Here is a 127,757-nt window from a genome sequence, read left to right on the forward strand (position 1 = left end):
GGCCTCTGCAGGGTGGCATGGCACGAGGGGCCGCTTTGGGAAACAGTTGGTGGATTATTCGGTCTGGCCCTGCCTCTACCCCTGGCCACCGCACTGCCTCTTCCAACCTGCCCTGCTGCTGCACTTGCCTCCCCCTCTGAAGACCTGTCCTCAGTAGGCTTAGCAAACCAGGTGGGGTCAGTCACCTCATCATCCAGCTGCTCTTCCTCTGAATCCTCTGTGCGCTCCTCCCTCGGACTTACTGAAATTACTACTACCTGACTGATAGACAACTGTGTCTCATCGTCATTGTCCTCCTCACCCACTGAAAGCTCTTGAGACAGTTGCCGGAAGTCCCCAGCCTCATCCCCCGGACCCCGGGAACTGTCCAAAGGTTGGGCATCGGTCACGACAAACTCCTCCGGTGGGAGAGGAACCATTGCTGCCCATTCTGGGCAGGGGCCCGAGAACAGTTCCTGGGAGTCTGCCCGCTCCTCAGAATGTGTCATTTTAATGGAGTGAGGAGGCTGGGAGGAAGGAGGAGCAGCAGTCAGAGGATTCAGAGTTGCAGCAGTGGACGGCGTAGAAGTCTGGGTGGTCGATAGATTGCTGGATGCACTTTCTGCCATCCATGACAGGACCTGCTCACACTGCTCAGTTTCTAATAAAGGTCTACCACGTGGACCCATAAATTGTGAGATGAATCTGGGGACACCAGAAACTTGCCTCTCTCCTAATCCCGCAGCAGTCGGCTGCGATACACCTGGATCAGGAGCTCGGCCTGTGCCCACACCCTGACTTGGGCCTCCGCGTCCTCGCCCGCATCTACGTCCTCTAGGCCTACCCCTACCCCTCAGCATGGTGTATTACGAGTAGAGCAGAAACAGAACGCTGTAATTAAATGTGCCGCTTATTGGCCTGTGGTTGGAGGCTGACTTCGCTTACGGAATGCACAGCAGAGCCAGGAAACAATGTTGCGCACGCCTGTAGTGAGACGTAGGTGCGTATGACTGAGCTAGTGGAATTCACAGCGCAGAAGCAGTCAAGTGGCCAAAGGCCAGTGGTAGGCCTTAAGTATTTTGCTTCTATTTTTTAAATGGTGAGCTGAAATACCAGACAGACCCTGTATGCAGCACATATTATGTATACTGTTTCCCTCTGGTGCTATGACGGCGGTGATGTAACGGGCACAGCAGAGCCAGGAAACAATTTTGCGCACGCCTGTAGTGAGACGTAGGTGCGTATGACTGAGCTAGTGTAATTCACAGCGCAGAAGCAGTCAAGTGGCCAAAGGCCAGTGGTAGGCCTTAAGTATTTTGCTTCTATTTTTTTAAATGGTGAGCTGAAACACCAGACAGACCCTGTATGCAGCGTATATTATGTATACTGTTTCCCTCTGGCGGTATGACGGCGGTGATGTAACGGGCACAGCAGAGCCAGAAAACAATTATGTGCAAGCCTGCTGTAACGCTTAGCTGCGTATTAATCATGACTACTACCCCCAGCAGACACGCAGTACACTGAAGAGGGTCACAGGCAGCCCAAATATAGTATTTTTCCCCAATTTTTTTGAAAAAGCCCACTACCTATATAGACAGTATATCTCTTTCACCTTTCCCACTGTCCCTGCCTCACCAGTACTGCCCCTACACTCTGTAAAATGACTGCAGACTGAGGACGCAATGGTCTGCACGCCCGATATACAAAAAAAAGAAAATTGTGCAATACTGCTAAAAGCAGCCTCAACAGTACTGCACATGGTCAGATGTGGCCCTAAGAAGGACCGTTGGGGTTCTTGAAGACTAAAATAACACCTAACACTCTCCCTATAGCAGCAGCAGCATCAGCAGCACTTTCCCTGATCTCTGTCAGCATGCATCTGTGGCGAGCCGCGGGCGGGGCAGATTTTAATACTCGGGTGTCACCTGATCTCCCCAGCCACTCACTGCAGGGGGGTGGTATAGGGCTGGAACGTCACAGGAGGAAGTTGTAATGCCTTCCCTGTCTTTCTATTGGCCAGAAAAGCGCGCTAACGTCTCAGAGAAGAAAGTGAAAGTAACTCGAACATCGCGTGGTGCTAGCCTCTAGTAACGAGCATCTCGAACACCCTAATACTCGAACGAGCATCAAGCTCAGACGAGTACGCTCGCTCATCTCTAGTGTTTATCTATTATGATGGTAAACAAAAGTTCTTATCACAATAGTAACACCAATATCAATGGATATAAATTCATTTACATTCAGTTATAATGAGGTTCATGTTAGGCAAGAAAATAAATAGGGAAACACTATTAGGAATTTTCTGCATTCAGTTACTTAAAAATTCAAAATGCCCATATTGCGTTCACTAAGTTTATTTTCTTCCATGAACACCATTTTCTGCAGTAGCCAACACTTTATACTATCTGTCAAGAAGCATTCTCGCTTTTCAGCTCCCATTGGTGGAAATGTTGAAAGCAGAATTTAATGGGAACAGCTGAGGCATTAATGACATATCTCCTACAAGTACCAACAGTGAAGGAATTCAGCAACAGTCAGACTGCTACTGTGTAATGGGCACATAACTGTATGTATACCGTATGATATACGTTTGTAGTGAGGATTTCCAAGATTTAACTTGTGTATCTGCTGACTGATTATGTTAACAATATGGCAAATATCTCTTGAATAGTCTGTTGTCAAATGATTGATTTATAAACTGAAGTACAATGTCGGTATGGGTAAACATGTACCATCAGAAATTGTTCAGCTTCTAGCTTCAAGTGTTTGTCTTTTGTTTCAAGCCTTCTTCCATGCTATACTTGGCAACAGGGTCAAAATGTTACACTAGAAAACCAGGGGATTGGTCCATAGGCCCAGGGTCTGATAGAATAATAGTCCCCAAAGATCTAAGAGATGCAATCCAGATTTGAAGCAGATTTTGGAGCCAACCACTTGTTACAATATTTAGACTCAATTTCTTATGAGTTGATTGACCAAATATATTATCGGACTGCATATGCTGTGTGTACAATAATAACAGCAAAGTTTATTATACAATTAAAAGTGGACATGTACATGTTTTGTGTAGATGGAGTTAGTCCCTTCAGAATGATTTGCTCAAGATTTGCCAAAGAACCCTCAGTCCACCACTGGCTAGCAATAGACATGAAATGTTGGTCAAATAATGGCAACTTCTTCTGACTCCTTTCTAAACATGTGGTGGGAGAGGAACAAGCTTATCTTTTGTGGAAACAACAGTTTAGAATGTTGAAATCCCACATGCCAGATACTTCTTTCCTTTGAATCTCTTTCCTTTAATAATGGTTATGTCAGGAGGTCCTTACACACATTAGATTATCAGTTATAATTGCCTGGTTTCTCCAACTTTGCTCTAATGTATATGGCCAGCTTTTGGCCTCAGTGATGCACAAGAGTTGGGTATTTCAATGGAATTTGGTGTTACTAAATGTGAGTAGTCTTTAATTCTGCATTAACACTTCTTCATCTAGATTCTTATGGAAAATAACGCATTCCTTGAGCTAATGACAACAGAAGCAAATACAGAGCTACGGCAATAAAATGTAGGCTACATAATAAGATCTAATTACATTGATATAATCAAGACTAAATTCAGAATATGTATTAAGACCAAATGCCAAAAGTTATGTGGATATACCCTCACTGTTAGGATACTACCTGTGTGATGAGTATGGGAGTGAATATCATGTAGAACTGGATCCATGGTCATTTGTTTGGGAACATCTTAATCAGTGTAAAGCCTTTGCAGACAATCATCTAGATACAGAATACAAAGTTAATGCTAGATTCTTGAGATGCTGCACTTACTGAGGATCACACTTTATCCCTGATAAACCATTCAGTCTTAGAAAATGTCAGATGGATAAAAGCAGGGGCGCTGCAATGATCAGTTAGAGAGTTTGATGGGTCTGTCAAACCATTTACTGTAGCTCCTCTATGGAGATATAGAATAGGCACCAGACTACAAGGTTCCTTATAGAGAACAGCCTTTTGCTGATCTTCCCCATGTAAGGGCAGTCGTTAGTTGCAGAAAGACATAGCAACTCAGAGGCTGGAGGAGCATTGGAGAATGGAAGCAGGTGGGGGTGTTTATGCTGAAAGGAAACTGATAGATCTTGACCTATGCTTTTGCCATCTGGAATGAAGATGTCAGGTCATGCGTTCTACTCTGAGAGAAGGGTAACTGAGCCTGGAGGAAAGTCACACTTTCAGGTCTGTCATCTGTGCGGGGGCAGGAAGAGATGAGAGCTGTGTATGCGGATCCCTAAGGTGTTAATCCACATGTCAGCAACATGAGACCACAGAGATGAGAACCGTTTACCTGACCTCAGCAGTTGGACTCAGAAAAGAAAAGCTCTGATTATGAGACTCTGTGAGAAGATCTGATTAATTAGCTTTTCTAAAAACCAAACCCATAGGCATTCTGGAAAAGTTAATTTTGCGGTGATCTTGAATTGACCTTTGCTCAGGTTCTGGTTATTACAAGAACTTTATATTATCTGCATTACTATTGGTTATTGTTGTTATTATTTGAATTGAAGTTGAATTTTACTCAGATGCAGATTATATGGATAGTGTTTCTCCAGAATCTTCTATTTATTGTATAGGGTGAATAATCTATCATCATCCGTAGTCTAAGGAATTAGAAGAAGCCTCCAGCTAACTGCATATTTGGAGAAGTTGGGAGCCAATCATTTGTAGCAAAAGCAAATCACAACGAGCTAAGACATCAATTTCTGAATTATTGTTATTGCATAGAATCAGTTATAACATTTTAGGCTGGGTTCACACAGGGCAGATTTGCCGTGGAAATTCTGTGTGGAATTTTGCTGCGCAAATCCGCCTGTGGCCGCTAATTCTGGGATTAGCCAGCCATGTGGACGAAATGTGTCAAAAATCTTGTCCACATGGGACGGCCAATCCATGCCGATGTGACGTGGGTTCCCCGCCCGCAGCATGTCTATTTTTTTTTTCTGTTGCGACCGCGCTGAGTTCTATGGGAGCACCAGCCGCAACGGAAAAGCATGCAGCCAAGCTGCTCCAAAACCTGCGGCTAATTATCAACATTAGTCAAAAAAAAAGGTAGACATAAGAGATTTGAATTGGTTAGTAAATATGACACACTCAGCTCTGCTACTTTCTGATAGTATTAATGTAAATTCAAAACATATTCTCATACATCTGGGTCTTTATTTGCAAATAGATAGATTAGAAATTATTTGTATTTATTAATGGTTATGCTTTTGCTTTTATTTTTTGATCATTTAAAAAAGTACACTCTCCAACGCATGAAACAGATCTGTGAATGTTCCTTCTTGGGACTGACCTTTAGAAATTCTGCTGAAGATTTATTATTGAAAAGTACAAGTTTATTCAGGTTGAGTGATTACTTGTACTTAAGCTACAGACATTGATACTCATCATACTAATGGTCTGAACAGAGTTGATACATATTTGCCTTCACCCCTTACTTACTGAACACACTTGGCGCTGGCTGCATTAGAGGCTTTTCCCCCATGCATTAGCGTATTTTACTGTACTTTCTCCAAGTGCAAGGCATGTGCAAAAAATATACGCACCGATTGAAATGGCTAATTAGTTAATCAATTCCAGATGTGTTCTTTTTCCTACACAATTATAAAGTGTTTCAATCTTGTTATTCGTATAGCGCCAACTTATTCTGCAGCTCTTTCAGGTAATTTATTACCCACCCCACCCCCCCACCAAGCTGGGTACTCATTTTACTGACCTCAGAAGGATGGAAGGCTGAGTTGACCTTGAACCGGCTACCTGAACCAGGCGGGTATTGAACTTGCTACCTTCAGGTTGTGAGTGTCTCACACATCTCCTAGCATATTTTCAGCATTACTAATTACTTTAATGGGGACTTTTGGTGCACAAATACGCAGGAAATCACTTTTCCTTCATGCTGCATATTTTCTTTGTTCAACTGAGATTTACAGGCTTTTTACTACATTTTTAAGTCCTTGCTTTCAAAAGAAACACAGCATGCTCTACATGTATGCTCTACAAAAGACAGATTTTAAAAAACTGAAAAAAAACCACAATCTAAAATGCTTTTAAGAAAGCATAGCATAGTAACGGAGGATGTAGGGCTGAAAAAAGACACGTGTCCGTCCAGTTCAGCCTATTACCTCAATGTTGATCCAGAGAAAGGCAAAAAAAACCTAATGAGGTAAAAGCCAATTTTCCCCATTTGAGGGTGCGGGCAGACGAGCGTAGGCGTATTTACGTTCGCACGAGCGCAACGTATAATCGCCCGAGCGATCGTTTTTCACCGATCACGACCAGAGCTAGAAAGCGTATTTTCGTTTGTTCCTACTTTGCAAACGGTCTTTTCGGCGATCGAATATGCGTTGGCGCGTATTTCGGTCGCATATGTTCCGGTTTTTTTTCGGGTTGCCGTTTTTACGCGCCGTAAAATCACCCATGTGAACGAATACATTCGAAACCATTGCCTCAGATGGTCACATATATACGTTTGGTCGCAAAAACGCGCCGTTTATGCGCTCGTCTGCCCGCACCCTAAGGGAAAGAAATTCCTTCTTCACTCCAATCTGGCAACCGAAATAATCCCTGGATCAGCATCCCTTCTGAAGTTATTAGTAATTATAACATATAATATTATATCACTCAAGAAAGGCGTTAAGGCCCATCTTGAACTCTTTTATCGAATTTTCCATCAGCACGTCCTCAGGCAGAGGGTTCCATAGTCTCAGTGCTCATACAGTAAAGAACATCCTTCTATGTCAGTGTAGAAACTTCTTTTCCCTAGACATAGCAGATGCCCCCTTGTTACAGTCACAGTCCTGGTTACAAATAAATCATAGTAGAAATCTCTGTATTGACCTTTGATATAATTGAACATAGTTCTTAGGTTGCCCCTTAACGGCCTTTTTTCTAAACTAAATAATCCCAATCTCTCTGGGTATTGTAGTTCATCCCTTCTGTTTATTACTATAGCTGCCTATCTTTGCACTTGCTCAAGCTCTGATATGCTCTACTTGACTACCTATGCCCAAAGCTGTACACAATATTCCATGTGTCATATGACCAGTGACTTGCAAGGAGGAAGAACATTGTTCTCATAATGTGCCCCTATACCTCATTTGATGCACACTATGATTTTATTTGCCTGACAATGGATGCTCCAGTTAAGCCCACAGTTAACTACAATCCCAAAGTCCTTTTCTACGTCAGATTTGCCCAGTGGTTTCCCATTTAGGCCTTAGTCAGACGGGCGTTTTTTCGCGCGATTTGCGGATCGCATGACGGATGCGCATGCGCAAATCGCGTGACCGGGGGCGAAAAATCACGGGAAAAATCTGCACCTAGCCGCGTTAATCGTCGCAGCAAAACGCCCGTCTGACCGGAGAAAAATCGCCGTGCACATCAAAATACGCATGAAACTTAGACTGGCCGGCGAAAAAAACGTAGCTAGCTGCAGTAAATGATTTTGGCGCGTACATAAAACGCCGAACGCAGATAGGTGTGATCTGCGAATCGTCGTGTCCTATAATTTATCGCATATCCGCATAAAAAGCGGACATGTGACCGATACCATAGCGAACCATTGGTTCTATATATGCGCGAATCGCATGCGCAAATCGCGCGAAAAAACGCCCGTCTGACTAAGGCCTTAGTGTGTAATGGTGACATGTATTTCCTCTGTCCATGTGCATGACCTTACATTTATCAGTGTTAAACCTCATTTGCCACTTTTATGCCCAGGCCCCCGATTTATCCAGATACTCTTGCTATCAACTTGTGTCCTCTCTTGTGTTAATTTACTTACATAGTCTTGTATTATCTGCAAATATTTATATTTTACTGTGCAATCCTTCTACCAGGTAATTAATAAATTTTTAAAAACAATAGTCCCCAAAACCAACCCCTGTGGTATCTCACTAGTAATGTCAACCCAATCAGAGTATGTACCATTTATAACTACCTTCTGCTTTCTATCACTAAGCTAATTACTTACCCACTTACACACATAGAATCATAGAATGGTAGATTTGGAAGGGACCTCCAGGGTCATCGGGTCCAACCCTCTGCTCAGTGCAGGATTCACTGAGTCATCCCAGACATATATTTGTCCAGCCTTTATTTGAACACTTCCATTAAAGGAGAACACACCACCTCCTGTGGTAACCTGTGCCACTCATTGATCACCCTCACTGTCAGAAAGTTGTTTCTAATATTTAATCTGTGTGTGCTCCCTTTCAGTTTCATCCCATTGCTTCTAGTCTTTTCCTGTGCAAATGTGAATAGGGCTGATCCCTCTGCACTGTGACAGCCCTTCAGATATTTGTAGACAGCTATTAAGTCTCCTCTCTGCCTTCTTTTTTGCAAGCTAAACATTCACAGATCCTTTAACCGTTCCTCATAGGATATGATTTGCAGAACCACTCACCATCTTGGTAACTCTTCTCTGAACTTGCTCCAGTTTGGTTATGTCTTTTTTAAACTTGGCACAGTATTCCAGATGAGGTCTGACTAAAGAAGAGTAGAGGGGGATAATTACCTCACGTGATCTAGACTCTAGCTTCTCTTAATACATCCCAAAATTGTGTTTGCCTTATTGGCTGCTGCATCACATTGTTGACTCATGTTCAGTCTATGATCTATTAGTATACCCAAGTCTTTTTCCCATGTGCTGCTGCATTCAGAACACGCCACCTCCCGTGGTAACCTGTTCCACTCATTGATCACCCTCACTGTCAGAAAGTTGTTTCTAATATTTAATCTGTGTGTGCTCCCTTTCAGTTTCATCCCATTGCTTCTAGTCTTTCCTTGTGCAAATGAGAATAGGGCTGATCCCTCTGCACTGTGACAGCTATTAAGTCTCCTCTCTGCCTTCTTTTTTGCAAGCTAAACATTCACAGATCCTTTAACCGTTCCTCATAGGACATGATTTGCAGAACCACTCACCATCTTGGTAATTCTTCTCTGAACTTGCTCCAGTTTGGTTATGTCTTTTTAAACTTGGCACAGTATTCCAGATGAGGTCTGACTAAAGAAGAGTAGAGGGGGATAATGACCTCACATAATCTAGACTCTATGCTTCTCTTAATACATCCCAAAAATTGTGTTTGCCTTTTTGGCTGCTGCATCACATTATTGACTCATGTTCAGTCTATGATCTATTAGTATACCCAAATCTTTTTCACATGTGCTGCTGCATTTAGTTAGTCGCAACCCACTGTTCAATCTTTTCTAGATCTTTTTGAATACTCCCTCTCTCTCTCTCTCTCTCTCTCTCTCTCTTCACTGGTGTTAGCTATGCTTTGGAACTTTGTGTCATCTGCAAATTTGATCAGTTTCCCATCAATTCCCTCCTCCAGATCATTTATAAAAATGCATTCTTCCACTTGGATGTGCAGCCATTTATGACCACTCTTTTTTTGCTTTAAATGAAAATAAATTCTTAACTAATATTTTCATCTTGCTCTATATCAGAATAACAAGAATATTAGATTGTGAACCTTATAGGCTAGTGCTTTTTCTAAATCATCTGTGCAAACAGGAAAACCATGGATGGACTCTGCATGGTGGCACATGAAATTTACTCATGACCATACTACAGATGTAGCAAAGTTTAATGTGAGGTTTAACTAAGACGTTCTGTGCAACAGTTTATTTGCCTTTTCAATAGCTTTTTCAATGTTTCTGTTGTGTTAAGATAACAACAGCTTTTCAATGTCTGGCTTAAGATAAAATTACTAGTAGAAGAAAGTTATCATACTCAAATTAAACTTTGTTAGATCTCTACATACTTTTAGGCACTACTTTGGGTCTTACAACCTAATAGTAAAGAGGATGTAACCAACCAGGGCTGTGTGATCTCTCCAATAGCACCATAGTAGTCACATGGATGACTTCTATGGTATGAATTAGTCAGCCATGCTGGGAGTTACATATTTCAATCACATTAAAAGTTAAAAGATGAGTCTTCTCTTTAAATTATTTCTTTTTGCCTGAACTCCTTAAAAAGTACGGTTTGCTGTCTCATTTACATTTTGGAAAGTAATATTTATGAGTGAAGAAAGGAAAAACTAATCTGATTTTAAAGGTACACTGTGCAAGGGAAATTTTGAAAAGAAAATGTAAAAATATATCCTAGCAATTCCTCTCTTATTCTCTTTCTTTTCTTTGCTCCTAATATGCCTCATATCAGAATACAAATTGAGAAGTCAATAAAGAAATTGTCTGTGTGTTCCAGCAAGTCACTCATGTCCCCCTTCCTCTACACAATTTTGTTCACGGCTATAGAACACCTAACTCCAGCAGAGGAATCTCCTCTTTGCACTATCAACAGTAGGACACAAATGTTGTTAGGCCCCATCCTTTGGTTGATCTTTTAATGGTAGCTGCATCAGAAGCCTGGAAGAAGGGGTGCTCAAATGTTGGATAACAGACTTTCTTATTTTTGCCTTTAGAAAAAAATGGGAAAAAACAATCAAATGTTATACCCCATATGTTCAACATTTTATATTTCATTGGATAAATGAAGACTAGAGCTTATCCCACAAAAAACAGGTCTTTATAGGGCTCCGTTGATGAAAAAATAAAAATGCTATGGCTCTTAGAATGTGGCAAAAAAAAGCAAATTTTAAAAAAAGAAAAGTGATTTTTTGTGTACAAAAATAGCGAAACATAAAAAAACTGTATAAACCTGCTATTCCCTAAGCTATGATGACCCAGAGAATAATGTTATCATCGAATGCCATAAAGATGAAATCCAAACAACAAATGGCAGAATTTCTTTTTTTTCCTCAATCCCCCTAGAAAAAAATAATAAAATTAATACAATACACTATATATACCCAAAGAAAACCATTAGAAAATACAACTTGTCCTGCAAAAAACAAGCCCTCACATGGCTAGGTAGATGAAAAAATTAAAAAGTTATGGCTCTAGGAATGTGACGATGAAAAAACTGTGAAAATTAGTTAGTCATTATGGTGCAAACAGGGTTCGTCAATAAGGGGTTAATATTATTGTAATAGTATAAAATAATGCTTATCTTGTGTTTGTGATTTCTTATGCCAATTCACTTCTCAGCCCTTATTTTTTGGGGGTTAGTTCTATACTGGAATACGGAACCTGTCAGTTTTGGAAACCTTCCCTCTTGTGTGATTTACAAAGTTCTGTACAGTGTAACATTATATGTGAAAAACCATTAACAGATCATTAAATGCAGAGAAATATTTATTGAAACTCTGTCAAAATCATCAGCCAGGTTTAACCTGATATACGATTTGGCACACAATTTAAATACATTACATTTCTTAAAAGTACGTCCGTCTGGCAGAATTGGTTTTGTAGTATAAATTAAAATAAACAGTTCACTTTGTTACTATGATACAATGCGAAGCCTCAGTGGTAATAGATAAAGATTAGAAGAACATATTTGGTGATAGAATGCTTGGATGTTTTCATCTCTTTAAGCTAAGACCTGGTGTTTGGCTTTCTATTCAATATGGTATTTATATTTTTGAAAATGAAATATGACTCAGGCAATCATTATTTAAGCAAACGCAGTTGTTTCTGCCAAGACAGCCATTCTATGTGCAGCCTGACCACATAAAATCTAGATTACAACTCCAATAAAACTGCCACTGCCAAAGCCACCAATGATCTCCCAGCTGGGAAGTCTGACACAGTACTCCGTATGCCTATCCTTTTACTCAGTTTTCTATTTCCACCCTCTTAATCTCTATAGGTAGCTATACACATGGGAGGATGGTTACCTGAAATGGCCAATTTTGTCTATTCTGGGCCACCAATGGTTGAAAAATCAACAATGGATTGAATGATCATTCACAATGGCCAATGGGAGACTATAGTTTTGTAAAGATGACATCAATCCTGTCGGAAAATTACGGCCATCTGTAGGCGGAAGTTGCGTGTATGGCATAGACAGCCAAATCCAGCCATTCATTTGTCACACTGTTTGCCCCAAGTAGTCTGTTCTTTATTCTTTTCAAACTGACACCCTGATTGTCCAGTGTTATGTGCAATTTTCCTGGTGGGATGGCTCATACAATCACATGAACGATCAATTGGCCGCATTGTGGCTGATCAATATGTTAAGTGTATGTTAAGCTTAAGGTCAGATTTTGGAAACTCAGGCACATTATATGTTTTTTGACAGAACCTGCAGATTTCAGCCGCATCTGATATCAATGAAATGGCTATGAGGCATACTAGATCCTTAACTTTGTGTTGCCAATAGGAGAAAGTTAGACCTAAGGGCTCCCACCCACTTGCGTTAGCGTTTCGCGATTTTTTAGCGCTGCGATAGAGCGCTAAAACTTTGTAGTTTGAAACAAATCAGTTGTAATGTGGCTATGCGCATTTGCGATTTTTTTCACAGCGCGGGTGCGATTTTTTTATCGATTGCGACTGCCCTATATTAGTGCGATGTCCGATTTTTCCCTCGCCCATGCAAGTCAATGGGTGCCATAAAAACGCATCGCACGTCGCAGAATCGCATGCGCGACTGCGTTGCGATTGCGCTGCAATTTTTTTTTCTCTCAGGCGAGGAGGAGGGGAAGGGCACAGCAGTCAGTGTCAAAAACGCTGCGATAAAAAAACGCAGGAAAGCCACAATACATAGAGCTTTGCGATGCGAGTTTAGTGGGAGAAAATCGCAGCGCAATCGCAAAAAAATCGCAAGTTGGCAACTGCAAAATTGCAGCGATTTTAAAAACGAACTATCGCCCTCGCAAGTGGGTGGGAGGCCATCGAGCCTGCTGCCTATAGTTGTTATCACCTGTTCTCACCTAGGATAATTGTAGGTGGCCTCTAAGCCTCTAAGTCCCAACGTGGGGGCCGTCCCTATCGGGGCGATTGCCTTACTTTACGCAAGGGTTTTTTCCTCTTCTGGCTGTTAGGGCTAGATTTCCCCTTTTTCCTCCTTGTTTGTGGTTTTGGTGTTTTACGTGGGACCTACTGGTGTTTATTTGTCCTGTGTGATCATTGCCTTGCGTCAATGCTGGGTATTGTGCATAAATGTTCAGCACAGATATAACAGTAGAAACATGATTTATACAATAGGTCATTCTCTTTAACTCCAATCGTCTATATTACAAAAGTGAAGGAAGATCTTTGAAGAAAAACAACTCTTCACTGTCTATCAGAACTTTATGTAGCTAAATACCCTACAACATACACATACAGTGCTAATTAAAAATACAACTTAAGATCTTAATATTTTCTCTCTTCTACCTATAATATTGTAAAAAAAATGAATAAATATAACAAACATAATAAAAGAACATGTCTAAAATCAGATACAAACAGGTGGACAATAAAATAAAAAATCCTATTAGCTGGCATACTAGTTTTAGTGGAGGAATTTATGGCCATATTCCAGACTTTCACATCAGACTCCACAAATATATTGAAGTGTCATTTTTAAGTGTTACTTTTTTTAGATGGTCTCCAGGATTCAAATTTCTAGTGATTTTGCCCCCTCGTTAAGGACACAGCGTGAAGTTTAGCTGCAGCTACTTTTGGTTTAGATTTCCTTAGTTCGCAAAAGATGGGACACATATTACCCAGTATATTCTAGGATTGTAAATCATTTATATACCATTGTGACAATGATATGTTCAACAAATGTTACTATTCTATGTTGTGAGTTTTCTACTGAAAGACATTCATGTTTCATAACCCTTAGACAAGAAACATATATATCTACCCTCCAAGACTAGGAACTTAGGCTGTCTTCACGCGGGTTAGACAATTGTGTGAGATTTGTGTATTGCAAGACGCACAAATATGAACCTCATTCTTTTGAATGGGGTCATACAAATGCAAATGCGATGCAAAAAACAAATCTTGGCATGTTCTATCTTTCTGCGTACTTTCGCATGGTAGCACCCATTGCTTTCAATGGGGCCGGTGGCAGCATCGCACTACGTGCTAGGTGCACACGATGCGAGATCTCCCCGTTGAAAACAGCGAAAGAAACTCCATGATCCTCCGTCGTGGCTGTCAGGATTGCTTCTTCCCCGAAGAATTTACATGGTGGGGAGCGTGATTCACTACCCCATATCGCGCTCGCCCTTGTGAAGTTAGCCTTATTCTCCTAAAGTTAAAAATGTTATTATTACATTCTGTTAAATAGGAAAACTAAACTGTTTTAGGTATGTGGAGTATAATCTATTATGGGAAGAATTTTAAAAATTTAGGTAACATTTCCAGAAAGCATTTCTGGGTGCTGTAATAGTACATAATTAAGACCTTGAAATATATGCACATTCACTTTTAATCACTGCAGCGTTATTTGTGAAGTAACCCATAAGAAACAGATGTTAGTGGCCAGGAATAGTCTTCTGTCTTTACCTGTGCCAGGAAGAGCTGCTCATCTGGATATCAGCTGAAGGTGGCTTTTATTACTGTTTACAGCCCTCTCAATATGCTCTTGTCCTCAACATAGAAAATGATTTACAGCTTCCAGTCGCTCTTTCTGCCTGTTATATATAAAAGCTTGCTATACCTGTATTGGTCATCTGCTAAGTTTTCTTTAAAGGGAACCAGTCATCACCTTTGAGCTCCATAAACTAATTTATGAGGATCGAAGGTCAGGGAATGGGGAGTCTGGGGAACTATGCTTCAAAATCACTGGGCGACCCATTCCAGCGATGTGTCCCAACAAAGCTGGAGCATGTCCCCAGCTTGACTCTTTCTGCATATACACTCCCATAAAGGTGAATGGGAGATGAGTGCAGAGAAGGAGTCAAGGTGCTGGCACTCGCCAACTTTGCAGAAACACAGTTCTGGAATGGGTTGCTTTGTGATTTTGAAACGCAGCTTCCCAGGCTCCCCGTTCTCTCACCTTTTGAGATCCATAATGTAGTTTATGGGGCTTAAAGAGTATGCCAGGTTCCCTTTAATCCCTTCAAGCAATTGGTTGTACATGTATGCTTTCTGGCAACAGGGCATGTATAGACGGGGCATAGCGGGAGTCGTTGTTTTTGAAAGCTGACACTCAGCCACAATTGAAGATGACACAAATCACAGTCATTAACCATTAAGCTGCTGCTTTCAATTTTGACAACTGCATTTAAATGGCCTGACAGAGAGGGGAAGCTCCCTTTATCGACCAAATAGCTTGCCCACAACAAGATCCGGGAGTGCTGTTAGGTGTCATGGCAGCCTGGGGTCTTGTGAGGGCCCTTAGTTTTGTCATATACTTGTGCTTATTAACAATGCCTGTTGCACAGATTCACAGAATGACCATAGAAAGCAATGTAAAAGCAATCACAATCAAGTTCCCTATGGGAAGTCAAAGTAAAAATAAGTGAAAACAGTTTGCAATTATTATAAAAAATATTAAAAGTAAAAAAAAAACCTTTTTCCATTTTTAACATATCATATTTGGTATCACCGCATCTGCAAAAGTCCAATTAACCCCTTAAGGACATGGCCTATTTTGGGCTTAAGGACTCAACGATTTTTGGCAGATTTTTATCTCCAATTTTCAAAAGCCATAACTTTTTTAATTTTCTGTCGACGCAGATGTATAAGGGCTTGTTTTTTGCATGACGAACTGTAGTTTTTGCTGGTGCTATTTTTGGGTACATAGACTATATTGTAAAACTTTTATTATTTTTTTATGATAACAGGGAGAGAAAAAATATTAATTCTACCATAGATTTTTGGGTTTTTTTTACAGCGTTAATCATGCAGCATAAATGATACAATACATTTTTTCTGCGGGCCGGTACGATTACAACGATACCAAAATTCTTTTTTTTAGGTTTTTCCACTTTTCTGCAATAAAGCCCCTAATTTTGGAAATCTTTTTTTTTCTAAATCACTGCATTCAAAGTACTGTAACTTTTTTATTTTTCCATGCATGGAGCTCTGTGAGGACTTATTTTTTGCGAGACGAGCTGTAGTTTTTATTGGTACCATTTTGAAGAACATACGGCTTTTTTGATCACTTTTATTGCATTTTTTGGGAGGCAAAATGCTAAAAATTAGCATTTTGCCTGTTTTTACCTTTTTTTCCGCTTTTTGCTGTGCAGAATAAAAAGCGTGTTCAACTTATTGGACGCGTAGATACCAAATATGTGGGATTTTAAATTTTTTTAACCTTTCTTATGCTAATATGAGAAAAACCACCTAAAAAGGTTTTTTTTTTACATTTTTTTTTTCGTACATTTTTATTATCTCTTTTTTTACGCTATTTGTGTCCCTCGTTCAAAAAAATTAAAATCAGCAAAAGTAAATGATAATCATTCAGACTAAATGCTCTCCAAATGCCAAATGATAACACTGTGCAACACATTTTTAAAAAAATGTCATAAACAAAAGTAATTGATATGTTTCTGTAAAATTAAAACATGCTGATTACACTGGTAAAACTGAATAATAGCTTGTATGTCTCATTTTTAAGTTATTTAAATCCCTTAGTGACTAAGCTATTTTTTTGTTTTTAAAAATCATGACTGCTTTTTTTTGTCCATCAACGTCGCTGTATGAGGGCTTGTTTTTTGTGGGACGAGTTGTATTTTTTAATGGTGCTATTTAATGTACCATATAATGTACAGGAAAACTTTTGAAAAGTTTTAAGTGAGGCCTTAGTCAGAAGGGCGATTTTTCGCGCGATTTGCGCATGCGCATGCGGCCGGCGATTTTATAAAACCATTGCTTTGCAATGGTATCGGACGCATGAGCGCTTTTTATGCGCTCGTCCGATAAATTATAGAGCAAAAAATCGCAGATCGCACCTATATGCGATCTGCGATTCCTGTTCTCTTCTCTATATGCGCTCAATGGGGCCGGCGGCAGCAGCGCCGACCCCATTGAGAACATATAGAAGACAAATCATTCTTCTCTGCCACAGCTGTAACAGCTGTGACAGAGAAGAACGATGTTTGCCCATTGAATTCAATGGAGCGGCAATACAGCCGCTCCACTGAAAGCAATGGGCTGCCGGCGTGCGCGGGGTGAATTGTCGGGAAGGGGTTAAATATATAAACCCTTCCCTGCAATTCATTCTAAAATGTGTTAAAATTAAAAAAAATTGTATACTCACCTTTCCGCTGCAGCCGGAGTCCAGCCGCGGCCGCTGTCAGTTCTCCTGAACTGCTTCTTGGCACTATTCAGCCGGCGGGGCTTTAAAATCCCCGCCTGCTGAATGATCTGCCTCTGATTGGTCACAGCCCTGACCAATCAGAGGCTGAAAACACTCACACACCCATTCATGAATTCATGAATGGGTGAGTGACTGCTGCCTCTCAGCGCTGAGCCAATCAGGGGCAGGTCTGACTCACATCCATTCATGAATTCATGAATGGGTGTGAGTGAGGCATGCCTCTGATTGGCTCAGCGCTGAGCCAATCAGGGGGCAGGTCTGACTCACACCCCCTTCACACCCACTGCAGGACGGCCGCACGGAGCTCCGGCTGCCGGCAGAAGGTGAGTATACAATTTTTTTTTATTTTAACACATTTTAGGATGGATTGCGGCTTATATATTTAAGCCCTTACCGACAATTCATCCCGGGCTCGCCCGCAGCGCATTGCTTTCAATGGAGACGGCTGTATTGCCGCCTCCATTGAATGCAATGCGCTGGACAGCTCCGGCCCGTTTCTAATGAAATGCGGCTAGGAGCAGATTTTCAGGCGATTTGCAGGCGACTTGCGCGCACCGGTCACGCGATTTGCGGATGCGCATCCGTCATGCGATCCGCAAATCGCGCGAAAAATCGCCCGTCTGACTAAGGCCTGAATGAAATGAAAAAAATGAAATTCCGCCATCTTTTGGTGTATATTATTTCTACAGCACACAAACTGCAACAAAAACGACATGATAATTTTATTCTATGGGTCAGTATAATTACTACAATACCAAACTTTTATTTTTTTAAAGACATTTCATTTTTTTAAAATTATTTTCTGCCACCATCTTCTGCGCAAAATAACCTTTTTATTTGTCCATCTACATAGTTGTGCAAGAGCTCTTTTCTTGTGGGACATCTTGTAGTTTGCATTAGTTTGCGTTAGCAAAAAGTCGTAACGATTCCAAAATGGTGCTAACTTAGCACCATTTTGGAATCGTTACGACTTTTTGATCGCTTTTTATTGCATTTTTTCTTGGAGACCAAATGACCAAAAAATGGCAGTTCTTAATTGTTTTTTCAGACAACGTTTACAGCGTGGGGTAAATAATGCATTACTTTGATAAATCTGACTTTTGTTTTATGATTTTGATTCTTTTATTTAATCTAATGAATGACCTGTAAATCACAGTTCATTAATTACAACTTACTGGTGGACGATCCGCAGTGTTTCTGCCACGTGGAAACATACCCTATATGTTACATAAACCTACCCTTATAGTGTTCAGTCAGCATGCAGTGTGTAACAGTGATTGCAAAATAGTTGTGCAATGACCTTTGTTATTCTTTATATTAAGCAGGTTAATGGTGAGCCTGCTGGATTAATTGCATAGGTATATTTCCAAAAGATACAATACAACGGCAATTGAATTACATTGTTCCCCATAATTGGAAAACCTTACGTGGCAGAAAAAAACAGATGTCATATTTGAATTTAGCGCACTAAAATTACAATAGGCCACCTGTCTGCTTAATTGTGTTGCACAGTGTAATCATTCACTTTTTCCTCATCGCTCATTTTATGCAAGGGTAAAAATCATGGTTGGCTTATCTTTCACTTATCAATCAGTTTAAACAATGCTCGTTTAGTGGTTGAGGCCTTATTCAGAAGAGCGTGGTTTACACACTGCTAAGCAATGTGTAAACCACACTCCTGACATACAGGAGAAGATCGCGTAAACAGGCTGTCGCTAGCTCCACGGGGCAACCCGTTCACACGCCTGTGGTGCGGGCAGCCTGCTTCCACTGCTCCCATGGGAGCCTATGGTAAGCACCCTGGACAGCGCACATCACAGAGCTGACAGACGCAGATTCTGCACTTCTAAGGCCTTAGTCACACGGGCGTTTTTTCGGATGCGCATCCGCAAATCGCGTAACCGGGGCCAAAAAAATCACCCGAAAAATCTGCTCCTAGCCGCGTTTCATTAGAAACGGGCTGGAGCTGTCCAGCGCATTGAATTCAATAGAGCCGGCAATACAGCCGGCTCTATTGAAAGCAATGCGCTGCGGGCGAGCGCAGGATGAATTGTCGGGAAGGGCTTAAATATATAAGCCCTTCCCTGCAATTCATCCAGAAAAGTGTAAAAATAAAAAAAATCTATATACTCACCTTGTCCCGGCAGACGGAGTTCAGAGCGGCCGGCCTGCAGTGGGTGTGAAGGGGGTCTGATTGGCTCAGTGCTCGCCGGCAGCCCATTGCTTTCAATGGAGCTCGCTGTATTGCCGGCTCCATTGAATTCAATGGGCAAACATCGTTCTTCTCTGCCACAGCTGTTACAGCTGTGGCAGAGAAGAATGATTTGTCTACTATATGTTCTCAATGGGGTCGGCGCTGCCTGTAATTGGCTGAGCGCTTAGCCAATCAGCACAGGCCCTTTAAGGAGGCAGGGATTTTTAAATCCCTGCCTGCTGAAAGAGCTTGACAGCAATGCAAGGGAGCCAACCGGAGGATGCGCCTGAGCGGCGGAGAGGTGAGTATATCATTTTTTCTTTCACCAGTTAGGGATGATTTTCATGAAAGGGCTTATACTTCAAGCCCTTCCCCAAAAATCATTCAGCTGTCATAGCTGTGGCAAAAATTTGCGATATGCTCCCTATGCTTTCAATGGGGGTGGCACCGTTGCTGCTACTGCTGCCGGCCCCATTGAAAATATTTTGCGATATTGCAGCGTTTTTTTGCGCCGTGAGGCGAGTGTTTTCACTAGCTCTCGCAGCGCAAGAAAAAAAAAAAAACGCTAGTGGGTAAAAACCCTTAATTTTGTATCACTATTACTACTGTGCCTTAGAATAAAGATAATCTGTAATTTTTACCAATCACTAAATGCCCCCAAAAAATGAAATCCATGATATAATGGCAGCATTATGTTTTTTTACATTTCACCTCAATTTAAAAAAATGTTTTAAGTTTTTCAAAACATATGGTATGTTAAATGGCATCATTACAAAATACACCTTAAATGTATATGTACCCATCTGTCCTAGGTGTTCAGTGATAGTATATAACCAGGTATCCAGCTTTCCCATCCATCTGCAGCATTTTTAGCTTAAAGAGAGGTGTCTACAGAGTTAGGCCTTAGTCAGACGGGCGTTTTTTCGCGCGATTTGCGGATCGCATGACGGATGCGCATCCGCAAATCGCGTGACCGGTGTGCGCAAGTCGCCCGCAAATCGCCCGAAAATCTGCTCCTAGCCGCGTTTTATTAGAAACGGGCCGGAGCTGTCCAGCGCATTGCATTCAATGGAGACGGCAATAGAGCCGGCTCCATTGAAAGCAATGCGCTGCGGGCGAGCCCGGGATGAATTGTCGGGAAGGGCTTAAATATATAAGCCCTTCCCTGCAATTCATCCTAAAATGTGTAAAAATAAAAAATATATATGTACTCACCTTCTCCCGGCAGCCGGAGCCGGGGATTTTTAAGCCCCGCCGGCTGAATAGTGCCGAGAAGCAGTTCAGGAGAACTGACAGCGGCCGCGGCTGGACTCCGGCTGCAGCGGAAAGGTGAGTATACAATTTTTTTTTACTTTAACACATTTCTGGATGATTTGCAGGGAAGGGCTTATATATTTAAGCCCTTTCTGACAATTCATCCCGCGCACGCCGGCAGCCCATTGCTTTTAATGGAGCCGGCTGTATTGCCGGCTCCATTGAATTCAATGGGCAAACATCGTTCTTCTCTGCCACAGCTGTTACAGCTGTGGCAGAGAAGAATGATTTGTCTTCTATATGTTCTCAATGAAGAGAACAGGAATCGCAGATCGCAGATAGGTGCGATCTGCGATTTTTTGTTCTATAATTTATCGGACGAGCGCATAAAAAGCGCTCATGTGTCCGATACCATTGCAAAGCAATGGTTTTATAAAATCGCCGGACGCATGCGCAAATCGCGGCTAAAAACGCCCGTCTGACTAAAGCCTTAGGGCCAATCCATTAAGGTTCACCTGGATGTAGCACGTGGGCCCATATAGTTTGTGCGCTAAGAACCTTGCATTTTTTATGTACTAAGTATAAATAATAGTTGTACAATTTTATGCAGACACTAAGTGTCTATGAGTGCTGAAGCATGTGTTTGTTATTGTTATTGTCAAAGCCATAGTTTATATGCACATTCATACTTAATTAATTTCTTGGATGTGCAAACTTGATGATTATAATCATCTTAATGTTTTTCAGAGTTTTTGAATATTTATACACAAGTCCCCAAATTAAGAGCCCCCTGAGGCACAGGCATGTGACAATAGCTGTATATAAACACCAGCTTGTTTGCCTGAAAGTATAGTTCCAGATATTATCTGCACAGTGGATTTAGAAATGCTAGCGAGGTGTATATATAGAGAGAAAGAGATAAACCCCGTGTCTCTGTGCTCAGTGGCTATAGAAAGGAATCCTTTTACTTAACGTTCCTAAGGTCTAGTTACAGATTCATTCCAGCCCTCCTCCACTGTAGATTTCTCTTTATGGAAGTTTGGCTCTTCGGCAGGAAATGTTTTGGCTAGATCAGATTCATTACTGAGCTAGTGCAGAGGTCGAGATCTGTCCTCAATTACTAAGATGACCCTTTATGTGTACAGACATGGTGAAATGTTTGCAAATATTGGTGCAAACTGAATGATTTGCCAGGTCCTTAAGGTACAATGCTGCCAACTCTGTCAAGGATATTGTGTAAGTAGTCCATCTGTGCCCCTGCAGCTAGAAGAAGCCTAACAACATCAGTGGAGGGTTAACTGTGGGTATCGTATCTATCCTTAGACGCTCTACTGGAATTTGGTATCTGCTAATTGGTCCCTTTAGGGGCCTCTCCATGACAGGATCGATGGCATTGTGTTTATGCAACAAATTTTAGAAATGTCGAGACAGTTACAGAGCAAGTCATTTGCTGTATTTACAAGCAAGTACAACAAGCTTGAACGAGCATTCATTTAATTATCACATAAACAGCCATGTTGAGATTTATGCAGAGCATTATTACAGACGTCAATATATTATCAACTGCTAGTTGTAAAATTCTTCTATCCTACCCAGTAGACTTAATTAAGCTAAACATTTCACCTTTTTTCCCGTTTTAACTTCCAAGTTCAAAGTTAACTAAATATGCAGTAAGCATAAAAATAAAAAAGTATACATAAACACAGTAGAAGCATCAGAAGCTGCTGCGACAATACTGATAGACAGTGAAGCAATCTGACTGGAAGCCTCTGGGCCCCAGTGCAAAATCTATAACATGTCTCCCCAAATATCACATAATTATTCTTCTTATTATTGGTCTTTTCATATGAGACAGAGACCTGTATGTAGCTTTGGGCATGGTACCTCTACATGCCCAAAGTTACACTCGTGACTATAGAATGAGACACTGTACAGTCTGCCCCTTGTGCCCTTGGATAACAGGCAATGCTATTGCTTGTTTCAATCTCCTGAAGCAGCCGCATAAAGAAAAATGGAAAACATGACCCTATAATTGGCAGCAAGTGGAAAAACTGTCAGCTTGGTATGTATGACAGTTATCTCATGTACTGTATATGATCAGCTTTTAACATAGAATATTTTTAACACAGAGCTTAACTGGAGCAATCAACGTCAGGCAGCTGCAGCCTAGGCAAATAGGATCATGGGGTGCATCAAAAGAGGTCATGGGGCACATGACGAGATCATTGTTTTTCCTCTTTACAAGTCACTGGTAAGACCACATATGGAATATTGTGTACAGTTTTGGGCAACGGTACTCAAGAAGGAGCTTAAGCAGGCACAAAGGCAGGCAACTACATGCCTGTAGTCCACCATCAGGGTTGCTGGTCATGCTTCATCTTTTATTATTTTGAACTTACCTATTTAGGCAGGGCGATTGTGCTTCTAATTAGCAAGTCAAGCTAAGAATAGGGAGCATTGCTTTCCAGAATCCGATCTCTGAAAATGGTAGGCCATTTACTGAGCATCTTTGGGCTTCATCCGTCGAGTAGCTAGTCTCCGCTTTTGCCTTGTGGCAAATAACCCTGACAGGTTTCCATTTAGCGCGGCTGGATTATGTCGGTATGATTTAGCCATCTGGCAAAATTTATATCTCTGACAATGCATCTTCATTGAGATCAATTTAATTAATAGGGAGATCTGAATGGGGGTTATATAAGAAGCTATCCAGGGAATCAAAAAATTAAGAAGATTCCTCTATACAGCTTGTCAGCATTATTCTGGATAGGACTATAGATAGGGACCCTATTCAATAACTGCCTAATTAAGTTAGGTACTCAGACAACCACATAGGTTGGGTTCAGTCAAACAGATAACCCTTGCTGGACTTCTCCCACCCCAGGTGGGACTGTGTGTATCATCTCTCGGTCTATTCGGGGATGGTTCACTAATGTTCTTGATGAACTGCTTGCAGAGCAGGGAATTGCGTTGAACCGCGAGCCTATTTTTTTCATATGATCAAATAAACAAACTGTGACACCATTTACTTCTTAGAAATTATCCACATAGGGCATATACTGCTATTATCAGCAAAGAGAGGCTCGGTGTGTGCTTGAAACCGATTACGTAGCAGTTGAAGGTATGAAACACTGCTTAGTGCCAAGCATAGATCGGACCCCTTTCCTCTCTGCTACTATTTGATAGACAGAGAAGTGGACCTGATCTATACTGGAAGAATCTGCATACAGGACTCCTCCTTAACTGTGTTTGTGTTGTAAATCTACATCCCTAGGCTAGTTTCACCATTTTATGAGTGAGGATAAGGTGGATGGTATATGTGCCCTTAGCCCTGTTTTAAATATTTTCAATAAACTTTATTATTTTTTAAATTACGTCTATACCGTGAAGGGCTTCAAAGGTGGGCAACTAAGTTAATAAATGGAATGGGCAGACTAATTATTTAGATTAGAAAAAAAGACGGCAGACGGGCGACCTAATAACTATGTATAAATATATCAGGGGACAATACAGAGATCTCTCCCCAATCTATTTATACCAAGGATTGTATAAAGGTATATCAAGGATAAATATGGGGAAAGGGTTTTTTACAGCGTTTAATAATATTTTTGCAATAATTAGAAAAAACGTTATTTTTCCAATTTTTACTTATTTTTTTATTTTGAAAGATAACTTAAACCAGCGATTATTTGATCGCTTATACAATATACTTCAATACTTCAGTATTCCAGTATATTGCAGGCATTCTATTTAGATGCAAAAATGCATGACAGCCCTGGGGGGCTTTTACAAGACCCCAGTTTACCATGATATTCTGCAGTCTCATCATAGGGGGGCAGTTACAGACATTTAACCCCTTTATGACACAGGTTGTACAGTTATGTTCTGTATGTTTAAGGTTTATAAATGCTGATTACAGTTGTTAATACTGTAAATGCCACTGTCAGTTTTGATAGCAGAATTTAAATTCCACAATTGCTTTTGCATGGTCTAAAATGGCCCCCCTGTGATGAGATTGTAGGATGCGATTTGGTTTCCTTCTGAAGGCCCCCAGCACTGCCATGGCTGATGATCAAAACATGCCTGTGGTATGGCCTGAAAAAATGCCTGTTAGATCATGGTATAATGTAATATTATTGTATAACATTATACTGCGGGAGCGACTCCAAGTCCTCTATGGGGACTTAAAGAATATGTAAAAATTAGTTAAAAAACAGTTTTATTAAACACTAGAAAAAATAAAAACTATTGAACACTTATCTTCCCCCCACCCCCTTTCCCATACAAAAATACACAACATCACCCTGTTTCCAAGAAAAAAATTAATAAAAAGCGATCAAAATTCGTATGTACTCCAAAATGGAACTAAAAGCCTATTCATACACATTAATTTTCGCTCAAAAGATGTCTTTTGAGTGATAATCGTGTGCATTTACAGGGCAAGGTGATCGCTCAAATGTTGAGTGATCACCTTGCGCTCCGAATGGGGGATGCAGAAGACAAGCGGGACGGTTGTCTTCTGCTTCCAGCTGTTCTCTGCTCGGAGCGCCTGGCTGTTGAACAGCCGAGAGCTCCGAGTGGGGAATGCAGAAGACAAGCAGGGCCACTTATCTGCTGCAGGCAGCTGTTCTCTGCTCGAAGTGCTTGGCTGTTATACAGCCGAGCGCTCTGAGTGGGGTGTGAAGAACACAGATGGACCGCCGTGTTCTTCATACCCCGCCTGTGTTCAGGGATTGGGATACAACTGAAACAATAGTATCAGCCGTATCCTGCTGTGAATTCCTGATAAGGCTGATCATCATCTTTCAGCATGCCGAAAGACAACGATCAGCAACTGCTTAACGAAACTGCACGATGTCAGTGCAGTTAGACACAACGATTATCGCTCAAAAGATGGCTTTTGAGGGAATTTTGAGCGATCATCCTTGTGTCTAAATTGGCCTTAAGAGAAACTACAGGACGTCCCACAAAAAATGAGCCTCCAAACAACTATGTTGACAGAAAAAAAGTTATGATTGTCAGAAGAAGATGGCAGAAAATAATTTTCTTTTTCCAAAGATATTTTATTAAAAAAAATTATAGTACAGCAAAAACAAAATGATGTAAATGGTACTGACCCACAAAATAAGTTATCTTCACTTTTGGCGCCAAAAAGACCTCCAAAATGGCGGAATTTCATTTTTTTCCATTTCACCCCACTTAGAAATGTTTTAAATTTTTTCAGTGTAGTATATGGTACATTAAATAGTACCATTGAAAAATACAAATTGAAGAAGCACTCAGAGAGCAAAGTATTAACAGACTGCATTTTATATGACCTTAGCCATATTTGTCCAGAGTTGCATTTTAAGTATTCAGACCATGATGTTTTTTGAAAGTCACATCTCTGGAGAGTCATCGTAGTCAAAGGCATAACCTGAAGCTTCTGGTCCCGAATGCAAAATCTGTAACAGGGCCCCCAACTATAATGCTTTATTCATAGTACTGGGCTCCCTATATGGAGAAGAGAGGCCCTATGGGCCCCCTAAGGCTCCTGGGCCCGGGTGCAACCACATCCCCTGCAGTTACGCCAGTGATCGTAATGCTAAAAACCAAAGTACACTCTAGAGAACCACAAAAGTTATCACACACTGGTTTTGAAGATACTGTATAGTCAGTCGGACACATTGTACAGAACATTATTTTCACTGTCATGCATTCCTCAGTACAGTCATATTTTGGTAGGACAGTCCTGTGTTAATACAAAAGGGACAAGATGGTTGGGCTTGCTGCCAAGACAGTCTTGGATACAGTCAGGAGGATCAGACATGGCTTAGCATACTGAGTACGTGGCATAGTACCTTAAATATAGTATGTTGGGGTTTATGTGTTTTGTGAGCCAAATTTCATGCTGAGCGTGATGCTATATTTTCACTTATGAAAGGGTTTATTGAAATGACCCAACCCGTTGTGTAATAATCCTAAACAGTGAGAGCAATCTTATCCTCTTTATCCTTCTAACTTCAAACTCTCCTCGAAAGAGAGCATCATGTTTATCGTACTGCAATTATCATAGATACCACAGGGATATCATAGATACCACATGCTGTTCAACTGTAAGGGGAGAAAAGAGACTAGTAAGTGTATAGGGAAATAATCCAGTGTTTATGACCATGCATGCATTCCCATCAAAGGAGCATTTTGCACATTATACCCTCTACAGTTGGCTTGAAAAATGGATGTGATTGGTCTAAAATGTTGTACACCCTTACAGTATCTGTTAGCATATTGTAACCTATTATATTGCATATAACATTAAGATGTTTTAGTGCATTTGATTAAGATCTGCTATAGAACAAGACTAAGATTTTGTTTTAGACTATGAATGTAGAGCACCATGGCAACATTAATGATACAATATTAAATATTATCCACCCCAACCCCAATAAGCAGGATTTGTAAGCACTTCATGGGAGCCTACCAGGGCGGCCACCATTCCAACCACTGGGTTGTTTTAACCACCCATATCCACCAGTCTGGATGAGATACAGTAGCTGTATATGAAATAGAAAAGGTACAGGCAGATATGTCAACTCACCCGGTTTTAAAGGTAGTCACCTTGTTTTTAACCTCCTTCCCCGAGTCACCCAGTAACATATAGTTCTTACCCAGTTTCTGGAGAGAGAGGCAAAAGTAGGGCACAAGTGTGGCAAAAAAACTAAGGGTGATTTTACACAGGATGAGCTGTCGGGCAAACAATGCCCAACAGGTAGTCCCAGCGAAAATTACTTTTGTGCTTTTACACAGGAATGAGTATACTGGACAACAAAAATGCACTTTGAAACTTTTGAGGCTACCCTAATTTTGGGCCGAGAAACACAAATATGACATTAGATTTTGCTTATTAGCTCTGGTTTTTAAGATGTATATTAATCTCAAATCAAAACACTAAAAATACGCTTTGAAGTTCTGTCTTTTCTCAAAATAACTAAACTACCCTATTTTGGGTGGAGGCAAATGAATGTAACATAATATTTTGTTTAGTAGGCCCAACTCTGGTTTTATAGATACACCAACTTCAAATAAAAGGGCTTAATCATGTGAACGGATTCTCTTTGCTAGTCGCTTGTACTCCTTTTCTGGGGCATCTCTTCTCACTGCCCAAGAGTAGAAGTGTTCTATTTCCCCTGATACTTTAGTTCCATATTCGATATATCCTGATGGAATCGCTCTCTATGTTCATCACTTGCAGCACCGCAGTTGTCAGGGAGGAAGTCCAGGTGAGAATGTAGGAAATGGATTTTGAGTGACATGTTGCAAACTAATCGATGGTACTTTTCTAGAAGTTTATTCACAATCTCAACGTAGTTGTCAACTCTTCAATTTCCCAGGAAGCCATGCACAACATATTAAAATGCCACCCATGCTGCTTTCTCATGACCCTGAAGAACTTGCTCAAAGTTTTTATCTTTAAGAAGATGATGAATCTGCCGGCCAATGAAGATGCCTTCTTTAACTTTAGCATCACTGAGCTGTGCAAATTGTTTCATGAGGTACTGAAAAGCTTCTCCACCCTTGTTCATCCCCTTTACAAAGTTCTTCATGAGTCCAAGTTTTATGTGTAGATAGTTGGAGAACACTTAATTGCATTTTTTAATGTAATATATATATATTATTTCTACGATTTAAGCATTACAGTATCTGATTTACATTTTAGTTATTAAACTATTTTACGATATATACTTTGGTTTATTTAATGATTTCACCTATCTAACCTTGTGGATTTGAATGAAGGTACATATATTTAACTTAAATGGGCTACATCTCAGAGCCAAGAATTAACTCAAAGTTTTCAATGTCATTTTCATTTCTTCCATGATGAAATGATTAAGAAATACCTATTTTCAAGTCATTAAGATTTTCACTATTGACCAATGATCATTCCGGCCCGCCCGCCTCCATTCACAGTAAGCATGTAGTTGTTCATAAATGACAGACTGCTGTTTACACTGAAAGTTCCGTCATTCAGTTTTCTGCATGCAGAAGCAAAATGACAAACGAGAAGTGAAAGACTTCTTGTTCATTATTCAGTCGCTGCATGCATTTACACTGAACAATTATTGTTCAGATTATTGCTGAATTATGGGAATCTGAACAATAATCATTCCATGTCAAAGCAGCTTTACTCAGCCAACATCATTATTGTTCAGCTTAGGAGACTGCCAAACTGGGTCTTCACACCATCCAGTTGGAGGTACAGACAAATCCTGATGACAAATGGCATCAAGACTTAGTACAGTAGAGCCCAGAGCTAAACAACAGCCAGGAGAGAAAAGTGTACATATGCAGCCGGGTCTGTGGACTGAATATTATTTTGTTGTCTCATCTGGTGCCTGAATAAAGTTTAGGGTCTGGTCTTAGGCTTGAAATTAATATAGAGGGTCTGATCTTGGGTTTGATATTAATATAGGGGGGTTGCATATATTTATTCATGCCCTTTTATATAAGCCACACCAATTAGAAGGTCCACTTCCATTTTGCCAAGAGCATAAGGGCTTTCCCAGGTTGACATCTTCATATTGGTATGGTAGGGCCAGGTAGGTGCGTAAACTTAACGATATCCCTCAAAAGTCTGAGAACCTCACCTTCCCACATCTTTGGAAGTGCCTTTGTCATTGGTTAGTCTTTTAGACTTTATGGAAGAGCTCATCTCCACTATGTGTGGAAGAAGCTTCAACTATTGAAAGTGTTTTATGGTAGAAACTTCTTGCATGGAAACCCCCAAAGAAACTTAGCATTTTCAACAGGGCAAACTAATTAATAAGGATGTGAGCTGTTGAATAGTCAATAGGGTGTATGCTGCCAAATAAGTGTCCTTTTACATTGATAGATTTGCCAGTGATGACTAGTGATGATCAATGAGATTGATGCTTGTCTACAGGTGCTTTTAGAGGGTGAATGATCATTTATAAACTCATTCGTTCCCCATAGAGCTAGATCATTGCCGGTAGCACATCCCTATTTGCGCGGAGAGATGTGCCACTGACAGCAATGGTTTTTTGTGCTGCATAAAAGATGCAATCGCCCAACAAGCAAGTAGTGGCTAGTTCATTAGGTAAACAGCGGCACCTTCACATGGCTTCTAGATCAGGTTAAAAAACGTTTTTAGGAACGTTCTTCCCTGATCATTGGACCATGTAAAAGGTCCTTAATGGGCCAGATGATTTGCTGTGTGACACAGGGAGATCACAAGGAGGCAAACACTGGTCAGCAGTGGGTCTGGGACCAGCTTGCTACAGAATATATGAGAATTGCCACTGTAGATTGAGACCTGGTTGCTGTGCTGCAAGTCGCAGTTACACTCGAATCGCCCAAAGGTGGGGAGAACAAACATTGCCCTGTGCTGTAACCTTGAGGAGACACTATTGAGGTCTGCCATTACAATGACGGTGTACATGAGTTCGTGCCATTGTAAATTTGAATAAGATTATGTGGAGTGAAGATTCTGAGGAGTGAAAACCAAGAACTTGTGAATGCTTTGTTCAGTTTTGGTTCTGGTTTAGAGAAGCCATTCTGAGTTAGTAGAGGGGGGGGGGGTCCTCTATTCAGGATACATATAATTTAGTCAGACTTGAAAGCAGATAGAAAAAATATTTCATCAAGTGCCAAATGAAATATTTTTACAAAGAACATTTCTTTACTAAGAACTTTTCACACTCTGGAGGAAATGGCAAGATGGTGCATAATACCTCTTTTATATGACCTGATTCTCATTTGAACGAGTGCACAAGCGAGTGACATCACTGATAATTTGTTCATAGTTGTCCAAGCTTGTGCAGAATGTTGAAACAGGCAGATTATCATTGAGAAATGTTCACTTATCGTTCAGTTCTCACATTCTATGTAAAACAAAAAAAAAGGTTTGGTATCGTGTTAGCAAATAGAGCAAAATGTGATTTTTCTCAGTAAGAGAAATCAAGTAATCTTATAGATATGATGCGTTTTAATGGCTAACAAAAATACATGATGTTATAGCGAGCTTTCTGACCTCACATGTTCCTTTCTCAGGCGATAATTGAACAAATCTAATAACGTATTTAATAAATACACATGATCACATGGGAGAGCAGGAATGTGGTGAACTTAGATTGCATTAGATAAATACCAGAAACAGAGGGTAAGAGGGCACATACATATTGGGATCAATAGCATTTAGATAAATAGCAGGGGGAGATGACCATAACAGTAAATAATCAGTCCAGTAACAAGGAATGTGAATCTCTTCTTCAGTTCTGCAAACAAGGAAGATGGAACAATACCTCTGCAGCACCACCTATTGGATGGCAGAATTCTTTCAAATCAAAGTATACGTTTTTACCAAGTTTGTAAAACAATGATTGAAAATAGCACCCCTTCTGGGTGCTCTCCTTGGACAGAGATGATGCCATTCCCCGATCCACTCACCCAAGTATCTCCACACACCTCCTGGGTGCTCCCCTTAAGGACACCCCTCTTGACCTCCTTCAGAGCTTTCATATTCTCCACTGATGCAAGAACCCCGCTACCAGGTTCATTCCATTCATTTGGGTATCAAAAATGGCCATACATTTATACTCCCAAATTATTCTTTGACGCTGTGACTTGAAGTTGCCCTTCAGTATGATAACTCTCATCTGTTCCATGTTGTGTCCATGACCACAAAAATGTTTTACCACAGGTAATTCAGTCTTTACCTCTCTAATTGTGTGGCGATGAGTTCTCATCCTGGCTCTCAGTTTTTGTCCTGTGAATGTCCTAAGGATCTTATAGTCCTGTTGTATGTTGGGGATTCGTATCCTATCAGTTATCAGTACATGTGAGCAGGTCTTGCAGCTCCATACCTTACAGGGATAAGTTCCTTTTTGTGTTTCAGAGTGCAAGGCACTCCTGATTATAAAGTTCCTGAAACTTGGAGGTTGCCTGTAGCATAGGAGGGGAGAGTCCGGGAATATGGTTTTCAGATGGTAATCCTTGTGCAGGGTATGATGGAGTTTTTCTTTCTTTCTCAGTGTATTGGAGTAGTTGATTTCTGGGTATCCTGGTGGTTCTGGTGATTTGGTCATCAACTGAGGTGGGATGGTAGCCCTGATTTAAAAATGTCTTTTTGAGATTGTGTAAATGTTCCTGTCTGTCTGCTGGGTTGGAGCAGATTCGGTTGTATCTGATGGCATGGCTATAGATAACGAACTTTTTCATGTGCTTGGGATGGGAACAGACCCATCTGAGGTATGTGGACTGATCAATTGGTTTTCGGTATAGGGATGTCTGTATTGAGTTGTTTGAAATTTTTATGGTGGTGTCCAAAAAGTTATTTACTGTATACGAGTAGCTTAATCTCAGCTTTTGTGGTGCGGTTAAATATATTGAATCTCTCATGGAATTTTATTAGTTCTTGTTCGGTGTTAGTTCAGATGATTATGATGTCATCAATGTAGTGGAAGTAGGCCAATGGTTTGCTGGGGCAGGAGGCCAGAAAGTCAGCCTCCAGTTAGATTTGTTCCATTATTGCCTAAGGAAGAACTCTGTGAGGTCTGAAAGCTCGCTATAACATCATGTATTTTTGTTAGCCATTAAAAGGTATCATATCTACAAGATTACTTGATTTGTCTTACTGAGAACAATCACACATTCTATGTGAAACACAGCTAGGAGTGGTTAAACGTAACGAGAAGTGAGTGAGCCACCGATGATTTTCATGCACGCTGTAACTTAGCAACAAACGATAAAGTCAGCAAAAAGTGCACAATGGTTCGCATTTAGACATAATTATTATTGTGCACTTTTGTTCGTTTGAGCGAAACTTTACATGTAAATGGCCCTTTACACACACAGTCCATTGTTCACATAAGTTCTCAGCTCATTATAAAACAAAGCTCTGATAACTGCGATATAACTTTAAAAAACTAAAATCAATGTGATCATGACATTACAAACACAGATTTTTAACCTCTGAAAGGAAACAATATATTGAATGACATCAAGCAGATCTTGAACATGTGCGCAGATCCAGGCCATAAATCTAAAAGCTGTGCCAAAAATCCACAATTCCAAAGTTTTTAGAAGTGGAATACACACAAAAACAACAGCACTGCATTCCACTGTGTGGATTGCGTGATGAGGTCAGTACAAGTATGCTCACATATGGAAGATTTCTTGAAGACATTTCTGAGACGGTCCCATTTATCTATGCTTTGCTGAAATGCATGCACATGCTAAAGACACACCCCAATTCAGATGTATAGGAGGGACTCCCAACACAAACCTGCCACGTGAACATTCCCTAATGGTGTTCATATAATATTGGTAGCAAAGCCAACACCATTCACCACGCACCAGTGACAGTGGGATATCTGACTTCAAAATAGCAATGAACTTTATCCTTCAGAGCTAAAGTCCATCAGGAAGGAGGAGATCATGTTCTTTAAAAGGGTTTCCTTGATTTACATTAGTATTAATATAATCTGCTAGCCTATAGGTACACAAGTGCTTATCCTGCATGTGACACAATAAGACCTTTAATCCTCCTCAGTTGTTAACTTTCTCTCTGGTGCACAGCCTAGAACAGCTGCACTGACAGCTCTTTCTGTGGGATGGATGAATCAGATAATCTTAGAATAGCTGTTTGCCTCTTTACCCTCCTGTTTCTACCTGTAGTGGACAGCTCTATGACCGATGATTGTCCATGTAAACATCCTTGAGTTCTGAACTCAGTTAAAGGTGGTGAAGGACAAAATGGAAGTGACAAACTTTGTTTTGAATGAAGTAAAAGTAGTTGGGTTAGTCACTGATATTAGGCTATCCAGGCTAGTGTTATAAAATGAATTCTACAATCCTTGTCTAGAAAACTGAAATACAATAAACAAATGTAGTGATCGTTAACATGACTGACACATCATGATAACTCATTCCGCTTCATTCTCAGGCAGCACAGAAGGGATATTTTGTCTGCCCCCAGACTCTACCCTAGCACCAATACCCCTAAAATGATGAATAGTTAAATAAGAATTAGGTCTATAAGACCCCTTTCACAGAGATCGCATGTGTTTTAGTTGTCCTCTTCTCTTCCCTACTAGTCAGCAATGCCTTCCATGGACTCACAGACCAAATACCGACTCTTGCATGTAGACCATACTAGATGGCCTGGTACAGAAACCAGATGGCAGATATTTCTTAAGGCGATTTTAGACAGAACAGTATCGTTCAAAAAATTGTTCAAACGAGCAAAAGTGAACGCTAATTGTTTGGCTTAAACACGAGACAACGTCTGCACGACAAACAAATATCATTCAGTTTAAAAAGCACTTGTTCTGTCCCTGCCATTCGCTAATACAGTGAATGAGAAAGACTGAACGGTTCTGAACAATTCTCCTTTGAACAAGCCAACGATGTATCTGCCTGTTTAAACAGGCTGCACGAGAGCGAACGATCTCGTGGTGACGTCACTCGCTCATTCATAATCAGCTTGTTTAAAAGGACCCTTTCTCTTCAACATGTAAAGCCATGCTGGGAACCTGGTTCCAAACCCCCACCGGCAGATGTTCCTTCCTTCTCACATCTCTGCTTACTTACTCTCTGCCCTGACACTGTGTAAGCACACTTTTTTATCTAATCCCTCAGAACCTTCTGGAACTTTTCAGATGTGTGAACTCCCAACAGCCTATCACAAAATAGTATACATTTACATTGCAAAAGAAACCAGAAGCAGTAACACTGAATGACCACTAGAGGCAAGCCTTCCTATGCAGTTTAACACAACTATGAACATAACATGACCATATCTGAAATAAGAAAATGTGGCACGCTCTACATGACCATCCCGCTTACACAACTATGCACAAAAACGTAGGTACTGAGGTGCACAAAAATGACAGAAGTCAATAAACTTTTAACAATTTAAATAAACTATTAACACTTCTATTTTGAAAGCATTCTTACTTTTTTTCCCCACGTTCCTAAAACTTTTGCAAAGTATTGTTCATATACACTACGTACAATGGGTTCAGAAAGTAAAAAAGAAAAAATGAAGTTTCCACCCATCATTCTGCACTTAATGCCACATAATGGCAAAATGAAAACAGAATGTTAGAAATATTTGTGATTTATTTTTTAATGAAAAACTAACATTTTGCATTGATATAAGTATTCAGACCCTTTGGTATGACACTTGAAATTTAGCCCTGGCAGCCTCTACTTTTTCTTGATCATCTTTGAGATGTTTCTACACCTTGATTTGAGTCCACATGCAGTAAATTCAGTTAACTGGAAATAATTTTAAAAGACACACCCTAGTATGTATATGGTCTTGCAGCACACAATGCATATAAGAGCCAAAAGGAGTCATGAGGAGGAAAGAACTGCCTGTAGAGCTCCAAGACAGGATTATGTGGAGGCATAGATCAGGAGGAGCCTACATAAAATTTCTGCTGCACTGAAAGTTCCCAAGAGAACGGTAGCCTCCATAATTGTTAAACTGAAGAAGTTTGGATGCAACCAGTACTCTTCCTAGAGCTGGCCAACCCACCAAACTAAGTAATCAGTGAAAAAGGTGATGAGGGAGGTGACCAAGAACCCAATAGTTACTCTGGCTGAGCTCCAAAGATCCTTCCAGAAGGTAAACCATGACTACAGCACTCCACCAATCTGGGCTTCATGGCAGAGTGGCCAGAAGAAATGTCTCCTCAGTAAAAGACACATAAAAGCCTACCTGGAGTTCACCAAAAACAACCTAAAGGACTTAGACTGTAAGAAACATGATCTTCTGGTGTGATCAAACCAAGATTGAACTTTTTTGCCTCAATTCTAAGCATTACATCTGGAGGAAACCAGGCACTGCTCATCAACTACTCAATACTATCCCTACAGTGAAGCATGGTGGTGGCAGCATCATACTGTGTGTGTGTGTGGGGGGGGGGGGGGGGTTCTTTTTTTAATTTTTGTTTTTTACCTCCCCACTTTCAAAAAATCGTAACTTTCTTCATTTTCTGTTGACATATCAATCGATATAGAAGTTGTATTTTTCAATAGTATCACATTGATGTATCATACAATGCACTGAAAAGCCTTTAAAAATTTGTAAGTGGGGTCGAATGCAAAAAACTAAATTGTGCCATTTTTGAAAAAGGTCTTGTTTTTATTGCATACACCATTAAACAAAAATGGTGTTAACTGTATTTTGTGGGTCAGTACCAGGATGGCGATACCAAATTTATATAGGCTGCCATAACACCTGCACAGAATTCTGCAATCACATTACAGGGTGGAGTACTGTTCACGAGACAAAGCAAGCCAACCTCCCTTTGTCAAGAGCATTTAAATGCTGCTATCAGTATGGTATGTAGTGACTGCAATTTGCTGTGTCTCGCTGGTGCAAGGGGCAGGGCTCACTCCTGTCTCAGGGGCTAACCAAGGGGATTCACTAGCTCATCGGCGGCCAGTTCAAAGCTGCTTACACTATGTCTTCCCATAGCACTTACAACCACTTTGAAACTGCACTCATGTATACTAGAGATGAGCGAGCACCAAAATGCTCGGGTGCTCGTTACTCGAGACAAAATTTTCGCGATGCTCGAGGGTTCGTTTCGAGTAACAAACCCCATTGAAGTCAATGGGCGACCCGAGCATTTTTGTATATCGCCGATGCTCGCTAAGGTTTCCATTTGTGAAAATCTGGGCAATTCAAGAAAGTGATGGGAACGACACAGCAACGGATAGGGCAGGCGAGGGGCTACATGTTGGGCTGCATCTCAAGTTCCCAGGTCCCACTATTAAGCCACAATAGCAGCAAGAGTGCCCCCCCCTCCCAATAATTTTTACTTCTGAAAAGCCCTCATTAGCAATGCATACCTTAGCTAAGCCACACTACCTCCAACAAAGCACAATCACTGCCTGCATGACACTCCGCTGCCACTTCTCCTGGGTTACATGCTGCCCAACCCCCCCCCCCCCCCCGCACGACCCAGTGTCCACAGCACACACCAAAGTGTCCCTGCGCAGCCTTCAGCTGCCCTCATGCCACGCCACACTCATGTCTATTTATAAGTGCATCTGCCATGAGGAGGAACCGCAGGCACACACTGCAGAGGGTTGGCACAGCTAGGCAGCGACCCTCTTTAAAAGGGGCAGGACGATAGCCCACAATGCTGTACAGAAGCAATGAGAAATCCAATCCTGTGCCACCGCCATCAGGAGCTGCACACGTGGGCATAGCAATGGGGAACCTATGTGCCACACACTATTCATTCTGTCAAGGTGTCTGCATGCCCCAGTCAGACTGCTTTTTTTTATAAATAGTCACAGGCAGGTACAACTGCGCAATGGGAATTCCGTGTGCACCCACAGCATGGGTGGCTCCCTGGAACCCACCCGCTGTACATAAATGTATCCCATTGCAGTGCCCTGGACAGCAGAGCTAACGTCAGATTAAATGCAGGTGGGCTTCGGCCCAAACTGCATGCCCCAGTCAGGCGCGAGTTTTTTATAAGTATACACAGGCACGTACATCTCCCTAATGGGAAGTCCATGCGAGCCGACAGCATGGGTGGGTCCCAGGAAGCCACTGACGGTACATAAATATATCCCATTGCAGTGCCCAGCACAGCTGAGGTAACGTCAGCTTTAATGCAGGTGGGAAAAAAATTAATTGGATTACACTGTAGGCGAGGGCCCAAAAAAATTGGTGTACCAACGGTACTAATGTACCTCAGAAAAATTGCCCATGCCCAACCAAGAGGGCAGGTGAAACCCATTAATCGCTTTGGTTAATGCGGCTTAATTGGTAACTAGGCCTGGAGGCAGCCCAGTTAAAATAAAAATTGGTTCAGGTGAAAGTTTCAACGCTTTAATGAGCATTGAAACGTATAAAAATTGTTTACAAAAATTATATGACTGAGCCTTGTGGGCCTAAGAAAAATTGCCCGTTCGGCGTGATTACGTCAGATTTCAGGAGGAGGAGCAGGAGGAGGATGAATAGAATACACAGATTGATGAAGCAAAAAGGTCCCCGTTTTTGATGTGATAGAGAACGATGCTTCCATCCGCGGGTGCAGCCTACGTAATGCTTAGGTATCGCTGCTGTCCGCTGGTGGAGAAGAGAAGTCTGGGGAAATCCAGGCTTTGTTCATCTTGATGAGTGTAAGCCTGTCGGCACTGTCGGTTGACAGGCGGGTACGCTTATCCGTGCTGATTCCCCCAGCCGCACTAAACACCCTCTCTGACAAGACGCTAGCCGCAGGACAAGCAAGCACCTCCAGGGCATACAGCGCGAGTTCAGGCCACGTGTCCAGCTTCGACACCCAGTAGTTGTAGGGGGCAGAGGCATCACTGAGGACAGTCGTGCGATCGGCTACGTACTCCCTCACCATCCTTTTACAGTGCTCCCGCCAACTCAGCCTTGACTCGGGAGTGGTGACACAGTCTTGCTGGGGAGCTATAAAGCTGGCAAAGGCCTTGGAGAATGTTCCCCTTCCTGCGCTGTACATGCTGCCTGATCTCTGCGCCTCCCCTGCTACCTGGCCCTCGGAACTGCACCTTCTGCCACTAGCGCTGTCGGATGGGAATGTTACCATCAGTTTGTCCACCAGGGTCCTGTGGTATAGCATCACTCTCGCACCCCTTTCCTCTTCGGGTATGAGAGTGGAAAGGTTCTCCTTATACCGTGGGTCGAGCAGTGTGTACACCCAGTAATCCGTAGTGGCCAGAATGCATGTAACGCGAGGGTCTCGAGAAAGGCATCCTAACATGAAGTCAGCCATGTGTGCCAGGGTACCTGTACGCAACACATGGCTGTCCTCACTAGGAAGATCACTTTCAGGATCCTCCTCCTCCTCCTCCTCTGGCCATACACGCTGAAAGGATGACAGGCAAGCAGCATGGGTACCCTCAGCAGTGGGCCAAGCTGTCTCTTCCCCCTCCTCCTCATGCTCCTCCCCCTCCTCCTCAACGCGCTGAGATATAGACATGAGGGTGCTCTGACTATCCAGCGACATACTGTCTTCCCCCGCCTCCGTTTCCGAGTGCAAAGCATCTGCCTTTATGCTTTGCAGGGAACTTCTCAAGAGGCATAGCAGAGGAATGGTGACGCTAATGATTGCAGCATCCCCGCTCACCATCTGGGTAGACTCCTCAAAGTTTCCAAGGATCTGGCAGATGTCTGCCAACCAGGCCCACTCTTCTGTAAAGAATTGAGGAGGCTGACTCCCGCTACGCCGCCCATGTTGGAGTTGGTATTCCACTATAGCTCTACGCTGCTCATAGAGTCTGGCCAACATGTGGAGCGTAGAGTTCCACCGTGTGGGCACGTTGCACAGCAGTCGGTGCACTGGCAGATTAAACCGATGTTGCAGGGTACGCAGGGTGGCAGCGTCCGTCTTGGACTGGCGGAAATGTGCGCTGACCCGGCGCACCTTTCCGAGCAGGTATGACAAGTGTGGGTAGATTTTCAGAAAGCGCTGAACCACCAAATTAAAGACATCGGCCAGGCATGGCACATGCGTGAGGCTGCCGAGCTGCAGAGCCGCCACCAGGTTACGGCCGTTGTCACACACGACCATGCCCGGTTGGAGGCTCAGCGGCGAAAGCCAACGGTCGGTCTGCTCTGTCAGACCCTGCAGCAGTTCGTGGGCCGTGTGCCTCTTCTCTCCTAAGCTGAGTAGTTTCAGCACGGCCTGCTGACGCTTGCCCACCGCTGTGCTGCCACGCCGACTGCTGGCGACGTGCTGCTGCTGCTGACACATCTTGATTGCGAGACAGAGGTTGCGTTGGAGGAGGATGAGGAGGAGGAGGGTGGTTTAGTGGAGGAAGCATACACCGCCGCAGATACCAGCACCGAGCTGGGGCCCGCAATTCTGGGGGTGGGTAGGACGTGAGCGATCCCAGGCTCTGACTCTGTCCCAGCCTCCACTAAATTCACCCAATGTGCCGTCAGGGAGATATAGTGGCCCTGCCAGCCTGTGCTTGTCCACGTGTCCGTTGTTAAGTGGACCTTGGCAGTAACCGCGGTGGTGAAGGCGCGTACAATGTTGCGGGAGACGTGGTCGTGCAGGGCTGGGACGGCACATCGGGAAAAGTAGTGGCGACTGGGAACCGAGTAGCGCGGGGCCGCCGCCACCATCATGCTTTTAAAGCCTCCGTTTCCACAAGCCTATACGGCAGCATCTCCAGGCTGATCAATTTGGCTATGTGCACGTTTAACGCTTGAGCGTGCGGGTGCGTGGCGGCGTACTTGCGCTTACGCTCAAACAGTTGCGCTAGCGACGTCTGGACGCTGCGCTGAGAGACATTGCTGGATGGGGCCGAGGACAGCGGAGGTGAGGGTGTGGGTGCAGGCCGGTAGGCACTCGTGCCTGTGTCCTCAGAGGGGGGTTGGATCTCAGTGGCAGGTTGGGGCACAGGGGGAGAGGCAGTGGTGCAAACCGGAGGCGGTGAACAGCCTTCGTCCCACCTTGTGGGGTGCTTGGCCATCATATGTCTGCGCATGCTGGTGGTGGTGGCTCCCCAGCTGATCTTTGCGCGACAAAGGTTGCACACCACTGTTCGTCGGTCGTCAGGCGTCTCTGTGAAAAACTGCCACACCTTAGAGCACCTTGGCCTCTGCAGGGTGGCATGGCGCGAGGGGGCGCTTTGGGAAACAGTTGGTGGATTATTCGGTCTGGCCCTGCCTCTACCCCTGGCCACCGCACTGGCTCGGCCTGTGCCCACACCCTGACTTGGGCCTCCGCGTCCTCGCCCGCGTCCACGTCCTCTAGGCCTACCCCTACCCCTCAGCATGCTGTATTACCAGTAGTGCAGAAACAGAATGCTGTAATTAAATGTGCTGCTTATTGGCCTGTGGTTGGAGGCTGACTTCGCTTACGGAACGCATAGCAGAGCCAGGAAAGAATTTCGCGCAAGCCTGCTGTAACACTTAGCTGGCTGCGTATGAATTAGGACAACTACCCCCAGCAAAGACCCAGTACACTGAGGACGGTCACAGGCAGCCCAAATAGATTTTTTTTCCCAAATGTTTTTGGAAAGGCCCACTGCCTATATACACTAAATATGTCTTCTGTCCCTGCCTCACCACTACTGGCCCTGCACTATGTAAAATTACTGCAGACTGTTTCACTGTGGACAGGAATACAGCGGTGATGTAACAGGCAACACAGAGCCAGGAAAGAATTTTGCGCAAGCCTGCTGTAACACTTAGCTGGCTGCGTATGAATTAGGACAACTACCCCCAGCACAGACCCAGTACATTGAGGACGGTCACAGACAGCCCAAATAGATTTTTTTTCCCAAATGTTTTGGAAAGGCCCACTGCCTATATACACTAAATATGTCTTCTGTCCCTGCCTCACCACTACTGGCCCTGGACAATGTAAAATTACTGCAGGATGCAATGCTCTGCACGGCCGATATACAAAAAAAAAAATGTGCAACACTGCAAAAAGCAGCCTCCACACTACTGCACACGGTTAGATGTGGCCCTAAGAAGGACCGTTGGGGTTCTTGAAGCCTAAAATCACTCCTAACGCTCTCCCTATAGCAACTCCAGCAAAACAGCACTTTCCCTGAACTATGTCAGAACGCATCTGTGGCGAGCCGCGGGAGGGGCCGATTTATATACTCGGGTGACACCTGATCTCGCCAGCCAATCACTGCAGGGGGGTGGTATAGGGCTTGAATGTCGCAGGGGGAAGTTGTAATGCCTTCCCTGTCTTTCTATTGGCCAGAAAAGCGCGCTAACGTCTCAGAGATGAAAGTGAAAGTAACTCGAACATCGCGTGGTGCTCGTCTCGAGTAACGAGCATCTCGAACACGCTAATACTCGAACGAATATCAAGCTCGGACGAGTACGATCGCTCATCTCTAATGTATACATATTTTTTTTATCTGATTTGTTAATTTATCTTAACTGGATCAATATTGCAACTACTACACTTGTTAATTCTGCAATGCTTAACCCTTTCCAATCCAATTTGTATCCTGGTTTTCCTCGGGGTCTTACTCTTTTTCTGCCGTTATACAACAGCGCTATATGCTGGCTAAAGCCAGTACTGCATGAGGTGACATGTTGTACAGGCTCCGACAGCAGAGAGGCTGGCAATATACAGTAAGAGAATCCCGACGGACGTCTTCCAACGTCGGAGCTGTACGACCTTAAATTATAATGTCTTCAGAGGTCAGACAGTGGATTGGAAGGGGTTAAGGGCTGACATGTACATTAGAGGGTCCCTGAGCAATAATAGTATATGTGTCAAAAGCAATGGTGAGCTATGACATTCATTAGCTCAGCTCCTTAGCCCTACCAATTTTATAAATGCGAAAGTAGCTCTATCTGTCTGTCTAGTTGTTACCTTTTCATGGCTAAACGCTGGAGTGATTTTGATGAAATTTGGCAGGGAGATAGCTTGCATCTTGCGGAAGGACATAAGCTACATTTTATCCTGAAAATTTATAGAGTTCTTTAGGGAGCACGACAAGACAGCTTAATTTGGTGATGCGCAGGAACACCTCTGCTCCGCTGCAGGCTCCGCGTGGCAAGTTGGAGGGGAAGGGGATGCACATGATAAGCTATGCCTACACAAATGGGCAGACACGTGGGGGAAGATGTCTTTGCCGCACGTATGCAATTATTAACTAAGGAGGGGAAAGGGGTGCACATCATATACTAGGCCTTCCTAAACAGGCAGACACGTGAGGGCAGACATCGTTGCCACATGTATGCGATTATTAAGCTAGCAGGGATGCCGGTGTTGCCCATTTTGCTTTACAACTTGAACGAAAGACACATTAAGGGCTCCAACCCACTTGCGTTTTTTTCACGCGTTATAGCTTGCTTTTTTTTCATGCCATATGGGCTCCTGCACACTTGCGTTTTTTTAAAGCATTATAGCTTGCCTTTTTTCATGCTATATTGCTGCTTTTTTTCACGCGATTGTCAATGGGACTTTCTAATGTTAAAAACGCACCAATTTGCAAAGCGTTTTTAACATTAGAAAGTCCCATTGACAATCGCGTGAAAAAAAAGCAGCAATATAGCATGAAAAAAAGGCAAGCTATAACGCGTGAAAAAAAGGCAAGTGGGTTGGAGCCCTAACATGGATTGAGATTTAAGAAAATCTGTGTTGTTCATAGAGCAGTAGAGACCCCAGAACAGTCTCAGGCCCGTCGGACTTTAGATTATGAGCGTCACACGTCTCTCAGAGCTATACAGTAAACACAGATTACATTTAAAAAATACAAATTCCACACAGACGAAGTTGCAGGTAACAAGCTAGTATGTAACTATTAAGTGTTGCTATTAAGATGACAGTGGTCTTCCTTACCTCCTGGGCCTCTATGCAGCTGCACAGGTTGCAAATATGATATGTTCACCCCTGGTATTACCCCTATTTATTTAAAAATTGTAAGATTCTAACACGCAAAGACTACAGTATCTAAATTTGGCATATGTGTATTCTACAGCAGAGGACACCAGAGTCCTGGTCAGGACAGCCAGGAAGGGAGATTCAGCCTGGGCAGAAATGAAAAGTTCAGAGTAGTTGCAGTAAATGCATATGTAAGAAGACACATTGTGGGCAGAACAGTAATCTGGTCAACGCCAGAGTAAAGTTACTGGAGCAGCAATAGTGCACGACTGGAACCACAGGAGTAGAAGATACAGCCTCATGGTCACAGTGCAGTGTATTTGCAGTGAAGTGTCAGAAACAGCTTGATACTAGATCCACTGGACACAAAGTGAAGAGAATTGGTGCTCAGGGACAAATAGTCAACCACAGCACCATTGGGAGAGACAGGCAACTCACCTCCTCAGAAAAGACATCCCTAGAAAAGGGCACCTGGTGTCTGCAAAAGCTAGGTGATAAAGAAGAACTGTTCCTATTGTTGTGTAAAGGCAGATTTACTACATTTTACTTGTAAGTCACTGTACCCTAAAAGTTATTGTACAGAGTGATTCAAAGGTCAGAGCCACTTGGAATATCTTCTGAATGAAAAAGCTACAGTCAGTTTGCTGACAGTTTGTGCACTCACTGGCTGACTTCCTGAGTGTTCTTGATTGAAAGCTCAGCCAACTCATGAGTACTATTACCGACCATCAAGATTATCTCAGTTCTGTCCTGGATTGTTAATGGCATTGTCACATTTGGGGAAGCAGTGGGGAAAACGGCCTACTCAACTACAACCCTAATCCACGAGCTTGGGTTAAAGGATAGGGACAGGAGAACATGCATACATGAAGAACACCATAACAAAATGTACTGCAAATGGGACATATGAGCAGACATCCAGCAATGACTGACAAATGCCAAAACACTTACTTATAATACCAACATACATAACCAGATGGAATAACTAAAATACATATGAAGTATTGGTTCATATTTTGGCCAAGATACTTAAGCTCACAAGCCCACAATAAGGGTCCTTGTTGTCTCGTGAGTCGCTACTCTAACAAGACAACTTAGCACCAGTTGTCCTGCCTACAAGCAGGGCAATCACTCCAATAGGGATGGGTCCATGCTAGAGCCTAGGGGCCTGGCTCACCCTTGATGGTAAGAGACAGAAAACTGTTCACACACACCAACAGACAAGGAATACCTACCCTGAACAGGTAACTGTTCACACCTCATTTCTGGTCACCTAAACAGACACTGAACACATCGCTGTTCACCAACAAACAGCAGAAACCTATTTAGAAAACTCATGCATACAGATAACAAACAAGTGCAAGTATCCTCACACCATGGGGAAAGATCTCAGGGAAGGTGGGGGAAACACTTTAGACTAACATGCATAACACCAAGCTCTGAGTGGGAATGAGATGCGATGAATAAATGACTAGCGCCCTCTAGTAAGAGGGGCTGGTATTTGTATGCAGCAGACCAGTGGTGATTGGCTGGCTGAAGAACTCCACACCATCAGCCATTCAAATCAACCACATTTGCAGCAGTGTGCTCCTGGAAACCCAACAGAACCGCAGGTCCCAGGAGCACAAATGTGACAGGCATCTTCTGATATCTGAAAAGATATGCAATTTGTGTTTTCCATACCACATAATTCAACATAGCAACTTTATTAATACTCAATATGACATTACCCATAGCTCAAAAATGTTTGCACCTATCAATTTCTAATGAAATTCTACCCTTAAATCATGTATCCTATGACTCCTTTTCCATTAAAGTTTCTTGGGCTGAATACAAGATGGTAACCACCATGATGGCCACCAAGCACCACCATAGTGCCAAAAGGTTTCTTGCGCACACATCAAGTGTTCTACAAAGTTTTCTACTTGTATCTCTTTTTATTCAGAAGATATTCCTCGTGGCTCTGTATAGCCCTGTGTAAAATGTGCCCTTTAAATATAAAACTATTATTATCTTACATGGCAATGCAATTTTCTGTTACCATCAAGCTATGAACTATTCTCTACCTTTCCTCTATGACCCACATGATGCACATATTATTAGAGAACGAGGAGCACAAAAATACTAGCTAATCCTGTTCCTGTAATCCCTTCCATCACAACAGTAATAACAATTTCATCTGGGATCAGCTTGTCCAACTATTTTTAGAAGGGCTAATTTTAATTTAATAACATTGTTACTAGAGCACATTCAAGAGGATAAAGATTTGAAAGGGAAATATGAAGAACAATGAACAGTCTTTGGAATAGTTATCTATATCATATGCTGAGGAGTTTGGCCTAGAAGCGGTAACTGACTGCCCAATCCCCAGACACATAAAGAAGGATTAGAAAAATAGGGTCTACTTTTGCTCCAGAACCACAACTGTCTGGGCTGTGTTCTAGGATTGCAATTCATCCCCATTCAAGTGATTAGAGCTGAACTGAACTGCAGTTCCAGACACAGCCCATAGACAGACATGGCGCTGTTTCTGGAAAAACAGCAAACAACAGGATTGCAATTCATCCCTATTTAAGTGAATAGAATTGAACTGAACTGCAATACCATAGACATCCCGTAGACAGACGTGGTGCTGTTTCTGGAAAAACAGCAGACCCCTTTTTTTTAGTCCTGAACATAGTAACATAGTATGTTAGGCTGAGTGAATACAATGCCCATCTAATTCAGCTTGTTTCGACCCCCCACCCCCACCCACCCTTGTTGTTTCAGAGGACAGCAAAAAAAACAAAAAACCCAATAAGCCAATTTAGCTCATTTGGAGGAAAAAAAATCCTTCCTGACTCCATAATAGGAATAAGAGTAGAGATGAGCGAACATACTCGGTAAGGGCGAGTTCGCAATCAAGCACCGCGATTTTTGAGTACTTCACTACTCGGGTGCAAAGTACTCGGGTGCGCTGTGGGTGAGCGGGGGGTTGCAGCGAGGAGTGGGGGGGAAAGGGAGAGAGAGAGGGCTCCCCCCTGTTCCCCGCTGCTACCCCCAGCTCCACTACGCCACGCCCCGCCCCCCGGCGGCCCCGAGTACTTTTCACCCGAGTAGTGAAGTGCGAAATCGCCCTTACTGAGCACGTTCGCTCATCTCTAAATAAGAGTAATCCCTGGATCAACATTTGAGATAACCAACCCTGCTGGTCACCTAATGTCTATATCCTGTAATATCACAGTGCTCTAGAAAGACATCTAGTCCCCTCTTAAACTCCTCTATAGATTTTGCCATCACAACGTCCTCAGGCTGAGAGTTCCACAATCTCACTGCTCTTACAATAAAGAACCCCATTTTATGTTGGTCATAAAAACCTTGTATTGTCCCCTAATGTATATATACACAGTTATTTGATCGCCCCTTATCTGTCTTTTTTCCTGGGTAAATAATCCCAATTTTGATAGCCTCTCTGGGTATTCCAGTCCTTCCATTTCCTTTATTAGCTTAGTTGTCCTTCTTTGAACCCTTTCAAGCACTGCAACATCTTTCCTCAGCACTTGTGTCTAGAACTGTACACAGTATTCCATGTGAGGCCTGACAAGTGCCTTATATAGTGGAAGAATAATGTTCTTGTCCCTTGCCCCTATACCTCTTTTAATGCACCCTAAGACTTTATTTGCTTTTGCAGCAGCTGACTAGCATTGATTGCTACAGGTAAATTTACAGTCAACTTGTTCCCCCAGATCTTTTTTCATATCACTTTTCCCTAGCAGAACCCCATTTAGTGTGCATTGGTGACATCCATTTGTCCAGCTAATGTGCATAACTTACATTTATCAATATTGAACTTCATTGGTCATTTTTCTACCCAAGCCCACAGCTTATCTAGATCCTTTTGCACCCCTACTTTGTCCTCCTTTGTATTAATTATCTTGTATAAATTTTGTATCATCTGCAAATATTGATATTTTACTGTGCCGTCCCTCTATCAGGTCATTGATAAATATATTGAACAGGGGAGGGTTAGCCCTACCACACTTCTACTACTATTACCTGGCTAGCCAATTGGTGTATGCGGGGTGGTGGCTATCCTCGTCAAACTACAACCCGGCAGTGGGCCTGGAACGTAGAATGGTGGACCCCGCCCAGAGCCTGCGGGGGTTGTTGCTGAGCGGCCCCTCATCTTCGGTTGCTCCCCTGCCTACTCCCATGCTGGTGACACTGGAGGTCTGGCAATGAGTCTCGAGACTGTCCACTGAGGAGGAGACTGTGCGATCCCCGCACACCCCCCTCTGGGACAACCCCAAACTGCCACACTTTCAACAATTCCCAGAGTCTGCCTTTTGGAGACGATGGGGCGTCAATGCCCTCTCTGACATAGTCGAGGAGGGTACGCTCTGCACCTTCCTACAACTGCGGATAGCCCATGGCCTACCCGAAAATTCCTACTTCAGGTACTACCAGCTGCGGCATGTGGCCAGGGCTCAGTTTGGGGGCACATCTATCCCACTATCCATGACACGACTAGAGGGCCTTGCACAGATGTGTAATCTTGTCAAACCGATGTCGAGCTTCTATGCCCACATAGCACGGCACCTGGCCCCCCTGGGCGAGAGGGCCGTCCAGAGATGGGAGCGGGATATCCCTGATCTGACCTCGGGAGAGGAGGATGATGATATACTGAGAGGCTCTGGCCCCCCCTGGTAAGCGCTAGAGACAAACTCATCCAAGTTAAGTTCCTGCACCGCATATATTATACTCCTTCCAGACTGTGTGCCATGGGCCTGCTCCCTTCTGCAACATGCCCGCGATGTCTGGCTGCGGATGGGACAGTCATGCACGTGTTTTGGGAATGTGCAATCCTGCAGGGCTACTGGAGAGACGTGCTTGTCTTTATGGAAACACACTTAGGAGCCCCGAGGATCATGCATCCTGGAATGTGCCTCTTCAGGCTTGTTGGTGATCTACCGGTGACCGCAGGAACATGCATATTGTACAAGCTGCTACTCTTCTATGCTAAAAAAGTAATTTTGCTTAACTGGAAACACCCTGGGAGGCCGACCAGAAATGCATGGGTCCGGGTGGTCAACTCCGAAATCCCAATGTACAAATTGACATACATGGCCAGGGGATGTCCAGAAAAATTTGACAAGATCTGGGGTGATTGGGTGGGGTGCCCTGCGACAGCATTGGGAGAGCTTGACTAGACAGTAGGGGGGAGGTGATGGTTGGGGAGGGACACAATGAAGGACATCCGCTCAACCTGTAGTCTGAGTTAAGACCCTATCCTTTAGAGTTTTCTCTCTGCTATTACAAATTTAGAGAAGGAGTCGCGCCGGGGGGATGTTCTTTTTGTTAATTTTTCTTTCCCTTTTCATTTTCCTTTTCCCATCCGAGTACAGCTAATTCGCTCCAAGATTAAATCTGTTGTTTCATAATAATGGATAAAGTTAAAGTTAAAAAAGAAAAAAAAAAAAGGTCTAGCCAGACATTATGTGTCAAAAAGAAACGTGTGTATACAAGGGTAACGAGTATCTCTGTCTTGGCTTCCATGCAATGTAACATTTTGCTGAATCTGACACCTGTGGTGCCAGCTGACTATGTATGTATGTTTGTTAACTATTCTCTGGCTAAATAAAGTTCCTTTAAAAAAAAAATATATATATATATATATATTGAACAGAATAGGGCCTAATACTGAATCCTGTGGCACCCCACTATCAATGGTGGCCCAATCAGAGTATGAACCATTTATTACCACCACTATTTTCTATCTCTGAGCCAGTTCTTTACCCAGATACACACGTTTTCGCCCAGTCCGAGTTGTCTCATTTTATATATCAACCTATTATGCGGTACAGTATCAAATGCTGTACAGAAATCCAGATATACAAGATCAATAGACTCTACCAGGCCCAGCCTAGAACTTACGTCATCGTAGAAGCTAATCAAATTGGTCTGACATGATTGACTCCTCATAAACCCATGCTTATGAGGAGTTATACCGTTGTTTTCCTTGAAGTATTCTAGGATGGCGATTCTCAGAAACCCCTCGAATATTTTTCCAATTATTGAAGTGAGACTTACTGGCCTGTAGTTACCAGGTTCTCTTTTGGAACCCTTTTTGTATATTGGAACCACATTGGCAATGCACCAATCCAGTGGTACAATCCCGATCCCAATAGTGTCTATAAATATAAGAAATAGCGGTCTAGCTATCACGTCACTTAGTTCCCTTAGAACCCTTGGGTGTATTCCATCTGGGCCCGGCGATTTATCAATTTTAATCCTCTTTAACCAGCATTATTTGTTAGAGGGCCAGTGCTTTCAGTGCAAATCCTTTTACTGTACATATAATTGAAGAATAGTTTAGGGTTATTTTTGCTCTCTTTAGCAATCAGTTCTCGGTCTTTCTGCCTCCTCCTTAGCATTTTTGATCTTTTCTTTATATATTTTGTTTTTTTGCCCATATGATTTTAACGCTTTTTTGTTGCCGTCTTCTTTTAGTAGTTTAAACACTTTTTTTTCCAGTTTATTGCCCCCTTTACAGTCTTGCTGATCCACATTGGTTTCCTTCTACTTGTAGTTCTTTTGTTTTTAAAGGGTATGAACAGCTCGCATGAGGTAATAAGGATGTTTTTAAACTTCTCCTATTTATCGTCTGTACTGTTATTTATGAGGATATTGTCCCAATTAATGTTACCGATAGTAGTTCTGAGCTGATCAAATTTTGCTTTACTAAAGTTAAGTTTTTTTGTCGCTCGCTGATAAGGCTTTTTATTGAATGACAGCTGGAAATTAATTATATTGTGGTCACTATTCCCAAGTGTCCCTGCACCTGCACCCCAGTGATTCTGTCTGGTTTGTTAATAATAAGTCCAGAGTGGCCCTCCATCTAGTTGGCTCCCGCACAAGTTGGGTAAGGTAGTTATCTTTAATTGTTCTCAAGAACTAATCACCCTTGTGAGATTTGCAGGTTTCGTCTTTCTATATTATATCCAGATAATTAAAGTCCCCCATAATAATTGACACCTCTTCTATTTGCCTCAACAATAAGATTTCCGTTTCTACTGTTGCTTTTGCTGGCCTATAGAAAATCCCTAGCAGTATTTTGTTATTTTTTTCTACTTGTATTTCTCCCCACAGAGATTTCACGTGTTTATCTCCTGTACCTATATCTTCCTGTAGCCTTGGCATCATGTAGGACTTAACGTACAGACAAACCCCTCCCCCTTTCTGTTCCTCACGGTCTCTTCTGAAGAGATTGTAACCCTGTAAATTCTCTGTCCAATCACACTCATCAAGCCATGTTTCCGTTATTCCCACTATATCGTAATTTTCAGCAGTCACTCTCACTTCAAGCTCACCTACTTTACTGATCAGACTTCTTGCATTCATTGCCATACAATTTATACGATTGTTGTTGTTTTTTATATTCATTTTGCTACTAATGGTAATATTGGCTCTTCTGATAGTTCTAACTGTACTAGACCCATCATTTGCTCGACACCCATTCCCATTACTTGGTCCCAGATCGCTATCTACACTGTCTACCCCCCTGTTTCTCTTTTTGCCCTCCCCCCAGTTCCTAGCCTCCAGGCTTCTACCTATCTTCTCCCCCAGCACAGCTGCACCCTTCTCATTAAGATGCAGCCCGTTCCTATGGTAGAGCCTGTAGCCGACAGCAAAGTCAGCCCAGTTCTCCAGGAACCCAAACCCCTCCTTCTTACACCAACTCCGGAGCCACTTGTTTACCTCCCTAAGATCCTGCTGCCTTTTCTAGTGTGGTACATGGTGCAGGCAGTATTTCCGAGAAAACTACCTTGGAGGTCCTAGCCCTAAGCTTGGATCCTAGATCCCTGAAATAGTTTTTGAGGGCCCTCCATTGACCTCTAATTTGTTCATTGGTGCCAATGTGCACCATGGCCGCTGGAACAACCCCCTTTAACTCAGTGTGTTAAAGAGTTTCCACATTCCGAATGATCTCTTTTAGTTTATTTAGATACAGGCTCAATATTGTGCAAAACAAGTTTTTAGACCTCCTTAGTCCATACAATACATTCAATACACTAACAAAGTACAAGTCACTGTAATACTGGTAGGCTGTGCAGTTGTTTTCTAATACCAGCTATCAACAGACATAATCCAAATAGTGCAGTACAGTACTGTGAGAGAGCATGTCCCCTTACTGATGTCACCTTTATAAGTGCATGTTTGTCACACTGAATATTAACCTTAGTTTAACCTAAGAAATAAAGGGTATTGTCTATTTGTATAGTGTTTTTACTTTGCAGTGCTACATTTATATTTGCTTTATACAGAACCACCTGTCCACAGAACATGCCAAATGGTTTGTGTATAATCCAGGTGTTTTTCTAATATGGGAAACATATCAGGGCATTGATGTTAAAGGGGTTGTCCCGCGCCGAAACGGGTTTTTTTTTTCAACCCCCCCCCCCCCCCCCCCCGTTCGGCGCGAGACAACCCCGATGCAGGGACCTAAAGAAAGCTTACCGGAGCGCTTACCTTAATCCCAGCGCTCCGGTGACTTCTATACTTACCGGTGAAGATGGCCGCCGGGATCCTCTTCCTCCGTGGACCGCAGCTCTTCTGTGCGGTCCATTGCCGATTCCAGCCTCCTGATTGGCTGGAATCGGCACGTGACGGGGCGGAGCTACACGGAGCTACACGGAGCCCCATAGAGAACAGGAGAAGACCCGGACTGCGCAAGCGCGGCTAATTTGGCCATCGGAGGGCGAAAATTAGTCGGCACCATGGAGACGAGGACGCCAGCAACGGAGCAGGTAAGTATAAAACTTTTTATAACTTCTGTATGGCTCATAATTAATGCACAATGTATATTACAAAGTGCATTATTATGGCCATACAGAAGTGTATAGACCCACTTGCTGCCGCGGGACAACCCCTTTAAGGTGGCCATACACATTAGTCTAAAGTTATTGAAAAAGGATGCTTTCAACCAATGTACTGTGTCTGTGGAGTAAACGGGAGTTTGAGTATGACAGAGAAACTGGAGGCAAAAATACACACCTTGCAGTATTTACATTTGAATACTAAATAGATTCAAGCAAAGGGATTTGACAATGAATCACTTAACACGGTTTTATAACTATACATTATAGATGCTAAAGTTCTATTAAGTATGATGTGCCCTAGGCGAAAGCAACCACTCCACTCTGTTAAGGCCCATTTAGACACAACGATTATCGCTCAAAAGATGTCTTTTGAGTGATTTTTGATCGATAATCGTTGTGTGCATTACATAGCAAAATGATCACTCAAACGTTGAGCGATCAGCTTGCACTCCGAGTGGGGGATGCAGAAGACAAGTGAGGCCGCTTGTCTTCAGCATCCAGCAGTTTTCTGCTCAGAGCGCCCGGCTGGACCGCTCTGCTCTTCATACTCCGCCTGTGTTCAGGAAGTGGGATACAGCTGAAACAATAGTATCAGCTGTATCCCGCTGTGAATTCCCGATAAGGCTGATTGTTGTCTTTCAGCATGATGTAAAGACAACGATCAGTGACTGCTTAACGAAAACAGCACGATGTCAGTGTAGTTACACACAACGATTATCGCCAAAAGATGCCTTTTGAGTGATTTTTGATCGATAATTGTTGTGTGCGTTACATGGCAAAATGATGGCTCAAACGTTGAGCGATCACCTTGCACTCCAAGTGGGGGATGCAGAAGACAAGCGGGGCCATTTGTCTTCTGCATCCAGCTGTTCTCTGCTCAGAGCGCCCAGCTGGACCGCTCTGCTCTTCATATCTTGCCTGTGTTCTGGGAGTGGGATACAGCTAAAACAATAGTATCAGCTGTAGCCTGCTGTGAAGTCCTGATAAAGCTGCAAAGACAATGATCAGCGACTGCTTAACGAAAACAACACAATGTCAGTGCAGTTACACATAACAATTATCGCTCAAAAGATGGCTTTTGAGCGAATTTTTAGCGATAATCATCGTGTCTATATGGGCCTTAAGTTATAACGACTTAACGTCATCTATATATATATAAATGCCCTTCACAGATATAGACAAAATTAAAATGAATAACTTTTATTAATGACTTGTTTAAAATTAGGGCCACATAAATCATATAACAAACACTAACAGACGTGGACTGACAACATGGATCATACTGTGTGACTCAGTGACCAGATGGAGTGAGGGTCTCAATTCCCCTCGAGTATCCAGTCGGGTTAACCCCTATTGACAAAATTAGGGGACTGGGTCACTGGTTTATAGCGAGATGTCACAATAGGAAGTAGGTCAAAAAGATATTAGGTTTCCGGTCTAACGTATCTGTTAATAGTTCATAGTTGGAAACCCCTCGACCATTATTATCGCTATTTTCAATAAGGATTATATAGTTAATCTCACCATCAGAGCCGCAGGCACTATACCTCTTCTCCTCTCTTCCTCCCGCAACTTACCTCCCCTTACTAGTAGGGCTGCGCAGCCCTGTTCGGCATCTGGGGCAGCACTACTTACCTATTTTTGGGCGCCTTGGATGATTGATCCAACCCTATTAGACTACCCCTTACAGGCTAAAGGCTGTAACAGGGTATCGGGCGCCTTGGATGATTGATCCAACCCTATTAGACTACCCCTTACAGGCTAAAGGCTGTAATAGGGTATCGGTCCAGCACCTATAGACTTGGACATACGGGTCTATTCGTCTAGCTCTTTACTTTTGGGGCACGATTCATATTGCGCCTTTGAAGGAATTGTCTCTGGAGATTCCTTCTGAGAACGGGGAGCTGAGATATCTAATTTTCTCCTACTTGCCGTGAGACTTATATATGCCAATTGGTCTCAGTGCAATTAGTAAAGTTGCTAGCCATATACCTATAGGCTACCATCGGTCCGTCTGCTATTTTATCTAGCAAAGTGACCTTTCACACTAAGTCTCTGAACCGAGACGGGGGAAGCAATAGGAGGAGAACTTTGTCTTATTTCCTTCTAATAGAAACTAGGACTACCAACAAGGGTCTTATTTACTATAATAGGATTCATAGGGATTATTACACAGATTTAAGGGCGATTCTCGGCCTGCTCCTGAAGAACCGCCCCATACAGGGACGGAGAAACGCGTTGAGCCAATACCCTATCCCTAAAGGAAATTAACTTTGTAATAGAGCTAATATCTGAACGAAGAGCCACTGAAGTGATCACTTACCTCTGGAGCGATTATCCCGCTACTTTCAACTGATGAACGCTTGAGTGATCACTGAGTGACTATTCGAAATATGTACACTAAACACTTGAGCAGTCACTCACTGTGTGATATCAATACACAACTCTGAGCTAATACGTTAAAAAGTGTTGAAACACTGAAAAACACCCCAGTAGTCACCTACCTGCTGAGCAACTATCTCACTCTCAAGACATGAAATGAATGCTGGAGTGTTTATTTGACTACTCGGTTATTAACGTTGGAACACTTACACTAATATCTGAGTGATTATCCACTGTGGGGAATAATTCCTCCAACATGAACGTTGAAATATACGTACCATGAGTGACGATTTATTTAGTATGGTGTAACATATACCTCTGATTAACTATATAATCCTTATTGAAAATAGCGATAATAATGGTCGAGGGGTTTCCAACTATGAACTATTAACAGATACGTTAGACCGGAAACCTAATATCTTTTTGACCTACTTCCTATTGTGACATCTCGCTATAAACCAGTGACCCAGTCCCCTAATTTTGTCAATAGGGGTTAACCCGACTGGATACTCGAGGGGAATTGAGACCCTCACTCCATCTGGTCACTGAGTCACACAGTATGATCCATGTTGTCAGTCCACGTCTGTTAGTGTTTGTTATATGATTTATGTGGCCCTAATTTTAAACAAGTCATTAATAAAAGTTATTCATTTTAATTTTGTCTATATCTGTGAAGGGCATTTCTATGATTATATAGATTTGAAATACCACTGTGATTTCTATATATATATAAAGGTGAAAGCCCTCACTCACTGAATCACTGACTGACTGACTTGCCACTAGTTCTCTAACTTCCCGATGTCGTACAAACATGAAATTTGGCAGTAGCATTCTTTAGGTCCTAAATAGGAAAAGTAAAGGGGTCACAACTCGAAAATTCAATTGTCAGGACTGGGGTCCGGGATACTGGAGGTCCCCGAAAAACCCACAATCCCTGTCCCTACCTACTTGCCCCCCTGGGCTAAGCCCCAGGGCGACAACTGGGTAACGGTCCCTACACTCACTAAGAAAGGGGGACAGAGGGACTCACGAACAGACAGACACTGGAACAAACAACAACAAACAACAACAAGGCGAGTCAAACTATCCGGGTCGACAACGATAGGGTACGCGGTACAAGAGGGTCAGGCAAAGGCAATGTCAGGTCCAAAAAACAGGGAGCCAAATCAGGAGTCAAAAGACGAAGTACACTGGTGTAGCAGGAAGACCAAACTAACACTGGCACTGGTATGCAGACACAAGCAGGTTTAAATCCTGTCAGAGCTCCCACCCCAGCAGCTGATTGCGGCGGGTAGTCTGACAGGGGCCAGGTACTGCCAACCGTGCTGGGGTACCTGCATCATATGATATTCACAAGTGCTTGACTGTATAAGATGGGCCATTACCCAAATTATGATTTTGTGAAAAAACGCTTCAATTAAACATTGTTCGTCCTTTACTTGTTCTCATTGGCTGGTTTGAATGATTGTAACAGCCAATATGAACAAACTGTGCATGGCTGAGTAATGTAATGATCGGTCACCAGAAAATTGGTCAACCACCAACATACTTCTATTTAATGTGTATGGCTAGCTTTTCTCTTGGATAGCAGGGACTTTTGCCTTGCAGTCCATATATGCCTAATCTTCTCTTACTGTACAGTGATGAACACTGACATGAGTATTAGCTTCAGAGAGGCCTGCAATTCTTTGAATACTCTGCTGGTATGTTTTGTGACTTCCTGGATTAAATGTTACTGGGCTCTGAGTAATTTTCGATCTCACTGCTGTTTGATGAAATCCCAAAGACTTATAAATGGCTTTGTAACGCTTTTATTTGATTATGGTACAATGACTCTGTTCAGCAGGGATACACGTAAAATAAAAAATAATCAAAACCTTCTAAACTGTATTGTGACTAATGCTAGAAGTCTGACCGGTAAAGTAAATGAACTGGAAATAATTATGTCTGAGAAAAACTACGAAATAGTGGGAATAACGGAGACTTGGTTGGATGAAAGCTGTGACTGGGCAGTAAACTTACAGAGTTATAATCTGTTCAAAAGGGATCATAAAAAATAGAAAGAGGGAGGGATTTGTCTTTATCTGAAATCCTGTTTAAAGCACACACTATGGGAAGATATATGTGAAGGAGATGAACAAGTGGAGTCTCTATAAGTAGAAATACATGGAGGGGAAAGCAACAATAAAATCCTCATAGGGGTTTTCTATAGGCCACCACATATAACAGGAGCTACTGAAAATCTATTACTGAGGCAAATAGATGAAGCAGCAAATCACAATGGGGTAATTATTATGAGGGACTTGAACTATCCGGATGTAAACTAGGAAGCCAGAAACTGTGGATCTCATAAAGGAAACAACTTTCTGTCAATTATTAAAGATAATTACCTTACCCATCTTGTACAGGACCCTACTAGAGAGGTGGCTATTTAGGATTTAATGTTAACAAACTGACCGGACAGAAGAACAGGGGTGCAGGTTGGAGGACACCTGGGAAATAGTGACCATCATATAAGAAATTTCAACTTGTCTTGCAGTAGAGAATTTTCTAAGGGAGCTATGAAAATGCTAAACAATGGGAAGTTTAGAGATGCCCTCAAACATATTTACTGGAACAATATCCTTAAAAATAAGAGCACAGACAATAAATGGGAAATGTTTAAAAACATCCAAAATAATTACTGTGACATGTTCATAGCTTACAGGAATAAAGGGTTAGGAATAGGAGAGAACCAATAAAGATGTAAAGGGGCAAAAAACAGCAAAAAGAAAGTGTCTAATCTACTAAAGCAAGAAGCCAGCTGAAACACGAAAAATCTATGAGGAAAAAAAGAAATTGTGTAAAAATCAGATAAAAGCAGCAAAGATGGAGATAGAGACTTGTTGTCAAAGAGAGTAAAAATAACCCTAAACTATTCTTCAAATATATAAATAGTTTGCCTATAGAATAATAACCCTGGATGGCTCTGCTTATAGCATATTAGGCCTGGATGGCTCTAGCTATATAGCACATCAGCTCTGGATGGCTCTTCTTATAGCATAATAGCCTTTGATAGTTATGCCTATAGCATCATGGTTCTGCCTATAGCCTTTATGACTTTGCCTGTAGCCTGATAGCCCTTATGGCCTTGCTATAACTTTAAGGCTTTACCTATAGCCTTTATGGCTCTGCCTAAAGCCTGATAACCTTTATAGCTTTGCCTATAGCCTTTATGGCTTGGTCTATAGCCTTATGGCTCTGTCGGTAGCCTGTTAACCTTTATCGCTTTGCTTATAGCCTTACGGCTCAGCCAGTAGCCTGATAGCCTGTATGGCTTTTGCCTATAGCATAATAGCCTTTATGGCTTTGCCTATAATCTTGATGGCTCTATTCGGAGCCTAATAGCCCTTATGGCTTTACGGATAAACTTACGGCTTTGCTGATAGCCTTATAGCCAGTTGAGGCCTTTGCTTATAGCCTTTGTGGTTTTGGCTGTGTGGCTTTTGTTGCCTCTGTCTTATGGCTTAAAGATCTGATAAGACTTTACCTATAAATGTTATGGTTTTGTAGTTTTTGCCCTGTAGCCTAGCAGTCTATGTAGGTTTGGCCTTTTAACTTTTGTGGTTAACCTATAGTCTGTAGCCATAGTGGCAAACCTATGGCACATGTGCCAGAGAGGGGATGTAGAGCCTTCTCTGCTGGCATGCATGCTGACGGCTACTCACCGTGGCTCTATGGACGCAGCAAAATACGCACCAAAATACGCTGCAAAAGTAAAAAAGTGTGCGGAAAAAAATGCTTGCAGATTTTCCGCGCGGAAAATACGCAAGACAAAAATAACCTTTGAAGCGGTTTTGCCGCAGAAGCAGTTCTTTTATGGCAAAACCGCAGCAAAACCGCAACAAATCCGCCCTGTGTGAACCCAGCCTTATAATTTGGGGCTACACAAACCCCAATTGTCAGAACCATGGATATGCTGTGGAATATGGAGTGTCCCATTGTTTCTAGGAACTCCGCCATACAAACCCTTTGGGCCGTGTATCCCAAAATCTGGTAACTTTCTTTTAATTTCTCCCATTTATTTTAAAATACTGTCTGGGTGTGTATTAATACAGTATTTCCTTATACTCCCATGTAACAACCTTTTTTTTGGTATATCTTTTGTACATATCTATATTTTTCACTCCTAGTACTTTTCTAGAATAAATCTACAATTTATCAGTTAAGCTTTGTTTTAAAGCAAAACCTAACTCTGTGTTTATATAATTGTGTTTATAATTCATAAGTCTAAGTTCCAGTTTACCGGTAATATTGTAACAAACAGGTGGTGGCAGCGTGTATTTGTGTGAGTATTGTAGAGTTCTAGAGTGCATTAGAATAGACAGGTGGATGGTCTGAGCTTTTGCTTCGCTTGCGTGCAGAAGGCCAGGAAAGCTGGGTGCAAATCAGTCTGTATTCTATAGACTCCAAGCTTGCAATACTGCTACAGTGATTGATCGAGGTTCTCCCATGACGGCTGGTAGCAGCAAGTGTGCTCAGAATACTCAATTAATCAGTAATCGAGGACAGAGGCGGGATCAATGGCTATCGTCCCCTCTCCTCCTGTCTATGTGACAATCTCTATTATTACTGAGGCTACTGTTGGGATCACTATTGCTACTGGAGCTACTGTGGGGGACATTATTACTACTGGGGCTACTGTGGGGGGGGGGGGTCACTATTACTACTAGGGCTATTGTGATGGTCACTATTACTACTTAGACCACCTGTGTGGCTCACTATTACTACTGAGGGCCAATGTGGGGGTTGCTTTTACTACTGAGGCTACTGTAGGGGTCCCTATTACTACTGAGGGCCACTGTGGGGTCACAATTACTACTGAGGCTACTGTGGGGGACACTATTACTACTGAGGCTACTGTGGGGGTTTCTATTACTACTGAAGCCACTATGGGTGACACTATTCCTCCTGGGCCAATGTAGGGGTCACTATACTATTGTGGCTGATATGGGAGACACTATTCCTATTGAGGTCAATATAAGAGACACTATTACTACTGGGGCCACTGTGGGGAACACTATTACTACTGGGGCCAATATAGGGGACATTATTACTACTGAAGCCACTTTGGTGGTCACTATTACTACTGGGGCCAATATAAGGGACACTATTACTACTGAGGCCACTGTGGAATGCACTATTACTAACTGAGCTGATATAGGGGACATTACTACTACTGAGGTCACTGTGGGGAACACTATTACTACTGAGGCTACAGTAGGGGGTTATCATTACTACTGGGGCCAATACAGATGTCACTATTACTACTGGGGCCAATATAGGGGACACTATTACCACTGACACCACTGTGGGGGACAGCATTACTACTGGGGCTAATTTAAGGGACACAATTACTACTGAGGCTGCTGTGGGGGGCACTATTACTACTGGGGCCAATATAGGGCACACTATTACTACTGAGGCCACTGTGGAGGTCACTATTACTACTGGGGCCAATATAGGGGACACTATTACTACTCAGGCCACTGTGGGGGTCACTATTACTACTGAGGCTGATATAGGGGACACTACTACTACTGAGGTCACTGTGGGCGACACTATTACTATGGAGGCTACTGTGGGGCTCAGCATTACTACTGGGGCCACTGTGGTGGTCACTCTCACCACTATAGCTAATAAGGGGAACACTATTACTACTGAGGCCGCTGTGGAGGACACTATTACTACTGAGGCCAATATAGGGCACACTATTACTACTGAGGCTACTGTGGAGGTTACTATTACTACTGGGTCAAATGTAGGGGGCACTATTGCTACTGAGGCCCCTGTGGGGGTCACTATTACTACTGAGGCTAAGATAGGGAACACTACTACTACTGAGGTCACTGTGGGCGACACTTTTACTATGGAGGCTACTGTGGGGGTCAGCATTACTACTGGGGCCACTGTGGGGGTCACCCTCACCACTATGACTAATATGGGGGACACTATTACTACTGAGGCCACTGTGGGGGACACTATTACTACTGGGGTTGATATAGGGATTACTATTACTATTGAGGACACTCTGCGCGTGGCAGCATACCCTAAGGTGACTTAGGGTATATCTACATGTTACGGAAATTCTGCGGAATACCCATAGCAGAAATTTCCATGGTAAATTATGCAGCATTTCTGCATCCAAAAAGCAGTCAAAGTTTGCACCATTAGTGCAGATTTTGACTGGAAATCAGCCCCGTATATGCAGCTGATTTCATACTTTGTGGCGCTCCTCTCACCTCCTCCATAGGTTTCCCGCTGTTAGCCCTCCCTGGCATCTGGTTCCCAGTGGCCTAGTCAGGTGTGGTCACTACAGGCTGCTGAGAACCAGAAGCCAGGGAGCGCTGACAGCAGAAAGTCTTTGGAGGAGGTGAGGGGAGCGCCACATAGCATGAAATCAGCTGCAGATATGTGGCTAATTTCCTGTCAAAATCCACACCAACGGTACTCTACCACTCCAACTAGGAAAAAAAACACAGTGACCTCTGATTTTGACAGGTGATTTTTAGTGGAAAGAAGGACATTATTATTATATAACGGAGGTCTCCAGGGAGCATTATTCTATATGGAGGATATTATTAATATATATTGGGGGTCTCTATGGAGGCATTATTCTATATGGATAACATTATGAATATTATATAATGGAAGGCTCCAGGGGGCATTATTCTATATAGGGGACATTATTATTATTATATAACAGGAGGTCTCCAGGAGAATATTATTCTATATGGAGGACATTATTATATACTGGATGTCTCCAGGGGAAATTATTCTATATGAGGAAACTATTATATAAAGGGACTCTAGAGGGGGAGCATTCTTCTATGTGTAAGACTTTCTTATTATATGAGGGGGAGGTCTTCAGGAGGGTATTATTATATAAATGGACTCTCACGGGGGAATATAATTAGTATATAAGGGTACTCTCAAGGAGGTCATTATTACTTTTTAAGGGGGCCCTCAAAGGGGGAATTACTACCTTCAAAAAGGCACACAGGAGTCATTATTAACCCTTTGCAATCCAATTTTGGATTCAGGGTTTTCCTAGGGTTTTTTTTCTTTCTGCCATTATACAATGACGCCATCTGCTGGCTAGAGCCAGTACTGCAGTATGGGACATGCTGGAGAGGCCCCCACAACAGATTGGCCAGTAATATACAGTAAGAATACCCTGCCGGACGTCTTCCGACATCGGAGCTGTGCAGCCTTCAATCAGAATGTCTGAAGACGTCAGACAGTGGATTGGAAAGGGTTAATGTCTAGGGGGCAGATGGGGTGGTAACAGGCATAAAGTTGGGGGTAGCAGCAATATGAAAAGTTTGTGTATGTTGGTAAAAGTTTTTGCGGTGATGGAAAGGTAAGGAGACAAAGATGTCTATGTTATAAACTTGCAGAAACAAGTCATGGCTGGAAGAAGTCATCATGGTGCTCTGGACTGGATAGAAAAGATGAAAAGAGTGAATGACTCTAGTCAGAATAGAAGTCACCTGTGATCCCAGGTTACAATGGTACTATTATCACTTACACAATCTGCAGGGCACCTGTCTACAACTGATATCTACTACAGGGACACTGTATGGTCATAATATTAGTCATTTTACACTTGTTTTTATACAGTAACAGTCACTTTGTAGCGGTCATGGTTTGGTATTTTTGGGGTCTTTTAGAGTGCTCTTGTATAAAAGGTACCTTAAGGACTCCTTCCCATGGACGGATTTCCGCCGCGTAATTCGCGTCGGAAATCCGCTGCGTTGCCCGCAGCTATTAGGTTCTATTGAACCTAATAGCTCAGGGCTCACGGTGCGGAATTCCGCACCATGAATTCACCCGTAGTCACCCGCGGTATGCCCTATTTGCCACGGGTGTACGCGTGGACGGCTTCCATTGACTGCAATGGAAGCCGTCCGTTCACGCTATCTTCTGCTGTAGCACAGCGGAAGATAGCGTGAAATCGCCTCTCCGCCTACCGCCGCCGCGTCATATGACGCGGCCGGCTGCGTCATGTGACGTGGCCGGCATGTCACATGACGCCGTGGCGCGTCATGCCGAAGCGTCATGCGGGAGCGAGGACGCCGGATCCGCAGGTAAGTTTGGGGGTCTCTGGGGGGCGCCGTGACGGAGCCCATCACGGCCGTGTGCAGTCGGCCTAAGTCAGTTTGTTATTTAAAGGCAGTCTACACTACAATTTTTCCTGTCCCACTGGGCAACGTCTTTAACTGGTGAGTGGCCATGTTCGATTCAATTTTGACAGCAGGTTTTTGAAATGTGAATCCAATTTTCTATGTACATAAGGTTTAGCTGCTTTATGTTTTTACTGCTATCAAACAGGGGTTCCTTGGGTGCACCAAAGAAGCAAGAGAAATCGATCACAAACTGTTTCTATACAAATGCACAGAGCATAGGATACAAATATGGAGATTTGGAGCACCTAAAACGAAAAGAGAAATATGATGTCATAGGCATCACAGGTGGGATGATACACATGATTGGAATACAAGGCTTGAATGTTAAACCTCTTTTTTTTAATAAGAAACAGACTTAATGAAAGGGGAGGAGGTGTTGCATTGCATGTTAGGAAAGCACACCTCTCCACAGAGAATGGGAGTTCTTAGAAAGGAATACAAGGAGAGAACAACAGAAAGGACACCATTGTTTACAGGATGAAAATGTTGAATTGGTTAAAAATGATGTTGAGAAGGCCGAACTTTTAAATTCCTATTTCGAATCTGTTTTCTCACAAGCAGTAAATGTAACTGATCCTTCCTGTGCTACTGAAGGCATAAAAGAATGCAGGCTATCTATAAACAGAGAGATGGTGAGGGAACACTTAGCTAACTTAAATGAATTCAAGTCTCGAGGTCCAGATAAATTACATCTCAGGATACTGAAGGAGACAACAGAGGTAATTGCTGACTTCTATACTGGGAAAGATCTTTGAACAAATTATTAAACAGCATTTATGCAAGTACTTGGAAAATGCGGTAGATATAGTATATCTTGGCTTTAGTAAAGTATTTGAAAAAGTATCTCATACCATCCTTATTGAAAAAATTACCAAATATGGGATCAACAAGGCAACTGTTAGGTGGGTTGACAACTGGCTGAGTAATCGCACTCAAAGAGTGGTCATAAATGGCTGCACATCCAACTGGAAGAATGTCTCAAGTGGGGTACCACAAGGCTCTGCCCTGGACCTAGTGTTATTCAACATTTTTATAAATGATCTAGAGGAGGAAATTGAGGGGAAACTAATCAAATTTGCCAACGACACAAAGCTAAAAGGGATGGCTAACACTGGAAAAGAGAGAGGGGATTCAAAAAGGTCTGGAGAAGCTTGAACAGTGGGCAGTGTCTAACAGAATGCTATTTACCAAGGAGAAATGCAAAGTATTACATTTGGGCAAGAAAAGTGAAATAAGCACATAAAGAATGGGAGGAATTGGGCTAAGCAGCAGCACATGTGAACAAGACTTGGGTATATTAATAGATTACAGACTGAATATGAGTAAACTGTGTGATGCAGCAGCAAAAAAATGAATGTATTAAGAGAAGCATATAGAAAAGATAACATAAAGTAATTATTCCCTTCTACTTTTCTTTAGTCAGACCTCATCTGAAATACTGCGTCCAGTTCTGTTCACCCCAATTTAAAGAAGACATCGACAAACTAGAGCTAGTCCAGAGAATTACCAGGATGGTGAGGGGTCTGCAAACCACTATGAGGAACAGTTAAAGGATCTGGGAATATTTAGCTTGCAAAAAAGAAGGCTAAGAGGAGACTTAATAGCAGCCTACAAATATCTGAAGGGCTGTCACAATGCAGAGGGATTAGTCCTATTCACATTTGCATAAGGAAAGACTAGAAGCAATGGTAAGAAATGGAAAAGGATGGGACAAATTAGATATTCGAAAAAACTTTCTGACAGTGAGGGTGATGAATGAGTGGAATTGGTTGCCACAGGAGGTGGTGAGTTCTCCTTCAATGTAAGTCTTCAAACAGAAGTTGGACAGACATTTGTCTGGGACGATATAGTGAATCCCACGTGGAGCAAGGGGTTGGACCCGATGACCCTGGAAGTCCCTTCCAACTCTACTATTTTGAAGCCCACCCTCTAAAAATATATAATATGTGTATATCCAATTCTGCCGTAACAGCATGTTGTAAACTTTGTTATCATTGTACACACAATGAAGTTTATTTATTGATTGTGAATCAACCCAGAAGAAACAGGTACTAGTGGCAAGTGATTGGCTCCTGAGTCAACTCCAAATGAGATTTTCTTCTGCTGAACATGGGGGCCCATTACAATGTCAAAGCCATGTCCATCGGAAAATCTGGTGGTCCTGTCCAACCCTGTTTTTCACTACGTAGTGGTACATATGGAAAGAGGTTATATAAAAGAGACACAAAGTATTAGAAGGTTAGTTTTGCTAATTTTTACATACAGAAAATCTAAAATTTGAAAGCAATTTTACACAAAAAGTCACAGAAAATGTTCCTAAATAATGTATTATGTAACATTCTAGAGAAATACAAAATCCCAGTTTTAGCTATACGCAATCAGTATAAGAAGCAACAGCTTGAAATAAAGTTTTAGCTTGGCAGCTGTCCCAAGGGTTCTCTTCAACAAGCTTGCATTGAGCCAAAGAAGGCTGGCACATAATGCAGAACAGGTGTGCAAACTGCTGCTAAACCATGTCCGAGGGAAAACGAGAGGAAACCCCATCCGCAGGGGGTCTCAACTATCAGAGTAACTGAGTACAGAGTCCTCAGGGTCCCCTTTCTCCAGGGTGCTAATGGAAAGCTGGACGCTGCAGCCAGAATTTGTTAGCATTGGCTCTGTAGGGAGGGGGTAGGAGAGAGGATTGGAAAGTAAAAGCTGTGGTTTGTTGCTGGCTGTCCTGCAGAAAGACTGCCCAGGCACTGCAGTTGCTGCTAGCTTATCTGACCATACAGTGTCTGCTCTCAGCTATGGAGATAAGGCAGGACTATAACTCATTACGCATAAATCTGCTTCTTATAGTGCAAGCCCAGGACAAGCAGACAGAAGAGAACCAAAATCAGGAATCTGGTCATCAAACCCAAGGTATATGCATATCAATGCAGCTCTGCTAACAATTTCTCTGCTTTTGAGGGTGCATGAGAGGGCAAAAGAACTAACCAGACAAGAAAGGAATGACAGCACAACGCTGATCTGACACTGGTGCGTAAGAAGCCATCTTTGATGTGGGCAATCAGGGGCAGTACATGGGTAGAGGGCCCATCTGCAGAACTGTATATTAACATTGTGTTCCTGCTTCTAAAAGAGCAAATCAGAAAATTGATTCTCCCATGACTGAGCCCTAAAATGTACATTTTGTGATTTTTTTTTTGTAATAACAGTCTATTATTATATATCTAATGTATTCTCACTGAGTGATGCAAATACGTGTATTGGATACTATATATTGTATATATCTATTTATAAACATGTATGTGCTGCATATGTTGTTACAATGAGGTTACAAATGTTGAAATAACCTGAAACATTTGTAAAACAAAAAAAATGTAGAGGGCTACAAACTTACCACCATCTTTATGTAAGAGACTCCCAATATTTTCTGTCAACATTTAATAAAAAATATCTTAGAGTATTTTTCTTCAGGGAATGCCATTGCAATATTGCTCTTCAAAGCTCTTCAAAAGTATGCACGATATTCTAATTTAAATGTATCCTGGCCCAGTTATTCGACTGCCAATGTACAGCCTGGACGGGATCTGCTGTAATTACTATGTGGTGTACTTTTTAACATTTCTGTTGGGGCACAATTTGGTAGTTATAAGAGCAACCACATAAACACAATAATATGAGCATCTTCTAAATGTTCTGCATGTGGTGACAGACATGTTTACATGGGATACATATATAGCTGATGTACATTGTTCCAGTACAACAGGGATGGGGATTTAGCATGCTACTGTAAATTCTGGGTGGTAAAGAGAACATTCTTTAGAGCAGAGCCGCTAATCCATGTTTCCAAGTCATTCCAGTTTTCATCTGGTCCTCTCTTATTTGAGATTTCTTAAAGGCCTTTAAGAGAAAGGGGCATGGTCGGCAAGAAATATTGGTGTGTCATGGCCGTTAGGACATGGTTTCAGTGGAAGGAAATTATATATTAGATATTAACATGGTCACAGTGAATCCTTCTGAATAAGAGATTCTCTGTGCAGCGAGTCTTTAATCCATACAATAGAGGAGGTAATAATTAAATTAAAAGTGTGCATCTTTGGCATGAAAAAAGTATATTTTTAGATGGTTTTGGAGAGGTTTAAGTTGCAAAAGTCTGTTGGATGATTTGTTTTGCATCTTGCTTCTATACCCACTTAACATTGTGGACGTGCAAGTTCAGAACTCAGTGGGTGTTCCCTGAGAAGTATGCTTTCATTGTCTCTTTCTTTCTCCCCCTCCCTCTCTCACATTTACATTGCTGTATAAGCTGTGCTTTCTGAGAAAAAAGTGCAGCTGAGACCTCAGATACACTAGCGTATTTTTTATCCATGTGTTGGACGTGAAAATAACAGACAACACACGGACAGAATATGGATCCATCTTATGCAATCAGGCACTATGTACTACTACATTTTTTAACGCAGGCACGGGCTGAGAGAAAAAACTCATTGCATGTCCTATTCTTGTCCGTATCACAGACGAAAATAAGGACATGCAAATGCATGTCAAAGTACAAGCAGTCCTAGTATCAGAAAGCCCGCGTGGTGTCTCATGTAATTTGTGTCCGTGCTTCTTAGGTGAAACTCAGGCACACGGCAAGTGTGTTGGAGGCCTAAATATAACCTGCTGAAGTAATAAAATTGACCTGCTCTGGCCACAGGTGCCTCCACACCACAGTGCTAAGGAGTAGATTAGCTAAAAACAAGAGTCACCGAGAAACAGGGATTTGAAGCAAAGAGCAGCTTTCTTCCAGCATATGTGTTCTTCTGGGCAAAGGGCTATACACACCACAACTTGTCCAACATCCCTTATATTACATAACATTTGTAAATACACACACACACACACATATATATATATATATATATATATATATATATATATATGTATATATATATATATATATATATATATATATATATATATATATATATATATATATATATATACACATACACATACTGCTGTGTGCCGAGAAATCCCCATACACTATCTTGGCGTAATACATAGATCATGTTGTATTTCTTTTTGCGCATGCATTTTGTAAGTCGTGTGTGAGAGGCACCATTGAAAGTAATGTAAAGTTAGTTACTGCATATTACGCGTGCAAAATCCAAGTGCATAATACACAGTAAAAATGCTCTTGCAAGAGAGCCCTCAGTTTGTTTAAGTTACAAAACTTGTGAGCCTTTTCACAAACACAGTCCACTTGTCCCTCTGCTACAGGTGACTCTTTCCCCTTTGCATAGAAAACCACTGTTCTGAAATTTCTTGCTCCAGGTGATATATACGTCAAAAAAAGGGATTTTCTAACAAAAATTCATGATGTTATAACGAGCTTTCAGACCTCAAAGGGTCCTTCCTCAGGCTTTAATGGAACAAATCTAAAGACGTAATGTAAGGAAATGCAAGACCTGTTCACATGTACTGATGATGGACAGGATGCAAATCCCCAACACACAACAGGACTAGAGGATCCCTGGGACATTAACATGTTCCACATCCGATGTTGTGTACCCGATCCTGTGCAGTGAAAATCCTGTTGAGGGGCTTTATATTGGGGAAACAGGACAAAAACTGAGAAATATCATCGCCACACAATTAGAGAGGGAAAGACAGAATTACCTGTAGCAAAACATTTTTGTAGTCACGGACACAACATAGATAAGAGTTATCATTCTGAAGGGCAGCTTCAAGTCACAGCGTCACAGAAGAATTTGGGACTATAAATTTATGGCCATTTTTGATTAATTCAAGAATGGAATGAACCTTAAAGCAGGGTTCTTGCATCAGTGGAGAATATGGGAGGTCTTAAGAAGTTCTAGAGTGGTGTCCTAAAGGAGAGCACCCAGGGGTGTGTGGAAACACCTGGGGGCTGAGTGGGTTGGGGAATGGTATCATCTCTCCCAAAGGAGAGCAACCAGAAGGGGTGCTATTCCCAATCATTGTTTTACAAACTAGGTAAAAACTCATACATTGATTTGAAGGAATGCTGCCATCCAATAGGTGGAACTGAAGAGGTATTGTTCCATCTTCCTTGTTTGCAGGTCTGAAGGAGAGATTTCACATTCCTTTTTACTGTGCTAATTATTTACTGTTATGGTCATCCCTCCCTGCTATTTATCTAAAATGCCTCCCTGCTATTGATCCCATGTTGTACGTGCCTGCATCACTGCTGAGGCCAGTAATTGGCTGCAGCGATCATGCTGATGTACAGCACATCACTGCTACAGAAAAAAAAAACGAGAGCAGCTAGGCCCACACAGCGGCAGCACTGGATTAGCGGAGATTCCCTAGGTGAGTAATTTCTTTTGCCAATTTCATCTTGTTATTTTTCTTAATTTCTTCAAATCATGGGCAACCCCTTGATACAATACATCAGTATTAGGCCGCCTGCACATGGCTGGGTCGGATTTAGCATGCAACATCGCGCAGTGGAATCTGACCCTGTGCCCGGCCAGTAAACCCAGCGTATCTGCCCGCCGTCTTCATATCTGTGCTGTGGATTTGGCGTCGGCACACTTGCACAGTACAGATTATGCAGCGCTGTCGCTAGGCGATGGCGCAGATCCCGCGATCTTTCCGCTGATTGCAGAAGAGTCAGGGGGCAGACGGCTTCCATTGACTTCAATGGAAGCCTCCTAACGGAAGATGCACAGAATCGCAGCATGTTGCGATTTCTCCTCCGCGATATAAAAATCGCAACCGAATTCCGCTTGTGTAGAGGAAATCACTTTTTGCCATAGCATGCTATAGGCGGCATTGCAATCTGACTGTGTGTAGATAGTAAAATGAATCAGCATGGAGTCAAGACTGGATACAATTATATCCACTTCACAGCTGAGAGCAGAAGTAGGTACAGATAGTCCCCTACTTGCGAACGTTAGAGTTACAAACTTCGCAAAATAAGAACAATCTGTCTTGCACAGTATGATGTAATGCTATGGCATTACATCATACTGTGCAGGGACCAGACAGGCTTCTATCAAGCCTATCCGGTTAGGTCGCGGGATGCTGTGCGGTTTCTAGGCAGCCGGGAGTCTTCTGAAAGGTCCCAAGGCTGCCTATGCAGGGAGCCTATCAAGACATGCACTTGATAGGCACTCTGCACAGGCAGCCCTGGGGCCTTTCAGAAGGCCCCCGGCTACATAGCGACCGCACAGCATCCTGCTAGATTATCGTGGGATACTGTACTGGACCTCTGAATGTCGGGTGCCGGCTGTTTCTTACAGTGGACACCCAGCGGCAGCAGTTCTGATGATTGGCGCGGCTTGTCAGAACTGCTGCTGCCAGGTGCTGGCTGCAAGAACAGCCTGCACCCAACGTTGTATGGAGCGGGATTCACCCGCAATGACCTCCATACAACCATTTGTTCAGACATACGAATAAATGTACTTGCGAACAGGCTCCTGGAATGAAACCTGTTTGCAAGTAGGGGACTATCTGTATATAAAGGCTTTCAGTCTTTGAATATAAACAATACGTTACAGAAATTGGTTTCTTTACTGATATCTGGAGAAGAAAACCTTTGCACATGGACAAGTACTTGTAAATATAAAACGGTGAGCCCTGTGTACCTGTATTATTCCGGTGGCAGAATCCGCGTGGACCTCTCCACTTCTGGGCTCGCTGTACTTTGAATGGTCCTCACGGCTTGCCTTCAGATATGCACAGTACAATTTAAATTTTTTTTTTAATTTCCTGCTTTCCCGTAGGATCCGTGCCGTGGATCAGATGGCTTCCATTGACTAATAATAATAATAATTTCATTGTAATAGTACAGGTACACAGGTGAGCCCTGTGTACTTGTATTATTCCGGCGGCAACATCTGCATGGACCTCTACACTTCTGGGCTCACTGTACTGTGCATGGTCCTCACAGCTCACCGTCAGATATGCGCAGTACAGTTTTGGTTTTTTTTTACATTTCCTGCTTTCCCGTGGGATCCGTGCTGCGGATTGGATATCTTCAATTGACTTCAATAGAAGCTGTCCGTGCAGGAACCGCAAAACAAATCCGCATGCTTTAATCCATTTGCAGATGCCCATGCTTCTCTATTGGGGGCTTGATTTGCAGATCTCCCGTGTGGAGACATTGAGCCTTACTCAGCCATGAATTCTTACTAGGGCATTGCAAAAAATCAACCCCCCCCCCCTAAAAAAAGCAAAAAAAAAAAAAAACACAAAACATGCCCAAGTCCTTTTTTTCTGCATTTCATATCAATGAATTCAGGAAATACAGATGGCATCTCCGTGCTGCCAGTTTCTTTGCATCCCCATTGACTTGAATAGGCGAGTCTCATCCACAAATCAGATCAGACAAGTGCATGCTTTGTGTTTTCTGAAAAAAAAAATGTGTAATTTGGTACATTGACTACTACGGATCCGTGTACTCGCTGAGTGTAGTCAGTTGTAGATACGGATAGTAAATTCTGTACGCTCGAGAAAAAAGGCAGCATATATTATTTTGTTGCGTAATACACCCATTATAAGTGATGGGTGCTTACATTACACAGTAAATATACATGTTAGATGCGTATTTGCTGCTTACTGCATATTACACGTTAAAAAAAATACACGGGTAAAACACAGACAACACACACCTGTGTGAGTGAGCTCTTAGGCCTAAGTCATTAGATGCTTCATTAGAAGCCTCTTTTACAGATTCCATCAAACTTGTCCGAAAAAAATAGTGCAGCTTACATGGTCATCATGGTGGAACCAAACAGATCCTATTATAAGTCAATGGGGTCCATCATTTACCATTGGAGTCCATCATTTGACAAATCTGGCCCTCTAACAATTTTGTAGTTCTGCTCCCATGACTGACTATTGTAGGTTTAGACAGTAACACTAGGCAGGTTTTTGTATCTGCACACCAGCAAGAATTCAACTAAATTAGCAAAAGCTTTGTTGTAAATTGGAAGATCGCGTAGGCTATAATGAATAAATTGGGCATACATCTTAGCAGCTTCCTTCCCTAATTATTGCTTGCACTACAATCCAGTGATTAACAAGGATATTATGTACAGTGAAAGTAGCCAAGTCACAGGTCCCATTAATCCCTTTTTAGCTTCAGAACTTAATTTTTTGGCACCCTAAAGGAAATAAGACACCATTTATTTTTGGTTACAATAGTGTCCTGAATCCAAGGTCATGTTCTGTCATTCATTGATTTATTACTATTTGATAAACCTGCTTTATATTTTAGAGCTATACTAAATAAGAAATATTACTGGCAGGGTTCATAAACCAAGCATGCGGTAATATGTGGGGTGCATGGCTCTTGCTTAGTTTCTGTACTGTTCATTATATACAAGGACCAGTGATAAACGATTACAATCTTTTCACTAGTGACGCCTTCTTTGAAAAACCCTCTTGCTGGAAGACACATCATCAATAGTTATGAGAGTGAAGGTAAGTCATACCCAGCAGTTTCCTCAGCACAACTTATAATTATAACCTGCATATCAGTATTTTTACATTGTACAGGGTGCTTCACATGGGATTATAGCTTGCACTTGAAGGCTACATGTAATGGTCAAAGCCAGTCCTCACAATATTGTATTGAGCGCCATGATGGGTGTTACTCAGTCCACACCCTACCTGCCTATCTCGCTGCATCATAGTGCAACTTTTGTTGAAATCTGGCCATTATAGTAGTATTCATGTTCTATTTTCATTGAATATCAGGGAGGAAAAATAGTTATCATTCCCTTGCAAAAATATATTTATCATTGATCTTCACGACACGTTCTGTTATAAAAATCACTGGTATCGGTGGCACAATCAGTAAATACGCGTTGATGAAAAGAATTGCTGCCTTGCGCGTGGTTGCTGTGAGAGCTGTCATTAGGCCACAATGGCTCTGCTCTTCTAAGCCAATGGTGAGGATTGTACTGATAGAAATGGCCATCAGATTCTTTCCAATTTTTCAAATAGGCATTTAGATACCCAACAAGGTGACTTGTAGTACAGCAATGTCCACTACATAATGACTGTAGAGCTCTTAGCCCTTCATGTGTTGTGATGCAGCAGCTTTTACATGGGAATGTTCTCCTTTTTGCATAAGGAAGTCAAGTTCGAGTAGAAATTCATCCCAAAAACAGTCAGCCACAGCTTTTCAGCAGGCCACCTATGCCTAAAGGTAAGTACCTGTGCATTTTGGAATCCGTATTAGTAAATGTATAGAAGGCTTTTATATTACCCACAATTCCTTACAGTGTGATATCAATTATTGCCATCAATCTCTATGTAACAAAAGTACATTGGCAATTGAACCTGTGCAGGGCTTCCCTCCCCAGAGGAACTTTATTATTTGCTAGCAAGACGATGGAAGATTGACCCCAGGGTTAATTCAGACCGTCCACCTACGATCTGGGTGGGACGGCACCGATCATCTGGTATATTATTTTACTCACAATCATCCTGAGGCTTTCTTTAGGCTCCTGAGGATGAGACAAATACATGTTTATCAGAAATGCGTTGAGTCTGAGCACTAATTAGTTTGAGAGCTAATTTTCCTATTTATTTGCACTACCATAGATTTGCAATACCGTTTTAAAATTTCGGGGTTCAGGATCCCTAGTTTATTTTTTGGGGCAGTTACCTTGGTGCTGCAAGCCTTGACCACCCTAAAATGCCACTTGGTCACCTTGGGGAGGGGAATGGCATTCTACTAATGCTGTGTGGCACATACCGCCTTTATTGTGTACCTCCCGCATGTCTGCTGATCCCCCAACGTTGCCGGTGGGGGGGGGGGATCTGCAGCTCTCTGTTTGCGCGGTGTGGGTCCAAGGACCGATTTCACCATTGCGGACTTAAACACTGGTTACGGTGGGGGTACTACCTTGGGAGATAGATGGGTATTCAGTGAGAGAGGTGACAGCGATGGTGTACCTCCCACTGAGCCCCATTTTTTCTGATACGCCCACCTACACTAGTGTATGGTACCGTAGGAACGTAAGGCAGCCTCTTTGTTTTTATGATCCAGGCCGTTAAGTCCCTTGAGGTGGCAGACCATCACATTATATGATGCCATCCATAGTTCTGTGTGATTTATCTGCTCATGTTATTAAATAGACACGTAAATAAAAGTTAGGTTTTATATCCTCTCTGTGAATCCCTAGGAGAAGAATGTATAGAAGGAAACAAAAACCCAAAACAATAATAAGAGCCCCATTTGAATTCTTCCTCTCTTCTGTGTATGGTAAGATAAAGTCCCCTAGTGCAAGCACCGAGTCATGACTGACTCCTTGGGTAACGTCACATCATGACATTTTCTAGGCAGACTGTTTTTGTGGCAGACTGTCATCTTTTACCCAGCAAGCTGGGTACTTATTTTACAGAACTTGGAAGGGTGGAAGGCTGAGTCAACCTTGAGCTGGCTACCTGAACCACATAGGGATTGAAAGTGCAAACTTCAGGTTGTGAGCGAGAGCTTAGGACAGCATTTCTGCTGCCTTAACACTCTGCGCCACACAATCTTTATAAGGCTTCTGTGTATAGTACTGCCTAAATGATTACATTATCATATTCCTTGGGCTTATCTGCACCCTCCACTAATATAACTATCAATTGTCATATGGGTACCAGGAGCTTAAAGTGTGAAGGTTAGGAACCATACTTGCATAGTAAATGCATATGAAGGCAAAAATATAAGGACTTGCTAGCACTTAGCACTGGGGCCCAGGGTGGAGTCGCGGCAAAAACAACCAAGAAGCAGCAAGTTGCATTCTTCTTCTTCCAGGCTCAGCTGCCAAGCTCCACAGGTAGAAAGGTAAGTATGCACATACTTATGCGTGTAGACCTGTGTGAGTAAAAAAATGCCTGTGTGTATATGAAATTTATTATAAAAGTATGCATATTTGTATTTTTTTATGTATGTGTAAAAGAGCACCTATGAATGAAGACACATGAGGCAGATAGGCTGCAGAAAATCGTTTGGTTATACGCTAGTTGCGTAGGCTATATGTAAAAGAATGCTTCTTTGTGTATATGTTTGCCGATGTGTTTGTCAGATGTACTAGTTACTTAGATTGTAGACTACAGTCTTATCACATAGCCAAAGTTTTCGAGGTCCACTAATGCAAAAAAAAGAGGACGTAATTATGTGTCTACTATATATAGTTTTTGATGCATTGTTTTTTTCTGCGTAGTAAGTTTGAGGCCTCATGCACACGGGCACGCATGGACTCTGCTGCTAAATCCTGCAGCGGACTCCGTGCGCGCCCGCAGACATGGGCATTAAAAGACAAGTTCTTACCTCTTCGGATCCAGCGCGGGTCTCCTCCGTCGCGGCTGGATCTTCTTTCTTCAGCATGGCAGATGCATCAGGGCATGCCAGTCAACGCACCGGGCGCATGCGCAGTGCCTATTTTTTTTAATCTCCTGCTGTCCTGCGAATCCGTGGCACATCCGCAGTGACAGTTGCGGGTGTGCCGTGGGTCACACGGCTTCGATTGACTTCAATGGAAGCCGTCCCTGCGGGATCCGCAAGAGAATAGAGCATCCTGCGATTTCTTCATGCACGCGATCCGCTCGCCGGGAAAAAATCACTTCCGCATACTTTTAGCTGCTCTGCAGGCGCCCATGTCTCCCTATTGGTGGCTTGACTTGCAGATCCCCCGCGTGGGTTCTACAAATCAGTTCTGCCCATGTGCATGAGGCCTGATTCTGGTACTAAAGCTATTTAAAAAGTTTGGTTCTGTTATCCTATCTATGCAGTAATCTTGTTTCTGATTTCATATATGTGTGTTAAGTTTGACTCTGGAACCATATCCATGTAATAAGTTTGGTACTTGTACCATATCTATACCTCAAGCTTGGTACTGGTACTGTACCTATGCAGCATGCTTGTTTCTGGTCTCATGTGGAACTCTCTGCCTGAGGATGTGGTGATGGCAAAATCGATAGAGAAGCCTAAGATGGGACTAGATGCCTTTCTAGAGTGCTACGATATTACAGGATATAGACATGAAATAACCAGCGGGGTTGTTTATCTGGATTTTGGAGTCAGGTAGGAACTATCAAAACATTGATCCAGGGATTATTCTGACTGCCATTATGGAGTTGGGAAGGAAGTTTTCCCCCCAAATGGGCTAATTGGCTTCTACCTCTTTGGGGGGGGGGGGGGGGGGGTTGCCTTCCTCTGGATCAACAAGGAGGGATGGACAAAGGCTGAACTAGATGGACAATGTCTCCCTTCAGCCTAACATACTATGTTACTATGTCTGTGTAGTGAGCTCAGCTATGTTATATCTACAGTATGTAGTAAGCTTGGTTCTGGTACTGTATCTATGTAGAAAGTGTCAGATCATTTTAAAACGTAAGAATGGTTGAGGCCCACAATCTTCATACAGCCCAAGGACCATTGCAGCCCTATTCAAACCCAGGAAGCACAATATGCCCACTTGTACCAAAAATCCATGTAGTATGCATATGATATATATATATTAGTGTGTGGTCTAGCATTTTTTTTGTGAATGTCTATGTGGGTAGTGGATGTTTGTGTTGCATGGTGGCATTAATTGACCAATGTATTGGGGATAGTTATGTGTAGGAATATTGAGTAGTGCATCATAGCTTTTGTAAGATGTTGGTACAGGTCTTGGATTTTTGTTGTTACAAGGGAGAGAAAGTGCCAGTCTCTGTCGGTGATGAGATTCCTTAGGTTTGGTGTCTTTTTTATGAGAGGAGCAGTATTGGTTTTTTGAACTATCAGATGCACTTTTTAGCAAGAAAATTTTTTTGCTAAATAGTGTGTGTGTCCTATAGTCCAAAGTCAGACCCACCTGACTGCTTCCTAAAGGATCGACTAGAGCACTGATAAAGCGCCTTGTCAAGTCCCTTAGAGAACTGTGTGGCTGCATAGTTTTCTCTCTCCCGGCCTGACACTGATCTATGTAATTAGTACAGAACAGGAGAGGAAGCATGCATTCAGCTGCTGAAGACTGTAAGAGAAAGCACTGACCTCCCATTAACAAGGTTCTTCACCCCCATGGAGCACAGCAGGGAGCTGCAAAAGTCTTTTCATCATCATGTGACTGGTCTGCTGCCCAGAATCAGAGAGACTTGGGTTGCAGGAGGTAAAAGCTTTCTACTGTGACTACTAACCTAGAGCAAGCAAGTATGCATAGTCATGATTAAAAAGAGAGATGTAGCAAAGCTGGTTGTGTATGTGAAATCCATGTGTGCGCACACCAAGGCCGTGTATGTGAATTTTGTGTATGTGCGCAGTAGAGCCATGCCTGGTGTGTATAATAGAGGGAGTAAACCAAATACTTATAGGAAATACAGTAAAGCAATAAGTTTAAAGCAGGGCAAGTGGTAACATTCTGCTAACATTTATGTGGCCAACAAAATGTAGTATGCCATTTACATACATTACTGCAATTTGTTTCAAAAGATGAAGACACATTAAGGGCTTATCCAGACTACCATATTTTTTGTCCGTATGCTGTCCATGTGTTTCATGGATAGCAATTGGTCCCATTACAGCCAATGAGGCTATACACACAAACACTTTTTTACAATGACCCATGATCCATGTAGAAAAAAAAATGCTGCATGTCCTATTTTCGTCATTATCTCAAACAAGAATTGGGTATGCAATCTACATTGGCCATGCAGATTGGACAGCACACGGACCGTTGTCTGTGTGCTGTGTGATTTGAGTTATGCCCAAGACTCTCATACAGCCATGGGAATCTGCACTGAGTTTTACAGGAACAGACTTTTGGCTATTAACCTCCTCACCTACCCTAAAACACCAAAAATGGAAACTCTACCCTAAACTTAGAACATTAAAGTTTCCAATTTCTTTCCTATTTTTTTTTTCTTTTGCTGTTGTCTAAACCCGGGATGCATCTTTCAGTCAGGTGCGTCTAGTAGTCCAAAAAATATGGTAGCTCTGGAAATATTTCCTTCAGTCTATTGTGTTTGTAGAATATGGGTTCATCTCATGATGCACATCAGAGAGTTGTATGTGACCACTAGGGACACTACTGCTTTCTTCCTTCTGTTTGCATTCGAAGAGGTTGCTACTTGGAGCTGTCTAACCAGTGGATAGTAGCCATGTTATGAATGTATTCCTGAAACATAACAGATGTTGCTTTCTGTCAGACCCGGATGCATCACAGAGCTTGACTGTATCTGATGGAGTGTCAGGAATTAAACCGGGGACCTCCTGTTGGTAGCTCTCTCTATTGAGCCATCCAGCCTGTGGACAGTTCTCTTGCATGACTCTCAGCTTTGTTGCATGATTTCAGTTATCTAGTTCCTGTCTCCTGGTCCTGACCCCACCTCTGTTCCGGATTGGGCTCATTATAAAAGCCTGACCCTGCCACTTTACCAGTGTGTGATTATTTTGCTTCACAGCATTGGTCAAGCTCCATTTCTGCCTCCTCCTCAGCGATTGATGAGAGTTTCTGATACCAACTTTTGACTTCTCTTCTGACTACGCTACCTGCCTCACCCATTTGTAATGCCAACCAAGACCTCTTGTTGATTCCTGGCTTTTTCCTGACTACTCTTCAAACCTGAAGCTCCACCCTAGTGACTGAAACCGCCACATGGAGTTTTCTTATGTGTTATGGGTGGAAGCTTTTCCATCTTAGATGTTCTGAATGGCCTGTAGGTTTATGATAGATTGATGTTTCTATGGTTGTTGTGAGTAGTTGTCAATAAGCCTGATAGTTAGATGGAACTCGTTGAGGTTGTTGTGGATGTTCGTCTTCAGAGTCTTTCCAGATTATTAGTGGATCATCAATGTGCCGACAATATGCCAAAGGTTTACTATACAGGTAGAGGAAAATTCTTCCTCTAGTTTAGCCATGAAAAAGTTAGCATAGTGTGGTGACATTTTGCTCTTCATGACGCTATCCTACCCATACACTGCAGATGTATGTCATCCCCAAATGAGAAGTAATTGTGATGGATTGCGCTGTTAACCAGTTGTAGTATTGGATCCATGGCTAGACTGTTCATTTGCAGGAAATACTGCAAGCAGCTATGCTATTCTTGTGCAAGATGTTGGAGTACAGGGACTCTAGATCCATGGCTGCCAGTATTGTGCCCTCTGGTAGTAGGTCCAGGGCTGACGGTTTGCAGAGGATGTCTGTGGTGTTCTAGACATAGCTGGGTGTGGACCTCACCAGGGGTTATAGAATATTCTCAACTCTGCTAGAAATATTCTCAGAAATCTGGATTCATCTGACCAGACAATGATCCATTGGTCCAATTTTTGCACTCTTTTGCCCCCAGGAGTCTTGTCTATCTATTCTTCTTAGACAGCAATGGCACTGGAACAGGTCATCTGCTGTAAAAGCTCATCCTAAGGAATCACAACTTGTGCAATCAGATACGTGAAAAAGAGCTGAAGAGCAAAACATCCAGCTTCCAGGAATGAAGATAAAATAGGGAAAAAAACTTTATTCAAGCTACATGAACTCCATTAAAAGTTTACAGGTTAAATGAGTTTTCTAAGGTCTCCAAGCATTGGTAGCAGTGGGAGGACAGAGTATGTAATAAAATAAAAAACTTACATACTCACCTCCGCCTCACACAGCGGTGACCTGGGTTGTTTACCCATGTGACTACTGCAGCCAATGGGAGGCCGACAGGAAAGTAATCAGTGAAGTCCCGTAAACCTTCCTCTAGGCTTCTACATTAAAAACCTACGTGACAGGTTTACGGGATGTCACCAGGCCTGTTGGCTAGGTGGAGGCACCTGTGAGATGCCGTAGTGGTATTGGCATGGGGATCCCAAAACTATCTAAAAGTAATAACTTGGAAAACCCCTTTAAGTCCAAGTGATTTTAAGCATATACTGCGCTCTTACTTACGACGTTAATAGGAGCACCAACAATTTGGTTGCAATTTACTCGAGTGTTCACCTCCTGTTCACCATAACTATTCCTGACATCCTTCCCTGACTCATTTTGTCAACAAGTTGTTTAAATTGACTGGATCCCCTTTTGCTGATTTTTTTTTTCCTTAGTCTCATAACTGTTGGGATGCTCTTAACACTGTCGTATGAGAAAGCCCCACAAGATTGTATATTTTTGAAATACTGTCCCTAGCTAGTCTGGCACCAATGACTATGCCTTGTCTGTCACTTTATTTTCCCACGTGGATTCACACTGAAAGGGATTCACACAAAACTTGATCATTTGATTTTATGCTGCACTTTGGAGTTACTTATCTAATTTCCATACTGGAAAACAGCAATCATAAAAGGGCAGGTGTCTCTAGTAAGGAGTATATACTGTACACATTGTGACATATGCATTTACTTTCTCTGATGGATATTTCTCACAGAGGGGACTGGGCACAGTAGGGCATGACTTCTCCAGACTGCAGTGAATTGTAGAAGCTGTTAAACAGCTCTCCCCCTCCACCACCACTGCTGTCTGACACCTACAGGTGAAAATACAATCTCTCCAATGTAATGTTCACCTTTCAACAGCAGATGGCAGAGCGCATTACATACATATATTTACATTATTATATAACCATTCATTAGCTATATCTGGATCTGCTAAAGGGGTTGGCAGTTAGTAGTTCAAGTGTGCATGCCTTTCAGAGATCTAGGTGGCAGGTTTGCTATAAAGGTGGCCTTGAGCCATAAAAGGAATAAACAGGAAGGAACAGCTGAAGTTTTTAACAACTTGACAGCTGACAGCACATTATTTGCAAGAAAGGTTTTGTTTTATATTAGGAGGATGACCCATTAATACCAACATAGAGAACAAATGCAGTGAGCAGCATTAAGAGAGCTCTGAACACATTAAGGCTTTCCAAGTTACATGGAAGTGAGAGCATATGACAATATTGTTTATATCTTGCAGATGCTACAATTCCTACCTGGAATGGAAGCAGATGGGAGCAGATGTCACAGCCTAGTGCTAAAGACTTTTATGGTAAGATGGACCGAAGTCAATGTTAAATAAACCTGCATATAAATATGTACAACTGCATATAAGAAACATATTAGGGAAGTTTATAAAACAGTAGAAACAAAGTTGAAATTAAACATCCACCTTGCTAGAGCTCTAATATGTACATACTAGAGATGAGCGAACATGCTCGTCCGAGCTTGATGCTCGTTCGAGTAGTAGCATACTCGATGGTGGTCGTTACTCGAGCGAGCACCACACCGTGTTCGAGAAAAATTTTATGGCTCCCTCCCATAAAAGAGAGAGAGAGAAAAAAAAAAAGCTCGGCTCCCGGCGGGTCCATTGAAAAATGCTCGAGTCTCCCATTGACTTCAATTGGGTTCATTACTCGAACTGAGCTGTCGAACATTACAAACAGCTCGGGTCGAATAACGAGCACCCAAGCATTTTGGTGCTCGCTCATCTCTAGTTCATACATATAAAGAACACCAAAAATTAATAGGGGCTGTGAACCAGGAAACTTATAGCGAGCCCTTGACTAGAGACCCTCAGTAGTAAATTAAAGGGGTTGAATGAAAATAAGAAAAGGGGTCTGCTCTTTTTCCAGGATCAGCACTATTCCTATTCCTGATTTTTTATTGCATACCAATATGCTGATGGATAGGGACTGCCATTAGAACACAGTAAACCATATAACCAATGAAGAGTATAAGAACGACATGTAGATAAAAACTAATGAAATCTTCTATAAATAAAGTAACCTGAACTGGAGCACACGTTTACCTAGGTGTATGATACCACTTATAGTTTTCCAAAAATTCCAATATGACAGGGGTAACTACCTTGGATAAAACCAGGCAATGATCTAGAGGGAAAGCGCAATATCAGACTGATCTGACAAGAGTAGCAGTGCTCCAATGAATGACCCAGCTCTTCCTTTTTATCTGCCCCAAGGGCTTAAACACGTGGGCGTGATTTAGCCCCGTTATGCGGCCGTGATAATCACAGCCGCATACCAGGACAAGACAAAACCATTGACTTCAAAGAAGATAGCTAGAGATGAGCGAGTATACTCGCTAAAGGCAATTGCTCGAGCGAGCATTACCTTTAGCGAGTATCTCCCCCGCTCGAGACTGCAGGTTCGGGTGCCGGCGCGGGGGAGCGGTGAGTAGCGGCTGTCAGCAGGAGGGAGCGGGGGGGAGAGAGGGAGAGAGATATCTCCCCTCCATTCCGCCCCACTCTTCCCCGCAGTTCCGTGCCCGCTGCCGGCACCCGAACCTGCAGTCTTGAGCGGGGGAGATACTCGCTAAAGGCAATGCTCGCTCGAGCAATTGCCTTTAGCAAGTATACTCGCTCATCTATAAAGATAGCACTTGCCCCATCTTTCTCACCTATAGTTAATACTATGTGTGAAAAGATAAGGCAGGACCTGTATTCCCACTTTTGATTTTCAAACTCGCACGGAATAGCGCAGAGTTTGAAAGGTAAAAAACTATTTTTACTATGTTCATACGCAATTACGCTACATAGTGGTGAACATTGTTTTACATATGCTTTTGTGAAGAAGCCCTAAGAGACGAACATTTCTTCAATAATAATAGTCCTTTTATGGTGCAAATTTTACTTCTATTGCAACATAACCAAAGGTCATCATATAGCCATAGGGTAAAGCCTGACCTAAGAAAATTAAAATGTGCATCAAGCTATACTAAAAAATTATTATAGTGAGGACTGTGCAAAATAATAATTTTCTATATACCTTGATAACAACGTACAGCACAAGCTCACATACTAAAGGCAGGAGCCTAGGAGGAAACTCAGAAACAACAAACTGCAAAGACCACAAAATCAACTTAGCAATTATATAGAAAAGCTATCATTTTGCACAATTATTTTTATATATATAACTGGAGGCACACTTTAAAAGTGTCAGGTAAATATGCTGTGAATTGGGATTTGACAAGGGTTCACTCCAATCATAGTACAGGATCCCTAATGTGTATAGCTGTTACAAGTATCTCATTTGGCACTTACTGTATTCTATGGAAGTGAGATATTTACTAACAAACCTTTGTATGTATCATTTACTAAAAATTATTTTATTAGTCTACCCCTGGGATAAATCCTGCCTCAAGTCAATGGTTGTCAACTTGAAGAATTTTGAGAAACTGGATGCATATACTGTGCAGGTAAGGAGAGCGGGATACCTTCCTTTCTGTAATTCTATCAAGGTCTTGACATTGGATTAAAATTACTAGAAAAAATATCTATCAGTTCTTTAAGCTTCTGTAATAAGCATTATTATTGTCTGGGTTGCAAGTATGAGGATTCAAAAATTAAGAAATCGCATTACTTGCAATTACCTGCCGCTTTCATTATATTCAATCACAATACAAGGAATTCAAATTTTGGAGCTTGTGGGCAAACTGTAGGGAAGCCACAAAAATGTGTCTTTACTGTTCTAGGTTCAGACTATAAAGACAATTAAAGGGGTTTTCCAGTTATATACTACTGATGACCTATCATCAGGATAGGCCATCAATAGTTGACCGGTCAGGGGCCACTGCTCAACCGATCAGCTGTGTGGGTGCATGTTGTCAGCGCCACAATAACACAGAGGTCGGAGCGGAAGCCTCCGCACTGACCTCCCTGTAGTGGCTGGTGCTCGTAAGTGCAGGCACGGCTCTCATTTAAAACAATGGGAGCTGTGCCTTTAGTTACAAGTGGCGGCTACTACATGGGAGATTGACATGGAGACTTCCGCTTCAAATACACAGAGGGCGGAGCGGAAACCTCTGTGCTGACCTCCCATGTAGTGGCCGGCGCTTGTAACTGCAGGCACTGCTCCCATTCTTTTCAACGAGAGCCGTGCCTGCACTTACAAGCGTCAGCCACTACACAGAGGTCGACGCGGTGGCTTCCGCTCCAACCTCTGTCATTGCGGCAAGGACAACATGCGCTCGCACAGCTGATTGGTCGGGGGCTCAGAGCGGCAAGTGGTAGAATTTTGATTATTTGACAATTTTATCTGATAACCTTATAGAAATGATTGAACCAGTTCATGATTGGTGACAAATGGAGCAATCTAATTACAAAGTCCATTCTAAGACTGGAATTAGAATACCCAGTACTGATTTGATGGATTAAGGCTATTTAATTTTTATGTCCTTTATAATATTGTGTTTGCAGGTGGCAAAACCAAACACAGTGGAAGAATTGGTAAAATCATTGCTAAAGATGGCACGCACTGATCTGGAGAAAGTCCGTGCTATCTGGATGTGGATCTGTCACCACATAGGTGAGAAGACCATAGCGTTTCATAACACTCTTGGGTAGTTTTTGTCTCCATAATCTTCCAGACACAGTAAGACGTCAAAAGAATTAAGAAATAAAGCAGTAATTTAATCCCTAATAAACTGTACTGTATAGTTTCTTTTGTGTTGCACAAATAATATATCTCAGGTATATACAGTATATAGAATAACTGCAATTTGGCTCCTGCAGATTCTCTCCTACCCAGATCCATATGCATATATTCCGTCACCCACATTTGCTCTCTTTAGTTAGCGCTGGTTTGTTACAGTGGTCATCTGTCACCCATCGACAGTCTAACCTTGTGTGACAGTGACATTCCTCATATCAATGCACTAAAAGGAAGTACTCCTCATACTTCTACTACTTATAGTATTGTTAGCAGTTCATACATAGCATCCATAGCACTTTTAGCAATCTTTAAAACTAAATATATATGTTGATAGCATATGTGTTAAATACAATTTATATGTCACAGAGTATGATTTAGAAGCTTTAGAAGATAAGTCCAAGTGGTGTGGTGACCCCAATCAGATACTGGTCACAGGAAAAGGAGCCTGTGAGGGATACGCAAGCCTGTTTGAGAACATGTGCAGGTAAGAGACATAAGAGAACTTGATAGGTGACTTGTGCCATGTTTTATGTGTCAGGAAGCTTAACGAGGAATTATGTATTTTTACGGGACAGTACAGAGCGATATGCTGAAAGAGCAACGGAAACCTGAACACGTGTGAACAAAGCCTAAGACCTCATTCAAATGATCGTATTGTCACCATATTTTACTGTCTGTATTCCAAAATTAATACCTACACACCTCCATAGTTATACTTGTGAACCTTTCTGAATTTCCAGAACCAAATTGATGTATAATGCTATAAGTTTCGTTAAGTGGAATCAAAAGGATTTGGGTGTTGCACCTGTTGCTCCGGGGCACCAATGCAACATCTGTAACAAGGCCATGGCCACTGAAAAAATGCGTGTCTTCGGATGTAATATAGAGGCGATTGAGCCCTTTCAGGCACCAGAATGCATTTGTGACTGTTACCTCTGCATCTCCTATAGCTACAACCTTGTAAATAATTAAACAAAGATATATTATGTAGGTATGCATGAGACCTTATGGTGCACAGACATAGGTAAAGTGATCTTATAAGCATAAATGCTTGCATACCAGTTTAATACCACAGTCCATTGAATCCATTCATTTAATGCCTAAGACCCTGGTGATTTAGTTCCTCACTCTCAGAGATCTTCTGAAGTACGGTCACAATATCTCCTACAATGAATACAGCTAATCTTGGTCCTACTTATTACTTTTCATAATAGTCTGGCTATCATTTGTTTTGAATGCATGTGCTTTTGTAAAATCATTAAATCAATAAAACTGTTTGTAAATTTTTAGCCCCGTTTGTCAGTTATCCAAAATTAATATTTTCTTATGGTCGCCTGCCGACGGCTGGGTCGGATCCCACTGCGAGAATTCTCACAGCGGGTTGCGGACCCGTGCCCCTGCAGAGGCCTGCGGCTTATCCGCTTCCGGCGTTTTCATTCTCTACTATGCGGCGGCTGCTGGCCAGCCGGCGCCTTTGCAGAGAGGAGCCGGCCTGTGACCACTGACATTTCTGTGCGGGCCTCTGCGAGACCTGCACAGAAATAGAGCATGCCACGATTTGTTTTCGGCGCGTGATTTCACGTGAACAAATCAGGTCTGTCTGCCTAGGATTACGTTTTCTAATGCAATGCTATGGCAGCGGCCACGGTTGGAAATTCTGCGGGAAATCCCGCCGTGGGATTTCCACTCGTGTGCAGGGGGCCTAAACTGTAATTATTCATCTGTAGGCCTTAGTCAGACGGGCGTTTTTTCGCGCGATTTGCGGATCGCATGATGGATGCGCATCCGCAAATCGCGTGACCGGTGCCCGAAAATCGCCCGAAAATCTGCTCCTAGCCGCATTTCATTAGAAACGGGCCGGAGCTGTCCAGCGCATTGCATTCAATGGAGCGGCAATACAGCCCGCTCCATTGAAAGCAATGCGCTGCGGGCGAGTGTGGGATGAATTGTCGGGAAGGGCTTAAATATATAAGCCCTTCCCTGCAAGTCATCCAGAAAAGTGTTAAAATAAAGAATATATATATACTTACCTGCTCCCGGCAGCCGGAGTTCCGCGCGGCCAGCCTGCAGTGGGTGTGAAGGGGGTGTGAGTCAGACCTGCCCCCTGATTGGCTCAGCGCTGCAGTACGGCCGCACGGAACTCCGGCTGCCGGGAGCAGGTGAGTATGTATATATTTTTTATTTTAACACTTTTCTGGATGAATTGCAGGGAAGGGCTTATATATTTAAGCCCTTCCCGACAATTCATCCTGCGCTCGCCGGCAGCCCATTGCTTTCAATGGAGGCGGCTGTATTGCCGGCTCCATTGAATTCAATGGGCAAACATCGTTCTTTTCTTCCACAGCTGTTACAGCTGTGGCAGAGAAGAATGATTTGTCTTCTATATGTTCTCAATGGGGTCAGTGCTGCTGCCGCCGGCCCCATTGAGCGCATATAGAGAAGAGAACAGGAATCGCAGATCGCAGATAGGTGCGATCTGCGATTTCTGTTCTATAATTTATCGGACGAGCGCATAAAAAGCGCTCATGTGTCCGATACCATTGCAAAGCAATGGTTTTATAAAATCGCCGGACGCATGCGCAAATCGCGGCAAAAAACGCCCGTCTGACTAAGGCTGTAGAATGCAAGTTTCAGAATTCAAACAATATGAATTACAGAAAAGTTACACAGGTTCTTCAACATCAAACTATGTTGCATAGCAGTCCATCTCCCCCCAGGGAATCATAACAGACCAACTTTATTTGCAGATTGCTTAATAAAGCTAATTAATTATAACTCTGCACTTTGACTTCTTATTTTAGCTAGACGAAGCATGCAGTACAACATATTTAAGCAGCAATCACAAAACATTTCCAGAACATTTATAAAAGTGGTACTTGGCAAAACAGTACATGACCGAGGGGAGCAAATTACTAGTTCGGCTACCCTCTAAATTTCAGTTAGAAAAGCTGGCTTTGTTACCTTATTTGAAAAATAATACAATTAAAAACAAATGAAGCTTGTCCAATAAAGAAACATTACTTTATGAAGAAAAAAATGTGTTAAAAATATACAGCTACAAAGATATGTTAAAGTTTGTACTTTCATAATAGTCAGGGGATATATTGTATACCAAAATAGCCAATAAGTTCAGGAAAAAAAACTAAAAAGTTTATTTAAAACTTTGTAGCATCTCCTTTACGTAGAGTGACTTCTTCTTGGCTGGCACTCCTCAGGGGCAGTTCAATCCCAAATTTACTGATTTGCCTTTAATCTGTCCTTGGTGCGGCATGGATTTTTATGCGGCTCCTGCTTCATCCTTTCCCATAAGGATTCAATTGGCAACAAATCAGGGCAGTTTGCAGACCAGGGAAGTGTAGGAATCCCATTTTCAGCCAATCAGGCTTTAGTCAACTTAGCTTTAGAACAAGAAGCTCCACCTTGTTGGAAAAAGAATTCTCCTTCATTAGTTTGAAGCTTTGGAAAAGAGAACAAAAGATGATGGCATTGATAGTATTCACTATGAAGTGGAGACTTCCATGCATTTAGCTGACATGCATCTCCATACCGTTACAGAAGCTGGAAATTTTGGTGTCTGAGTAAGGCCTCATGTCCATGGGAAAAATCAGGCCCGCCGCGAATTCTTCATGCAGGATACCGCAGCGGGCCCCTCCTTTCCCATGGACATGAGGCCTAAAAAGAAGAATTACTTACCTGTCCGGACGCTGCGGATTTCCCTCCGTCGTGGCCGGATCTTCTTTCTTCGGCCCGGCGGATGTGCTCAGCCGCGACAGAGAGCAGAAATTCAGCTGCGGGTGTGCTGTGGATCCAGACGGCTTCCATAGGCTTTAGTAGAAGCCTGCGGGAGACCCGCACTAAAATGGAGCATGCTGCGGCTGTTTTCCCGCACACGCAATCAGGGGAAAATGACATCCGCAGTTATTTAATTACCTGCGGGTGTCCAATGCATCTCTATGAGGCGCGGATCACGCTGTGGGTGAAACGCTCCGGATTTTAAAATTTTATTTTAGCTGTGAACATGAGGCCTTAGGCAGTCTGGGTGAAACACTTTGTCAGAAGTTTGGCCCACTGGTTTGTACTCATTGCCAACACAGAGCTCGAATCTCGACTCATCACTCTATATTATTGAATTCCATGGACAAGGCACCTAGTTTTGATAGTCCTTAGCAAATGCGAGATCTTTGATTTTTTACAGGTTCGGAACAAGTATTTTTTCTTTTTCCTTGTAGAAGCCAAAGCCAAGTCTGCAGATGACTGTATTTCATGTTATGTTACTTAAATTCTTGCTGGCAATGGAATTCCACTTCACTGAAATTGCAGCAACTGAATCTTGCTGATTCTCCTTAACAATTTTGTACAACACTTTTCTGTTTTGGACAGAAATTTTTGACAGGAAGCCCATTTTCTTTCCAGCAGTTAAGCCTGTTTTTGTATATTAAAACAATATCTTGAATTGTTGATTGAGGTATATCCAATGTTTTGGAAATCAGTTGGTCATCTACTTGTTTCCCGAACAACTTTTTCTGTAAATTTCATGGAGACGTTTTGTTACTGCTGCTTATTTACGTTGTACTGTATACTTTGTCTGGATTAAACAGGAAGCCAAAGTGTAAGGTTATTAAAATTAGCTTTATAAATTAATTTGCAAACAATAGTTGGACTATTTACTTCAAAAATCAAATTTACATTATGTCTGTTCAACAGGTTTTCCAAGATAATTAAAAAAAAATAGCCAGCCATAGTAAAAAAAAAAGCCAGTACTCACCTGCCCAGGACCCAGACATACTGAGCTGGATCTGCTGAGGTCAACAACAGGTGTGTTTAGGCTTTGATTATTTTTTACCATATCTGGCGGTTTAAAAATAATTATCTAGAAAAACTTTATTATTTGCTAAAGCTTGTAAAAAATGAATATCCAGTAGAGTCATTATTAGCAATGATATCCTTCTCGCTGAAGCTTTTTGAAACTATTGAAGTCATGAAGATCTTTAGGTTCAACATGCTACATGAGATACATATAAGTGCTCTGGTATCTGAGAGATAAAAGTAATATATCCTCACAAAAGCCCACAAAACACAAAGTCATGCTTAACGCACTTACTTATCTCCTCTTACTTCCAGACTTGCTGGCATAAAGTCCGTAAAAATTGGTGGCTACTCTAAGGGCCACTGTTATGATTTGGGCCAGACATTCTCAGACGAGACAAACCATGCCTGGAATGCGGTTTACCTAAACAAGAAATGGCATCTTCTAGACTCTACATGGGGAGCAGGACTTGCAGACAAAAGTAATAGTAAATTTAACTTTCGGTAAGTAGGAATAAATTCCAAATGCTATTATATGCCATAGCTATCCTAAATAAAATCCTCATGTGATGCAATGACATTGATTTGAAATCACATCAAAAGAATTATCAGGCTGTACATTATAGTTGAAAATAATCAGATACTGAGGGGGAAAGCCCCCATCTCCAAATGTAGGTACATTTTATCTCGTTCAGAAATTCTATGCTGATTAGATTCATGATGAAATGTAGCAATTGCAGGAGGTGGTGGCAACATCTCTTCCTAGAAATACATTACCTAAAACTTGCATAAATGTAATGCCAGTCTTTGAACCTTGTTAAGATATAGAGACTATACAGTAAGGGATCCTCTCTATGAGCAATAATGGAGAGCTGCATTCAAGCAGTGTCCCTTGTTTTGGCAGACGTAAGCCATGTATTAGAAGTATGAGTATGATGACCAAACCCTTTAAATCTTGACAGTTCTAGACATCATCCTGCCTGTGATGATAATGAGATGACTGCTGAAAAATTCTCACTACAGAACAGGAAGCGTTAGACTATTAATACGCTTAGTGGTCAGTGTGAAAAATGTAGGTTTTTAAGAATTAAAAAAATTTAGATTGTGACATTGAAAAATTTAAAAAAAAAAAATCACCCAAAACTAGAGATGAGCGAGCATACTCACTAAAGACAATTACTCGATCGAGCATTGTCCTTAGCGAGTACCTGCCCGCTCGGAAGAAAAGGTTCGGCTGCCAGGGTGGGTGAGAGGTGAGTTGCGGCAGTGAGCAGGGGGGAGCGGGGGGAGAGAGGGAGAGAGAGATCTCCCCTCTGTTCCTCCCCACTCTCCCCCGCCTGCCGCCGGCAGCCGAACCTTTTCTTCTGAGCGGGCAGGTACTCGCTAAGGGCAATACGCGATCGAGTAATTGCCCTTAGCGAGTATGCTCGCTCATCTCTACCCAAAACCCTAAAAAAAAATGTTGAACATAAAAACGATTTATACACTAGGTAATTTTCTATTGACATTTTCCTTTTAAAGGAATAAGAAACGTAGAAATTAATTATATAAGAAAATAGTAGATAATCCTGCCTAGAATTTGTCAGTCTGCAGGATTTTCTACCTAATAGAAATCCTGCAAAATGCAGGAGTTAATCTCTTGCTCATCTATTCCATTTTTGCCCAGTGAATGTCTGAGGGTGCGCTTTAGCAAAGGGGGCTGGACTTAAAAAGGACAGTTCATGTTCTTATGTCAGCCGGGCCAACTGAATAGTTTTGTAGCCTTGGCCCTGACTCCAACGAGGTCTCTCTTTTCCCTCTACTCCCTCCCTTTCCCCATAAAGGCTCTTCTTGGTTTCAGTTTGCAGAGCTGTGAAGGTGTCAAGTGGGCAATCCCCACTGCACACTGTCAATAGGTAATGTCAGACGTGATTAAAAGTGAGTAGTGGGGACTGCCAACTTGACACATTCACACTGAAACGAAGAAAAGGCTCTTACTGCAAAAGGAAACGGGAGGTTTCTGCTGAAGCTAGTTATCTTACAACTAAATACAGGAAAGTGAGGAATAAGGACGCTTCTACAAGGGCCGAGAAATCATTCAGATTCCCATGATCAGCGGAAATCTGAATGATCATCACTCAGTCTAAATGCACGCATGACTGAATGATGAACAATAAATTTGTTCATTGTGCAGTTTCTGCATGCATAAAAACTTAATGACCTTATTGACCTATGTAAACAGGCTGTCGTTCATCTCTGACCGACTGTTGGTTTACTGTGAATGGAGGCCCACTCTGCCTCCATTCACTAGCGAAAATTGTTACTGTGTAAAAGGGAGAAGTTGTCACTGTGGAGGACAAAAAAAAATTGTGGTCCAGGGAGAAAGGGATTCCATCCTAGAGGTCTAAAATTTTCCTCTGAAGTGTGCTGGAGTGAAATTGTGCCCACCTTACAGTTAGGATGGCAGAAGTCATCAGACCCAGCACAGACATTTCTTGTCTGAAAGACACCATTTTGTAATTCCTTCATTCTTCATACCTCTGCATAATCATATAACCTTTTGGGAGGTGGAAGGAGACATGTCTAGAGACTGGAAACTATCAGAACTGTGCGAAAGGTAAACTAAGGACTTGGAATCAGTGAGGATTTTCCCTAATTTATGTCCCATCCCAGACTGGACATAATTTTTTCACTCTTTGAATCTGGAAAGAAAAACCTTCTACTGAGTGACCTACCAAGAGAAAATCATCCAAGTATGGAATAATAAATGCATCCTTTCCCCAAATATAGTCATCATTTCTGCTACCAACTCCGGTAATACCCTTGGGGCTTAGGACACCCCAAATGAAGGGACTGAAACTAGAAGTGTAGCTGTGGTTGGTTTATCTTTACAGCTACTCTTAGAAATTTCTGAGAAGATTGATGTACGGGACATGATGGTACACATCTCTGATGTCTATCAATGCCATAACACAAATCTTTGAAAATACATCGGACAGCAGACTGTATTGTTTGCATCCAACATTTTTGATGTGACAGGAATTTGTTTACACCTGTTAAGTTTATAATAGTATGGAAAGTACCATTGAGGTTTTTGACCTGAACAAAAGAGTGGAGAAAAATCCTTCTCCTCTTTCCAATTCTGACGCTGAAACAATAAATCTTTTAACAAGAAAAAAACTTCTTCTAATAGAATTGATTGTTTGCATGGATCTGACCGAAGATCTGTATCCCTCAAAGTCTTTTTTGAGGGAGTGAGGTAAAAGTGAGCCAATAGCCTTCTCTTCTTACTTCCAGCACCCAGGTATTCAAGGATATGTTTTACCAGGCTTGAATAAAGAGGGAAAGACGTCTCTCCACATGGGGCCTGGCATCATTGTTGAGATTTGTTTGCAGCATCTGTTTTTTGTACACAAAGCCTTTGTTTCCGTTACTACTGGGCTTTCAATTTCTTGATTTTTTTAAAAATCTCTATTCTTTATTTTCCACCACCTATGAAAGGGTCTTTGCTGTCAAGAGCAGTTAGGGACTGGAAACCCTTCTTTTTGTCACAGGCCTCTTAGAACCTAGATCTTCACTCCAACATTTCAACCATAAAGCCCTCCTTGTTGAGTTCAAGAGACTAGAGCTAAGCTTAAGTGCATCTGCGATTAAATCAATCAACTAAGACATTACAGGGAGTGAATACAGAATCTCATCTCTGGATGTATTATCATCAAGAAGATGCTATTCCAGCTGGTTTAACCAGACTTTTAGGGATCTGGCTACAAATGTAGCCACAATACAGGGTTTGAAGAAGGATGAGGTAGCAGCCTCCCAATTTTTTTAAAAATAGGCCTCAGCTCTACAATCAATTGGATACCTTAAGGAACCTAAATCCTCAAAAGAAAGGGACGATTTTTTAGAAATTTTAGCCACTGGGGCATCAATTTTTGGAGCCATACCCCATTCTATTATTTTTTTCTTCATGAAATGGATATTTTTCTTTTGACCAATTTGAGAATATATTTTTTTTTATCTGGACACTTCCATTCATTTTTAATTAAAGCTCTAATATTAGACTGAATGGGGAAAAAACTCTAGCACATTTGTGTCTCAAGCTGTCAAACATTTGATCTTGAATCGATTTTGACTCCTTAATCTGCTCAATATTCATTGTAGACCTAACTGCTTTCAGCAGCAGGTCTGTATCTTCAGCATGAAATAAAGTCTCCCTGACTGATCTTCATGAGAATGATAAACAAGAAAAATAAATTTTCCCTTCCTCAAAACATTCAAAATGATCTGAATCAGATGCTGTATGTTGAGAGTGTTTAACATTAGAAGGGCCTGGAAGGGATTTTTTTTAAAACTTCTATAGACAACCGAATTTCAGATCTAACTATGGCTTTAATATTTTGAAATAAAGAAGCTGATCGTTCAGATATTTTATATAGGCATGCCTGGCATAAAGGTTTTCTATGTGAAGGGGCAGTTTTTTTCCCACACATTGCACATTCACTATTTTTAGTTTTAGCAGTGGCTTTTTTCAAGATATTCCTAGCCTACATAAAGAAATAAAAAATAACACCATCAGTACTCAACATAAAGGGAAATAAAGGGAAGCAAAAAAAAACCCTCATACCCTCCGGAATACCATATTGCCATCTTGTGCCAGATCCAGGTGTTCAGCACGCTGATGTCCCTCACCATTTTTCATCATGGTTAAAAAGGTCAGGATAAAGGAGTGCAGCTGTTCCAAGATGCACCATGCTTGCTGGCTGGAGTCTCCACTGCAAGCGCCTCTTTTGTGCTCCAGACAACCCCACAATTCCTCCCCCTTCTCCTTCCTGAAGCCAACAGCTTTCACTGTAAAGCTTTTCTGGTTGCTCCCCTGCCTTAGCATCTTACGTCACTTCCGGGGATTAAAATTGCATCATCTGAACGCATGCCTTCCTGTGAACAACATGGAGCCCCGCTGCATGCTGCATCACTTCCGGTTGCATCTCCTGCCAGAAACAGATACTATTCACAAAAGGGTAAGACCAAGCACAGAGCTACAGCGCCGGAGCATGCTGGTCTTTTATATCACTGCAAGGAACTGTCTCGAGGAAGACTTTCCATCAGCACCTTTCAGAAGGATACAGGGGAACCCAGTATGCACCTCAGGGAGCAGGAAGGATCTCCAGACCTTTCGGCAGCTCCTTATGGAGACTTATGCTGACATAGGTAACCCAAAACGCATAGAGTATGGGGGAAACAGGCCCATTAGAAGGTATCATATCTACAAGATTATTTTGTTTCTCTTACTGAGAACAATTAAATATTTATTCCAAGCATGTTTGTATTTCAATAATTGTTGATTTTCTAAGCACATCTGCTGAAAGTTTATTCTAACTCTTTCAGTAAATAAGTAATTTATTTGAAGAACGCAGCCATCGATTCCACTACCTCTTGCATGTCAAGCAAGCACTCTACCATTTGGAGTTAATCCACTACTCTCTATTTATTTCTATGGGACTGGCAGAGAAACTGAGTACTGCACTCTGCTATGTCTAGCAGTCCCATAGAGATGAATACAGGACACAGGATCCTCATTTGCATGATTGGTGGGGTTCCAGCAGTCAGACCCCCTACCAATCAAGCACTTATCTCCTACCCTCTATATAGGAAAATGTTTGAATCTTGGGGCGACCCCCTTAAAGGAGGGATTGCTGGTATTGTTTTTAGCAATTTTTGTGAATTTGACTGTAAGAGAACATATGTCAGTCTGCACTACATAGTTATCTGCAATGGTTGGATGCTGAATATTTAGCCCTTGATCCCTTGGGCTAAATATTACATAGAACTTAGTTTCACACCTGCATTTGAAGTCCTTTAAAACTGATCTTTGCACACTCCACAAGTTTCACTCTGGGAGGTCTGCCAGAGTTCTTACTCTAAGCCCGCACAATGCACACAACACACACTCCTCACTGGTGGGTGGTGGTCGGGCTGCTTCCTTCCCCTCCTATTCCCAGGGCTTTGCTTCCTTTCTCCTTCCCTTCTCTGTCCCCCTCCCTTTCCCCTCCCCCTCCCTTTGAGGTCACCTATTGTTTTGCTATGCAGTGTACTGATAAAAAGGATCCATTCAACACTAAAGGCAAACAGAAGGCCTACGGTTTGCTTCCCTCTGTCATTGACTTTAATGCAAAAAACAAAGAGGTGTTTTCAGTTTTTTGGACTGGACCAATAAAGCTGCAAACTGTGCTTTTTTCCGTTTAGAAAAACTTAAAGCAAACGCAACTGAGTCAAACTGAACCCAAACTGAGAGCAAAAAAAATGTACTGCTCTCTATGGGTCCAGTTTGCGTCAGTTTTTTATGAAAAAAAATGGAAAACAAAGACTGAGGGACAAACGCAGATGTGACACAAGCCTAACACAAGCAAACTGTAATCAATTCTACTCTGAATACTCGCAACAACAGAGAATTTTCACTTACAGATCTGGCGCACCTTAGATGCTTTTTATTGTCTATTTTCTCTTAACAAACTGTGGTGTATGAAAATCCTAGGAAATCATCAGCTACCTATAAACATAACTCGGATTTACAAACAAATCTTCAGTCGGAAAAAGGCTAGATTTCTGTAGATCCACATGTACTCTTTTCTGGGTTGATAATTCACAGATGAGAAGTCTCTATGTCATAACTTCCATACTCAACTGACACAGTTCTTAAGGAGTTAAAATATCTGTCTTTATCTTAAAAAGCAAGACTAAAACTGGGAGTTATACACTATCCTACCAAAGTAATTGGACACCTGAGCAAGAATCCTGATGACATTGGATACTCTCTGTGGTATACTTTCTACTAATGTCTGATATAACACAGCTGGTTCTTCCCTACATTCACCCTGTTAATGTCTGGTGAGTTCTCACAAAGATGATAGATGATAGATGCAGTTCATGTTTCCTGACCTGCCATTCCAGTTCATCCCGAGGATGTTTAATAGGGTTCAGGTTGGGACTTCCTGTAAGGCCAATCCGATTGTGGAACATCCTCAAACCAACATAATACAGTGCATTGGAAGTATTGCTGACCAATCGCAGAGTATTACCACATTGTGGTTAGCGCAATATTTAAAATTTCATGGTACAACTCCATATTCATGGTTCTTGCCATTACAACCAAGAGACCAAGCCCATGCCACATAAAACATCCCCAGATCATAAAGAAACCTCCACTGTACTTAACTGTTGGCACAATATGGTCATTCAAATGCATTCCCCAGGCATCCACCACACCCAGATACGTCAATCTGATTTGAAGAAGGACTTGTGTGATTTAATACTCCATAGAACATTCTTCCATTGCTCCACTGCCCAATGAAGACGCTCCATGCGCCCTTGTAGATGAGTTGATGCATTTTTTTTAGAGAACTTTTCAGACATTTGCTGGATGAATGGAGGGAAATACCAGCTCAAGTGTATCAGACGTTAGTAGAAAGTATGCCACAAAGACTATCCAATGTCATTAGGGCCAAAGAATTTGCAGTAAGTGTTAACATATGTAAATACTAGTTTTGATTTTTGCTCAGGTGTCCAATTCCTTTTGGTAGGATAGTGACCTACAGAGTTCTCAATTAATAGACTTCAATATAAAAAAACAAAGCACTTACAGATTAGCCTGCTCTTTACCTCTGAAGATTTGTTTGAAGCCAAGGGAGATCCTATGTAATTTTGCCTGCTTTAGGGGATGATTTCTGAATATTCTCAGGCTCCACACATTTTTTATATCTTTGTAATTTGATTCTGGAGATACACAGTCAGAGCAAATACTCTGATCCAAGTAATCATTTAATAGGTGTAGACTCCCAATTACTCCCTTATGTCACATTCCATACAAAGGGAGGTAACAACATAATGTCCTTCACTTTGTTTTTAAAATCAGACAATGAAAAGATACTGTTTTATAGCTAAGGTGACCACAATGTAGGCCTTGAAATATCTTTTTTGTGCAGGTACAATGAATTTTATTTCCTGACGCATCCAGCCTTATTCATAGAAGAACATTTTCCTGATAACCAGAACTGGCAACTATTACAAGTTCCGCTTTCACTAAAACAGTTTGAAGGGAACTTATGTCGCAAGAGCAGCTTCTACAATGCTGGGCTGATAGCATCGTATCCAGAGGCTCTCGAGGTAGAAACAGGTATAGAAATCCATATAAACACTTTTGATGGGGATCCTTCTTTTACCCTGTTCTATCTCTAGGTTGCTTGTTTAAAAATCTGATGTTTTAAAGAAAAATTGTAGAATTATACAGTAAAAAATATAATTACTGTATGTTTTGTCCTTTAAGACTCACTAATTAGCAAGAAAATACCTTACTAAAAGGTTCCAGCATCACATTAGGCTTAACATGATGTGCATATTGTGTTTAGCTTCCTCTCCTGTTTTGCACTGATATTACAAATCAGTGTCAGGTAGGAGAAGGGAGAACTTTATGGTTATGAACAGCCATAAAGTTTCTTTCAATGGTCAGGGAGAGTAGCCAGGGGAAATCCTGGCCTCTACTGACTTCGGACGATATGGCATTGCGTTACTCGCGGCGATAATCCGGCTGCGAGTAACGCAGTACACAGTTTCCATAGACTTAACTATGGAAAGCACAGCCCCCTGTCCACGAGCGGAGAATCATAGCGATTCTCCACTCACGGGACTCAAATGGTGGCATGCTGCGATTTGCCGCGATTCTCCACGGGGAGCCTATCTGTCAGATAGGCTCACCACAGACAACTGTCAGTTCTCTCTCTTGTGGTGGAATAGCACTAGCGATATTCCGCCTCGCCCGTGGACCGGGGGCCTTATGGAGAGAACTTTGCAGCGATTCATAGCCCAACATTTCTCCTTGTCCAGCAATGATCTGTATGATCAATGCAGGACAGGAAAGGAAACTGAACGCAATGTGCACATTACGTTGACAGGATACATCACTGGAGCCTGAGGAGATAAGTAAACCAGAAAACTGCAGACACCATTAATTCTGGCTTTAAAATGAATTTGCCATAATGATGAGAGCTATAGTCACCATATGGGAGACCTGCAGAAATGTAGGGAGAAAACTAATGTTTAAAATGTTGTAATTAGAGATGAGCGAGTATACTCACTAAGGCACATTACTCGAATGAGTAGTGCCTTAGCCAAGTATCTCCCCGCTCATCTCTAAAGATTCGGGGGGGGCGGGGCGGGGAGCGGCGGAGAGCGGGGAGGAACGGAGGGGAGATCTCTCTCTCCCTCTCTCCCCCCCCCCCCCCCGTTCCCCCCTGCTCCCCGCCGCAACTCACCTGTCACCGGCGCCGGCCCCCGAATCTTTAGAGACGAGCGGGGAGATACTCAGCTAAGGCATTACTCGCTCGAGTAATGTGCCTTAGCGAGTATACTCGCTCATCTCTAGTTGTAATGTTACAGCATGTTAAAATTTTGCAGTGTCCTGAATGTGGACTTAAAAGAGGGTTCAATTTTAGAACTTCTAATGTTAATCTTTGTAGGCAGCTCAGTTCTTAGAACTACAAACATGGATCAAGCTAGTTCATTAAGGATGCTTTTAGATGGAATGACTATCATTCAAAAAGTGTTCAAACGAGAGAAAGTGAATGATAATTGTTTGAGTTAAACATGAGCCAATGATTGAACGATGGATGAGAATTGTTCGCTTTTCACTCCTCGTTCATTTTATGCAAGCACAAAAAACATTGTTGGCTCGGTCGCTTATCGGTCTGTTTAAACAGCAATCGTTCAGTCCCTCTCCTTCGCTTATACAGTGAATGTAAAAGACTGAACGATTCTCATTTGAACGAGCAAGCAATGCATTTGCCTGCCTAGGCTGCGCAAGAGCGAACAAGCTAGTGGTGGCATCACTCGCTCGTTCGTTCAAGAGAGAATTGGCTCGTCTAAAAGGACTATAACCCTTCCACTTCCTTAGACCACGAAGGAATTTTTAATTAATATGAAGAATTATTTGTTTTACTTTTTTCTGTTGACTAAACCTTGGTGTGTATTATAGTTAGGTATCATTGTATTGTCTGAAACATAAGATATATTATATTATTGATAGCCAAATTCTTCTACAAACTGTAACACAAAGTGGTGAATAAATGTGGGCAATGACATTACTTTCAATCTCTTACAGTTAACGGAAAGGCTACATTTACCATCGAGGGACATTTCCCTGCTCTTTTTTCCTTCACCCTAAATAAACTGGAAAAGCCTGGTCTTCTGACTCTAACTAAACATGGAATGCAGCTGGAGGTGTATCCACAAGCATCGGGCAGACACCGACTGGAACTTTATACTAAACCTTATGACAGCACAAAGGAAACATATGAAAGCATTGTAGAATATATAATCTACTGTGGATCTGTAGATCCTGTATTCAAGATCCCTAGAGAGTTAGATGTTGTGGTTGGCCCAAGTTGGCTGACAGACAAGAAGGGGTTTCTCCAGCTTACATGCCGTGACCCAGTGATTAACACTCCGGATGGTCGTTGTACTATTGGTTTCACATTAGCCAAAAGAAATGTTGTAATAGCAACTTTACATAGTGATCTCATCAAACCTGGAGATGAGAGGAGGTATGTCTTGCAAACTCTCCGAGGCAATAGAGTGGAGTTTAAGATCCATTTACCCCAACAAGGCCACTATGCCTTAAAAATACACAATTCCACTGGCCAAGGAAAGTTTGAATGCTTTTGTAATTACCTTATTATATGTACAAATCCAGATGTTGCATGGCCACCTTTCCCCAAAAAACTACAAAACCCTGTTGGGCCAACTGCTTTAATGGAAAAGAAAGGCCTTCTGCAACCATCTTGTCGTGATCCTATTATTTATTCTGAAGATGGACATTCAAGTATTTCATTCACATTAAAAGAGAATATAAAAATTGTGACAGCACTCTTGAATGATGATGCATCTTTAAATGACTGTGGAGGAAAACGCCATGTGACACATGTGCAAAGAGGCCAGCACTTAGAAATACAAGCCCGTCTACCTCAAACAGGATCTTATGTCCTTCAGATATTTGCTGACAGCAAAACCTCTCCCACTAACTTTGAATATATCTGTAATTATCTGATTTGCTGTTCCAATATCGATACCGCCAGCACTGAGGCACCTGTTGTACCCCACATACCAGTGGGTTCTAGCAATACAACAGATAAAAAGGGTTTCATCCAGCCATCGCAGTTAGGACAAGTGATTGATAGCCCAGATGGGCGATGCTCTTTAAACTTTTCATTGGACAAGGATATGAGTTGTTTAGCTACTTTACACTCAGATGATAACAACTGGAATAGCCAAATGGAAAGAAGATACATTCTGCAAACTCATAAACAACGTCAGGTTGAGTTCTATATTCAGCTACCCAAAAGTGGTTCATATGAATTAAGAGTCTATGCAGATAATAAATATCAGCCTGGGAATTATGAGCTTGTATGCAGTTATCTCATTTCATGTTTAAACCCTAATGTAGCTTGGCCACCATTCCCTAACATACTGCAAAACCCTGTTGGGCCTACACTATTATCCGAGAAGAAAGGCCTTTTCCAACCATCTCAAACAGAGCCAATAATCCACTCAAATGATGGACGGAGCTCTCTATCTTTCACACTTAAGAAAGAGATAGGTATATTTGCTAGACTACAATCTGAAGAAGTGCTATTGACCGAAGAGGGTGAAAGGAGACATGTTATACAAGTCCAGAGACAGAACAGAGTTGAGTTTCACATACAGCTGCCACAAGCAGGAATGTACGTTCTGAAAATTTACACAGAATCCGAGCAGGGCAGTTTTAAATTTGCCTGTAATTATCTAATTTCTTGCGTTAATGCTCAAGTGAAATGGCCTTTGCTTCCACTTGAGTTATGCAACCCTGTAGGACCTAGTTATTTCTCGGATAAAAAAGGACTTCTTCGTCCATCCCACCTGGACCCAACAATTCAAACAGATGATGGCCGCTGCTGTGTCAGTTTTGCTCTGGATGAAAAGATTGAAGTTGTGGCTACCCTCCACTCCGATGACTTCACATCAGAGGAATCTAGAAGGTACATCTTTCAAGTGGAAAAGGAAGGTCGGGTTGAATTTGAGATCCAACTTCCAAAAGCTGGTAACTATGTGCTGAAAGTTTGTACCAAGAAGAAGTCAGACCTAAGCAATGTTTATGACTATGCCTGCAATTACCTCTTGTGTTGTTCCAATACAAAAATACGGTGGCCATTCTTTCCAATGAGATATAGTGCTTGGAATATGAGCTATGAACTGCTAGAGCCAAGGACTGGTATCCTGCCAGCCAACAGTGAGGTACAGTTCAGAATTAAGGCTAAAGGATTGGCAGCAGTGACTGTCAAAGGCAAGAACTTTTGGCCTTTGACATTAAGTCGAGATGGGTTTTGGGAAGGCGTCTGTAGCACAGCTGGAAGCAAGGACATTCAAGTACTAGTGACAAATAATCTGAACAAGAATTATGCTCTGGTGCTTAGTTATCAGGTGAAGGGTGCAGTTCATCAGCGTTTAATAGAAAGCTCATATTCCTCTTAGCTTTGCAAGTCGGAAACTCTTTTCCAATGCACCAGCTCCCTTACAATATGAATCATCTTAATGAGAACACTTGTCAGAGGTGCTAAAACCAGATATGGATGATCAGCTACATTGAAAGCCTTTGTGTGTGTCATATTAATGTACTCCATCATGATTTCAGCTAACACTTAAAGCTGTTATAGCATTTTTACTGGGGTTATCTTAGTATGTTTTGTTTTTAACAGCCACATTTTCCATGTGCTTTCAACAGGAACATTTGATAAGCAGATATTTAGCCTTACTGATAAGACTGTATATATTAGAATTTGTCTGCCAGTAGTGCTTTATATGTGAATGATTGGAGAATGTATGGTTGCATCATACCACTGTGAACTGCACTGCGCAGTCAGTGCAATATATCTTAAAACCGTATAGGAACTGAAACAGTATTTACAGTAATGTATTTATACATGGCCAGTTTTAATTAAAGTTGTAATTGTTTGTCTTACTCCTGGCAGCTTATTGATTTTTTTTTTCCATTTCATCCGTGTTCCATTTGAACTTCTGCTTTCTATCGCTGAAATATACTGCCACAATGTAACAAAAGAATTATAATAAACCATTTTGCTTATCAAAAAACACATTTACATTGTGCTTATGACTAGCTAATAGAATCATTAAAAGGACACACTCACTGTTAAACTTTAATAGCAGCCATGGTATAAGATAAATTTACGATTACTGCGATCGATTATCTCTGGCTGCCCCATTGAAATGAATGAAGCAGACAGAGAGTTGATTACAACACTCAGCTATTTCTGTCTGCTCCATAGAAATGAATGGAACCATAGCACTCTATTCATTTCAATGAGACAGACAGATAGCCAAATCGAGCAAAGTGCTTGGGTATCTGACTGTGCCATTGAGAGGAATGGAGTCACTGCAGCGCATGTGCGACCAGCAGATCCATTCCTCACTACACTACAGAAATGGGACAATGATGAGCAGGGGCGTAGCTAAAGGCTCATTGGCTGGGGTGCAAAACTTTATGCTGGGCCCCCCCCCAACTTCTCTTAACCTCTTAACACCGAGGCGTAATTTAAAGCTCCTGGACTCCAATGCAAAACCTGTAACAGGGCCCCCAACTATAATGCTTTATTCATAGTACTCAGCTCCCTATATGGAGAAGAGAGGCCTTATGAGCCCCCTAAGGCTCCTGGGCCTGGGTGCAACCGCATCCTCTATAGTTACGCCAGTGGGTACGAGTCTCCCATTCTCAGGATCAGTGGGGGTCCCAGCGGTCAGACAACTACCAATCTATCAGTTTTCCCCCATGCAGTGGAAGGGTGAAAACTGGAGGGAAAAAAAGTCTAATCGCCAGTATATCCCTTTAATTAATTATCTCTAGCTATTAACTTAAAGGGGAAGTCCAGGAATTCAACAAAATGGCTGATGTCTGTTCAGCCTCTGGAAACCCTTCTTTTAGACCAGAGGGGTGTGGTTGGAGGTCATGGGCAGGCATTGTTCATTCATGTCAAACTTACCATTCTATTAGCACTGAACAGTGTGGCGTTAGACTCCCAAACCCACTCTCAGCCCTGCCACCCATCAATCTAAAAATGTATTGTCTTATCCTAGGTTGAAATTTCCACAGGTTGTATGGACGGTGACATTTTTGCTGGACAACCCCTTTAAGTTTCTAATTAGAGATGAGCGAGCACCAAAATGCTCGGGTGCTCGTTACTCGGGACGAAATTATCGCGATGCTCGAGGGTTCGTTTCGAGTAACGAACCCCATTGAAGTCAATGGGCGACCCGAGCATTTTTGTATATCGCCGATGCTCGCTAAGGTTTTCATTTGTGAAAATCTGGGCAATTCAAGAAAGTGATGGAAACGACACAGCTACGGATAGGGCAGGTGAGGGGCTACATGTTGGGCTGCATCTCAAGTTCCCAAGTCCCACTATTAAGCCACAATAGCGGCAAGAGTGCCCCCCCCCCTCCCAACAACTTTTAGTTCTGAAAAGCCCTCATTAGCAATGCATACCTTAGCTAAGCACCACACTACCTCCAACAAAGCACAATCACTGCCTGCATGACACTCCGCTGCCACTTCTCCTGGGTTACATGCTGCCCAACCCCCCCGCACGACCCAGTGTCCACAGCGCACACCAAAGTGTCCCTGCGCAGCCTTCAGCTGCACTCATGCCACACCACCCTCATGTCTATTTATAAGTGCGTCTGCCATGAGGAGGAACCGCAGGCACACACTGCAGAGGGTTGGCACGGCTAGGCAGCGACCCTCTTTAAAAGGGGCGGGGCGATAGCCCACAATGCTGTACAGAAGCAATGAGAAATATAATCCTGTGCCACCACCATCAGGAGCTGCACACATGGGCATAGCAATGGGGAACCTATGTGCCACACACTATTCATTCTGTCAAGGTGTCTGCATGCCCCAGTCAGACCGCGGTTTTTTATAAATAGTCACAGGCAGGTACAACTCCGCAATGGGAATTCCGTGTGCACCCACAGCATGGGTGGCTCCCTGGAACCCACCGGCTGTACATAAATGTATCCCATTGCAGTGCCCATCACAGCTGAGGTAACGTCCGATTAAATGCAGGTGGGCTTCGGCCCACACTGCATGCCCCAGTCAGACTGGGGTTCTTTAGAAGTGGACACATGCAGTTACAACTCCCTGTGGACCCACAGCATGGGTGGGTGCCAGGAAGCCACCGGCGGTACATAAATATATCCCATTGCATTGCCCATCACAGCTGATGTAACGTCAGCTTTAATGCAGGTGGGCAAAAAATTAATTGGATTACACTGTAGGCGAGGGCCCCCAAAAATTGGTGTACCAACAGTACTAATGTACCTCAGAAAAATTGCCCATGCCCAACCAAGAGGGCAGGTGAAACCCATTAATCGCTTTGGTTAATGTGGCTTAATTGGTAACTAGGCCTGGAGGCAGCCCAGTTAAAATAAAAATTGGTTCAGGTGAAAGTTTCAACGCTTTAATGAGCATTGAAATGTATAAAAATTGTTTACAAAAATTATATGACTGAGCCTTGTGGCCCTAAGAAAAATTGCCCGTTCGGCGTGATTACGTGAGGTTTCAGGAGGAGGAGCAGGAGGAGGAGGATGAATAGAATACACAGATTGATGAAGCAAAAAGGTCCCCGTTTTTGATGGTGATAGAGAACAATGCTTCCATCCGCGGGTGCAGCCTACGTATTGCTTAGGTATCGCTGCTGTCCGCTGGTGGAGAAGAGAAGTCTGGGGAAATCCAGGCTTTGTTCATCTTGATGAGTGTAAGCCTGTCGGCACTGTCGGTTGACAGGCGGGTACGCTTATCCGTGATGATTCCCCCAGCCGCACTAAACACCCTCTCTGACAAGACGCTAGCCGCAGGACAAGCAAGCACCTCCAGGGCATACAGCGCGAGTTCAGGCCACGTGTCCAGCTTCGACACCCAGTAGTTGTAGGGGGCAGAGGCGTTACCGAGGACGGTCGTGCGATCGGCTACGTACTCCCTCACCATCCTTTTACAGTGCTCCCGCCAACTCAGCCTTGACTGGGGAGCGGTGACACAGTCTTGCTGGGGAGCCATAAAGCTGGCAAAGGCCTTGGAGAATGTTCCCCTGCCTGCGCTGTACATGCTGCCTGATCTCTGCGCCTCCCCTGCTACCTGGCCCTCTGAACTGCACCTTCTGCCACTAGTGCTGTCGGATGGGAATGTTACCATCAGTTTGTCCGCCAGGGTCCTGTGGTATAGCATCACTCTCAAACCCCTTTCCTCTTCGGGTATGAGAGTGGAAAGGTTCTCCTTATACCGTGGGTCGAGCAGTGTGTACACCCAGTAATCCGTAGTGGCCAGAATGCGTGTAACGCGAGGGTCTCGAGAAAGGCATTCTAACATGAAGTCAGCCATGTGTGCCAGGGTACCTGTATGCAACACATGGCTGTCCTCACTAGGAAGATCACTTTCAGGATCCTCCTCCTCCTCCTCCTCCTCCTCTTGCCATACACGCTGAAAGGATGACAGGCAAGCAGCATGGGTACCCTCAGCAGTGGGCCAAGCTGTCTCTTCCCCATCCTCCTCATGCTCCTCCCCCTCCTCCTCAACGTGCTGAGATATAGACATGAGGGTGCTCTGACTATCCAGCGACATACTGTCTTCCCCCGCCTCCGTTTCCAAGCGCAAAGCATCTGCCTTTATGCTTTGCAGGTAACTTCTCAAGAGGCATAGCAGAGGAATGGTGACGCTAATGATTGCAGCATCCCCGCTCACCATCTGGGTAGACTCCTCAAAGTTTCCAAGGACCTGGCAGATGGCTGCCAACCAGGCCCACTCTTCTGTAAAGAATTGAGGAGGCTGACTCCCACTATGCCGCCCATGTTGGAGTTGGTATTCCACTATAGCTCTACGCTGCTCATAGAGTCTGGCCAACATGTGGAGCGTAGATTTCCACCGTGTGGGCACTTCGCACAGCAGTCGGTGCACTGGCAGATTAAACCGATGTTGCAGGGTCCGCAGGGTGGCAGCGTCCGTCTTGGACTTGCGGAAATGTGCGCTGACCCGGCGCACCTTTCCGAGCAGGTATGACAAGTGTGGGTAGCTTTTCAGAAAGCGCTGAACCACCAAATTAAAGACATGGGCCAGGCATGGCACGTGCGTGAGGCTGCCGAGCTGCAGAGCCGCCACCAGGTTACGGCCGTTGTCACACACGACCATGCCCGGTTGGAGGCTCAGCGGCGAAAGCCAGCGGTCGGTCTGCTCTGTCAGACCCTGCAGCATTTCGTGGGCCGTGTGCCTCTTCTCTCCTAAGCTAAGTAGTTTCAGCACGGCCTGCTGACGCTTGCCCACCGCTGTGCTGCCACACCGCGCGACACCGACTGCTGGCGATGTGCTGCTGCTGACACATCTTGATTGCGAGACAGAGGTTGCGTTGGAGGAGGAGGAGGAGGAGGAGGGTGGTTTAGTGGAGGAAGCATACACCGCCGCAGATACCAGCACCGAGCTGGGGCCCGCAATTCTGGGGGTGGGTAGGACGTGAGTGGTCCAGGCTCTGATTCTGTCCGAGCCTCCACTAAATTCACCCAATGTGCCGTCAGGGAGATATAGTGGCCCTGCCCGTCTGTGCTTGTCCACGTGTCCGTTGTTAAGTGGACCTTGGCAGTAACCGCGTTGGTGAGGGCGCGTACAATGTTGCGGGAGACGTGGTCGTGCAGGGCTGGGACGGCACATCGGGAAAAGTAGTGGCGACTGGGAACCGAGTAGCGCGGGGCCGCCGCCGCCATCATGCTTTTGAAAGCCTCCGTTTCCACAAGCCTATACGGCAGCATCTCCAGGCTGATCAATTTGGCTATGTGCACGTTTAACGCTTGAGCGTGCGGGTGCGTGGCGGCGTACTTGCGCTTGCGCTCAAACAGTTGCGCTAGCGACGTCTGGACGCTGCGCTGAGAGACATTGCTGGATGGGGCCGAGGACAGCGGAGGTGAGGGTGTGGGTGCAGACCGGTAGGCACTCGTGTCTGTGTCCTCAGAGGGGGGTTGGATCTCAGTGGCAGCTTGGGGCACAGGGGGAGAGGCAGTGGTGCAAACCGGAGGTGGTGAACGGTCTTCGTCCCACCTTGTGGGGTGCTTGGCCATCATATGCCTACACATGCTGGTGGTGGTGGCTCCCCAGCTGATCTTGGCGCGACAAAGGTTGCACACCACTGTTCGTCGGTCGTCAGGCGTCTCAGTGAAAAACTGCCACACCTTAGAGCACCTTGGCCTCTGCAGGGTGGCATGGCGCGAGGGGGCGCTTTGGGAAACAGTTGGTGGATTATTCGGTCTGGCCCTGCCTCTACCCCTGGCCACCGCACTGGCTCGGCCTGTGCCCACACCCTGACTTTGGCCTCCGCGTTCTCGCCCGCGTCCACGTCCACATCCTCTAGGCCTACCCCTACCCCTCAGCATGCTGTATTACCAGTAGTGCAGAAACAGAACGCTGTAACTAAATGTGCCGCTTATTGGCCTGTGGTTGGAGGCTGACTTCGCTTACGGAACGCACAGCAGAGGCAGGAAAGAATATTGCGCAAGCCTGCTGTAACACTTAGCTGGCTGTGTATGAATTAGGACAACTACCCCCAGCAGAGACCCAGTACACTTGTGGACAGGAATACAGCGGTGATGTAAGAGGCAACACAGAGGCAGGAAAGAATTTTGCGCAAGCCTGCTGTAACACTTAGCTGGCTGCGTATGAATTAGGACAACTACCCCCAGCAGAGACCCAGTACACTTGTGGACAGGAATACAGCGGTGATGTAAGAGGCAACACAGAGGCAGGAAAGAATTTTGTGCAAGCCTGCTGTAACACTTAGCTGGCTGCGTATGAATTAGGACAACTACCCCCAGCAGAGACCCAGTACACTGAGGACGGTCACAGGCAGCCCAAATAGATTTTTTTTCCCAAATGTTTTTGGAAAGGCCCACTGCCTATATACACTAAATATGTCTTCTGTCCCTGCCTCACCACTACTGGCCCTGGACAATGTAAAATTACTGCAGGACGCAATGCTCTGCACGGCCGATATACAAAAAAAAAAAAAATGTGCAACACTGCAAAAAGCAGCCTCCACACTACTGCACACGGTTAGTTGTGGCCCTAAGAAGGACCGTTGGGGTTCTTGAAGCCTAAAATAACTCCTAACGCTCTCCCTATAGCAGCTCCGGCACCAGCAGCACTGTCCCTGATCTCTGTCAGAATGCATCTGTGGCGAGCCGCGGGAGGGGCCGATTTATATACTCGGGTGACACCTGATCTCGCCAGCCACTCACTGCAGGGGGGTGGTATAGGGCTTGAACGTCGCAGGGGGAAGTTGTAATGCCTTCCCTGTCTTTCTATTGGCCAGAAAAGCGCGCTAACGTCTCAGAGATGAAAGTGAAAGTAACTCGAACATCGCGTGGTACTCGTCTCGAGTAACGAGCATCTCGAACACGCTAATACTCGAACGAGTATCAAGCTCGGACGAGTACGTTCGCTCATCTCTATTTCTAATCTAGAATGAAAACATTAATACTCTATGCTGTTTCTTCCTGGCAAGAAACAGATAGCTATGTAGAGAATGAGCGAAACAACTTGAAATACCAGCTGTGTCTGCCTGTAGAAGAATGTTACGAAGATAATAAAGTCCTATGTTCACATCAACTGCAGAACTGGTTTAACCAGGCAGTGTGAGACTGTAGAGAGAAGAATGCAAAAGGATATTCTGAGCTAACTGACTTGAAAAAAGAGTGACTGTGACCAGGCTTGCACCTCCACTATATCTGTCACTAGCACAACTTTTTTTTCTATCCCTGATGGCCTGTAACATTCTGGATGTATTCTATACACATTGCAGTCACTTCCATGCAGTGCAGCCTTCTGCTACTTATTAGACACCATCTTGATGGTGCAATTTCTTCCTGCTCACTTTTTCTGTGATCTGCTAACACTCTCAGCATCAGCATAGCATCACATGACTAGCTAGAGACAATACCATCTCTGCCTGCTAGGAGGACATTTCCATTACCTACTGTATTCTATATTCACATAAATAATAAAATTAAACAGTCAGAAGGATGAGCTGTGATCTCTTCTATTATAACTGTGTGATAGAAGTCTATAATCATCAGTAGTAACTGTGATAGGAGCTGCTGTTCACTTCATGAAGAGCTCATGTGATAAAGTCCATGTAATAACATTACACAGCAATTCTGCTGAGTGAAAAACTGACTTCTTGAGAGAACTAATTCTCAGGTGGTCAGAATGAGATCACATGACCCACCTAAGGAGAAGGGCTCCAGGAAGTAAAGAATAACTTACTAAGGTAATACTAGCTGACAGAATATACTGGGCTGGGGGGGGGGGGGCTGGTTTCATAATAAATAAACAAAAAACAACAGAGTGGCCCTTTAGTGAATTATGGAAGTTGATGATACCTGCAGCATGAACAGGTGAGCTTTAAAGGGAAAAGTTTTATAATAGGTACTGTCCATGATCTTAGAGCACTACAATGTTTTTTTTTCAGGAAGTAAGTTGTACGTGTTGAATCTCATATCCAGCGGTACAGAATATACAAATACACAGATCTGAAAGCAAAGAAAACCCCTGACCATACACCTGATTAGAAACTCTAATGCAGGAGTCTGAGCAGGGGTTTTCAGATTATATTATATATATATATATATATATATATATATATATATATATATATTTATATTGTAGGCAGGTAAAGGGTGAGGTTGTGGATGGAGTATAACTACCTCCCAGGTTCTCATTCTGGACAGGGTGGAAATCCAGTCCACAGCTTCACCCTGGCTCTTGACTCAGCTGTAGGCAGAGCAATATCTTGCAGCCTGACAGCCTGAAAAGAAAACCTCTGAGCACCCTGCGTGGTGCAACATTTCATTTTCATTATACCACATGGACTTTTTGTGTTGCGGCTTTGCTGACCGGAAGCATACGTCTAAATAAAAGACTACATTTTATGTACTTCTGACTCCAGAGTGTCTGTGCCACCCCCACCCCCTGAAGGACTGTCACATATGGTGCTCGGATGCGGGCGGCAATCCTAAACTCCTAAGGGCAACGGCACAGCACCTGCTGAATGTCCTGGGTGAAGTCTGCAGTTGCAACGCAGGCACCAACCCCAGCCATGGAGGACCAAGGATGCTAACCAGCTGGTAGATCTGGTTGACCACTACACTGCGACTGAGAACTACCTCCGGGACGTCCATTCCCTCCAGACCCCCGCTACAAGTTCCAGACCTACACAGGGTAAGAGACCACTGGACGCCGGAGGAAAGCTGTGACATGGCAGGAAGGAGATCGGACCACCGGAAGGGGCCCTGTCGGAGTTAGAAGGTGCTGATGTCCCCAACCAGCTTTCTAAACTAAAGAAACCAGGGCCTTTGAGGTGCTGAAGACGCCGGGAGCTCGGGCATGTGTTGGCTCAGTGCCCTATGACCAATGAACCTATGGAGTGTGACAGTGCTTGGCACCAGTCCTTGTTTGCATGTGCTAGTTGCAATGCTTCACAAAGACTAGAGACTGAGCCACAACTGTGTCGCATAAATGTAAACCACCATTCTGTGGAGGCTCTACTGGACTCGGGTAGCCTGGTCACCTTAGTGCATGCTAGCCTGATAGCAGAAGGCTTCATACCGGGTAAGCACATAAGTGTGGTATGTATACACGGTGACACAAGGGTGTATCCTATGGCACAATGTAACTTTGAAACTCAAGTCAGAACTGTGACCTACGATGTAGGTGTTGCCAAGGGATTGATGCACAGCATGATATTGGGGCGCGATTTTCCTGTATTCTGGGACTTATGGGGAAAAATGATAATCCCTTCTAAAGAGACTGATGCAAACCTTACACCTTCGCAGGATAGCGGGGTCAATGTGGACGTTGAACCAGAGAATGTAACTTTTCCTTTACAGGTCTTGGCTGGAAATGACGCTGAAGAGGAAGTTTACCCCTCGGTTTAGGATGTGTCCGATCTGGAGGATGCGCCTGGGAACTTTAGGACAGCCCAGTTAAGGGACCCCACTCTTATCAATGCCAAAGAAAATGTAGTGATAAATGGTGTGTTACAGGAACCGGGTTCTGACCAACGGTTTCCCCATTTCGCCATGAGTGATAACTTGTTGTTTAGAGTGACGAAAATAAGCAGGAAAGTGGTGAAATAGTTGGTCGTGCCAAAGCCGTACAGGCGCAAGGTGCTAGACTTAGCACATAATCATGTATTAGGAGGACATTTAGGAACTGATAAAACAGAGGATAGAATTCTTCAAAGGTTCTTCTGGCCAGGGGTATACAAGGACATAAAGGAGTACTGTGAGTCATGCCCCACCTGTCAGATCACCACTCCTGTGTCACACTTCTGCAGCCCCTTAGTGCCTCTCCCGATTATAGAGGTTCCCTTTGAAAGAACTGGAATGGATTTAGTGGGTACCATAGTCACGTTGGCTAGAGGACATCAATACATTTTGGTCGTGTTCGATTATGCCACTCGGTATCCCGAGACAATCCCTTTAAAAAGCCCCACTGCAAAAACATTGCACAAGAGTTGTCACTTAGGTTCTCCAGAATAGGTCTTCCCAAGTAAATCCTCACGGACCAAGGGACCCCATTCATGTCCAAAGTAATGAAAGAATTGTGCCAACTCTTTAAAATTGACCACATATGAACCTCAGTAAACCACCCTCAGATGGACAAGTTGGTGGAGAGGTTTAATAAGACTGTGAAGCAAATGCTAAAGCGGGTAGTAGAGAAAGATGGTCGGGATTGGGACCGTCTGTTACCTTATCTCATGTTCTCCATACGGGAAGAACCACAGGCTTCTCGCCATTTGAGTTGCTATACGGTCGGCACCCCAGAGGGTTGTTGGATATAGCCAGAGAAACCTGGGAGACAGAGTCTACTCCCTATAGGAGCATCATAGAGCAGGTGGCTCAGATGCAGGACCGCATTAATACTGTAATGCCAATGGTCAGGAAACACTTGTATAGGGCACAGAGTATACAATCAGAGTATACAATCATTCTGCCATGGTGAGAACCTTTAGTCCCGGTGACCGGGTTCTCATCTTGGTGCCTACTGTAGAGAGTAAATTCCTTGCTAGATGGCAGGGTCCCTACAAAATCGTTGAGAAGGTAGGCGACGTAAACTATAGAGTGCGTCAGCCGGGAAAAAGGAAGCCGTATCAGGTGTACCATGTTAATTTAATAAAGTTCTGGAAGGATAGAGAAGCCTTGGCTACCTCAAGCATAAGGAGGGGTGGGCCGCAGCCTCCCTGCCCGATGTTAAAGTGGGTGAGGCCCTCTCGGTGTGCCTACGGCAGGAGGCAAAAGAGTTCCCACAAAGAAACAGAGACAAATTCTCTGAGCGGCCCGGTCATACACACAACATAACACATGATATCATAACTGAACCCGGGATGAAGGTGAACTTAAAACCATATAGGATTCCAGAAGCATGTAGGGAAGTAGTTTCTGCCGAGGTTAAGCGCATGCTGGAATTAGGAGTGATAGAGGAGTCAAAAAGTGAGTGGTCAAGCCCCATTGTGTTAGTCCCCAAACCAGACGGTACTTGGAGGTTTTGCAATGATTTCAGGAAGTTAAACGAAATCTCCAAATTTGATGCATATCCCATGCCCAGGGTTGATGAATTAATTGACATACTGGGTAATGCCAGATATATCACCATACTTGACCTTACTAAAAGAGTACTGGCAAATATCTCTGACTGACAAGGCCAAAGAGAAAAACGGCCTTCTCAACCCCAGAGGGCTTGTTTCAGTACAAAGACATGCCCTTTGGTTTACTGCTACTTTTCAAAGGTTAATGGATCGGATTTTGAGGTCTCACCGTAACTATTCTTCCGCGTACCTAGACGATGTCGTAGTCTATAGTACCAATTGGGAGAGTCATGGGTTTAACCTTAAACCCTGGAAAATGTGCACTAGCCCTGGAGGAAGCCAAGTACCTTGGCTATGTTATTGGTGTCATAAACCCCACGTCAACAAGGTAGAGGCCATACAGGCATAGCCTAAACTTTTAACAAAAAAACAGGTCAGAGTTTTCTTAGGAAGGACCGGGTACTACCGTAGGTTTGTGCCTAATTTTGCCTCCATTGCACCACCACTTACGGACTTGACAAAAGGGGGCAAGTAGGTAATGGTGGCATGGACAGCCGAGGCCGAGCAGGCCTTTCAAAATTTAAAGTCTGCTCTTTGCCAACAGCCGGTATTGATAATGGACGACTTCTCTAAAGAGTTTATTGTGCAGACGGTTGCTTCTAATGTAACATAGTAACATAGTATGTAAGGCCAAATGAAGACAATGTCCATCTAGTCCAGCCTGTCTATCCTACTGTGTTGATCCAGAGGAAGGCAAAAAACCCCAAGGCCAGAAGCCAATTAGCCCTTTTGGGGAAAAAATTCCTTCCCGACTCCCTAATGGCAATCAGACTGTTCCCTGGATCAACCCCTAATAGTTCCTACCTGCCTATATACCAGGATTGACACTTCACCTAATATTTATATCCTGTAATATCCTTCTTCTCCAGAAAGACATCAAGTCCCCTTTTAAACTCCTCTATGGATTTTGCCATCACCACTTCCTCCGGTAGAGAGTTCCACAGTCTAACTGCTCTTACAGTAAAGAACCCCTTTCTGTGTTGGTGATGAAACCTACTTTCCTCTAATCGTAGCGGATGTCCTCTTGTTACCGTCGTGGTCCTGGGTGTAAACAGATCGCGGGAGAGATCCATGTGTTGTCCCCTCATGTACTTATACATGGTTATTTGGTCGCCTCTTAACCTTCTTTTTTCTAGAGTTAATAGTCCCAATTTGGATAGCCTCTCTGGGTATTCCAGTCCCGTCATTCCATGTATTAGTTTAGTTGCCCTTCTTTGAACCCCCTCAAGCACTGTGACATCTTTCCTGAGCACCGGTGTCCAGAATTGTACGCAGTATTCCATGTGAGGCCTGACAAGTGCCTTATATAATGGAAGGATAATGTTCTCGTCCTTCGCCCCTATACCTCTTTTAATGCACCCCAAGACTTTATTTGCCTTTGCAGCAGCTGACTGGCATTGGTTACTCCAGTTTAGTCTATTATCCACTAATACCCCCAGATCCTTTTCCATATCACTTTTCCCTAGTGGTATCCCAGTAAGTGAATATTTGTGACATCCGTTTCTCCTGCCCATGTGCATAGTCTTACATTTTTCAACATTGAACTTCATTTGCCATTTTTCTGCCCAAGCCCCCATCTTATCCAGGTCCGTTTGTAGCCGTACATTGTCCTCCGTTGCATTAATTATATTGTATAATTTTGTGTCATCTGCAAATATTGATATTTTGCTGTGCAGCCCCTCTATCAGGTCATTGATAAATATGTTGAACAGAGTGGGGCCTAATACTGAACCCTGTGGCACCCCGCTAGCGACTGTGGTCCAATCAGAGTACGAACCCTTTATTACCACCCTCTGCTTTCTATCGTTGAGCCAATTTTTTACCCACTTACACACGTTTTCGCCCAGTCCGAGCTGCCTCATTTTGTATATTAGCCTATTATGTGGCACGGTGTCAAAGGCTTTAGAGAAGTCCAGATATACAAGATCAATAGATTCTCCCTGGTCCAGCTTAGAGCTTACTTCATCGTAGAAACTGATCAGATTTGTCTGACATGAGCGACCCTTCATGAATCCATGCTGGTGAGGAGTTATTCCCTTAATTTCCTTGAGGTACTCATCGATGGCGTCTCTCAGAATCTCCTCGAAAATTTTTCCCGTTACTGAAGTGAGACTTACTGGCCTGTAGTTACCAGGCTCACTTTTGCTCCCTTTTTTGTAAATTGGAACCATGTTGGGAATGCGCCAGTCCAATGGTACTACTCCGGTCTTGATAGTGTCTAGAAATATTAGGTATAGCGGCCTAGCTATCTCGTCACTTAGTTCCTTTAGTATCCTTGGGTGTAATCCATCTGGGCCCCGTGATTTATCAATTTTAGTTTTCTTTAGACGCTTCCGCACCTCCTCCTGCGTTAGGTATGAGATATTTTGTGAGGGGTTCGTTTTATTCCCCTGCATCTCGTGTGGCATTTCCTTTTCTTTGGTGAACACACTTGAGAAGAAACTGTTTAGTAGATTTGCTTTCCCTTCGTCATCATCAATGATTTCTCCTGCATTGTTTTTTAAAGGGCCAGCGCTCTCCCTGCAAATCCTTTTGCTGTTTATGTAGTTGAAAAATAGCTTCGGGTTGTTTCTGCTCTCTTTTGCGATCCGTCTTTCTGCTTCCTCCTTGGCAGTTTTGATCGTGTCTTTGCATATTTTGTTTTTTTCCCTGTATGATTTTAGCGCTTCTTCGCTGCCTTGTTGCTTTAGTAGTTTGAACGCTTTCTTCTTTTCGTTTATTGCCCCTCGTACCGTCTTGTCGAGCCACATTGGTTTCCTTTTAGCTGAGTTTCTTTTATTTTTAAAGGGAATGAACTGCTCACATGAGGCGATTAGGATCCTTTTGAACTTTTCCCATTTTTCCTCCGTACTGATATTTTTGAGGATGTTGTCCCAATTAATGTTACCGATAGTAGTTCTAAGCTCATCAAATTTTGCTTTACTAAAGTTTAGTTTCTTTGCCACTCCCTGATAAGGCTTCCTATTGATTGACAGCTGGAAGTTGATTATATTGTGGTCGCTGTTCCCCAAGTGCCCCTCAACCTGCACCCCCTTTATACGTTCCGGTTTGTTGGTTAGTACTAGGTCCAGAATGGCCCTCCCTCTTGTTGGTTCCTGCACAAGTTGGTTCAGGTAATTGTCTTTAATTACTCTCAAGAACTTATCACCCCTGTGAGATTTGCAGGTTTCATTCTCCCATGTTATATCTGGGTAATTAAAGTCCCCCATGATAATTACTTTGTTTCGTTTTGACACCTCTTCTATCTGCCTTAGTAGTAAGTTTTCAGTTTCTTCTGTTGCTTTTGGTGGTCGAAAGAAGACCCCTATCAGGATTTTGTTATTTTTTCCTCCCTGTATTTCTACCCACAGAGATTCCACCTGTTCGTCTCCTACCCCTATATCCTCCCGTAGCCTCGGCTTCAAGTTCGATTTGACGTACAGACATACCCCTCCCCCTTTCTGGTTCCTTCGGTCTCTTCTGAAGAGATTGTACCCCTGCAAATTCACCGCCCAATCGCACTTATCATCAAGCCATGTTTCAGTAATTCCGACTATATCATAGCTTTCATCAGTCATTCTCGCTTCAAGCTCACCCACTTTACCGATCAGACTTCGTGCATTCGTGGTCATACAAGTTATATCATTTCTTTTGTTGCTATTCGTACTTATGGCTGATCTATCAGTTCTAACTGTACTAACCCCACCCCCTGCTCATCCCCCATTCCCTTTGCTTGGACCCAGATCGCTAATTACACTGGCTACCCCACTATTTCTCATTTTACCCTCCCCCCAGTCCCTAGTTTAAACACTCCTCCAGCCTTCTAGCCATCTTTTCCCCCAGCACAGCTGCACCCTCCCCATTAAGATGCAGCCCGTCCCTACGGTAGAGCCTGTAGCCGACCGCAAAGTCAGCCCAGTTCTCCAGGAACCCAAATCCCTCCTTCTTACACCAACTCCGGAGCCACTTGTTTACCTCCCTAAGATCCTGCTGCCTTTCTAGTGTGGCTTTAGGTACAGGTAGTATTTCCGAGAAAACTACCCTCTTTACTGTAAGAGCAGTGAGACTGTGGAACTCTCTACCGGAAGAAGTGGTGATGGCAAAATCCATAGAGGAGTTTAAAAGGGGACTTGATGTCTTTCTGGAGAAGAAGGATATTACAGGATATAAATATTAGGTGAAGTGTCAATCCGGGTATATAGGCAGGTAGGAACTATTAGGGGTTGATCCAGGGAACAGTCTGATTGCTATTAGGGAGTCGGGAAGGAATTTTTTTCCCCAAAAGGGCTAATTGGCTTCTGGCTTTGGGGTTTTTTGCCTTCCTCTGGATCAACAAAGTAGGATAGACAGGCTGGACTAGATGGACATTGTCTTCATTCAGCCTTACATACTATGTTACTATGTTACCCTGGAGGTCTTTGCCCTGAGCTTGGACCCTAAGTCCCTGAAATCATTTTTGAGGGCCCTCCATTGACCTCTAACTTGTTAATTGGTGCCAACGTGCACCATGACTGCTGGATCCTCACCAGCCCCTCCCAGTAATCTGTCAATCCGATCCGCGATGTGTCGAACTCGAGCGCCAGGAAGACAACACACCGTTCGACGATCCCGGTCTTTATGGCAGATTGCCCTCTCTGTCCCCCTAATAATTGAGTCCCCCACCACTAGAACCTGTCTAGCCTGTCCTGCGCTCCCCGTCCCCGTCTCACTGGAGCAGTCATCCCCATGGCGTTCAGAGGGCGGGTCGTGCTGCAGTGGTGCTGGCTCTGTAATGGCATTGCCCTCATCTGCCAACGTTGCAGACATGTTGGGTTGTGCCAGTTCAGGACCAGCCTCCCTGGATCTATTCCCTCTACGCCTCCTTCTATCTGACACCCAGCTGACTGCCTGCTCCCCCTGCTCTTCCGTACTACCATCCGCCCCGCCTCTACCCCAGCGAGTGTCTGCTCAGTGAGCACCAAACTCCTTTCCATGATGTCAATGGCTCTCAGTGTTGCCAGTTGCCCATTTAGATCCAGAATTTGGGCTTCTAAATGTTCGACGTGCACGCATCTTGCGCAACAGTATGCACCCTCGATCGGTTGATCAAGGACCGCATACATTGCACAAGTAGCACACTGGATGACATTGCCAGGCATGGAGCTCATCCTAATAGGGATCTACAATTTACTTGTGGAAGTAGTGAAGATAGACTTGTTCACACTCCGCTCACCCGCTGCCGCAACCCCTCACCCGCTGCTACCTCTGTGCAACCACTCACACGCTGCCGCTCTTGCGCAACCTCTTACCCGCTGACACTTATGCGCAACCAGTCAAAATTTTTTATTTTTTTTTTATACCCCCCTCACAAACACTTAGACCCCCAGACATACACACACACACACGGAAGACACCACTAACCAGATACACAGAAGACACACACTTAGGGTTGTCTGCAGTGTCTGCATGTAGGGTTGGGTGCAGTGTTGTCACAGTCCATAAACTGGGAAGAACACCCAGTACTGTATTTAAGCTGAAAACTATCTCCTGCGGAGAATTATGCTATTGTCGAATGTGGGTGTTTAGCAGTAAAATGGGCACTGGAAACGTTACAGTATTATCTCTTGGGGAGAGAGTTCAAATTGATGTCAGACCATGCCCCCTTGACCTGGATGAAGCAAAATAAGGAAAAGAATGCGAGGGTGACGAGGTGGTTTCTTTCACTTCAGAACTTCAAGTTCACCCTCTAGTATAGACCAGGCAAGTCACAAGGTAATGCTGATGCCTTGTCTAGGGTGCATTGTCTGGTCACCGAAAAGGCCCAGCCCTCCGGTCTGGAGAACGGGGGGGGGGGGGGGGGGGGATATGTAGACAGGTAAAGGGTGAGGTTGTGGATGTACTTTATGTACCTTTGACTCTTGAGTTTCTGTGCCACCCCCACCCCCTGAAGGACTGTCACTATATTATATATATATCCTGCCATAAGAACAAGTAGTCATATACTCAACTCTGCCCCCTCCCTGCATCTCCTGTGCCGCCACTTGCTTCTCACGTTTGTGTACAGATTGCCGTTGCACCTGTTTAGAGAACATCACGGGCTACTGTTGCAGCCAATGACAGAACTCAGCAATTTATTTCCAAGCTCTGTCATTGGCTGCAGCAGCCTGTGACGTATTATAAATAGCCTGGGAATACCTATAAATGTGGCATCACAGGGAAGAACTGGAGCGGCTGTGTGGGACACAGTGGAAAGAGGCAAGTTTATTACTATGCCTTGTTTTATGGCAGGGGGAGCTGGGTTTTATGTAAAGAAAAAAAATCTCAAAAAACACATTTAACAAGTGTTGGCTCATTCTGAAAACTAAAGGCATAACATGGCTGAAATGTAATACTACCATTTCTCCTATAGTAGCACCTATGTGAAAAGGGGTTGGCCTTGTGTACATTATGGCAACAGCACCCAAATCTTTATAGCACAACAGCAGGTCAGTTTATTGAGGTATATTACTCATTATTACTACTTTATGGCCACATAAATCATATTGGAACTGAGCAGTTTGCATTGAGACACCCTATTTCTTAAAATAAATTATTTCCCTGTAACTACAGGCAATTTTTAAGAATAGTAAACACAGACCTTTTGGTAACTTCTATTTCATTAATGGATGTACAAAATGTTGCAGGCTTTGTGTAATATTCTTATGTTTCCTCTTTTTTTCTGCAATTGAAAATTAATGACTTGTACTTAATGATAGTTATATCTGGAAATTATATAAATAAAACAGTGGTGTCTGACCTTTGCACAGTACTGTATCTGATATATTAGAAGCTACTCTTAGAATGCCTGTTTAAGACTGCAGCACCAAATATTTTTTAGTGCAGTCATGCAAGGAGGAGGACTGTGTTCCAGTTGGGGAGGAAAACCTGTCTGATTATGCGAGGGAAGAACACGCAGAAACCAGTTTAAAAATTTACTTAGTTTATTTGAGAACTGTGGTTAAAATGGTAAACTAAATGACTGATTGGAAAGTCTGCCATAAATAAACTGGTCAGTCTGTATCAGATACATGTACAGCATCCGAGAGAGACACGCCACAGTGGGGGAGACCACGGAGATTGCAAGATGGATGTCACAGGTGGCTCTATAATCTCTCCTGACAATGGCGGTAGGGGTGGCCTACTCAGTTGCCGCACAGTGGCACAAATTATAGATAGATAGATAGATAGGATATTCTTAAGGAAACAGTGGTTTGTCACGTGATGGATTTCCAGGGTCAATGGTGGAAATAATTTGACACGAGTCCTGTTAGCTTTTCATTTAGTAAACTGGAAGTGCACGGTTTTACTTAAGCTTGAGTTTTGCAGTACAACAAAAACAATGGCAGTATTGTAGAAGTTTGGCAGAGCAAATAGTTATGCAGCAATACAACACTTTGGGATACAGTTGACTTTGGTTGAAATACAGATTTCCCTTTAACGCTCTCTCTATTTTTATCTAGAGGTTACACAGTAGAAATTCCCATAGACCTAGTTATCTGTTAGAATTACTGGAAATTGTCTATGAGTTATTGGAGTTGAAGTTAAGATAGGCCTTTTTTACTATCCCTGGCTTTAACTTCACCGGGTGGTAAGTAAATCACTGTTTTAGTGGAACGTGTCCCAGCTTCTCTCCTCCTCACTGTAAGTAGACTAGGGAGCTGATGAATCTTGCCTTCCAATAATGAAATAGGACTCCTCCTGCATGACCACCTCAGACGACTCTCTATGCAGGCTACCCACTGACTCCTCCTGCACTTTGTCTTGTTCCTGCATGTTCCCTCTACACCTCCCTTCAGCATACTGGCTCACTATTCAGTTTCCCGCTCTGAACTCTACCCATTCCCGCTACCAATCAGTAGGGGCATGACATACAGCCAATGAGCCGCCAGCTATTGCCAAGCTCTAAGCTTCAAGCTTAGGAAGACGAGGTAAACAAGGTTTCTCGAATGTATGGCACCTTCTATGCCTGTCCGGAGCCCATAGACAGGTGTGACAGGACTAATGAGTGTGTGGCTATTCTGGAGGACCCTCCGGGCCACTAAAGTTTCCCCCTACTTAAAAACACAGCCGCCCTTGGCTGTACTGAGCTGCGAGGGGCAGAGAGGTGTATCTACTGGGTTTTTGTGTCAGCACATTAGTTTTAGAATTTGAGTACTTGCAAATATTTTTTTTTAAGTTGCGTTGGGTTAAGACAAAACCTTAGATTCCTACTAGCTATGGAGCACCTACATAGTTCTTTCCCCCCTAAAATCGGACAGTATTTGCATAAACATTAAATGCAATAAATAAATGACATTTTGAGAGTACGTAGTGCACAGTAGGCAACCTGGAAGGGAAGGAATTCACCTTGTTAAGCAACACTCACACAACATAATTTTTAAGTTCTGTGTAAAGTCCATGTGCATGTAGTGACCTGCAAAAAAAAACATACAAAAAAAGACAGTAGCTTTCAGCTTGGCAAACCTTTACTAGTGGCTACATGGAAGAAATAGAAGGCATGAGTCCATGTGAATGAGCAGGATGAACAAAGAGTCCAGCATAGTTTTCTGCAGTGCACCAAGTTCAGTGTCTCTGAAAAAATGACACGTTAAAGGATGAGCATAAAACCGCATTATAAACAACAATAATAAACTTGTAGGATCATCTAGTAGTCTCTTGAGGCACATAACTTAAACGTTGCATAACTTGTAGAACACACTGGGAAATCTCTCAGGGCACAAATCTTGGTTACCAGAACTTTAATAAATTAAACAATTTTGAAGAATCCAAAGGATTTAATAAAGGAATTTGTAACAAAGTTAATCCTGCAGCCGCAGGGGTAGTTGTCCATAAGTACTCATTGTGGATCTTCCAAGAACGGGGATTCTTGACAATCTTCTTCTTGGCGTTGGTGCAGTTGGCACTGGTGGAGATGGTTGAGATGAAGAACTTAGAAGTGCTGGTGATGATGGTGGTGAAGAAGAAACTGGATTCGCTGGTGGGGAAGATGGTGATGAAGAAGTTAGAACTGCTTATGGAGATATGGGTGATGACACAGGTGCTGGGACTTGAGATTCACTTAGTGTTAGTTGTTGATATGGTAGCCTGGAAAAAGGGTTTTGGTACCACATCATTTGATTCTTCTAGTCGAAGGGTGAAGGGCATTCAGTAGCTGAATCTTTATCTAACTCAGTCTCTGAATCAGTTTCAATCTCCTCTGTTCCAGGATCACTTGATACAGACGAAGAAGGTGGCGCCAAGGTAATTTTTAAGTGGTTTCTATGTACTACTTGAACATTTCCATTGGAATGGGCTATACGATACAGTCCTCTTTCTGTATAAATGATAGTTATTACAGAGTAGGGTTGCAATTTCCATCTTGGATCTAATTTTCCGGTACAGTGTTCCTTTTTCAACCAGACTTGGTCTCCTACTTGAAGATCTGTGGCATGGGCATTCCAAATGAAATCCCTAGATTGCTTTTAACTTACTTCTACTAAGGGGGTGTCTACTATTTCCTGTGCTTTCTTGAGGCGACGCTGGTAGTCTTGGACCCATTCTGTCTTAGGCAAAGGGTTATTGTCATCTGAAATTTGTACTCCAAGTTTAAGATCTGCGGGCAATTTTCCTTGATGACCAAACATTAGATAATATGGGGTTTATCCTGTTGAATAGTGGGGAGTATTATTTTAAGTGTAAATTAACTCAGGTAACAATGTTGGCCAATAGGATCTTTGTTTCTGTGGGATGGTTCTTAATAACTCTAGGGTAGTCTGGATAGCTTTTTCACACAAGCCATTTCCTTGAGGATGATACACAGTGGTTCTCAATTTCTTGCAATCATATACGTCACCAAGTTCCTGGAAGAGCTGTGACTCAAATGCGGGACCTCTGTCGGACAATATTTTATCAGGACATCCATAATTCAGGACAAAGTGCTTCCAGACGATAGCTGCTGTGGTTTTTTGCGGTTAAGTCTTTAACTAGGGCTGCCACAGTGAATTTGGTGCAGTGGTCTATGATAGCGAGTACATAATTGAACCCGGCCTGATGTAGAGTGGCTTTTTGGTCATTTTTGGTTCTACAGGTTTCGCAAACAGTACATTCTTGACACCATTTCTCAATGTCATTGCGCATGCCAATCCAATAGAACCTTTGACAAATGATAGCTTCAGTTTTATTGACTCTTAAGTGACCAGATTGATTGTGATAGGCTAGTAATACTTGACTGGCATCTCTAAGAGGAATTAGGATTTGATGAATTCTAATTCCAGAGACAAGATCAGTAGAACTTTTAAATATAAGGTTCTTTTTAAAGAAAATTATTTTTCGCTATCTCCATAACCATTGTAACTCTGGGTCAGTAGAAGAATTCCCTTAGGTATAGCTCCTGATAACAGATGTTCCTGTAACTCTCCAAACATTCTGCTATCTTGTTGCAGTAGAAACCATCGTTGTAGAGTATCTGTAGATTCAGGTGAGGAGTTAGAGTCATTATTTACTGAGAAACAACTTTATTGAGCTTGATAGGCTGTAAAATTAGGCATTTTGATGTCTTCCCAGGGAAATAATAATCAATTGCTTGAGTAACCTAGGAGAGACAGTCAGCGTTGGTATTCATTTTTCCAGCTCGATATATTTTACACTGAAGTTGAAATTTGCAAGTCTGGAGAGCCATCTCTGCTCTAGTGCTCCTGGTTTTGCTGAATTAAGATGAGCTACTGGGTTGTTGTCAGTATAAGCAGTGAAGGTTGCAGCGGCCAAGCAGTCCTTAATGTTTTCTGTCACTGCCCAAACTAGCACAAGCAATTCTAGCCTAAAAGAACTGTAATTCTGATTATTTATTTCAGAACGTTTTAGTGAGCAACTAGCATATGAAACTACTCTTTCTTTGTCTTCTTGAACTTAAAGGGGTTGTCCCGCGCCGAAACGGGTTTTTTTTTTTTTCAACCCCCCCCCCGTTCGGCGCGAGACAACCCCGATGCAGGGAGGTAAAGAAAGCTCACCGGAGCGCTTACCTGAATCCCCGCGCTCCGGTGACTTCTCTACTCACCGCTGAAGATGGCCTCTTCCTCCGTGGACCGCAGCTCTTCTGTGCGGTCCACTGCCGATTCCAGCCTCCTGATTGGCTGGAATCGGCACGTGACGGGGCGGAGCTACACGGAGCTACACGGAGCCCCATAGAAGACTGCAGAAGACCCGGACTGCGCAAGCGCGGCTAATTTGGCCATCGGAGGGCGAAAATTAGTCGGCACCATGGAGACGAGGACGCCAGCAACGGAACAGGTAAGTATAAAACTTTTTATAACTTCTGCATGGCTCATAATTAATGCACAATGTACATTACAAAGTGCATTATTATGGCCATGCAGAAGTGTACAGACCCACTTGCTGCCTCGGGACAACCCCTTTAACTAAGCACTGCGCCTAATCCTTTAAAGCTAGCATCTGTATGTATGTAGGTTGAAAGGAAGAGCAAAGTCTGCATATGCAAGAATAGGAGGGGTAGTTAATTTTTCATTAAGGGTGTGAAATGCTTGTTTTTGCTCTATTTTCCAATTTGTAGGTCTTTTGTGGATTTCTTTAGCGTGTCTTTGCAGAACTTCTTGAAGAGGGGCGCCTATTTGGGCAAATTTAGGTATGAGCTTGCGATAGTAACCTACAAAGCCTAGAAAGCTTCTGACATCTTTTGAGTGTTTTAGGTGTAGGCCAGTTTCAGACAGCATCAGCTTTGTCAGGGTCTGGATATACACCCTCAGCAATAACAATGTGCCCAAAATAGTGTACCTTAATCTGGAGTAAATGGCACTTAGAGGGCTTAATTTTTATGCCATGGTCTATGAGGATTTGGAACACTTCTCAAAAGGTGTTGGAGATGGGTCTTCATAATTTTTTGAATTGAATGACAATGACATCATCAAGGTACAAGAGGTCGGATTCAAAGTTTCTATGACCTAAGCAGCTTTCCATTAGACGTTGGAAGGTTCCTAGGGTGTTGCAGAGACCAAAGGGCATGCAGTTAAATTGAAACAACCCCATGGGAGTGGTAAAAGCAGGTTTTTTTTTTCTATCTTGCTCACTCATGGGCACCTGCCAATAACCGCTGGTCAGGTCTAGAGTGGAGAAGTAGGTGGCGATACCCAAGGCAGTTAAGGATTTTTCAATACGTGGTAGTGGATAGGCATCTTTAGGAGTTATATTATTTAATTTGCGGTAATATACACAAAAGTGGATGCCTTCATCCTTTTTCTTTACTAGTATGATTGGGGCAGCCCAGGGACTACAGTTGTCTTTAATGATTTGACTGTCCTTCATTTCTTGGATCATGGCTTTCACCTGCTGATAAGATAAAGGTAGAATAGGTCTGTATCTCTTTTTTATCGCAGCATGGCCATTAGTCGGAATGGAATGGGATATAACTTTCCTTCTGCCAAAATCCATACTGTGTTGACTAAAAGCGACCTGTTGCTCATTAGCAACCTCTCTGACACCTTGAATTTGGGTAACAGATGTTTGATCATCCCCTATATGTAGATCATTCAGCCAGAATGGCAGACTACTGGACTCTGACTGGATAGACTATGCTCCCTGCTGGACACGATTTGTCTCCTTGTTTAGCACGTCATCAGTTAAGAGCAAGGATATTTGGGCTATGGCTGTCCATTTTTTTTTAACTGGATGGGGAGATTACCAATGATGATCAGGTGGATTGGGACTCTCCCGTCCTTAACTGTGGCTAAACTCCGGGGCAGCCATCAAGAATGGGTGACTGTTTATGGGTATGAGCTCTACCAATGCCTCATTCTCATGACCATAGAGACCAGGCCGTGTTTGACACAACAGAATGAACTCAGACTCTGGCGGGACTATGACCTTTACACGGGCTTTACCCACATGACCTTGCAGGTTAGTGAACCTGTTGCGCCATGAGTGCCTTAATGGCTGCCTTCAGCACATGGCATACCGTCCACATATAAAGTTACTTCAGGATGGGGGCCTACATATTTAAAAAATCCCTTTGGGGTTTGTGGACCTATTGTTTGTCCTCCCGGGGTACGGTCTTCTTCCCAGGGGTCACCTGTATAAATGATAACTGGAATAAATTTCATGTCCAAATTGGTGGCAATGGTCACAAAATGGCCACGGTGTGCGCGATAACTTATGGTTGGCTGAATCGGTCCAAGCGGTGGTGTGCGCTTGGGGACTGGTGGTGGGGGTAATGCATTCCAGCTCTCCATCTCACCTATTTTCTTTTACAAAGAGTTGCAACACTGCGGGTGAGTTCCGCCATTTGCCGCTGCATCTCTCGCAGGGGCTCGCTAGTCGCATCACTTGACTGTTCAGCCTGCCATTACACGTCACGCTTGCGGGGGCGGACAGCTTATCGTCACCCATCAGAATAATTTCATGCTTAGACTCCTCCCCCTCAGCAACCTGGGGCTCAATACCCAGAATAACGAGCCGTCAATGAACTGAGCCTGATCAAGGCCACTGGCCTCGTTAGGATCAGCATGCACTACAGCCTTCATATCTTCCTGCAGGGACAATGCATGTTCTCTCAATGTTTCACCTACTTTCTGTCTCTTATTAAAATAACTGCTTCTTTATCTCAGACATTGTATGCATACCAAATATGGCTTGTAGGCGCTCAAATATGTTCTCTGTTTTCTTATGTTCACTCAGCCATGTTTTAACCTCTCTGGAGGCAGCTCCTTCCAACTGTCCCATTAGTATTTCAACTTTCTGCTCTGCCGCTAGTGGGGATAATCTGAATACAACTCCCATCTTCCCCCTAAACTCTCAGGGGGTATGTCTCTCCCCACTATATTGGAGGTGGTTGCTGCTAATGAGCCATAGGGTGACTGGTGAATATGTAAATTTAGGAACAACAGACCCACTGAATGAGGACACATAATAAAATGGTATGCATACAAGAACTTGAGAAAATGCTCACTATAAAAGAGTAGTTATGTTAGACAGAGCCTATGAGAAGGTTCAACCTATGGAAGGTACTTAAGGCTAATTTAGACGATTATCGCTCAAACAAAATCACTCAAAGCCATCTTTTGAGCGATAATCGTTGTGTGTAACTGCACTGACATCGTGCAGTTTTCGTTAAGCTGTAGCTGAACGCTGATGTTTCAGCATGCTGAAAGATCAGCGATCAGTTATCAGGCATTCAAAGCAGGATACAGCTGATACTATTGTTTCGCTCCCTGAAGACAGGTGGGGATTAAAAGTCAGGCGCTCCAAGCAGAGAACAGCTGGATGCAGAAGACAAGTGGGGGCACCCCGCTTGTCTTCTCCATCCTCCGTTTGGAGCGCTCGGCTGTATAACAGCCAGACGCTCCAAGCGGGGAACAGCTGGATGCAGAAGGCTGAGTTGATGGCGCTGAAAACAGCATGAGCTGCTTTGTTCTCTGAGCCATCACTGAGAGCTCTGTGCAGGATGTCAGCTGAAAGAATGCCATCAGCTGGTATAAAGCTGAGAACTCAGTGCGAGGCACTGGTCAGGCTCATCGCTGACTTTTAGCTTTAGAAAGAAAGAAAGGAATTACCTGTGGTGGAGCATTTTTCCAGCCATAGACACAACATAGAACATATGAAAGTTACTATAAAAGAATTTGGGAGTACACGTTTAGAACCATCTTTGACACTCTATAGACCGGAATAGACATTGGGAGTGGATTCATGCATCTGTGGAGATTATGAGAATTCTATAGCAGAGATAATACGCTGGCCTGGTGACTCCCTAACACCAATTTAAAGACCATAAAACTTTCATATTCTTATCAGTGAACTAATTAAGAATTTACTCCTCTGCTCATCCTGTATTATTTAAAGTGCAAATTATCACACTACGTATGTACCTTGTCATATTTATGTATGTACACAAACATATGACAAGGCCCAGACATGGCGTGATTAATAGGAATGCAAATGATGAACAGAGTATATAAAGCTTATAGTCTTTGGCAAACAGAAAAATGAACAATTCTATCAACAGAAGCATGAGGGCAAGTCTATATATCCGAATTGCTTCAGATTTTACTTAGGGATATGCACAGATATAAATGGAAGCAGATTACAGTAACCAATAATCCACATGCTCCAAAATTTTCCTTCATGGAAATTGCGATGCAGATTTTTTAATCCATGGGGTAGGTCTATTTATGTTGCAGATTTTTACAGCAGATTTCAAGCCATCCAATACAGCAGGGTTAAGACCATTAGACATGTGGATTTTACTGCAGATGTTTCTGTCCCATGTGAACAAACTACATTAAACTGACATGAACCAAGCAAACAAATTATTTAGTTATCTTACCACAAATACATTTTATATCCTGGATAAGTGGTATTATTTCAAAACCAAATGTGCTCAAACAGAATTTAAAACAGACAGACAGTTCTGAATTCACGTACAAGTAAATACATAAAAAAGGTCTTTTAAAAA

The 127,757-nt window shown here is 42.9% G+C and overlaps 1 protein-coding gene across 1 annotated transcript; it reads left to right on the forward strand.

Moving 5' to 3' along the window:
* The first annotated feature begins 2,538 nt into the window (after positions 1-2,538).
* On the forward strand, positions 2,539-101,723 carry KY (kyphoscoliosis peptidase). The gene is made up of 11 exons (XM_066598093.1): positions 2,539-2,545; positions 65,259-65,321; positions 71,799-71,861; positions 72,517-72,591; positions 80,294-80,365; positions 82,448-82,530; positions 83,531-83,639; positions 84,132-84,249; positions 88,887-89,075; positions 96,530-96,720; positions 98,701-101,723. Exons 4-11 carry the CDS (start codon positions 72,582-72,584, stop codon positions 101,103-101,105), a joined length of 3,177 nt encoding a protein of 1,058 aa, XP_066454190.1. The 5' UTR covers positions 2,539-2,545; positions 65,259-65,321; positions 71,799-71,861; positions 72,517-72,581; the 3' UTR covers positions 101,106-101,723.
* The last annotated feature ends 26,034 nt before the right edge of the window (positions 101,724-127,757 follow it).

This window comes from Eleutherodactylus coqui, chromosome 1, assembly GCF_035609145.1.
Source record: "Eleutherodactylus coqui strain aEleCoq1 chromosome 1, aEleCoq1.hap1, whole genome shotgun sequence".
In the NCBI taxonomy this organism is placed as follows: domain Eukaryota; kingdom Metazoa; phylum Chordata; class Amphibia; order Anura; family Eleutherodactylidae; genus Eleutherodactylus; species Eleutherodactylus coqui.

Excerpts from the sequence above, each read along its gene's own strand:
- KY (XM_066598093.1), top strand. Across the intron at positions 82,531-83,530 it reads TGGATGCATATACTGTGCAG|GTGGCAAAACCAAACACAGT; the intron begins GTAAGGAGAGCG and ends TTGTGTTTGCAG. Across the intron at positions 96,721-98,700 it reads GGCTCTCGAGGTAGAAACAG|TTAACGGAAAGGCTACATTT; the intron begins GTATAGAAATCC and ends AATCTCTTACAG.